Source organism: Cheilinus undulatus, linkage group 13, assembly GCF_018320785.1.
Source record: "Cheilinus undulatus linkage group 13, ASM1832078v1, whole genome shotgun sequence".
In the NCBI taxonomy this organism is placed as follows: domain Eukaryota; kingdom Metazoa; phylum Chordata; class Actinopteri; order Labriformes; family Labridae; genus Cheilinus; species Cheilinus undulatus.
The window spans coordinates 530,007-674,185 of record NC_054877.1 but is presented as its reverse complement, the minus strand read 5'-3'; the positions used below and the strand labels follow the sequence as shown (position 1 = coordinate 674,185).

The 144,179-nt window shown below is 38.9% G+C and overlaps 4 protein-coding genes across 4 annotated transcripts in view; 2 read left to right on the top strand and 2 right to left on the bottom strand.

Annotated features, from left to right (window-relative positions):
* Positions 1–4,320, bottom strand: part of LOC121520456 (disks large-associated protein 1-like) — a 192,657-nt gene extending 188,337 nt beyond the window's left edge. Inside the window, exon 1 of the mRNA XM_041803916.1 lies at positions 4,200–4,320. The gene's annotated coding sequence lies outside the window, so the exon portion shown is untranslated. The remainder of the gene's footprint in view (positions 1–4,199) is intronic.
* Positions 4,321–32,691: 28,371 nt separating this feature from the next.
* Positions 32,692–66,947, top strand: ca8 (carbonic anhydrase VIII). The gene is made up of 7 exons (XM_041802765.1): positions 32,692–33,030; positions 41,166–41,363; positions 48,261–48,379; positions 52,393–52,485; positions 54,231–54,293; positions 57,418–57,573; positions 63,371–66,947. The coding sequence occupies exons 1-7, from the start codon at positions 32,997–32,999 to the stop codon at positions 63,488–63,490; spliced, it is 783 nt and encodes a 260-aa protein (XP_041658699.1). The 5' UTR covers positions 32,692–32,996; the 3' UTR covers positions 63,491–66,947.
* A 21,829-nt stretch (positions 66,948–88,776) lies between these two features.
* LOC121519799 (NACHT, LRR and PYD domains-containing protein 12-like) lies at positions 88,777–111,227 on the top strand. Its single transcript, XM_041802746.1, has 9 exons — positions 88,777–88,930; positions 96,892–97,002; positions 101,530–101,605; positions 101,727–101,940; positions 102,168–103,971; positions 104,054–104,221; positions 107,742–107,909; positions 108,351–108,397; positions 109,700–111,227. Exons 2-9 carry the CDS (start codon positions 96,899–96,901, stop codon positions 110,248–110,250), a joined length of 3,132 nt encoding a protein of 1,043 aa, XP_041658680.1. The 5' UTR covers positions 88,777–88,930; positions 96,892–96,898; the 3' UTR covers positions 110,251–111,227.
* Positions 111,228–132,435: 21,208 nt separating this feature from the next.
* LOC121519669 overlaps positions 132,436–144,179 on the bottom strand; it is an 18,654-nt gene continuing 6,910 nt past the window's right edge. Inside the window, exons 2-4 of the mRNA XM_041802472.1 lie at positions 139,834–139,907; positions 136,623–136,720; positions 132,436–136,515 (exon numbers count right to left, since the gene is read on the bottom strand). Of these exons, the coding sequence (XP_041658406.1) occupies positions 132,959–136,515; positions 136,623–136,716 (3,651 nt within the window). The 5' untranslated portion in view covers positions 136,717–136,720; positions 139,834–139,907 and the 3' untranslated portion in view covers positions 132,436–132,958. The remainder of the gene's footprint in view (positions 136,516–136,622; positions 136,721–139,833; positions 139,908–144,179) is intronic.

The window sequence follows — 144,179 nt, the reverse complement described above, 5'->3', positions numbered from 1 at the left end:
TTAGTTTAGCTAAAATTAGACCAGCTAATCCTTTTTTACATATTCAAAATATGCATATGAATCAATCAATCAATGCTTTGTTCCGTGTTAGCGTTATTTAGAACCATCAGTGATAGCTGAAACAGCTTGTGAGTTATTAAACATAAGACAAAAACATGAAGGCAAAACAGAAAACAGCCCACGATCTCCTGATATGAGAATTTAAACTAAAAACATGAAATGCAAACTAAAATCTATACTTTTTAGTACATATGATGATAAGGCGTGCTGTGACACAGGTCTTAATAAAATAGTCGGTGCTGTGGCTATTGCAAAATCCTAACTTATGGACTCCACTAGCACAAGTAAACAAAGGATGGGACGCTGCAAAAGAGTCAGAGCTGAGAGCTTATAAACACACTTGTAGTCCATGATCTCTACTCCCACCGGTCCGTGAAGAGTCTGAAAAATACATTAGCTACGGTAATGACTGTACCATCTGTCTCTACAGACTGTACCATCTGTCTCTACAGACTGTACCATCTATCTCTACAGACTGTACCATCTATCTCGACAGACTGTACGAGCTATTTCTACAGACTGTACCATCTATCTCTACAAATTGTACCATCTGTCTCTACAGACCGTAGTATCTGTCTCCGGAGACTGTACCCTCTATCTCTACAGACTGAACCATCTATCTCTACAGACTGTACCATCTATCTCTACAGACTGTACCAACTATCTCTACAGACTGTACCATTTATCTCTACAGACTGTACCATCTATCTCTACAGACTGTACCATCTATCTCTACAGACTGTACCATCTATCTCTACAGACTGTACCATCTATCTCTACAGACTGTACCATCTGTCTCTAGAGACTGTACCATCCATCTCGAGAGACTGTACCAACTATCTCTACAGACTGTACCATCTATCTCTACAGACTGTACCATCTATCTCTACAGACTGTACCAACTATCTCTAAAAACTACCATCTATCTCTACAGACTGTACCATCTATCTCTACAGACTGTACCATCTATTTCTACAGACTGTACCATCTATCTCTACAGACTGTACCATCTATCTCTACAGACTGTACCAACTATCTCTACAGACTGTACCATCTATCTCTACAGACTGTACCATCTCTACAGACTGTACCGTCTATGTCTACAGACTGTACCATCTATCTCTACAGACTGTACCATCTATCTCTACAGACTGTACCATCTCTACAGACTGTACCATCTCTACAGACTGTACCAGCTATCTTTACAGACTGTACCATCTATCTCTACAGACTGTACCATCTAATTCCACAGACTGTACCATCTATCTCTTCAGACTGTACCATCTCTCCTGACTGTACCATCTATCTCTACAGACTGTACCATCTCTACAGACTGTACCATCTATCTCTACAGACTGTACCATCTCTACAGACTGTACCGTCTATCTCTACAGACTGTACCATCTATCTCTACAGACTGTACCATCTATCTCTACAGACTGTACCATCTCTACAGACTGTACCATCTCTACAGACTGTACCGTCTATCTCTACAGACTGTACCATCTATCTCTACAGACTGTACCATCTCTACAGACTGTACCAACTATCTCTTCAGACTGTACCATCTCTACGGACTGTACCATCGATCTCTACAGACTGTACCATCTAATTCGACAGACTGTACCATCTATCTCTTCAGACTGTACCATCTCTCCTGACTGTACCATCTATCTCTACAGACTGTACCATCTCTACAGACTGTACCATCTATCTCTACAGACTGTACCAGCTATCTCTACAGACTGTACCATCTAATTCCACAGACTGTACCATCTATCTCTACAGACTGTACCATCTATCTCTACAAACTGTACCATCTCTACAGACTGTACCAAGTATCTCTACAGACTGTACCATCTATCTCTACAGACTGTACCATGTATCTTCACAGACTATACCAACTGTCTCTACTGACTGTACCATCTGTCTCTACAGACTGTACCATTTACCTATACAGACGGTACCAGCTGTCTCTACAGACTGTACCAGCTGTCTCTACAGACTGTACCATCTATCTCTACAGACTGTACCGTCTATCTCTACAGACTGTACCATCTCTACAGACTGTACCAACTATCTCTACAGACTGTACCATCTATCTCTACAGACTGTACCATCTATCTCTACAGACTGAACCAACTATCTCTACAGACTGTACCATCTATCTCTACAGACTGTACCAACTATCTCTACAGACTGTACCATCTATCTCTGCAGACTGTACCATCTATCTCTACAGACTGTACCATCTATCTCTACAGACTGTACCATCTCTACAGACTGTATCATCTGTCTCTACAGACTGTACCATCTATCTCTACAGACTGCACCATCTATCTCTGCAGACTGAACCAACTATCTCTACAGACTGTACCATCTATCTCTACAGACTGTACCATCTATCTCTACAGACTGTACCAACTATCTCTACAGACTGTACCATTTATCTCTGCAGACTGTACCATCTATCTCTACAGACTGTACCATCTATCTCTACAGACTGTACCAACTATCTCTACAGACTGTACCATCTATCTCTACAGACTGTACCATCTATCTCTACAGACTGTACCAACTATATCTACAGACTGTACCAACTATATCTACAGACTGTACCAACTATATCTACAGACTGTACCAACTATATCTACAGACTGTACCAACTATATCTACAGACTGTACCAACTATATCTACAGACTGTACCAACTATATCTACAGACTGTACCAACTATCTCTGCAGACTGTACCATCTATCTCTGCAGACTGTACCATCTATCTCTACAGACTGTACCATCTATCTCTACAGACTGTACCAACTATCTCTGCAGACTGTACCATCTATCTCTACAGACTGTACCATCTATCTCTACAGACTGTACCATCTATCTCTACAGACTGTACCATCTATCTCTACAGACTGTACCAACTATCTCTGCAGACTGTACCATCTATCTCTGCAGACTGTACCATCTATCTCTACAGACTGTACCATCTATCTCTACAGACTGTACCAACTATCTCTGCAGACTGTACCATCTATCTCTGCAGACTGTACCATCTATCTCTACAGACTGTACCATCTATCTCTACAGACTGTACCATCTATCTCTAATCTGATGCTCGGAGCTGGTTTCGCTCCTTGTTGCCCAGCTCTAGCCGCCACATCAGCTGAGTCTCCTTGCCTCCATAGCAACGCAGCCTTAGCCTCAGCTTCCAGCTGTGCTCTTCCTGAGTCGGCAGCATCCAGGAGGCACTGCGGCATGAGTGGACCCCCTGAACATTTCTGCTCTTTAAAAGCTCCTGAACCAAAGACGGTGGTTCTAGAGTCCTTCACTATAGAGTCCACCTTCATGAGGACTCTGCTACAGATCTGTTCACACTCTGACTGATGAAGAACATTTATTCTGGTCTGTTTCTGACTGAAAATCCTGATGACACCTCCTTAGTCAGCACATGAACTTTAAACGTTTAAACTGAAATAGAAAATAAGGAAAACTGATGAAGCCATCAGAATCAACTAGTGCTGGGGTTTAGACTCAGACTCGACCTCAGCTAGGAGCTTCAGACCACCATGGGAACAAGATACTCCAGATTTAACAGTAGTTATTGTGTTTATCTGCATCTGTAACTCATTTATGATCATGTGTGGTTCATTTCCAGTGTTCTGGATGTTAAAGAGTGTTTCAGCTCTATAAATGTGATGCAGATGATTATTGGTGATCTCAGTATCAATGGAATTGATCCTGAATCTGAAACTAGCTGTAATCCACAAACGATCCTGATGTTGATACCAGCTCTGATCCAGAACTGACCCTGATTGTTATATTAGCTCTAATCCGGAATCATCCGGGGGTCTTTGGTCCAGATTAGTCTCCGTCCTCATGTTTACAGAGGAGGATGGAGGGAGATGCAGAGGCAGCAGCGTGAGTCCCCCACGCTGCTTCCATTAACGCCACTGCAGCTGAGAGACATGCAGCCGTTACCGGAGCCTGTGCCGCGAAAAACGGCGTTTCTCTCTGACGATCCTCGGTCTCCACGGTGTGACTCATTCTACCACGGAGGCTGTGATCAGCTGTTGAATCCTGATCGATAATCCCCATTAGAGTATCGATAATGGCAGTAAAGGGGCTCTTACCTGTGCAGCTCCTCAGTCCATCTCTGACCGGAGGATTAATCCAAAACCAGACGGTCCTTTACCGGAGACCACAGAGACCACAGAGACCTCAGCTCACTGCTGGAATCTACGTGGATGTGTGGGCAGCAAGTGGCGCGAGCCTGCGGTCCGTGGACTGAGACAAGTTAGACAGGAGGACACCGGAAGTCAGACCAGGTTCTTAAAAAATAAAAGCCCCAAAACGATTCAGATTCACTGAGCAGAAAGAGGAAGAGGGAAATAAATATAATGTTCGTTACTTAAAACAAATAGGATATTTACTATAATAAATACAAATAAAATATAATGAAGATAAACAAAGTTAATAATAAATACAAATATGTTGATAAACTAAATTAAACATAAAACTTAATAAAAAGAATGTAAAATTATAATTTAATGAGTATAAAAAAAAGAAAGAAAAAACACAAGGTAGATGACTTAAAATAAGAAATATGTTTTCTCTTTCAATATTGGCTTGGGAAGCCTGCAATGAAAACTGTGTTTTGATGTATTTTTCTCAGTAATGAGTGTCATTATTAAATCAAAAGAGACTAAAGCAGTGATCCTCAACGCCCATTTAAGCTGCCTTGTGCAGTTAAATGCCACTTATTGCCCATTTTGCCACTCTTTGATGCTTTTTGTCCATTAAAGTCACTTTTCACTCATTTTTTGCCACATTTTTGCCACTTTGGGACCATTGTTGCCACCTTTAACTCATTTTTTGGTCACTTCCCACCCATTTCTGCCCTTTTTTGCCATTTTCTCCCCGTGTTTGCTGCTTTTAGCCCATTTTTGACACTTTTATCCTGCTTTTTTTTTTTTTTTTTGCCACTTTTTGCCTTTATTGCCAATTTAAGGTGTCTTATGCAATTGAAAGCCACTTTTTGCCCTTTTTTCCCATCTTAATTCAGATTTTTTGCCCAGTTTTGTCACTTTTCACACATTTTTTGCCAAATTTTTGTGACTTTACAACCATTTTTGCCACCGCTAACTCATTTTTTGGTCACTTCTCCCCCAGTTTTGCCACTTTCTGCCCTTTTATGCCACTTTTTCTTCCTATTTTTTCCACTTTTTCTCTCAGTGTTTGCTGCTTTTAGCCCATTTTTGCTACCTTTAACCTACCTTAATTGCCACTTTTCTGCACTTAGATTGTGGCTCTTGCAAAGGCATTTTTTAACAGTTTGGCTCTTTGGTTGAGCAGGGTTGAGTAATCCAAAACGTTGTGCTTTGTAAATTGTACTTTGTCTATCTTTGTATTTCCACCTGTAACTTTGTGTTTCTTGCTGCTGCCTGTCTTGGCCAGGTCTCCCTTGAAAAAGAGGTTTTTAATCTCAATGGGACCAACCTGGTTAAAGAAAGGTTAAATGAAATAAAATAAAACACTGGACTAAATCGGTCAGCAGACTGAAATCTGCATAAAATAGAGTAAAATACAATCCTGCTCCTCCCTTAAAAATGTCCAAATGGTATAGTCCAACGCTGCGAAATATTGCAAGTAAACTTAATTTAACCATTGTAAAAATGTTGGTAATGTAGATGCAACTCTGTTTCAAAAGAACGCCTCAAATATTGAATAAATAAATAAAAATGTATAACCTCATGTGAAAGAATATTTCTTCTCCTTTTTTCATTATGCTGGGTGCTTGAGTATATTTTCTTTTTTATTTATTTTTGATTCTCTTGTTGTAAATCAGGGACAACTGGCGACCTACGTTTCAAAATGAATCCATTAGTGGGTAAAAATAAATAAATGAAATAAAATGAAAATAAGGGTGTCAAACTTAAGGCCAGGGGGCCAAATCCGGCCCGTGGTGCAGTTATACCCGGCCCACCAGATGATATTTTCATTGTAACTGGCCCACCAGTATGAGGTCTGCAGATTTCCTTCAGTATTAAAATGTAAACTCAACCATGACGACTCATAACATCCTTGCTGAGTCAGGAAAAAGTCAGGAACGTAGGAGAAATTCATGTTTTCTTTATATTTTCAATTTTACATCTCACAGTTATGACTAAAAGTTGTAGTTTTGACTTTTTATCTCATATTTTTGCCTTTTAGATTCATAATTTTACATTTTAAATCCTCTTTTGACCTCTTAACCCTTTACCTACTGCCATAGCTCAGACACTATGTTTAATATGTCCGGAGTATTATTACCGTAACTCCTTCAAAGTTTGTCCAATCAGAAAAATTCCAGTGGTGTTGGAAAGCTGAGAACTGTGGGCATGCGCACATATATGGCTCATTACGGTACTCGCAACCATGCGATGTGGGCATTCATAGAAAAACATCAGTTTTGTATCTTTCTTCTTTTAAACTGCTGACAATTCCATATAATGCAATAATCATTAACCAGATGTTGAAAGTCAAGTTAAAGAGAAACAGACAGCAAAGCTTTCAGATTTACAGCCATGATAACAAAAAATGTCCAAATGGCCATTTTAAACTCAGTGAATAAAGGGTTAAAGTCATAAATTTGGCTTTTATCTCATGTTTTCACCTTTTTGCAACTCTTATTTTGACTTTAATCTCATTTTTTACCCTTAAAACTCATGATTTTTAACATAATTTCAAATTTTGACTTTTAAAACTCATAAATTTGAAATTTAATCTCATCTTTTGACATTTTAAACTCACGATTTCGATGTTTATTTCATATTTTGATTGTTAAATATCATGATTTTGTATTTTTTTCTCAGTTTTGCTGACCATTTCAACTCCTAACTTTGACTTTTAGCTCATTTTCTTACCTTTAAAACTCGTGATTTTGATTTTTACCTCATACTTTGACAGTTAAAAATCATTTCTTAAGTATTCTATCTCATACTTTGCCTTTTAAAAACATAATTTTGACTTTAAATGTCATGTTTTTACCTTTACACCTTATAGATTTGCCTTTTTATCTCAGATTTTGAGTTTTTAACTCATGTTTGTTATCATGTTGACTTTTAATCCCAAAATCATCTATGTTGTCATTCAGTGGTTAAATCTTGACCCTGTTCAGCCCTCAGGTTAGACCCAAATCCAGATCTCGGCCCCTGCTGTGACTGAGTTTGACGCCCCTGAGTTAAAACAAGGAGGTCTCGCTTTGATTACATGCTACTGAAGAGACCTGTCCCCTCTGTAACACCAGCAATGCCGGCCTCCAGTACATCCTGTCAGGCTGCAGGGTGGCAGACACACCACCCAGTGTGCAAGGGTCGCCCGGAGCATCAACACCCCGGACAAACACGGCAAGGCTCCTCTATCAGGGCAATGGGTGGAAAGTCAGGCTTTGAGGGCAGCGCCAGTTCCCCAGGAGATCAGTGAAATATCTCTTTGGCTGGATGGATGTAGTGATACGGTGATAGGGAGGAGGGAGAGGAGTTACTGAACAGAGATCCCCGCCATCACTCCCCCACCAGGAGATGTACCGGTGTTAACCCTCAGGCAGCACCAGGGACGTTTCTGTCTTTTTTCCTCTTCCTCTGCTCACCGTTTTGGCTGTTTGTGCATATGGTTGAATTTTTGGAACAAAGTTTCTTTCTAGGCAAATTTTCAAATTTCAATTGTTCTATCAGGTCAGAGGAACACTGTGAAACAAATTTACTACCTTTAAAGCCATTAAGGACAAAAATGTTCACTTACAAAAAACTGCTATAAAAACTTAACAGATTCATATTTTTTTCTGCTTTTTTTGTGTAAATCTCTCAAACAACTTCAGCTGTGCTTAAAACTACCAAACATTCAATCATCTTGAGGATTTTAACCCTTCAAATGCCAGCTTGATTACTTAAAGTCAATGTTTTTATGAAATAAAAGCAAAAAAATGTGAAATCTTCCTTAAACCAAATGTTGGATGGCTGGGGCGTTATTTGTAAATCCAGCGTGGACATGTCTATGATTAGCCAAAATACTGACTTTGATGCATTTTTAGTTTTTGTGTAGCATCTGATTTAACATTTACTACCCATTCCAGTCATTAAGGACAAAAACGTCCACTTCCTAAAACGACAATAAAAATAGTATACATTAATATCTTTTCTGTTTTTTTTTTTTTTTTTTTTGGTTAAATCTTTTGATCAACTTCAGTTCCAATCAAAACAATCAAATAATAAATAATTTTGAGGATTTTAACCCTTTAATTGCCAGTTTGATTACAGGATGGTCATATATTTTCTAAAAAAACACACCAAACAGTCATTATTTTCCAGATAACTGATGTTGGGGGGTAAGGGTGTGTTATTTTTTTAAATCAGTCCTGGGTTTGTCAAACATTAGCCAAAATACTGACTTTCATGCATTTGTAGTTTTTGTGTAGCATCCAAAAGTTTTGAGCACAGCCAAAATTGTTTAAGAGATCTATGCAAAAACAAAAGCAGAAGACATACAGAATCAACCTGTAAAGATTTATAGCAGTTTTTTGGAAGTGGACATTTTTGTCCTTAATGGCTTTAAAGGTAGTAAATTAAAGGGATGTCTGAGGGTGAAAGGAGAGTAACCGTCGCTGGTCTGATGCCCACAGGTGTTCAGGAAGACGACCCCTGGTGAAGCTGCACACCTGTGAACATAGGTACCATTGGAGGTGCTCCAGGCAGAAATGCCCAGCAGGAAGACGACTATGGTCCTCTACTATAAAACTCTAGTGGGTCTGCTCTCAGACTTGATGGTCAGAATGGTTCCACATCACATCTAAACCAGCTGTTGGCTTTATAAAGGTGTGACTTTACCTGAACAGCCTGGCAGCACAGCCATGTTCTCATGTTGTTGTTGCACTTCAGGAAAGATCCAGTTTTACTGTCAAACCTCCTCAGGTATGAAAGAGAACTTCTCAGTACGCTTTAAATACTCTCATCTTTACATGAGTAGAGATTTCAGGCCAGTACTCTTAAACACATTTAACCAAAGTGTACTTTTTCAAAGATTATGTTTGATGCCTCTAACCTTTATTTAGAGATGAGCTGAAGAGAGAGAGAGGGAGACAGAGAGGGGAAAGACAAACAGCACCTAGACCAGGAGTGGATCTCTCTATGAGTACATGGAGGACTCCAGGTTCTGTTTATGGGTCCTCTGAGCTGAACCAGTGCCACCAAAGTGTGTTTTTACCCGTGTGGGAAACTCCTGTTGTATTTCCACCTCAGTAAACAGGAACCATTTTCAAACCCTCGCTCTGTCCAGTCCTGACAGTCCTCCGCTGTTCGTCGTCTCACTTGAACTCACAGGCTTTTATTTTGAAGGACAGGCCAACAGCGTAATAGTGTAACAGCATTGAAGTTGACTGTGGCTGATTCATTCAGCTGACCCACAGACAGGAGCAGAAAATGTTTTCCATCTCTGAGTGGCTCCTAGATGAGACATGAAATCCCTCCATCCATGTTCCTGTTAGCACACTGAAGGATGATGGGAAATCTACATAGATAATGTCAAGCTGGAGATCACATCATAAAACCACTAACTCAACATCATGGTCAGATTAAACTCCTGCAGTGATTCAATGAAGAGCGATCGTCCCAACATTTATGAACCTCATCCCTCTGTTTGAAGGCTACTGAAGCAGCTCATTCATCTGTAGGCTCTATGAGCTCAGGTTATCACCTGAACTGATCAGGACATGTCAGTCAGAGCTGTCGTCCTCCTGCTGCTGCCTGTCTCTAGTTCAGCAGTAAAACCTGAAGCTCAGCCAGCTGAGGACGTCCATGAGGAAGAGAGGGACCCTGGGTAAAGCTGTGGACAGCCCTGACACAGATCTAGAGGGTTCATGCTGGCATGTGTGCTAGAGCCTGTTTGGTCACCCATCTATCCAGTCCAGGGTTCACACCATCATAAATGAGACTGATTTCCTTTGGGGGGGGGGGGGGTCTAGACCAGTTTTTAATCTGAAATTAAGGGCCCAGTTCAGGCTCACCCAAACACCAGTCTCCTGGTCCAGGAGGGTCTTTGACTCAGTAGGTAGTGGCCTTTCAGACATGAGTTAGAAGGGGGGAGAAGTCTTGTTTTTAGAAAACCTGGGACAGCACTGGATACGTCATGTTTCCCAAGTTTAGAGGATAAACAGCACAGACTCTGACTGATGATGGCTGACATGAATGAAGGAATCTCTGGATCAGTCGTCTACGTACCGGTGCATCTCTGCAAATGAGAATATCATGTAAAGGTTTGTTTTTCCTGTAGTTAATACAAATATTCAAAATATTATATATTCATGACACACAATCAATCCTTCTCTGTCCTGAAGCTAAAATAAAGGTTATCCTTTACAGCCTGTAAAACATTCCATCCTTGTCTGTGAAGATGACATTGTCCTTTACAGCCTGTAAAACATTCAATCCTTGTCTGTGAAGATGACATTGTCCTTTACAGCCTGTAAAACATTCCATCCTTGTTGGTGAAGATGACATTGTCCTTTACAGCCTGTAAAACATTCCATCCTTGTCTGTGAAGATGACATTATCCTTTACAGCCTGTAAAACATTCCATCCTTGTCTGTGAAGATGACATTGTCCTTTACAGCCTGTAAAACATTCCATCCTTGTCTGTGAAGATGACATTGTCCTTTACAGCCTGTAAAACATTCCATCCTTGTCGGTGAAGATGACATTATCCTTTACAGCCTGTAAAACATTCCATCCTTGTCGGTGAAGTTGACATTATCCTTTACAGCCTGTAAAACATTTCATCCTTGTCGGTGAAGATGACATTATCCTTTACAGCCTGTAAAACATTCCATACTTGTCGGTGAAGATGACATTATCCTTTACAGCCTGTAAAACATTCCATCCTTGTCGGTGAAGATGACATTATCCCTTATAGCCTATAAAACATTCCATCCTTGTCTGTGAAGATGACATTATCCTTCATAGCCTACAAAACATTCCATCCTTGTCTGTGAAGATGTTGTGATCCTTCAAGGCCTATAAAATATTCCATCCGTGTCTGTGAAGATGATGTTTTTCTTCAAAGCATCTCAAACATCCCATCCTTGTCGGTGAAAATAACATTATCCTTTACAGCCTGTTAAACATTCTATCCTGGTCTGTGAGGAGGATGTTTTTCCATCATAGCGTTTCAAACATTCCATCCTCCTCTGTGAAGATAAACATTCCATCCTTGTCTGTGAATATGACATCATCCTTTACCGGCTATCAAACATTCCATACTTGTCTGTGAAGATGACATTATGCTTCTTCACCAATTAAACATTCCATCCTTTGTTTTGAAGATGACATTGTCCTTTACAGCCTATAAAACATTCCATCCTTGTCTGTGAAGATGACATAATCCTTTACAGTCTACAAAACAATCCATCCTTGTCTGTGAAGATAACATTAACCTTCATAGCCTACAAAACATTCCATCCTTGTCTGTAAATATGACATTATCCTTTACAGCCTACAAAACAATCCATCCTTGTCTGTGAAGATGACATTATCCTTTATAGCCAATAAAATATTCCATCCTTGTCTGTGAACATTGGATTATCCATTACAGCCTACAAAACATTCCATCCTTGTCCGTAAAGATGAAGTTTTTCTTCAAAGCATCTCAAACATTCCATCCTTGTCAGTGAAGATGACATTATCCTTTACAGCCTGTAAAACATTCTATCCTGGTCTGTGAGGAGGATGTTTTTCCGTCATAGCATTTCAAACATTCCATCCTCCCCTGTGAAGATAAACATTCCATCCTTGTTGGTGAAGATGACATCATCCTTTATAGCCTACAAAACATTCCATCCTTATCTGTGAATATGACATCATCCTTTACCGGCTATCAAACATTCCATACTTGTCTGTAAAGATGACATCATGCTTCATCACCAATAAAACATTCCATCCTTTGTTTGAAAGATGACATTGTCCTTTACAGACTATAAAACATTCCATTCTTGTCTGTGAAGATGACATTATCCATCATCACCAATAAAACATTCCATCCTTGTCTGTGAAGATGTTGTGATCCTTCAAGGCCTATAAAATATTCCATCCGTGTCTGTGAAGATGACGTTTTTCTTCAAAGCATCTCAAACATTCCATCCTTGTCGGTGAAGATGACATTATCCTTTACAGCCTGTAAAACATTCTATCCTGGTCTGTGAGGAGGATGTTTTTCCGTCATAGCGTTTCAAACATTCCATCCTACCCTGTGAAGATAAACATTCCATCCTTGTTGGTGAAGATGACATCATCCTTTGTAGCCTACAAAACATTCCATCCTTATCTGTGAAGATGACATTATCCTTTACAGCCTATAAAATATTCCATCCTTGTCTGTGAAGATGACATTATCCTTCATAGCCTACAAAACATTCCATCCTTGTCTGTGAAGATGTTGTGATCTTTCAAGGCCTATAAAATATTCCATCTGTGTCTGTGAAGATGACTTTTTTCTTCAAAGCATCTCAAACATTCCATCCTTGTCGGTGAAGATGACATTATCCTTTACAGCCTGTAAAACATTCTATCCTGGTCTGTGAGGAGGATGTTTTTCCGTCATAGCGTTTCAAACATTCCATCCTCCCCTGTGAAGATAAACATTCCATCCTTGTTGGTGAAGATGACATTATCCTTTATAGCCTACAAAACATTCCATCCTTATCTGTGAAGATGACATTATTCTTTACAGCCTATAAAATATTCCATCCTTGTCTGTGAAGATGACATTATCCTTCATAGCCTACAAAACATTCCATCCTTGTCTGTAAAGATGTTGTGATCTTTCAAGGCCTATAAAATATTCCATCCGTGTCTGTGAAGATGACGTTTTTCTTCAAAGCATCTTAAACATTCCATCCTTGTCGGTGAAGATGACATTATCCTTTACAGCCTGTAAAACATTCCATCCTTCTCTGTGAGGAGGATGTTTTTCCGTAATAGTGTTTCAAACATTCCATCCTTGTCTGTGAATATGACATCATCCTTTACCGGCTATCAAACATTCCATACTTGTCTGTGAAGATGACATTTTGCTTCATCACCAATTAAACATTCCATCCTTTGTTTTGAAGATGACATTATCCTTTACAGCCTATAAGACATTCCATTCTTGTCTGTGAAGATGACATTATCCATCATCACCAATAAAACATTCCATTCTTTGATGGGAAGATGACATTATCCTTTACAGCCTATAAAACATTCCATCCTTCCTTGTGAAGATGACATTATCCTTTACAGCCTAATAACATTCCATCCTTCCTTGTGAAGATGACATTATCCTTTACAGTCTACAAAACATTCCATCCTCCCCTGTAAATATGACATTATCCTTTACAGCCAACAAAACATTCCATCCTTGTCTGTGAAGATGACATTATCCTTTATAGCCTATAAAATATTCCATCCTTGTATGTGAACATAAGATTATCCATTACAGCCTACAAAACATTCCATCCTTGTCTGTGAATATCACATTATGCTTTACAGCCTACAAAACATTCCATCCTTGCCTGTAAAGATGATTTAATCTTTTATGGCTTCTAAAACATTCCATCCTTTCCTCTGAAGATAATGTTATCCTTTATAGCCTATAAAACCATTCAATCCTTGCCTGTAAAGATAATGTTATCCTTCATAGCCTATAAAACATTCCATCCTTGCCTGTAAAGATAATGTTATCCTTCATAGCCTATAAAACATTCCATCCTTGCTTGTAAAGACAATGTTTTCCTCCATAGCCTATAAAACATTCCATCCTTGCCTGTAAAGATAATGTTATCCTTCATAGCCTATAAAACATTCCATCCTTGCCTGTAAAGATAATGTTATCCTTCATAGCCTATAAAACATTCCATCCTTGCCTGTAAAGATAATGTTATCCTTCATAGCCTATAAAACATTCCATCTTTGCCCGTAAAGATAATGTTATCCTTCATAGCCTATAAAACATTCCATCCTTGCCCGTAAAGATAATGTTATCCTTCATAGCCTATAAAACATTCCATCCTTGCCCGTAAAGATAATGTTATCCTTCATAGCCTATAAAACATTCCATCCTTGCCCGTAAAGATAATGTTATCCTTCATAGCCTATAAAACATTCCATCCTTGCCCGTAAAGATAATGTTATCCTTCATAGCCTATAAAACATTCCATCCTTGCCCGTAAAGATAATGTTATCCTTCATAGCCTATAAAACATTCCATCCTTGCCTGTAAAGATGATGTTATCCTTCATAGCCTATAAAACATTCCATCCTTGCCCGTAAAGATAATGTTATCCTTCATAGCCTATAAAACATTCCATCCTTGCCTGTAAAGATAATGTTATCCTTCATAGCCTATAAAACATTCCATCCTTTCCTCTGAAGATAATGTTATCCTTTATAGCCTATAAAACCATTCAATCCTTGCCTGTAAAGATAATGTTATCCTTCATAGCCTATAAAACCATTCATCTTTGCCCGTAAAGATAATGTTATCCTTCATAGCCTATAAAACATTCCATCCTTGCCCGTAAAGATAATGTTATCCTTCATAGCCTATAAAACATTCCATCCTTGCCTGTAAAGATAATGTTATCCTTCATAGCCTATAAAACATTCCAACTGAATACAACATAACAAACTGACACTAGAGCTGCAAGCAGCACTGAACGGGCCCTCGCACCTCTGCACACGTCTGGTGTTGGTACATTCTGGGTTGTGGTCTCGTCAGAAACAATAACCAGTTACAGTGATGTCTGTCCAGACTGAACCGTCAAACAGCCATCAACTTTAGTCTTTCAGAGACAGCATTCAGTGAAAGCACAGAGTTAAAATGTAATGTTGGATGAAAAATCTTGCATGGAGGATTGTTGACTACCAGCTGTGTGCTTTGTTGACATAAAGGTATGGTCAAAGAGCAACTCTAGTCAAAGTTGTGAGCCTGTTGCTCATGGGTCCAGGTGTGTTTAACTGATTAGTACCTTTACAGTTATATTTCACCCCTGAAACACTTTGATTGTGACCTAACTTTGCTGCATTTTTTTTTTGTGCAAAGTTTGAAAGCAGGTAATCTATACTTTCTGTTACACAGAGAATGAAATATTTTCATGGACATGACTTTTCAAGTAAAGACTCTGGACCTTTACATCTGAGCAAGGACCAAATCTGAGGATCTGCCTAGAATTATTATTTACACGTAGACTTTTGACCTTCAAATGTGTGAGGTAAACATCTTGGGAACTGCTGTGGTTGATTTCAGCAGGATTTGGCCAACCTTGAAATGAATGGAATTTTTTTTGTTGTTACTTCCAGCTACATTTATGACATGGTGATACATCTAAATTCAAAAGGCCACCAAAGTCGCACCCTTTGAGTTTGATACATTTTGCTTTTATCATAATAATTCCTCTTATTTTACACCACAGATTAAATTGTTAACGAATTCCTTAAAGGAGATGATGCTAGAATGACCCCTGGAGAGGATTACTTTGACCAGTATCTGCACACAAAATTCAAAATGGCAGATTTCCTGTTGATTTTACAATATGGGTCCAAATTGCTTTATTGTAGGTCCCAACATGATACATAAGCATACCAAATATTAAAATCCTAGGATAAAAGTGGTGCAAGGGTTAATGTTTTGAAAACTTCTGGGGGGCGCCACTGAGCCAATAGGCCACACCCACCAGCTTCAGCCATATCATTCTTCTCAGTCTCTCACAAGGAAGTTTTCCACCAAGTTTCATGGCTGTACAAGTATGTTCAGCATATGGAATAAACTACTTCCTGTTTCATGGCTAACAAAAAAATCCCCATGACCACTCCTTTTGATGTAGACTTTTGACCTTCACATATGTGTAAGGTCAACATCTTGGGACATTCTTGGGAGATTTCAGCAGCTTTTGGCCAAGCTTGTAATTAATGTTTTTTTTTTTTTTTTTTGTGGGGACCAGCTACTTTTATGACATGGTAAAAAAAATCTGCTTTTGATTAGCTGCCATGGCCACGCCCTTTGAGTTTGGTACAACATTTTTCTAACTTTTAATCCTCCAGGGCTGACCTTATTTTACACCAAAGATGAAGCAGATGAAATAAATCCTCAGAGGAGAGGGCGCACCAGTAGTCGAATGGTTAAGGCGCGCACCATCTACGTGGGCGGTCGGGGTTCGAATCCAGCCTGAGGCCCTTTGCTGCATGTCTTTCCCTTACTTCCGTCCCTGTTTCTGAGTCTATCCACTCTCCTCCTCTATCCAATAAAGCCAAAAACAAAAACAGGTCAGATCTTTCTTTTTAGACTCTGGAAGGGAATTTTTCCACCAAGTTTCAAGGCTGTGAAAGAATGTTAAGCATATAAAATTAACTACTTCCTGTTTCAAGGGAAACAAAAAATCCCCATGGCCACGCCTTTTCTTGCAGACTTTTGACCTCTAAGGGCCATCTGAAGGTCAATGTCTTGGGAGCTGTGTGAGCAAATTTCAGCAGGATTTGGCCAATCTTGTAATTAATGGGATTTTTAGTGAGGGCTAGCCACTATTATTGCATGGAATGACACCTAAATGTCATGAGCTGCCATAGCCACGCCCTTTGAGCTTGGTACAACATTTTTCTAACTTTTAATCCTCCAGGGCTGACCTTATTTTACACCAAAGATGAAGCTGATTGGATCAACACAGTGTGCTACAGGAGCTGCCTTTTTTAAATATTGGAGGGGCGCCACTGAGTCATCTAGCCACACCCACCAACAGATTTCACATCATTTACTTCAGGTCCCTCTGGGCATTATGTATCCCAAGTTTCATGTCTTTACAAGTATTTTAAGCCCATGAAAAAACTACTTCCTGTTTTCTGACAGATAAAATGCCGCCACGGCGTCATCGTTAGACGTATACTTTTGATTCTCTACAAAAATGAAGATACACATCTTAGGATGTGTCTGCATGAATTTTAGTGAGATTTGGTCAACTTGAGTGAAATGATTTACCAGAAGCAATTTTCTTTCTCTTACCACAAGGTGGCGCTGTATATTTTTTTGAAAAGTACAATTGCCAATGTGTTTGGGTGCATGCTCTCATCAAGCGCATGGAATCTTGTTCAGGCATGATTAAATTCAGCTGAGTTATGGCTCTTCAAAATTTAAGGGAAAAAAATGTCGATGTTGAAGTTTGCCATCCCGTAACAGCCACGCCCTCCTCCAAAACTCAGATTTTTCTACAGTGCTGCACCAACATCTTAACGCCTTCCTGACACTTATTTGAGGTGAATACATTAAATCACTGATCATCAACTGGTGGTCCGGGGGCCATATCAGGCCCCCCAGAGCTTCCTGTCCGGCCCCCGAAAGATCACTAAATTCAGAAAAGGAGGAAAAGAAGATGTTGAGGTTTTAAGAGTATCCTTTGGCTTCAAACGTCTGCAGCTGTTAAATCCATCCCACAAGCAATTAATATTAAAATAGTTTGAGAATGGCTTAACATTTGATCTGTTTTACAGATAAATATCTACATAATTAGTAGATATTTAAAAATAGGGTTAAGGTTGGCAGAAGTGCTGAAAAAAATGACCAGATGATGTGTCAAAAAGAGGTTAAAATGTGGCAAAAATTGGTTAAAGAGGTAAAAAGGGGCAAAAAAAGTATCATAAATTGGTTACAAATGATAAAAACAGTTCAAAAAAGTAATGAAAATGGGTTAGAATAGGCAAAATAGAAGAAAAATGGCAAAAATGGGTAAAAGAGTGGCAAAAAATTGGTTTAAGGAAGCAAAAAGGGACAAAAGTATCAACAATGGGTTATAAGTGGAAAAAACACAGCAGAAATAGCCTGGTTTCCAAATTCCACACTGTGCCCCGTACCTACAGGAGCCTAGTTTGGGAGTTGCTTTTTCCCCCTTCCTTCCTCTTGTTCTCTTTTTCAGCTGAGTAAAAGGGGCGCTGCTCGTGTGGCAGTTCTCCCGCTCCTGTCCTCCCCCTGTTATGGGTCAGTGTCTTTTTTATGTTTCTTGGACGGGATGTAACTGAAAGGCAATTTCCACCCCGGGGATCAATAAAGGATTGATTGACTGATTAAATGATAAATTGGTGAAAAGGTGATCAAGAGTGGCACACAAGGGAAATAACTGGCAGAAAAGATGCAAAAGGTGGTTAAAGACTGGCAAAAAAAATGGGTGAAAACCGGCAAAAATGGGTTAGAAGTTGCAACTTCTGCTGTAAAAATGTAATGAAAAGAGGTTAAAAAGTGGCAAAAAAAAGGAGATAAAACATGCAGGAAAGTGGTTTAAAGGGGTTAAAGAAAGGCAAAAATTGGGTTAAAGAGGCATAAAGGGGTTAAAATAAGTTACTACTGGTGTTAAATCACAATGGTGGAGGGCTGGTTCTCTGGGATTTTTAGGGGTCCAGCCAAATCTGTCAGGCCTGTCTCCTTGTGGCTTCCTGCATGATAGTTAATCTGGATAGATCTCACTGGTAATGCCTAAAAATGTCTAGTTCAAAAGTGTTTTGAAAGAAAACACAAATACCACTAAAATAATATGTTAACCAGACCAAAATATTTATTTAAAAGCCTTGCAATGGCTAAAAAAAAAAGCCCCTAATTTTGCTAATTCCTTCAAAATGGTGGATTTCCTGTTGGAGATAGGGGAGGGACCCAAGAGGCTGTCTTGTAGATCTCCCCAAGCTGCATCAGCACGCAAAATTTCAGAGATATTGGAAAAGTGAAAGGAGGGGGCTTTAACTTTGAAAACTGTTAGGGGGCGCTATCGAGGCAGTTCCCAAAAGTTTTAGAGGAGTCCCATAAAATATCACATTTTTCACCAGACCTGATCCACATGCAGAAATTCAGGACTTTTACACGTTTGGATACTTAAATCAAAGGCTCAGTCATTCAAGTTAGAAATAGGTCCTTGTACTGTTTCAGTGCAGTAATAATAAACATATAGACCTGTTAGTTCAGTTTGAAAACACACATTTCTGATTTTCATGAACACTATGAAGGTAACAGATTCGCCGAGGCTTCCCATGGTTAAGGCCGGCTCTGCATCAGTTCCTCTAAAGTTGGTACGTGTTTGACTGTGAATGTATTACTGGTAGATTATTTTTACATGTATTCAGGTATAAATAGAGTTGATTATAGTCTCCTCTCTCCTAGAAACAGGACCGTTTTCCTCCTCTGTTCCAACATGAAAGCTGTTCATTGTTTACTGGATCAGAAGCCTCCTCAGTCTGCAGCCTGCCACACACTGAATGAACACATGGTTGTTAACCTCCACAAACATCAGCGTTTGTTCTAGTTAGTTCTCTGTTTGTACAGGACTTCTACATCATGTTCTGATGTCTGTTCTTCTGCTAAAGCATCAGAGGGATTTATGCAGATCTTTGCTGTATTTGCAGTAAAATCCTAAAACCATCTGAACAGGCAGAAATATGGAGGAACAGGGTTTTTATCCCACGGTAGGGGGCAGATTCAGAGAACAGACAGATCCAACAGAAAGGGAAAGTTAGGATCTTTTCTTTTGTTTCTACAGAGATCTGAAAAGAAAAAGCCGTACCGCCTAACTGGAGGATGTTTGGGTTTATAGTGTCCCATACAGGACACCATACCGGTGGAAACAGAGAAGGTTGTGGTATGACAGCCTCTGAAGCAAAGCCTTGAGAGATTCAACCAACTTTCACTTGTTTTGTTGCTCATCGAAGGCCAAAATGAACTGATTTTCTATCATCATTAAATATAACATTGTCAACATTTAAAATCACATCACTCATCACTGGCAGTTTTGATGTGGTTAGCAACGCTACGTTAGAGCGTTCAGGTCATCCACTACCTTCAGATAAAACCTCTTTTCAAGAATTAGTCGATGCTCCTGGGTTGATGGATGCTAGACAATATTCATTCTATTCTAACACGCACAATTCATATTCTAGAATCGATTATATTTTAATTTCAGATTCAACTGGAAAAAACATTAACTTGACTATACATAATATCTTCATTTCAGATCCTGCCCCTGTTTCTCTAACTTTTTGTCCAACCTCACCAAATGTAAGCTGCAAACGTTGGACTTTTAATAATGCCTTGGCAAAAGAAAGTGATTTCATTGAACTAATAACTCCGAAGATAAAATACTTTCTTGAATTTAATATGTCTCCAGAAATCGCAGTTGGAACCATTTAGGAGGCCTTTAAAGCAACGTGTCGGGGTTGGATGATCAGTTATGCTTCCTATAAAAATAATAATAAAAAAAAAAAAGATAAACACTTAAAGAAACTAAAGGAATTAGAAATCAAACATATGGCAGATCCCACCAATGAAGAGATTAAAAAAGAGATGTTTCTAATAAGATCCAAAACACAAAAAGTAGTGTGTGAGGAGTTTGCTTTTATGCAATACAAATTTAAAAAAGAATACCATGAAAGTGGTGAAAAGGCAGGAAAAATGCTGCCATTCCAGTTAAAAAAAGCTGAACAGAAAAACACTGTCACTGCAATAACAGATGATGATGATGGCATTATTGTGACAGATCATGAAGCAATTAATCATATTTTTAGAGCATATTATTCATCACTTTATCAATCAGAACATAAAATAGAAAAGCCAACTAGAATCTTTTTTTAAGAACATGCCAGTACCCGTTTCAGAGCAAAGAGATGAGGATGAAACTGAAGCTCCTGTTCAAGTATCTGAAGTACTTAAAGCAATAAATGGTCTTTCTGATGGCAAAGCTCCAGGAGGAGATGGTTATACAACAGAATTTTACAAATGTTTTTCTAGAGAAATTGCTCAACTTTTAACTAAACTGTATAATGTTATAATGAAAAGACAGTGTATGCCACCAACCATGAGAGCAGCAATAATCTCACTTATACCAAAGCCGGGCAACGACCCTTTGACCACAAAAACTACAGGCCACTGAGCCTACTTAACAGCGATCAAACTCTTTGCAAAAATTTTAGCAAATCGACTTGAAACAGTAACTCCACGTTTAATTCATTTAGACCAAGTTGGCTTCATACCTGGACGTTTGATGTCCAGCAGTATGAGACGGCAGTTTCAGCTAATGCGTAGGGCAAGCTCGTTCCAGCATCCAGTGATCGCAGTGCCACTGGATGCTGAGAAAGCTTTTGATAGAGTAGAACGGCCAGACTTGTTTTATGCTCTGTCACAATATGGTTGTGGACCGCACTGTCTGCAGTGGGTTAAAGCTATTTACCACAATCTAGTTTCATCAGTTAAACCAAATAACATAATTTCTACCTCTTTTCAACTCTTTCGCTCCACGAGACAAGGCTGTCATGTCTAGTTTTACTCCTCGTGTCTCATGTTTAGTTAATTCCTGTGTTTCATGTTTAGTTAATTCCTGTGTTTCATGTTTAGTTAATTCCTGTGTCTCATGTTTAGTTAATTCCTGTGTTTCATGTTGAGTTAATTCCTGTGTCTCATGTTTAGTTAATTCCTGTGTTTCATGTTGAGTTAATTCCTGTGTTTCATGTTGAGTTAATTCCTGTGTTTCATGTTTAGTTAATTCCTGTGTTTCATGTTGAGTTAATTCCTGTGTCTCATGTTGAGTTAATTCCTGTGTTTCATGTTTAGTTAATTCCTGTGTTTCATGTTTAGTTAATTCCTGTGTTTCATGTTTAGTTAATTCCTGTGTTTCATGTTGAGTTAATTCCTGTGTCTCATGTTTAGTTAATTCCTGTGTTTCATGTTTAGTTTACTCTTGTGTAGTTTATTCCCTGTGCTTCTTGTTTAGTTATTCCATGTTTTAGATTTCCTCCCTGTGTTTTAGTTTCCCTCCTTGTGTTTGGTTCTTCGTATCCTCCTGTGTTTCCTTTGTTCAGCTTCTAGTGTTTAGTTTTGTCATTCAGTCCTCGTGTGCTTCTTCTGTTAGGTTCCATGTTTCCTGTTTTACTTTGTAGTTGCCTTCCCTTGTGTGTGATTCCAGTTTTGCTTCCTGCCTGAGTTTCCCTCCACTTTGATTATCCTCACCAGTTCCACCTGTGTCTCGTTATCCACACCTGTCTCCCATAGTGCAATCACTCCCAGTGTATTTAGTCTCTGAGTCTCCCTGTGTCTGTGTCGGTTCATTGTAGATGTCTTCCCCGTGTTACTCCTCGTGCTTCTTTTTGGATTTAGTTTGTTTCATGGACTTTGATTTTGTAGTAAGTAATTTTGTTTGTTAATTAAACCAGTCTTTTATTTTATCTGCATTTTGGGTCCTCCATTTTGAGTTTTTCCTGCAACCTGACACCCTTGGCCTGTATGATACAACTGGATGAAGAGATTACAGGAATCACAGTTGGCAGTCATGAATTTAAATTAAGCATGTATGCAGTCGATGTTTTATTGACATTTGCAAAACTATTACAGTCTATTCCCAGAATGCTTCAAATTATTGAATCCTTTGGAAACCTAACGGTGTACATGATTAACTGGGGCAAGAGTGAAACCAGTTCAATCCCAGCAGCATTTGTGGGTGTGTTTCTATTCAAAGTTTTGGAGAGAGAGAGTTTGAAGATGCACCGCCGGTCAAGGAGACGAGGAAGTGGTAGAAGTGGTTGTAGTCGGAGCTTAAAAGAGAGAAAGAGAGCGAATTGAAGAGAGAATACTCACAATGCTGGGAGGAATAGTGGAATATTATCCCTCTGACATGACATTCAGTCATCTGGTAATTGGAGCCACAGTGACTCCGTGCACCATGAGAGTCCACCAGCAGCACATACCAAATCCAATGCTTTACCTCACTGGGGCAGGGGTGGGAGTAATCGGTGAATGCCGATGAGGGGACGTGGTGCGGGTTTCAGGGGTGGTCAATACACGACGTTCAGTCGTCCGGTTAGACCAAAACTGCCGTGCATCTGTGAGCAGCCGCCGCGACTCTGTACGCCACGAGAGCCCACAAAGCAGCACATACCGAAGCCGATGCTTTTCCTCACGGTGGCTGGGGTGGGGACATGCTGGGGGTTGCAGGGGTGGTCAAAACACGAACATTGACGGAGGTAGCGGGAATAAAAAACACACTGCAGAGGTAGGGGCAGACATGGTAGAAGCAGTGGCTGTGGAGGCCGCCTGATGATGTCAGAATATGCAAATTAGATGAGTGAATTTACTCCCACCACAAACTTTTGGTCATACTGAAGATTTTTTTCACTTACAGTATGCCTTTACCTCTAAACACTTTCAAGCTACAGCCTTTTGAAATCTTGATATCAAAATTGAATATTTTCTTGAAGAAACTGTGGCGCCCAAAGAATTAAGTCCAAATTCTTTTTTACAATATGCCTAACTGGCATCTATTTTTTCCAAATTACCTAAAAGTATCATAACTATGTTAAGGAAATGGATAATATATTTAGAGTATAAAATGCTCATCAGTGCAAGTGAATCCCTAAATACTAAAACACAAACTCAGTGGGACAGGATCTGGGCTGTCAGCTGACTGCTGTGCAGTGGAAACAAATCTGGCAGAATGCAACAAAAATCTCCAAATCAGTGAGACTTAGGATGATTCAACTTCAAACATCACACAGAGCCAAACTCAGAAAAACACACCCACATTCATCAGACCTCTGTTGGGGTGGCTGTGGGCAAAAGGGAACATTTTTCCATATGTCATGGGAGAGTCCGGAGATTCATGCATTTTGGGAACAAATAGTTTGTGTTGTTTCCAAGTTATTAGATGAAAGTCTGTCTTTTTGTCCAGCTACCTGTTTGTTGGGTTGCAGGTTTGCTCAATTTCCAACCAAAAGTGATTACAAAAGTGCCAGTTTGGCCTTTATAGTAGCAAAGAGAATAATTATGATTAACTGGAAACACCGCAGACCAAACTGTTTCTCAATAAGAAAATGGTTGTATGAATTTTGAGATGTCTTGGCTAAAGAGCAGATTATTAATAGTGATAGGGGATGTGTCTAAATATGAAAACTGAGCATCTTTGGGGATATGTTAGAGGACATGATGATATGTAATTAGTACACAAAGAAAGGTGTTTGTCAAACAATAACAACAAAAAGCTATGTTTGGTGCTCTGAACTTGGGCGGGCTGTAACAGGTCACGTTCACGGGACATTACAACATTCTAGGATGGCTTTGGTTTGAAGTGGAGCTGGAGGACAGATTTAAGCTCTATGAGGGAGTTTGCTGTGTAATTTTCAGGTTTCAGATGAGTGAAATTTATATTTTATATTGGCACCTTGCCCTCCATTTAGGTTGTGACGCAGGGCTGCACAATTTTTGGAAGAGTGTCTGGTTGCAGTTTTTCCGACAACCTTTGCGAGTGTGATTCGATTTGTGATTTGATGGCAGGACTCATATGTCGAACATGTCCAGAGCGTTAACATTTAAGGGAGGACTGAGGTCTGAACTGTTTGTGGAGGTCTGAACCGCAGAGTCTGTGCAGAAGGATACAGGATGCTTTGTTGTTTGCAGATAAAGTTGTAATGCAGTCTGCTGGTTGTGATCATGAAGGGTTGCAATTATGACTCGATTACAATTTATTGTGCAGCCCTAGTGTGGCGTCCTGGGCTTCTACACCCCCCCTCCTCATTATTGTCTACGTTGTTTTGTTTTGTTTTTATTTGTCTGTGTCAATGTGTATTTTTATTTATGTATCTACTGTGTTAAGGTCTTGTCCAATGTCTTTTTATTATCTAGTGCATTAAAGAAAAAAGAAAAAGGCCAAAATAAACAATTAATGTCACTGATTAAAGTTTAAAGAGTTTTAAAGACAAACGATTTTCAAGCCTTAAATGAATCCAAAATAAGCGTCTCACAGTTTCACAACTTTTTAATTTTTGAAGCTTCTGTCTCATAATCTCTCTCTTAATCTCAGCAGATTTAAACTCACTGTTGATGAAGGATTACTGATAATATAGAGCAGGGGTGTCAGACTCAATCACAGCAGGGGCCGGATTCTGGATCCAGGACTAACCTGAGGGCCTAACAGGGTCACCTTTAAACCAGAAACTGTCAACCTCATTTCACCACAAATGCAATATGAAATAAAAACTTAGCACTGATAATAAATGATATCGAAAAAGTTAAAAAGAAAAGTTTAAAGGCTCACAATCTGAGAAAAGTACATTTTATTAGTTCAAAAAGGTCAAAACATGAAATTGAAATTGAAAAACAATGTTTTTAAAGAAAGTCAAAATCATGAGTTTAAAAGTCAAAATATGAAATAAAATTTAAATTGTTAGTCTAAGATGTCCAACTACAGAATTATCAATGAGCTCTGAATTATGAATTTTGGAGTTGAGATTATGAGACAAAATACAAAATAATTGGTTTAAAAGGTCAAAACATAAATCAAAAATTAAATTAAGAATTTTACAGCTAAAAACATCTTATGAGAAGTCAAAATCATGAGCTGAAATGCTCAAAGTATGAAATAAAAAGTCAAAATCCTAACTTTGAGTTCTGATTGTGAGATCCAAAATTGAAAACGTGAAGTTAAAACACAAATTAATTTCTTTTCCCGCATTCCTGACTTCTTCTCTAAATATTTTTACTCCTTACTTCTTCAGATTTGATAACTTAACAAGGATCTCTTAAATTATACTTGAGGAAAGAACAGAAATATCAGATCATCATCCTGTGGGCCGGATTTAACTGTTCTATGGGCCGGATTTGGCCCCCAGACCTTGAGTTTGACACCCCTGATAGAGGAAATTGGCTGCATTAACCTCAGTGGTGTTGACTTTACTGATCCACTAGATGGCAGCAAATCTCTGCAGGAAGAACTGACTGAGCTGTTCAGTCCCTGACAGGGTTTAAGGTTTAAAGAGATCCACGTGAGGGGTTTGTGGAATTATCATCCTTTTATCTTCTTCATGAAAATACAGAAAGTGGAGGATCTAATGAACCTTGAAGTCAGATCTCTCCTGAACATCTCTGTCCCCCCTCTGAGCCTCTACTCAGATATCTCTGATCAGAGATACAGAGGAGGATATAAAGAGGACTTAAAGACAGTCTGTGGATTAGTCAGTCAGCATCACTGTGGTATACCATGGTCTCAGGTCTCTCCTCTCTGACATGGACTGGTTCAGGTCTGTCTTATCACATAAACAGACATCAGAAAGCTTTTATTTCTTTCTTAACAGTGAAGGAGAGTTTAGCAGCTGTCTGTGATTAAACAGAACCATTTAAAGAACAACATGGAGACTCATGATGAGGACCTCTAGACAGAGTTAAAGGGGGTAAATTCATTAATAGATTACCATTCATATACATGGGCCATTCTACCAATCTGATGCAATCTGAGGTCCCATAACAGAAACACGTGTGAGTAAAACTGATCTGATGGTAAAACCTGTCAAACATAACAACATAGAGTCCAGCCATCCTCTCTAGAAACAAAGATGTGATCATACTACATTACATTTATAATAAATACTCATTTAAAGGTTACTCTGTATTCTGTCATGAGAGTAATAGTGACTGTCATCTACCACTGTCATCTTCCTCACCATCTCAACACGAGCGGCTGAGAGGAAATGGGAGCAGGGTGAGGGGGGAAGGCATTGCTCACATGTTGATGCTGTACTAGTAGAGGAGACCATGTAATCAGACGTTGTCCAGGACTTCCACTCACATCATGTCCTGTTAGGACTGGGTGTGATATCAGGCATGTCCTAGTGTGGGGTTATATCGTAATAAATCGTAACATATGGCATCATATTGTATCAAACTGTATCCCAACAAATTATATCACATCATATCCTACACTGCTGTACCCTTCTGTACCACATCATATAGAATCATATCATATTGTATCATATCATGTTATCGTTTATCACATTACAACATATCCCATCATGCTGTACCATATCATATTGGATCATACTGCATCATATTATATCTTTAAATATCGTATCAAATCATATAATACCATATTGTCTCATATCATGTCATATTCTGTAAAAAACTAGTATTGTTTCATACCATTTCATTTCATCTCATACTGTATCATAACATACCAGACATGTATTTCATCCATCTTAGTGCTAGCTGAACAACTGTAAGTACCCTAACCCTAACCTCTGGAATTTCTCCAGAAAATACATTTCTCCCAGATACTGTTGCGATTACAAATGTTTTTGGTATTCACATGTTTATTTCCTTTATGTGCTTTGGAACAACACAACAAAGCAGAAGAAAAAAAAGCAAAAATTGACATAATTTTACATGCCACTCAAAAAATGGGGTGCCAAAACTTTCGTCCATGAGTAAAGCTTGGTAAAGTCCCCGGTACAAAAACTGCTTACAGCTAGTAAGCTTAGAAAACAAGTCTTCCAAACGACCAAAGCAACATTTTCTACGTACCACATCGTATCACATCACATATTATATCATGTCATGTCGTATATCGTATATCATATGGTACCATAATGTAGTGTTCGTATTTTATCCTATTATATCACAGCATATAAAGTCACATCAAATCACATCATATAACATCACATCATATCATGTCATATCATATGATATGAAAAATCCAAAATCTAAAAACCCAACACCTGGTGTTCCTGCAGCCAGCCTCAAGTGGACACTTGTTGTATTGCAGTTTTTTGCACTTCCGCATTGGCTTCATTTTCAGGACCAGAGGTTGGAAAAGCCTCACTGTAGACTGATTGGCGTGTCAGGAAGTCACGCTTAGTGGGCGGGCCGTTAGGTTGATCCAAAGTTCAGTTGAGATGGCAATTTCAATATGGAAGCCTCCGTGGATTGGCTTTAAGAGCTGTTATAGTCCTCCTATTGTAAGCAGACGCCACACGGGGTTTGTCTGATTCTTTCTACAGTCTACGGGTTTTTCCTAAATATCATCTAAACCACTGTGATACAAAAAGATTCACCCCTGGTTACAGTGAGAGGACATGAAGTCATCAGCTAATGAGACATGCTTGGTGTCATCTTTCAGGACTGGAGGTATCAACCCAAGTATTATTCTATCATATTATATTATACTGTAGGGTACTGTATCCTATCAAAGCTTATTCTATGGTTATATCCCACCGTACCACATCTTTTCATACCTTACCATATCATATGGTATCATACTGCATGTTATTATATCAAAACATATCATACCTTATGGCAGTGGTAGGCAACTGGTGGCCTGTGGGCCAAAATTGGCCTGCCACCAATAATACCTGGCCCACCAGATCATTGCTTAAAAAACTGATTATATATATAAATACAGAGCTTAACAAATGTATTAGACCAGCTGTCATATCTGTCTCAGAGACCATCCAGCATCATGAGGTGTTTTAATGCGGACTCTTTCATTTTCAGTCAGCTCTCCACGTTTTACCATTTTGAACAGGAATGAGGAATTTCAAACTGAATTCACCCAAATGTGAGTCGGCTCACTGGGCTTCTCTGAGAAGTCAGAAATGAATCAAGCATAACATTCAACCACTAAAACTCAATCTTCTCTTCAGGAATGACAGTAAATAACTATAATTTGACATATTAATCAAGAAATATTAATGTGCTTTACTATTTTTTCAGGTTTTTTTGTAAATCAGTAAATTTGAAAATTCATGGATAACAATAATAATTCTATTTTAACATTAAAAATATCATTTGGGTTAAAGAGCTTCTACATATTGGTGTATTAACCATTGCAGAAACATCAAAAATGATTTTGGTAATTACCAGTGCTGTTCATTTAGGGCAGCTGTGGCAGAAACCTGACTTTGGTTAGGGTTAGGCTGGTCTAATACATTTGTTAAGCACTGTATCTATTTGCTATCACAAAAATGATAATTCCACACAGATTTCAGAACATTAACTCAAAAATCGTGACAAAATATGATGAAATAAAAAAAGCAGCATCTGCTTGACTTCAGACACACACTGGCTTGAACTTAAGTGGCTCATGAACGCTCTGAGAAAAAGGAGAAGAAAAGAAAATTGCTCTCTGTGTGCCACTGTGACAGACAAAGTGAAATTGAATTAAATAAATAACAAGCTTGGCTCAAAGATGAAATAAATAAATAATAACAGCCTGCAGCAAAGTCATTGATTTTAAATAAATAACTTTATTAAATTACGTTTTTGTACAAGATATAATAGTATAGATGAGAAAAAAAGTACTTTTTTAAGTAGGAAAGACAGGTTTATGGCCCACTATTGAGTTGGTCAGAAAAAAATTTGGCCTGAGGCCAAACTTAGTAGTGGACCCCTGCCTTACTGTCTGGTGCTGTACTGCCTGGTGTTGTATAGAAATGTTTCCTGTCCTAAGAGGGAAAATGATAGGATATGATATTTTCAGAAAAACTGAAGACTAAGGCACGTGAGAACCTGAAAATACCACTTTTGATTTTCACAGATCCATGTCAGACCAGGATTAAAATCTCAGGACCTGTTGTTGATAAACGATGAGGACTGGCACTGAAAGAGTTAATGTGTGATTAAATAAAGTGCTGACTAATGGTTAAAACGTGTGGTTAAGTATTTGGTTGGTCATTCAGGTCTTGTGTGATCGGCTCATCTCTGTAAATCCAAACCTTTCTCTGTTAATCAGACCTGAGGCTGTCGACTGTGGTGGTTCTGTTCTGTTGCCATGGAGACAGTTAAAACAGTTAGATGGTACAGTGGAGGGTTTATGTGGACTTCTTTAAGACAGCTGCCGCTATAAAGAGCCTACGGGAGAAGATCAGGACCTACAGGAGTAGACCAGGACCTACAGGAGAAAACCAGGACTTACAGGAGAAGACCAGGACCTACAGGAGAAGACCAGGACGTACAGGAGAAGATCAGGACCTACAGGAGTAGACCAGGACCTACAGGAAAAGACCAGGACCTACAGGAGAAGACCAGGACCTACAGGAGAAAACCAGGACCTACAGGAGAAGACCAGGACCTATAGGAGAAGACCAGGACCCTCAGAGACAGTAGGTGACTGCGTACAGTAGATTAGATGCATTATTACATCTAAGAGATGATGGACAAACACTCATTAACTGCTGTTGTGTGCTAGGTTCAGTTTAATCTAACCTCAGCTCAACAATGTTAACGTTAACGTTACAGCTCTCCTCTTTATACTAGGCTGTGTAAAATGTTGTAGTGTTGGATATGTTCGCTTTATAAAGCGTTCACTAAATAACTTCCGTGTTTCACCAAATAGAAACCAGATAAACACGAAGAGTACACAGCAAATTCTGAAGAGTTGAATCAACACTTAAAGAGTTAAATTTAACAGTGTGTGGAGTGTATTTGGTGCTTATCAGAACTGGTGTTAAATTAACTCTGAAAAACTGAACACTGGCTAACACTGAACAGTGTTAATGAAACTCAACACTACAGGTTAATCAACTCTGAGGAGTGTAAAAATCACCTCTATGTCAGAGTTAATTCAACTCCCATGCTATTAAATTGAACACCTAGGCTGAGTTTATAAATTTCTCCTATAGTGATGCATCGTAGCATTGCTGTTACTTTTCAACACATGAAGATGTTTTTTATCACCATAGTAACATTGTTTTTCTCTAAAGTGTTTCAGCAGGTTGATTAATAACATAATAAATCAACTGCTTAAAGGTACAGTGTGTAAAATTGGGACTATCAACATCTAACAGTCAATTCTGGAGTGTGATGCTCATTTCTCTGGTGATAACTGTGGGAACCAGTGAAGTTTAAAAATAAATACATGCTTAACTGTTATTTGGTTCCTTCTGTGGTGCCATAGAAACAGGCAAAATGCAAAAATCCAAGATGGCAGCGTCCTTGGAGGGGACCCTCCCTATGTATGAATAAAAGGCTTACTCTGAGTTAATTTATAAATTTAAAAAATGTGTTATCAGATGTTAACACTAGTTTAGATCACTCTACTTATAAATGTTATGTTTCATTTTAACCAAGCTTGTTTTGCTAAATGCTACTAGGCTAAATATTACACACTGCACCTTTAAGTGAATTACTCAGACAACTTAACGAGGCTGTTACATTATTCAGACTTGAGATAAGAGAGAGACCCTCACACTCACACAGTCCCTGTTACTGTACACACACACTACAGTTAGCTGCCACAGGCAGGAAGTCACTGACTCAGTAAACAGTTTCACTCATGGTGGAAAGTTTAAAAACTTAAAAATCTTCAACAATCCACCAGAAACATGAACAAAGATCTCCAAGCAATGATTACTGTACACTAGGCATCATCTAAACAAATCCAAGCACAACTCAACACATCTAAAACACACACAAACACTCTGCATGAGGGCATCATGGGAAAATTATTCAAATTTTGAAATGAAAGTAGGCGGGGCTTATATCAATTGATTCTCTGCAGTGTTGATGAGATCAAGACTGTCAAACAACTCCAACACTGAAGACCACCTAACTCAGGGTGGAGTTAAAATTACACTTAGGGGGTTAAATCAACCTAACTCTGAGAAATTAACCCTCCACTTTTCACTGTGAACTTTATTTATTCAGGTAAATCTTAGAGGAGCCGTGATAAGAGGACTACATTTACAGCTATCAAACTTAACCTGCTGCTGAAATGTCAGGTCTGAATGTTCCTTCAGGTCAGAGGAAGGAGGATGGAGTGGGGTTTAGATTATACTCGTCTCTATCTGGATGCTGGCTGTATCTGCTGGGACAGTCCAGCTTCATCCTGTGTCTTTATTAACGTACCGCTACGGCTCCGGACATTTCTATAAACAGATTCTATCAGCTGAGGATCCGGACCGATCCCAGGGAACAGCATCAACATGGAGACGTGGCTTCAAGGCTGAGCTAAAGCCGTTCACTCTGAGGCCTTAAAGGGAAACTTTTATGCCTTTTATCACAATTTTTCACCACTTTTCACCCATTAGAACTAACTTTTGCCATTACATTTTTTTTTTCCTGTATTTTGCCCATTTTTGCCACTTATTATTTCCACTTTTTGCCACTCTTGACAGCTTTTAGGTCATTTTGGTCAATTTCCACCCATTTTCAGTCACGTTTTTGCCACTTTTGGACCATTTTGCCACCTGTAACTCATTTTTTGTCACTTCTCACCCATTTTTGTTATTTTATGACCCTTTTCACATATTTTTCCTCCCCATTTTTGCCCCATTTCACACATTTTTGCTGCTTCTTGACCATTTTTGCCACCTTTGATTTACTTAAAATGCTACTGAAGCCATTTTTGCCACTTTTCACCGCTTAGATTGTGGCTCTTGCAAAGGTATTTTTCAACAATTTGGCTCTTTGGTTGAGTATCACTGATCTAGACTCTTTCCTCTGCACATATTTTGAATTTGATTATGTTCTGGGGGCCAGATGGGAAGATATGGGGGGCCTGATGTGGCCCCCGGGCCGCCTGTTGATGATCACTGCTCTACAATCAGTGAGGCTAACTGGGGAATGAGCTCTGTGTAGTCCTGCATGTGGACCTTCCAGAGCCCGGTTTAGAGTCCTTTAGACGGACTTAAGCTTGGAGCAGGGGGCCAGACTGGAGGACCCCTCAGATGCTTTGTACGGCCCTGCACAGAGCCACAGGCATGCACATCCCGTGCCTGTGCACCTTTCAGTGAGCAGCACGTCAGAAGCTGGATCACCGAGACCAGAGAGCTGGATCACCGAGACCAGAGAGCTGGATCACCGAGACCAGAGAGCTGGCAGGAGATGGAAAGGAAAGCAGGGTGTCCGGATATTGAGGTGAAATCCTCGGAGCTGAGCAGATACAGATGGATGTGATGGATGATGTCTAACAGCCCTCCTGTGAGAGCATCAGGACGCCATCACTGCTCCGTCCTCCTCATGGAGCCTGAAGCCAAACCCACCGGGGCAGAGGCAGATATAAAGACCAGCATCCTCCTCCTCCTCCCAGACCCTGTTCTCTGACTAGGACTGATCTTTGTGTGTCAGCAGGAGAGCGAACAGACGGAGCAGCCATGTCTCACGGATGGGGATACGCGCCACATAACGGTGAGCTTCATCATCATCTTCATCACCATCCTGTTCCACACAGGCTGACAGAGTCAGGGTTCGTTAGAGTCCTGCAGACTCTCAGGGATCTGGGTTAGCTCTGACAGACTCATGTAGTCTGGAGTCTACAGGTTCATTAACGCAGCTACAGTCACGTTTTTACTGATATTCTCAGGTTTAATTCAAACACACCTGACTCAGTCTAACATTCATAGTTCAGTCTGCCACCTTTATCTGGTGCACGCGTAAAAAAGCCTCTTCTCCTCTAAACAGACGTTTGTTTTGGAGTAAAGTCGTTATTAATCCCCAACAGATTAGAAATAATCAGAGTTTTCAGAATGATTTTAAAATACCATCTCTGATAAATCAGGGATGGTATTTTAATACCATCCCTGATTTATCACACATTCATATTTTTCTGCTTTTTATAACACAGATCTCTTAAACAACTTCAGCTGTGCTCAAAACTACCAAATATTCAATCAGTTTAAGGATTTTAACCCTTTAAATGCCGGTTTGATTACTATAAGATAAAGAAATGTGGTTTGAATGGGAGTCAGCGGGACGTTTTTATCCATAAGGGGCTCTAAAGGGTAGAAAATTTTAAATCAGATGCTACACAAAAACTGAAAATGCACCAAAGTCAGTATTTTGGCTAATGTTTGACAAACCCAGGACTGATTTAAAAAATAACACACCCTTACCCCCCAACATCAGTTATCTGGAAAATATTGGCTGTTTTGTGTTTTTTTTTTTTAGAAAAAATGTGACCATCCTGTAATCAAACTGGCATTTAAAGGGTTAAAATCCTGAAAATTATTCATTATTTGACTGTTTTGATCAGAACTGAAATTGATCAAAATTTGACCCAAAAAAAGCTGAAAAAAATATGAATGTATGCAGTTTTTAATGCTGTTTTTGGAAGTGGACGTTTTTGTCCTTAATGGCTTTAAAGGGTAGTAAATTTGTTTCACAGCGTTCCTCTGACCTATTAGAGCATTTGAAATCTGAATTTAAAAATTTGCGTAGAAAGAAACTTTGTTCCTAAAATCAGACCATATGCACAAACACAGCCAAACTGGTGAGCAGAGGAAGAGGAGAAATGTGCTCAAATGGACAAAAACGTCCCTGGTGGGTTAAAGTCTCAGCATTTACACTTCCTCCAATCAGAGTAGGAACGCCAAACTTTACAACTTTAATCACGATTAGTGCCTCCATCCCTGCTGTTAATCTGGAGTAATGATCCTTCTCATGGCATTTTAAAATTCCACTATTTTGCATTCAAAACTGTTTTTATGACATTTTTATAAATACGCAGAAGACAGACACTTAAAAATAAAAATGACGTTTTAGCAGTTCAGTTCAACTTGAACAGCTTTACCTCAAACTCGACCAGAGCAGGGGCCGGATTCTGGATCCAGGACTAACCTGAGGGCCGAACGGGGTCACCTTTAAACCAGAAACTGTCAACCTCATTTCACCAGGAATAAAATATGAAAAAACTGAGCACTGATGATAAATGATTTTAAAAAGGCTCACAATCTGAGAAAAGTACATTTATTAGTTCAAAAAGGTCAAACCATGAAACTGAAAATGAAAAATAATGTTTTTTAAAGGCAGATATTTTAGAAAGAAAGTCAAAATCATGAGTTTAATCATGAGATTCAAAATAAAATTGAATTAAAATTAAAATTAAAATGAATTGTGAGTCTAAAAGGTTTAACTATGGGATTATGAAGTCAAAGTTTGGAGTTGACAACATGAGATAAAATACAAACTAACTGGTTAAAAGGGTCAAAATATGAATTAAAATTTAGTATTCGGAAACCTAAAGCTCAAAAATTTCTATGGGAAGTCAAAATTATGAGTTGAAATGCTCAAAGTATGAAATAAAAAGTCAAAATCCTAAGTTTGAGTCCTGATTGTGAGATGTAAAATTGAAAACATGAAATTAAAGCACAAATTAATTTATTTTCCCACATTTCTGACTTCTTATCTAAACATTTTTACTCCTTTTTCAGATTTGATGACTTAACAAGGATCTCTTAAATCATCAGGACACGTTCACATTTTTATACTTGAGGAAATCTGCAGACCTCAGACTGATGGGACAGTTAGAACAGAAACATCAGATCATCCTGCGGGCCAGATTTAACTGTTCCACAGGCCAGATTTGGCCCCCGGGCCTTGAGTTTGATACCTATGACCTAGATCATAATTTAAGTTCTTTTTGAATTACATCATAATAATCAAAATAACTACTGCAGCAGTGTTAATTTAATCGACTAACACTATGACTAAAACTATTTATCAGCAGCCTTTCTTCTATGACAAAACCAGACTAAGACCAACAAAAACAGATCTGTGATGACTAAAACCGGCTTAAAGTAAGTTTAGTTTTCATCAAGATGACTAAAACCAGACTAAAATGTCATGGAGTTTTCATCGGACATTCAAAATCTGTGACATTTCTCCTCTGTGGGTAAATCTGTCTAAAAACAACACATCTGTATCTATTCTTCCTCTCAGCTGTAGGAAGCAGGGACCCCAGCTTTAGCAGAGAACACACTACCATGGTTTGGGACCAGATTTAGGCAGGAAAATAAATGTTTGGACTAAAAGTAAAGACTAAAGCCGGGTGTACTCTGTGCAATTTTCCTCCGATTCAGCCACGAATTTAGAGTCGCACGACTCACTCTGAAGTCAGGCCGACTTTCAGTTGGATTTCTGGCATGTTTGATATTTTGGTTGTACGACTCTGGACACTTCACAGTGAGAGCAGAAACACGAGCAGAATGAACAACTTTGGGGGATTGTTTTCCTTAGTAAAGGGTCAGACAACGTCCTAAGTTACCATGACATAACAGCTAGAATGACTTTCTGATGCACCTCTGCTATGATAAAGGAAATAAACCAGCAGGAAAGATTCCTATCCATAGATCTGCAGCTGACAGGTGATGCTGTGTGTGTGTGTGTGAGAGACAGCGAGAGATAGCGGCAAAGGGCGAGAGAGAGAATGTGACTGGAGACACTGCACCCTGACTGTTTGTGACTTTTTAAAAAGGAAACTCTGCGGGTGTCTGTCACAGTCCATCTCAACCTCAGTCGCACAGTGTGAGCACTCAGGTTGTGCACGATGGTCGGGCATTGTAAGCGATTCAGTCGTAGAGTATGAGATGACATTCTGCCACCACCATCGTATGGTCACCTTGAAATTACACAGTGTATACCCCGGGTAAAATGTGAGGAATTTTTATGATCTAAAACGAGATTAAATGTTTTGAGTTTTCGTCAACCAAAACTAGACTAAAACTAAACCAAAACTAGACTAAAACTAAACTAAAACTAGACTAAAACTAGACTAAAACTAGACTAAAACTAGACTAAAATCTTTTGAGTTTTCGTCAACCAAAACTACACTAAAACTAGACTAAAACTAGACTAAAACTAAACTAAAACTACACTAAAACAAGACTAAAACTAGACTAAAACTACACTAAAACTACACTAAAACTAGACTAAAATCTTTTGAGTTTTCGTCAACCAAAACTATACTAAAACTAGACTAAAACTAGACTAAAACTAAACTAAAACTAGAATAAAACTAGACTAAAACTAAACTAAAACTAGACTAAAACTAGACTAAAACTAGACTAAAACTAAACTAAAACTAAACTAAAACTAGACTAAAACTAGACTAAAATGTTTTGAGTTTTCGTCAACCAAAACTACACTAAAACTAGACTAAAACTACACTAAAACTAGACTAAAACTAGACTAAAACTAGACTAAAACTAAACTAAAACTAAACTAAAACTAGACTAAAACTAGACTAAAATCTTTTGAGTTTTCGTCAACTAAAACTACACTAAAACTAGACTAAAACTAGACTAAAACTAAACTAAAACTAGACTAAAACTAGACTAAAATCTTTTGAGTTTTCGTCAACCAAAACTAGACTAAAACTAGACTAAAATGTTTTGAGTTTTCGTCAACTAAAACTAGACTAAAACTACACTAAAACTAGACTAAAACTACACTAAAACTAGACTAAAACTAGACTAAAACTAGACTAAAACTAGACTAAAATCTTTTGAGTTTTCGTCAACTAAAACTAGACTAAAACTAGACTAAAACTATACTAAAATCTTTTGAGTTTTCGTCAACTAAAACTAGACTAAAACTAGGCTAAAACTACACTAAAACTAGACTAAAAGTACACCAAACCTAGACTAAAACTAGACTAAAACAAGACTAAAATCTTTTGAGTTTTCGTCAACTAAAACTAGACTAAAACTAGACTAAAACTACACTAAAACTAGACTAAAAGCACACCAAACCTAGACTAAAACTAGACTAAAACAAGACTAAAATCTTTTGAGTTTTCGTCAACTAAAACTAGACTAAAACTAGACTAAAACTACACTGAAACTAGACTAAAACTAGACCAAAATGTTTTGAGTTTTCGTCAACTAAAACTAGACTAAAACTAGACTAAAACTACACTAAAACTAGACTAAAACTAAACTAAAACTAGACTAAAACTACACTAAAACTAGACCAAAACTACACTAAAACTAGACTAAAACTAGACTAAAACTACACTAAAACTAGACTAAAACTAGACTAAAATCTTTTGAGTTTTCGTCAACTAAAACTACACTAAAACTAGACTAAAACTAGACTAAAACTACACTAAAACTAGACTAAAACTAGACTAAAACTACACTAAAACTAAACTAAAACTAGACTAAAGCTATACTAAAACTAGACTAAAACTTGACTAAAACTAGACTTAAACTAGACTAAAACTACACTAAAACTAAACTAAAACTAGACTAAAACTACACTAAAACTAGACTAAAACTAGACTAAAATCTTTTGAGTTTTCGTCAACTAAAACTAGACTAAAACTAGACTAAAACTATACTAAAATCTTTTGAGTTTTCGTCAACTAAAACTAGACTAAAACTAGACTAAAATCTTTTGAGTTTTCGTCAACTTAAACTACACTAAAACTAGACTAAAACTAGACTAAAACTACACTAAAACTAGACTAAAACTAGACTAAAACTACACTAAAACTAAACTAAAACTAGACTAAAACTACACTAAAACTAGACTAAAACTACACTAAAACTACACTAAAACTAGACTAAAACTAGACTAAAACTTGACTAAAACTAGACTAAAACTAGACTAAAACTAGACTTAAACTATACTAAAATCTTTTGAGTTTTCGTCAACTAAAACTAGACTAAAACTAGGCTAAAACTACACTAAAACTAGACTAAAAGTACACCAAACCTAGACTAAAACTAGACTAAAACAAGACTAAAATCTCTTGAGTTTTCGTCAACTAAAACTAGACTAAAACTAGGCTAAAACTAGACTAAAACTAGACTAAAACTAGACTAAAACTAGACTTAAATGTTTTGAGTTTTCGTCAACTAAAACTAGACTAAAACTAGACTAAAACTAGACTAAAACTAAACTAAAACTAGAATAAAACTAGACTAAAACTAGGCTAAAACTAGACTAAAACTAGACTAAAACTAGACTAAAACTAGACTTAAATGTTTTGAGTTTTCGTCAACTAAAACTAGACTAAAACTAGACTAAAACTAGACTTAAATGTTTTGAGTTTTCGTCAACTAAAACTAGACTAAAACTAGACTAAAACTAGACTAAAATGTTTTGAGTTTTCGTCAACTAAAACTAGACTAAAACTAGACTAAAACTAGACTAAAACTAGACTAAAATCTTTTGAGTTTTCGTCAACCAAAACTATACTAAAACTAGACTAAAACTAGACTAAAACTAGACTTAAATGTTTTGAGTTTTCGTCAACTAAAACTAGACTAAAACTAGACTAAAACTAGACTAAAACTAGACTAAAACTAGACTAAAATGTTTTGAGTTTTCGTCAACTAAAACTAGACTAAAACTAGACTAAAACTAGACTAAAACTAGACTAAAATGTTTTGAGTTTTCGTCAACTAAAACTAGACTAAAACTAGACTAAAACTAGACTAAAATGTTTTGAGTTTTCGTCAACTAAAACTAGACTAAAACTAGACTAAAACTAGACTAAAACTAGACTTAAATGTTTTGAGTTTTCGTCAACTAAAACTAGATAAAAACAGACTATATCCAGACTAAAATATTCTGTCGACTAAAACTAAAAAGGATAGAAATGACTAAAATGTGACTAAAACTAAAGGACATTTTGTCTAAAGACTAAAATTAAAAATAGCTGCCAAAATGACAGTGCTACTTTGTGTATGAAATAATAATAATTGATCTGAGATTGACTGACAATCATCCTTGAATGTTAGACTTGGACCTGGTGTTAGTAAATCCTAACAACATTAATAAGTTCATCCCATCACACCACACCATATCATGTCTTATAATGTGTTATATAAAATGGTATGGGTTGGTGTGAGACGTTTAGTGGGTTTCAACCCCCCCCTAAACTAACATACCATATCATATATCATATTTCATTTACAGTGCTGTTACATCCCTATCATATCCTATCCTACTCTGCTGTACCATGCAGTATTGCAGGGCTTCTCAACCTTTTCAGCCTGTGACCCCCAAAATAAAGGTGCCAGAGACCGGGGACCGCCACTGTACCTGAAGGTGTTTGAACACAGCCATGAACATTCATGTGGAGACAAGGCTGTACATGAGGGGGGATGAAGGGGGAGGTTTCTGGGACCCAGCCAAACTGGGGGATGATGGAGGTCAGCAAAATCCTGGTTTATTGTAAAGTTAAGCCATGATATCTATACTCAACTCAACTCAACTTAATTTATAAAGCACTTTAAAACAACCACAGCTGAAACAAAGTGCTGTACATAAGTAGACAAAACAATGCAGGAATAAAACAAATAAACCAATGAAAAGGTATAAACACTAAAATAATCATTTCATTGTTTTTAAAAAAAAAAAAAAAAACAATTTAAGAACAATAAAACAATATACTTAATATTTAGCCCTGAAACAATAACCACTGTTATCAAAGAAACCAATCTCTTTATTTATTCATGTGTGTAGTAAAAAGCCTTCTTAAAAATGTGAATCCCTTTTGTTAAAAAATTGCAATAATGGGTTAACAATGGCAAAAAATGGTAGAAAAGGAGGTGAAATTGGTTTTAAAAAGTAGTATAAATGGGTTAGAAGTGGCAAAAATTAGATTTAAATTGCAAAAAAAAACAATAAAAAGGCAAGAATGGGCATAAATAATGGTAAAAGGGATTTAAAAGGGCTGAAAATGCTTCAAATGGACAAAAATGGGTGGAAATTTGGTAACATGAGATGAAAAATGGATAAAATCTGGCAAAAAAGTGTTAACTGAGGTAGAAAGAAAGGCAGATATTGGCAAAAGTTGGTTAAACTGGCAAAAATGGACATATTAGATGGTGAAATGTGGTTAAGATGAGAGAAATTGGGTGTAAAAAGTGGTAAAAAATAGGGTTAAAAAGTGCCAATAATGGATCAACAGTGGCAACATTAGGCTTAAGTTGCGAGAATTGGTTTAGAAGTGGCAAAAACAGGAAGAAAAAAGGGTTAAAATGGGCAAAAATATGTGTTAACTGGCAAAAATTTGATAAAATTGGGGGAAAAATGATGAAAACTGGTTCAAATTTGGCAAAAGTTGTGTAAAGTGGAAGCAATGTCATTTAAAAAATATTCTTCGATTTCTTCAGGGAATCTTGAGACCCCCTCTCAGTGATTCCTGACCCCCAATGGGGGTTCCGACCCAGAGGTTGAGAACCACTGCTGTATTGTATGATAGTGAATGGGGCTGTGCAGCATCTGTATCTCAGTAATATTGTGTTTTATTGCATTGTTCTGTAAAATCTCATTATATTGAACCACATGGTTGGACACAATGTGGTATGATTTTATACGGTGTGGTTTTCTTTGGCTCAAACTTTCTTTATAAAATCAAGTTTAAATTCTGTTGTTTTAAATTCTGGTCTCATTATAAGCCTGTTTCTGCTGACTGAGAGGGAGGATAAATGACCATTTAGTCCTTCATATCAATAAAGGTGCATTAATTTAAAGAAAACAGTGTTTACAGATCTCTGAATTTTAATTTTGTCCTTTATTTGTTTCCGTAGGCCCTGATAAATGGGGAGTGGAGTATCCCATTGCCAACGGGCCCCGACAGTCTCCTATCAACATCGTCCCCAGAGAGGCCCAGTACGACTCGTCTCTGAAGGCCCTCAAACTGAGGTACGACCTGTCCAACTCCAAGGGCATCCTCAACAATGGCCACTCCTTCCAGGTGGACTTTGTGGACGAGACGGACAGTTCCAGTGAGTACGGATCAGATCCTTCTGGGAGAACAAGACTGTGGTTTTTAGAAGGCGGGGAGCGTCATTCATACTCATGCAAAGTGGTTGAGTGAGGTAAAAACTGAACATTGATAACATTCAGAGCATTAAGACAGGGGTTCTCAACCTTTTCAGACCATGACCCCCAAAATAAAGGGGCCAGAGACCGGGGACCCCCACTGTACCTGGAGGTGGCTGAAAACAACCATGATCATTCTAGAACAGTCACGAACAGACAAGGCCGCCCATGAGGAGGGATAAAAGGGAGAGCTTTCTGGGGCCCAGCCAAACCGGGGGCCAGCAAAATCCTGGTCCATTGTAAAGTTAAACCATGGTATTTTATAATCAACCACTCTTATCAAAGAAACACATTTTAATTCATTTGTGTTGTAAGTAGCCCTCTTAAAAATGTAAATCCTTTTGTTAAAACAGAATTAAAAGTGTTAAAAATAACTAAAATGGTGAGAAAGGTGGCGAATTTAGATTTTAAAAGTAGCAGAAATGGGTTAGAAATGCCAATAATTACATAAAAGTGGCAAAAAAAAAAAAGCTAAAATGGGCATATTAAGTGGTAAAAAGGGATTTAAAAGTTGCTGAAATGGTGTTAAATAGCCAAAAATAGGTGGAAATTTCCTGAAATGGAATGAAAATTGATATAAACAGGCAATAAAGTGTTAGTGGAGGCGGAAATAATCAGAAACCGGCAAAAATTGGCATATCAGATTGTGAAATATGGCATAAAATGTGGTGAAAGGGTTAATAGTGGCAATAATGGGTCAACAGAGCCAACAATAGGCAGAGAGTGGCAAGATTTGGTTTAGAAGTGACAAAAACAGGCAGAAAAAAATTGGTGAAAAGGGTCTAAAATGGATAAAAATGGGTTTTAAGTTGCAAAAATGTGTTAAAATCGGCAAAATTGTTGCGAATACGAGATGAAAATTGGTTGAGATTAGGCAAAACTGGTGTAAAGTGGGAACAGTGTACTTCAAAAATGTTTTTTTTAAGGCATCTGGAGACCCCCTCCCAGTGTCTTGTGACCCCCAATGGGGTCCCAACCCCAAGGTTGAGAACCCCTGCATTAAGAGACAGCGATAGAAGCATGTTTCTGATGTAACAGTAATCTCTATCTGTGAGGCTGGGCGGGGGTCTCCACTCTGCTGTCTGTGCTGCAGTAGATAAGAACATCTGACCAGCTCAGAGCTCAGCCCGCCTCTCTGACACTCAAAGACCAGGACCAGGAGTCAGAGATAAAACCGGTGAACCGCTGAAGGTTCAGTATGATGACTATTCACACTCACGTGTCTAAAACAGTCTGAGTCATTACTGAGGTTGAGAATTGTTTGTTTTTTCCTGATACCAGTGCAGATGCTCTTTCTATGATGCCTGCGCGGTACCTCAGGTACCTGAATCAGTTTTAGGAGACGATGGTGGACAACATTACCAAACACTTTCACTGAACTGCAGACAATTAAAACGTTGATTCTGAGCTCCAGATGAACTCTAACACATCAATCATAACCAGGGGCGTAGCTAGGGATTTGGGGCCCCCAGAAAGAACATTATACAGGACCCCCTTAACTGGCTAGCCAAGCAACAAATGTTGCATCATTTTTTACACATATCTATGCATTTTGAGTTATTTTTGGAACATAATTTCCCCATTTGTGAGCAACATTTTCCTATGGTTAAATTAAATATACTTGCAATATTTCGCAGCGCTGGACTGTACCATTTGGACATTTTTAAGGGAGAAGCAGAATTGTATTGTACTCTATTTTATGCGGATTTCATTCTGTTGACCGATACATTTAGTCCCTGCTCAAACAAAGAGCCAAAGTGTTGAAAAATGCATTTGCAAGAGCCACAATCTAAGAGGTGAAAAGTGGCAATTAAGATAGGTTAAAGGTAGCAAAAATGGGCTAAAAGCAGCAAACACTGAGAGAAAAAGAGTCAAAAAAGGGAAGAAAAAGTGACATAAAAGGGCAGAAAGTGGCAGAAATGGGTGGGAAGTGACCAAAAAATGAGTTAACGGTGGCATAAGTGGTCCCAAAGTGGCAAAAACATGGCAAAAAAATGAGTGAAAAGTGACTGAACTGGGCAACAATTAGAAAAAAGGTGGGAAAATGGGCAAAAAGTGGCATTCAATTGCAAAAAGCCAGCATAAATAGGCAAGAACTGGCAAAAAGGGGCAAAAAAATTGCAAAAAACAGGAAAAGTGTCCAAAATGGGCGAGAAGTGACAAAAAGAAGTTGCAAAAATGGGCTAAAAGCTACAAACACTGGGAGGAAAGTGGCAAAAATGGGTGGGAAGTGACCAAAAAAGTGAGTTAACGGTGGCAAAAATGGTCCCAAAGTGGCAAAAATGTTGCAGAAAAATGAGTGAAAAGTGACTTAAATGGGCATAAAGTGGCATTTAACTGCACAAGGATCACTGCTGTCAGTTTGACTCAATAATGTCACTAATTACTAAGAAAAAATACATCAAAATACACTTTTCATTGCTGGATCCTCAAGGGCCCCTCCCTACTGTGGGCCCGGGTAGTCAGTACCCCCCCCCCACACCTGGGCAGTTTGTCCAAGTAGGGTTCCCGTCGAGCATGCCGCTGCGCAAATGGGCCGTTGATCCGGTAGCGACCAACCAACTCGATATGGAAGACACTAAACAGCACGTTGGCCCTCTCCATGGGAAAGTTGAGTAGCTCTCCTCTCGGACAATGTCAACAAGTTTGTCTTAGTAGCTGGCTGAAAGAGGAGTACATTTATGTGGATAAATGTTTGTTTTGAAAAAGAGACAAGTTTTGTGTTAACACGAACTGTTAAAGGTGTTTAATAAACACGTTAAGTGCGTATATCAGGCCTATTCAATTGTCGGCCCGGGGGCCACATGCAGCCCAGAATCAAGCCCCAAGTGGTCCAGCCTGTGGTCACGCTAGAGATGCAGAGGGCAACCTGTTTCGCAAGTTTTCATAAATTCCCGCCATATTTCAGACTGTGAATGTAGCCTAGCAACAATCTACTTATAATATTTTATTTTGAGGCGTGGCTAGTGATGCTGACTGAAGTAGCGGGTATTAAACAGGTCCATTTCAACTGTAGCTACAGCTGTGTACATTTAGTTTCTATGCACTTTAAGATACACCTGAGTAAAATGTGACCAAAATTATTCACAGAACTTCATTTTATTTTTTCATTCTATTTATTTTATTTTTATTCAGGTGAAAAAAAGTTCTACTGCCTCAGGTTATGTTCAAATCCAGCTCTGCTGTTGTGTTTTTATGCACTTTTTCATGTGCTTTTGTCATGTTGCCAAATTTAAAAGGGAGACTATGAATAAAAAGTGAATATTTTTCATCAAATTGATCTGTATTGTTTTGAAATTTGACATTAGCAGCTGCTTGCTGGGTGCTGAACATGTCTGGCCCGGCTACATTTCTTGATGTTAAAATTTGGCCCGGTTGAATTTGTAATTGAATAGCCCTGGTATATATATTCCCTTCTTTCTTGAGTCTGCTTGCTTATGCAAAATGAAACGCGATTAATATAGATTAAAAATGAATGATATGTAATCATGATTAATCGAAATTAATCCACAGCAACCCTGTGATTAATCTGATTAAAAATTTTAATCCTATTGACAGCACTAGTTCAAACGTAGCCTAGTTTGAACCTAAGTTCTTCCTTACAGCAGAGTTAACGCTCTCCTAACATTGAAGGTGTTGCACCAGCTGAGATAGTTTCATCGTAGGCGTAAGTTATAACTTAAATCTTACACCTGCCTCTACTAGGTGTAAAGTCCTCTGTAGAACATGGCTGTCATAGCGATAGCTTTAAAGGACGTGATAACCCAGAGGGTGATGAGGATTTGAGGATTTTACCATAAATTTGGAGTCAGCACTGTGTTCTTCATGATCAATAACTGTTTTTTTCCATGAGCGGAGATCATTTCCTCCGTCCACTGTTAAATTATCTGGTGTTATTAGCGATTTCATCACTCGATGTCACTGTTGTTATTTTTTACTGGCTCTGGGTTTAGTCATATTTTTCATCCACACTGGACGCTGTTTGATAATTAACAGCAGTTAGTAAACATTATTCTTAGCTGTTAGCATCTGGAGCAAACACGGGGTTAAAAAATGCTTTTCAGTGATTGGTTAAAGTGAGAGAATACGTCATATCTGCAACAATATTTTGGTTAGTTTGGACGTAAATCTCTACTAGGTAAGATCAAACTTACGTCTCTGTGGTGCAACTGAACGATGACACAACTTCAGTTAGAGCTGAACTAGTTTCAGTGTAGGGTTTAGTGTGGACTTTACAACAGAACTTAAGGCAGAACTTATGCATAGCTGGTGCAACAGGCTGCAGTTCAGGACCTGGACTCTTCTCCTGTGAAGCCATGCTGTTGTGATGGATGTGGTATGTGGTTTAGCATGGTCTCGCTGAAATAGTCCAGGCCTTCCCTGACAGAGACGTTGTCTGGATGGGAGCAGATGTTGCTCTAAAGCCTTTCTCTACTTTCCAGCATTGATAGTTCCTTTCCAGATGTTAGAGCTGCCCACGCCATAGGCACTAATGCAACCCCATACCATCAGAGATGCAGGCTTTAGAGCTGAGCCAGGAGAACCAGCTGGATGCTCCAGATCCTCTTTAGTCCACAGGACACGGCGTCTGTGGTTTCCTCTGACCACAGAACAGTTTTCCATGTTTCCTCAGTCCATGTTAAATGAGCTTTGGTCCAGAGAAGACGGCGGTGTTTCTGGATCCTGTTCACATATGGCGTCTTCTCTCCATGATCCAGCTTTAACTGTCATTGGTGGATGGCACGGCCAACTGTGTTGACAGACAATGGCTGTGTACTAAACCACTCACTTATTCCCTATGCTGCTCACTATATAGTGAGCAATATATAGTGGACTAAATAGTGGACTCAACTGCACAACGCAAAAATGATTTTGGACACTACTCCAACCGTGGGCGATGATGTCATCGCCATCACACAATTAAAATGTTTAGCAACAACGGCTCGTAGATTTTCTTGACAATGGCTGAGGATCGAAATTAACAGTAGATTTTCAGTGAAAACTGATACAAAATGTAACATATTTTCACAAAAACTAAATATACTGATAGATAAAAAAGTTGTCTCTATAGTGATAAAGTAATATACATTTTTTGTGTGTATTATCACTTATTTTTGCACAAAGATGATGGTCTCATGTCTTGTAAGTTACTCCCTTTTGAATCGTTAATATTTTCTTACAGATTTGGTAAAACCAACCAACAAAAAAACATTTAAAAAAATTTTTGTATGTGTTCCTGTGCTCCTCTCATTTGTCCGTCATGTTTGACAGCAGCAACCGCAATGCATTATGGTAAATATTGCTGGGCTAGTGACCATCGGTTGTTCACTACTTTTCCCAATGCATTGTGGGATAGAATGAGTGCACTATATAGTGAATAACAATGCTCACTCAGAATTCGGACACCACTACAAAATGCCTTATTCACTTTATAGTGCACTATATAGTGAATAGGGAGTGATTTCAGACACAGCCAAGGATTTCTGGAATGTTCCTGAGCCCATGCAGTGATTTCAGTACAGAATCATGCCTGGTTTTAATGCAGTGGCCCCTAAGGGCCCCTTCAGCCTTGTCCCTTCCTCACCGAGGTTTCTCCAGAGTCTCTGGATCTTGTGATGATATTATGGACTGTAGATGGAGGGAGATTCAAAGTCTTGAAGAACATTTTTCTGAAATTTTTCCACAATTTTTAGAACGACTTTTCACAGATTGGTGAACCTCTACCCATCTTTACTTCTGACAGACTCTGACTCTCCAAAATGCTCCTTTTATACCCAGTCATGTGACTGGCCTGTTCACAGTTAAACTAGTTGGTTGTTAAATGTTCCTTCAGCTGTTTATTTTTAGTAACCCTTACTTTTCCATCCTTTTTTTGCCCCATCCCTACTTTTTTGAGATGAGATCAAGTTCAAAATGAGAAAATATTTGTTCATGAAATGGTAAAATGTCTCTTTTTAACATCAGATCTGCTGTTTCTGTTCTATCATAAATCAACTATGGGTTTATGAGATTTGACAATCATTGACTTCTGTTTTTATTCACAGTTTCCACAGCGACCCAACTTTTATTGAAATGGGTTTTAAATCAAATTTATCAAAGTCAGATTAAGGCACAAGATACTGTGGTTGGGTTCAAGTTCCTCTCAAGTGTTTCAACCTCAGACGGGCCAGACTGGCCTCAGCGTTCTGAGCATGCCCCATAGCCTCATGATGGTCTCACATCCAACTAAATTCTAACCCTCAGTTTCCACATACTCAGTCTGTGAACAATCTGCACTTGAAGCACACTCTGAAGCAATTTGCTCGCTCTCAGTCATTGCCAAACCGGAATTTTGATCAGATACTTGCTAAAATGGAGTAGCTATACCTGATTCAATTCCATGTCTACAAAACGCTCAAACTGGTGAATTTTGACTTGTAATTCATTTTTGATCTCCAACCTGCACTTAAAAAGCTCCATTAAACTGTTAACACATACTAAAATGTTTACTGAAAGACCAAATAAATCAGATGTTTCTAAAACGATGTGACTGCTGGCTTAAACAGTCAGAGAGGGGAGAGGCTGAGACTTTTCTAAATGAGACTGTTTTCATAGTGTCTAATCCCAGCTCCAGACGGAGTAGAAGTAGAAGGAACTGCTGCCAAGGGCTTTATTATCAGTTTTATGGTATTAACAGGACACTGATGGACATTCATATATATTCCTAACATTCATCCTTCATCTTTAATCCTACCGTAAACTCTTGACTGTTAAATGTCCTGATTGCATCTCTGATGGTTGTGTTGTTCTCTTCCTCCCAGCTCTGACTGGAGGTCCTATTTCTGGAACGTACCGTCTGAAGCAGTTCCATTTCCACTGGGGAGCAAGTGATGACAGAGGCTCCGAGCACACCGTCAACGGGATCAAGTTCCCCTGCGAGGTACTCGGACTGCTGCAACGGCATCCTAATGGAGGTTTAGGGATGCTAACAAGAGCTACATACAGTTAATGCACACTAACTTACATTAAAGAGTGGAAAAAGAGCCTGAGGTAATGGTGGTAATGATGGTAAAGATGGTAAAGATGGTAAAGATGAATATTGTGGACAGGGTGGGAATGGCAGTAATAATGGTAATGGTGGTAGTGGTGTAAATAGTGGTTAAGATGGTAAAAAAAGTAATGGCTGTAATGATGGTTATGGTGATGGTGGTATTAGTGGTAATGATTGTGATGGTGGTAATGATGATAATGATGGTAATGTTGGTAATGTGGTAATGATGGTAATGGCAGTAATGGTAAGATGGTAATTGCGGTAATGTGTTAATTATGTGAATGGTGGTAATGGTAGTAATGGTGGTAATGGTGTTAATGATGGTAATGGTGGTAATGGTAATGATGGTGATGGTGATGGTGGTGATGATGGTAATAATTGTTATAGTGGTAATGATGGTAATGGTGGTAATGAAGGTAATGGTGGTATTGATGGTAATGGTGGTAATGGTAATGATGGTGGTGGTGGTAATGATGGTAATAATTGTTATGGTGGTAATGATGGTAATGGTGGTAATGATGGTAATGGTGTTATTGATGGTAGTGGTGGTGATGGTTATGGTGGTAATGATGGTAATAATGACTATGTGTGATGGTAATGGTGGAAATCTTGGTATTGATTGTGATGGTGGTAATGATAGCAATGGTGGTAATGGTGGAAATTATGGTATTGATAGTAATGGTGGGAATGGTGGTAATGATTGTTGATGGTGGTAATGGTGGTAATGATGGTCATTGTGGTAATAATGGTGATGTGGTAATGTGGTAATGATAGTAATGATGGTAATGGTGGTAATGATGGTAATGTGGTAATGGTAATGATGGTAATGGTGGTAATGGTGGTAATGATGGTAATGGTGGTGATGGTGATGGTGTTAATGTTGGTGATGTGGTGATGATAGTAATGGTGGAAATGACAGTCATGTGGTAATGGTTGTATTTTGGTAATGGTGGTAATGATGGTAATGTGGTAATGGTAATGATGGTAATGGTGGTAATGATGGTAAAGGTAGTAATGGTGGTGATGATGATGGTGCTAATGTTGGTATTGTGATAATGGTGATGATACTAATGTTGGTAATAGTGGTAATGTTTGTGATGGTGGTAATGATGTTAATGATGGTAATGGTATTATTGTTAATAATAGTGGTAATGAGAGTAATGGCAGTGATGGTAATGTGATAATGGTTTAAATTATTGTCAAGATGGGATTGGAGATAATGTTGGTAATGGTGGTAATGATGGTGATGATGGTGATGTGGTAATGATAGTAATGGTGGTAATGGTGGTGATGGTGATGGTGGTAATGATGGTGATGTGGTAAAGGTAGTAATGGTGGTGGTGATGATGATGGTGGTAATGTTGGTTTTGGTGGAAAGGGTGATAATGATGGTAAGAGTGGTAATGATTGTGACGGTGGTAATGATGGTAATGTTGGTAATGACTGTGATGATGGAAATCGTGGAAATAATGGTGATGTGGTAATGATGTTGATGGAAGTTATGATATTTATGATGGTAATGGTGGTAATGATGGTTATTGTGGTAACGGTGGTCATTGTGGTAACAATAATAATGGTGGAAATGATGTTGATGGTGGTTATGGTGGTAATGTGGTAATGGTGCTAATGGTCGTAATGGTCGTAATGATGTTAATGGTGGTTGTTATATTAATGGTGGTAATGGTGGTAATGGTTGTAATGGTGGTAATGATGGTAATGGTGGTAATGATGCTGATGGTTGTTATGATAATATTGGTTGTAATTATGTTAAGGTGGTCATGGTGGTTATGATGCTGGTGGTGATGGTGATAGTGATGGTGGTAATGATAGTAATGGTGGGAATGGTGGTAATGATGATGATGGTAGTCATGATATTAATCGTGGGTATGGTGGTAATGGTGGTAATGGCTGTAATGATGATGAATGTTGTTATGATATTAATGGTGGTAATGATGGTGGTAATAATGATGATGGTGGTGATGATGGTGATGTAGGTAATGATGTGATGGTGATGGTGGTAATGGTGGTAATTGTGATGATGTTGATGGTGGTATTGATGGTTATGTGGTGATGATTGTAATGGTGGTAATGACGATGATGGTGGTAATGTTGGTATTTTCATAATGTGGTAATGATGGTTAAGGTAGTAATGGTGGTGATGGTGGTAATGGTGGTATTGTGGTAATGTGGTAATGATGGTGATGGTGGTAATCGTGGAAATCATGGTGATAGTGGTAATGGTGGTGATGGTGGTAATGATGTTGATGGTGGTTATGATATGAATGGTGAAATGGGTCGTAATGAGGTAATTGACCTATGGCTAATTCCTGTCCTCAAACATGATGAGCCAATCCCAGTGGGCATAACCATTCCATACACTTGGACAACTGCTGCCTGGAAGTCCTTTCAAATGAAAAGGAGAAAGTGAGTTTTCATCTGGTTTAATGAGGTTTTTTTGAGATTTTAAGTTTAAAAATGGTCAAACAGTTTTCATGGGGTAACATGCGACTCCAACACAAGGTATCCTGAGAGGCAGGGCGACGGAGTGTATTTTTTACCTTTTCCTAAGCCACATCTAAACCGAGAAAAGTGTCTTCTTTGGATGTAATTGTGCAATAGACCACAATATCAACTTAACGTGAATAGACACGGATGTCTACATCTGTTCTAAGGTAAGCCAACATCGTCTTTGAGGCTACATATCGTCACTTTGCTGGAAAGAAATATAAAGTTATCTTTAACATCTCTAACGTTAGCAAAAGTTAGCCTAACGTTAGCTCCCTTGTGTTGTTCGTTGTGTCACGTTGTTTGTTGGGAGTTCATTGGCATTTTTTGTTCTAGTTTTTGTACTTTGGTGATCGTACATCATTGTTAGCTGTTGTCCAAAGGTCTCTAATTAAACTAACGTTAACTTCTGGAGCTTAGCTTCTTTCACTTATCTGTAATAGCCGTGATAACAAAGGTTGGCAAACGTTATGCTGAATGATTGAATGTAAATACTGTAGCACCAAACTAACGGAGAGACACTCTTGGTAAAGATGGTAAAATGGCCATTATATTTTATCATATTCTGAGCCAAAAACCTCAACTTCAGTGTCATTTTGATGTTGATCCTCTATCTTGTGGTCTGAGATGGTGATGGCAATGAGATGCGGTTTTTCACGTTTGCACTGGGACCTGTAAATTTTGGCTTGTAACTGAAGCTTTTTTATCGACCTTCTTTACAACAAAATGATTAATATATATCCCTCCAGTGCATAGTTTAGACCCTATTGGTGACTTCTAGATGATATGTGATCTTTCTGTCTCCAAAAATCATCAACGTCCTCCTGTAAAATGTCTCCTACTGTGATACCTGCATTAGCGTCTGACACTGAATGTTCATTGTTTGTCCGAGTGAGTGGAGGGGGCTTGGCTTAGCCATAGGTCAATTGAGGCAATGATGGTAATGGTGGTAATGGTGGTGGTAATGTTGATGATGGTGATGTGATGGTGGTTATGATATTTATGGTGATAATGGCTGTAATGATGGTGAATATTGATAATATTAATAATAATATCAAGAATATTGATAAATTAATGATATTAATGGTAGTAATGGTGGTGGTGGTGATGGTGATGGTGGTGGTAATGATATTAATGACAGATACTAATGGTTATCTTGTGTCTTTGTTAATAGATAAAAACAAGTAAAATGGTTTTATCACTAGCATCTAATAAACCACATTTACATGTGAGGATATTTAAGAGCCAATCAGCAGGTTTTAAAAGACCCCCACCCGCACCCCCCATTCTACAAAGTTGACCTTTATTTAGGTCAGTATAGTTCATGATTATCTTGATTAAATGGCACATCATCTTCAGCCTGTTGGTTTTAAATCAAACTCTCTGTTCCTCCCCAGCTTCACCTGGTTCACTGGAACACTAAGTACCCCAGCTTTGGAGAGGCAGCAGGTCAGCCCGATGGACTTGCTGTGGTTGGGGTCTTTCTCAAGGTGAGTCATCACAGACCTTGGCTGGTCACATACTAACAAGGGTTTGTGTGTTTGGAAGTCAGATGAGTAAGTCTGGGTTTGGAGGACGCTGGGAGAACATTACCTGTTTAAATATGACATTTGTTGGGGTAATGGGGCTGTTTTTTAGGGTCTGGGCCAGGCCCCTTATCTCCAGTGAAGGCCAGTCTTAATGCTTCAGCATACCAAGACATTCTGGACAATGCTATGCTTCCCACTGTGTGGCAACAGTTTGGGGAAGGCCCTTTTCTGTTCCAGCATGACTGTGCCACAGAGAACAAAGAAGGATTAAAAAATGGGTTTGATGAGTTAAGAGGAAGAACTGGACTGGTCCCCACAGAGTCCTGACCTCTACCCCATCCAGCACCTTTGGGATGAGCTGGAACAGAGATTGTGAGCCAGGCCTCCTAGCCCAACATCAGAGCCTGGCCTCATAAATACTCTACAGAATGAATAGAAACACATTCCCACAGAAACACTTCAGAATGTTGTGGAAAGCCTTCCAGGCAGAGTGGCGACTGTTAAAGCTACAGAAGGGGACAACTCCATATTAGAGTACATGGATCTGAATACAGTCTCTTTACAGTCAGGGTGGTCCTGCACACTAGATGACTTGAATCCAGATTTTTTTTTTTTAAGAGATATTTTGGGCCTTTTCATGCCTTTATTTGATAGAGGAAGGACAGTGGATAGATTTGGAAACAGGGAAGAGAGTGGGGAGAGACATGCAGTATAGGGCCACAGGCTGGATTCGAACCCGGGCCAGCCGCATACATGGGTGGTGCCTTAAACCACTCGACCATCTGCGCTCCCTTGAATCCAGATTTTAGAGCAGATTTTACCTCCACATGACTGTAGGTCCAAATAATCCTCATTTGTGGTGTGTCAGTGTGATTATTTCATTGCTCCCTGTCGTCTGTAAGCTGCCCTGACCTTGAATCTTAAAAATCAAACATGTTTGATATCAAAGGTTGGAGGTCAAACTGGCTCAATAGAGTAAATAGCCAATGAATGTGAGCAGACAGGGTAGTATCACCAATCAGATGTTACACAGACAAACATAACTCCACCTTCATCTCAGAAAAGATTCACCTAGACTCTTCAGCTCTAAGGCAAACCAGACAAAGATTTTAGCCGTCCTCCATGTTTGTTTTCTTCTTTAGTCCCCTTTGATTCCTTGAGTTTCTGTGACTTCTCATGTCTGTGGAATCTCCACTATGCCCATTATTACAGACAGCAGCTGTGTGGTCTCACCATCAGTACATCTAGTCTGCTCGCTCAGATGATTAGAGTGCTAACTACTGCCTCTGTGAAGTTTCCAGTGCTGGGCAGAGAACGAACAGTGGTGGGTCAAGAAGAACGGCACACCAGGGCTGACCCTGAGGCCCATTACAGTGTAAATATGATATGAGGTTCACAAGAACATCCAGGGTAGATGACAACCACAAAACACGATGGTTCTGTCCTCGGCTAGAGCCAGCATGAGGTGAAAGGAATCGCTTTAATCCATCCTTCTCGCTGTGGTTTCCCATGGTTCTGAAACTGGTTAAAATGTGAAGCTGCTCTAAAGTGTGGCCAGGCTTGAGTGAAAATGTTTCACAGACAGGAAAAGAGGGAATGTAGAGCATTAACCGTCCTGAGGGACTTTATGAGAGTAAATGAAAAGACTATTGACTAGTCTAATGTTTACGAAAAGTTGACCTGTGTGCATCTGTTTGGTTCTCCAGATTGGTGCTGCCAACCCCAGACTGCAGAAAGTTCTGGATGCTCTGGAAGCCATCAAGTCAAAGGTAAGAACAGAAATAATGAGAGAGAGTTTTGATCTATACTGCTGGGTTCATACTGGACATGATGAACTGTAATGGGAGATTCAGACCCACTGACCTGATAGTTTCAGCTGAAAAAGGAAAAGGTTGTTGTGTTTTGGCAGTTTGTTTCCACAACAACTGCATTTTATGTCCTTTTTAATGTCGTTCTGGATTCGTGCTAATCTGTGTACTCTGAGATTTTGTGTTTATGTGTGGATTGTTTTTATTGCTCTCTACAACTCCTGGAAAAGTGACCAACAGTGACAGATATACACGTTTTGGTCATCCTTTAGATCTTATTAAACATTCCATCCTTGCCAATGACAATGTCATCCATCAAAGTTTATAAAACATTCTAAAACAATCCATCCTTGCCTATGAAGATATCCTTTAATTATCATAAACATTCCATCCTTGACTATGTAAATGATATCATCCTTTAAATATCAATAACATTCCATCCTTGCCTATGTAAATGATATCCTTTAAATTTCATAAAACATTCCGTCTTTGCCTGTTTAGATATCTTGCCTTAAATAACATAAATATTTCATCCTTTCCTATGTAGATGATATCATCCTTTCAGTATCAATAACATTCCATCCTTTCCTATGATGATGATATCGCCCTTTAAATATCATAAACATTTGATCTTTGCCTTTGATGATGATATGACCCTTTAAATATCAATAACATTCCATCCTTGCCTATGATGATGATATCATGCTTTAAAAATCAATAACATTCCATCCTTGCCTATGACGATATCATCCTTTAAATATCATAAACATTTCATCCTTGCCTATGTAGATGGTATCATCCTTTAAATATCATAAACATTCCATCCTTGCCTATGTAGACTATATGATTCTTTAAATATCAATAATATTCCATCCTTGCCTATGTAGATGATATCGCCCTTTAAATATCATAAACATTTCATCCTTGTCTATGTAGATGTATGATTCTTTAAATATCAATAATATTCCATCCTTGCCTATGTAGATGATATCATCCTTTAAATATCATGAACATTCCATCCTTGCCTATGTAGACGATATGATTCATTAAATATCAATAATATTCCATCCTTGCCTATGTAGATGATATCGCCCTTTAAATATCATAAACATTTCATCCTTGCCTATGTAGATGGTATCATCCTTTCAATATCATGAACATTCCATCCTTGCCTATGTAGACGATATGATTCTTTAAATATCAATAATATTCCATCCTTGCCTATGAAGATGATATCGCCCTTTAAATATCATAAACATTTCATCCTTGCCTATGTAGATGGTATCATCCTTTAAATATCATGAACATTCCATCCTTGCCTATGTAGACGATATGATTCTTTAAATATCAATAATATTCCATCCTTGCCTATGAAGATGATATCGCCCTTTAAATATCATAAACATTTCATCCTTGCCTATGTAGATGGTATCATCCTTTAAATATCATGAACATTCCATCCTTGCCTATGTAGACGATATGATTATTTAAATATCAATAATATTCCATCCTTGCCTATGTAGATGATATCGTTCTTTAAATATCATAAACATTTCATCCTTGCCTATGTAGATGGTATCATCCTTTAAATATCATGAACATTCCATCCTTGCCTATGTAGACGATATGAGTCTTTAAATATCAATAATATTCCATCCTTGCCTATGTAGATGATTTTGCCCTTTAAATATCATAAACATTTCATCCTTGCCTATGTAGACGGTATCATCCTTTAAATATCATAAACATTTCATCCTTGCCTATGTAGATGGTATCATCCTTTAAATATCATAAACAATTCATCCTTGCCTATGTAGATGGTATCATCCTTTAAATATCATAAACAATTCATCCTTGCCTATGTAGATGGTATCATCCTTTAAATATCATAAAAATTTCATCCTTGCCTATGTAGATGGTATCATCCTTTAAATATCATGAACATTCCATCCTTGCCTGTGTCATGTCTCTGAGTAATTGTGTGTCCACACTAGCGTTGGTTTGTCAGTCATTTTTGTGTTTTTATACCTCACTGCTCTGATGAAGGAAGAGGAAGTGAGGATGGAAGCGTTGTGTCATTATAAAGTCACAGCACCAACTACTGGCCTGAATGAATACTACAGCACTGTATGTCTTTTTGTGGATCTGCTGTCATTAAACGCTGCTGTTGGAACTTCAATGAAACTGTTCTGTTTCTAGCTTTTCATTTTTATGTTGGCATAGTCTAACACCTCTGATTTACTGTATGAATAACTGTCATTCCTCCCTCACTCCATTCCTTCCCTTCTTCCTTCTCTCCTTCCTTTCTTACTTATTTCCTTGCTTTCTTTCATCGATCCTTCCTTTTTTCCCTTCTTCCCACCTTCCTTTCAACCTTCCTTCCTTTCATGTATTCTTCCTTTCTTTTGTTCTTCCCTCCTTCCTTCCTTTCATCTTTTCTTCCTTTCTTTTGTTTTTCCCTACCTCCTTCCTTCCTTCCTCCTTCCTTTCTTCCTTACTGTCTTTCATCTGTCCTTTCTTTTGTCCTTCCCGTCTTCCATCCTTTCTTCATTCCTTCCTTCCTTCTCTCCTTCCTTTCATGTGTCCCTCCTTTCTTTTGTTTTCCTTCCTTCCATTCTTTCTTCCTTTCTTCCTTCCCTCCTTCCTTTCCTCCTTTCTTCCTTCCTTTCATCTATTCCTCCTTTCTATTGTTCTTACCTCCCTCCTTCCTTCCTTCCTTCTTTCCTCCTTCCTTCCATCATTTCTTCTCTCCTTTCTTTCATATGTCCTTTCTTTCTTTTGTCCTTCCCTCCTTCCATCCTTTCTTTATTCCTTCCTTTCATCTGTCCCTCCTTTCTTTTGTTCTTTCCTCCTTCCATCCTTGCCTCCTTCCCTCCATCCTTCCTTCCTTACTTCCTTTCATCTGTCCTTTCTTCCTTTTGTTCTTCCCTCCTTCCATCCTTTCATCCCTCCTTCCTTTCAACTGTCCCTCTTTTCTTTTGTCCTTCATCCTTCCATCCTTTCTTCCCTCCTTCCATTCCTTCCTTCCTTTCATCTATCCTTCTTCTCTTCTGGTCTTCCCTCCTTCCTTCCTCGCTGCCTGCAGGGCAAACAAACAACCTTTCCAAACTTTGACGCGAAGACTCTCCTTCCTGGCTCTCTGGATTACTGGACTTATGACGGCTCTCTGACCACGCCCCCTCTCCTGGAGAGCGTCACCTGGATTGTCCTAAAGGAGCCAATCAGTGTCAGCCCTGCACAGGTACCTATGTTTCACATTGATGTGTGGGGAAAAGTTAACACCAGTCTGAGACTACAGGAAGTCATCCCAGCATGCTGAGCTGAGTCTGAACAGCGGCCATCACATCTGAATATAGCTCTGTAGGTTGGAAAGGTTTCATCTTTCATCTGAAGATGATTCTTTTTGTTCTTGTATGAAAACATGACTATCAGCTGACCCAACTTTTCTGGCACTGTTTTTGGTTAAAAAGTAAAATTGATAGGGGGGAATGGGCCCTAAATGGGGTCTTGGATGGTCGAGTATCCATCCTTGGCAGAGCCGGTCTTTCCCCCGCTTGTAAACACCGTTAACTTCAGTTTAGCGTCCTGAAGTGTCCTCTAAGAGAACGTCAGTCTGAACATCATCCAGGTTAAAGCGTCTGAAACTCTGCAGCCGGGCGTGTCTGAGCCTGGAGAGACTTGTGTTTCTGTGATTACTCTGCCTGCCTCTATCTCCTGCGGCCAGTTTGCACACTATCTCTACATAATTCAGGCTGCCACTGCTCCGTAACGTCAATGACGCACATCTGCGTGGGCAAGGTGAGGCTCGCTGCTCTGATTTGTCTCCCTGTAAAGAGCCTGGATGTGTAGAAATGAATAAACCCGTTTATTTAAGACGCTCTGTGGATGTCTGGTGTGGTAAACTCACCAGCTGGTTAGAGCCTAATCAGCTCCCAGAGGAGCCGCTGTTTACTCCACGTTACTGCTGTGGTCGCTTCACACACACACACACACACACACACCCACCCCCCCCCCAGTGTAGGGTTAAAGGGTGAGAGTCCTGAATCAGTGTGTGTGCAAATGAGAGATAATGGGCTATCTGGGTGGGGGTCTAGGTTCCTGCCCTTTACAGCATAGACCAGAAACTGAACAAGACCACATGGCTGCATTTAAGACCACTGACTAACCACAATGGCTTAGAATCATTTAATGCCACATTAGCTTCAGTCCATGCAGCATGTTCACTGATGGTTTAGAATCATTTAATGCCACATTAGCTTCAGTCCATGCAGCATTACTGATGGTTTAGAATCATTTAATGCCACATTAGCTTCAGTCCATGCAGCATGTTTACTGATGGTTTAGAATCATTTAATGCCACATTAGCTTCAGTCCATGCAGCATGTTCACTGATGGTTTAGAATCATTTAATGCCACATTAGCTTCAGTCCATGCAGCATGTTTACTGATGGTTTAGAATCATTTAATGCCACATTAGCTTCAGTCCATGCAGCATGTTCACTGATGGTTTAGAATCATTTAATGCCACACTAGCTTCAGTCCATGCAGCATTACTGATGGTTTAGGATCATTTAATGCCACACTAGCTTCAGTCCATGCAGCATTCCTGATGGTTTAGAATCATTTAATGCCACATTAGCTTCAGTCCATGCAGCATGTTTACTGATGGTTTAGAATCATTTAATGCCACATTAGCTTCAGTCCATGCAGCATTACTGATGGTTTAGAATCATTTAATGCCACATTAGCTTCAGTCCATGCAGCATGTTTACTGATGGTTTAGAATCATTTAATGCCACATTAGCTTCAGTCCATGCAGCATGTTTACTGATGGTTTAGAATCATTTAATGCCACATTAGCTTCAGTCCATGCAGCATTCCTGATGGTTTAGAATCATTTAATGCCACATTAGCTTCAGTCCATGCAGCATGTTTACTGATGGTTTAGAATCATTTAATGCCACATTAGCTTCAGTCCATGCAGCATTCCTGATGGTTTAGAATCATTTAATGCCACATTAGCTTCAGTCCATGCAGCATTCCTGATGGTTAAGAATCATTTAATGCCACATTAGCTTCAGTCCATGCAGCATGTTTACTGATGGTTTAGAATCATTTAATGCCACATTAGCTTCAGTCCATGCAGCATTCCTGATGGTTTAGAATCATTTAATGCCACATTAGCTTCAGTCCATGCAGCATGTTTCCTGATGGTTTAGAATCATTTAATGCCACATTAGCTTCAGTCCATGCAGCATGTTTCCTGATGGTTTAGAATCATTTAATGGCACATTAGCTTCAGTCCATGCAGCATGTTCACTGATGGTTTAGAATCATTTAATGCCACATTAGCTTCAGTCCATGCAGCATTACTGATGGTTTAGAATCATTTAATGCCACATTAGCTTCAGTCCATGCAGCATGTTCACTGATGGTTTAGAATCATTTAATGCCACACTAGCTTCAGTCCATGCAGCATTACTGATGGTTTAGGATCATTTAATGCCACACTAGCTTCAGTCCATGCAGCATTCCTGATGGTTTAGAATCATTTAATGCCACATTAGCTTCAGTCCATGCAGCATGTTTACTGATGGTTTAGAATCATTTAATGCCACATTAGCTTCAGTCCATGCAGCATGTTTACTGATGGTTTAGAATCATTTAATGCCACATTAGCTTCAGTCCATGCAGCATGTTTACTGATGGTTTAGAATCATTTAATGCCACATTAGCTTCAGTCCATGCAGCATGTTTACTGATGGTTTAGAATCATTTAATGCCACATTAGCTTCAGTCCATGCAGCATTCCTGATGGTTTAGAATCATTTAATGCCACATTAGCTTCAGTCCATGCAGCATGTTTACTGATGGTTTAGAATCATTTAATGCCACATTAGCTTCAGTCCATGCAGCATTCCTGATGGTTTAGAATCATTTAATGCCACATTAGCTTCAGTCCATGCAGCATTCCTGATGGTTAAGAATCATTTAATGCCACATTAGCTTCAGTCCATGCAGCATGTTTACTGATGGTTTAGAATCATTTAATGCCACATTAGCTTCAGTCCATGCAGCATGTTTCCTGATGGTTTAGAATCATTTAATGCCACATTAGCTTCAGTCCATGCAGCATGTTTCCTGATGGTTTAGAATCATTTAATGCCACATTAGCTTCAGTCCATGCAGCATGTTTACTGATGGTTTAGAATCATTTAATGCCACATTAGCTTCAGTCCATGCAGCATGTTCACTGATGGTTTAGAATCATTTAATGCCACATTAGCTTCAGTCCATGCAGCATGTTCACTGATGGTTTAGAATCATTTAATGCCACATTAGCTTCAGTCCATGCAGCATGTTCACTGATGGTTTAGAATCATTTAATGCCACATTAGCTTCAGTCCATGCAGCATGTTCACTGATGGTTTAGAATCATTTAATGCCACATTAGCTTCAGTCCATGCAGCATTACTGATGGTTTAGAATCATTTAATGCCACATTAGCTTCAGTCCATGCAGCATGTTTCCTGATGGTTTAGAATCATTTAATGCCACATTAGCTTCAGTCCATGCAGCATGTTTCCTGATGGTTTAGAATCATTTAATGCCACATTAGCTTCAGTCCATGCAGCATGTTTCCTGATGGTTTAGAATCATTTAATGCCACATTAGCTTCAGTCCATGCAGCATGTTTCCTGATGGTTTAGAATCATTTAATGCCACATTAGCTTCAGTCCATGCAGCATTACTGATGGTTTAGAATCATTTAATGCCACATTAGCTTCAGTCCATGCAGCATTACTGATGGTTTAGAATCATTTAATGCCACATTAGCTTCAGTCCATGCAGCATGTCGATGTTTCCTGGTCTGTTTCCTCCGTTGGGCCTTCTGAGGATACTTGAGCTCGTGGGAAAGTTTCCTCACTCTGTTTCTAGGCAACGAGCCTTTGGTTTGACATGTTAGAGGAGAGCCTGTATCTGCAGGAGGGATTTGTTTCTGGTTTTCAGAAATGTCTCTGTAAACTAGAGCAAAGATTTTTTCATCCATTTATTGATTCTGTTGAGACAGTCCTCTCCACAGCAGCAGAGCAGATACTCAGCTTTAGAAAACAACACATCAAAGCTAAGCCTTTCTCCCTGACCTCTGACTCTCTGGTTTTCTCAGGGCTTTCACTCTGCCACTGAAACTTTTTCTGCTCTTGGATTTCTTGATGAACCAATCAAAAGGAAACAGGTAGAGGATGGACCAATCACAACAGGGGACATCAGCTTTCATCTCACTAAAGGCCGGCTCAGACTTAACGAATTTTGCCACATTTTGCTGTACTGCACCGTTGCAGCTCATCGTCCAAACTGGGGCCTTATTTCATATTTTATATCTTATATTAATTAAAGGAGCAGTGTGTAGAATTCGGCTGCATTTTGCCGAACAGAAACGGTGTACAGGGGATATAATGTTTATATATCTATGTGAAGTCTGTTAAAATAAGAGCACAATCATCCCCTTTAAACCTTCGTTTTCTTTTTACAAAAGTAGAAAAAAGCTTTTTAAATTTACATTTCCGTGGGTCGTGCTCACGGAGGCTGACATAACAAACCGCCATGTTGTCTATGGCAACGTTTTGGGGACAGAGAGAGCGAAATGCGATTTTTTAAATATGAACCTGCCCGCCGGTCCTGAAAGCTACCTGGAAGGCAGGTGGAGAAGAAGACTGACCTATAATCTATAAAAATAATGGTTACAATAATGAATGAATAAACCCTCACCTCGTCACTGCTGTAAATGATGTCCTCCTCATGATCCTTTTTGGTCTTCACAGGCTCTCGTCGCTCAGTGATGTGATGTTTTGGTAACAGATCGGCTCATTCTAAAATCTGAACGCTAGATGTCTCTAAAATGCCAAATTGTACACACTGCACCTTTAAAGACGTATCCAAGATGTCCCCCGACTATGATTCAACATGACTGGCATGTCAGAATGTTTCCGGCCTTAAAGAGGACATGAAACAACGAAATCAACCCCCCCATAGAGATGTGGGGATTATTATGACACACACCCAAAAAAAAAAAAAAAAACAACGGTAAGAAAAGAGGTTGTCGAGCGTTTGCTAGCTGCATGATTGTCTTTCTCTGTTCTGCCAGTTCAGCATGCCGTTTGGCTCTTTCCTTTCGGCGCACACCCACCTCTTTGCCATGAGATTGGCTGGGACGGTCTGTAGACCCAGTGTCATATAGAGAAAATAAAATACAGAGAGAGATGCCTCTGATTTCAATCCTTTGAGCAACGAGTCACTAATACGCCCGAGTCATTAAAACACTTTCCATAACGAAGTCTTGAGCTACGAAGCTCTCACTACAAACCCTAGCATAACTGCTAAGTGGGGGGTCCTTCCTTTTTATTGCTGCTAGCCATCGGCATAGGATCACTGGCCGTTACATCGGTAAATGATGACAATGAACGGTCCTCTCCTGGTCTTTAACTCTATCAAATTCATTGGAGCAGCGAGGGGCAATACAAAACATGCCCCCTTTGCTCTGTTTTTTGCTCACTTTTAGTGTTGTTCCAAGCAAGAGAATATGCACGAACCAATCCGATGACGTCACACGCGGCGGCACAACAAATATGGCGTTAGCCTTGTTTTGAAAGTGAATTTCTGAATACAGGATTTTAGAATTTATTTCGACTGTCGGTGTTTAAATGACATTTTTTTTTTGTTAGGGTGAGAGACCCTAACACACACCAACACACACACACACACCCACACACACACACACACACGATAAAAGTCTGAGAGCCAACGATTGTCGTCAAACTTGAACAGGAGTTATTAAAAATCTGTCACAGATAGCAGAAAAGTGGCTCCAGCATCAATAGCTGAATCATTCGTCTGTTAAAAACAAGGGAGTCTGTGGGAAACCCTGAGTTTTGGGGCCTTGACGTGGCCTGAGCCTGTGTGTAATCAGGTCTCAGACACGTCTTCTGTGACTGAGTTTTGATGATTTTAACCGTCTTTCTCCTGTCCCTCCTCCTCAGATGGCCATGTTTCGTAGCCTCCTGTTCACCGGAGACGGGGAGGCTCAATGCTGCATGGTGGACAACTACCGGCCTCCTCAGCCTCTCAAGGGCCGCCAGGTCCGCGCCTCCTTCAAATAAACCCAGCAGAATCTTTAGAGCTTCCCCACCCCGTTACTGACCCATCCCTCATTTCATTAACCTTTCTCTTTTACAGTCTTACTTTAGCTCATTAAACCTCTGACATAGACAGCCTGGATGTATTCTCATTTAAAGAACTATGATAAAGATTTTTCAGTTTTTATGTTTTTAGAATGAAGCAACCAGTTAGTCAATCTCAAACCAGTGTTTAAAAATGCCATCTACTCATAAAACTTTTATTTTAAACTATGACAATGTTTAAATGACTTTCAAGGCTCTCAGAAATCTTTCAAGGTTCCAGCAAGTCTTTTAAGGCTCTAACAAGTCTTTCAAGTCTCCAAGAAGTCTTTCAAGGTGCTAACAAGTCTTTGAAGGCTCCCAGAAGTCTTTCAAGGCTCTAACAAGTCCTTCCAGGGCTCTCAGAAGTTTTTCAAGTCTCTAGGGAGTCTTTCTAAGCTCTCAGAAGTCTTCCAGGGCTCTCAGAAGTCTTTCAAGGCTGTCAGAAGTCTTTCAAGGCTCTAAGAAGTCTTTCAAGGCTCTCAGACGTCTTCCAGGGCTCTCAGAAGTCTTTCAAGGCTCTCAGAAGTCTTTCAAGGCTCTCAGAAGTCTTTCAAGGCTGTCAGAAGTCTTTCAAGGCTGTCAGAAGTCTTTCAAGGTTCTAAGAAGGCTTTCAGGGCTGTCAGAAGTCTTTCAAGGTTCTAAGAAGGCTTTCAGGGCTCTCAGAAGTCTTTCAAGGCTCTCAGAAGTCTTTCAAGGCTCTCAGAAGTCTTTCAAGGCTCTCAGAAGTCTTTCAAGGCTCTCAGAAGTCTTTCAAGGCTGTCAGAAGTCTTTCAAGGTTCTAAGAAGGCTTTCAGGGCTGTCAGAAGTCTTTCAAGGTTCTAAGAAGGCTTTCAGGGCTCTCAGAAGTCTTTCAAGGCTCTCAGAAGTCTTTCAAGGCTCTCAGAAGTCTTTCAAGGCTCTCAGAAGTCTTTCAAGGCTCTCAGAAGTCTTCCAGGGCTCTCAGAAATCTTTCAAGGCTGTCAGAAGTCTTTCAAGGCTCTCAGAAGTCTTTCAAGGCTCTCAGAAGTCTTCCAGGGCTCTCAGAAATCTTTCAGGGCTGTCAGAGGTCTTTCAAGCCTGTCAGAAGTCTTTCAAGGCTGTCAGAAGTCTTTCAAGGCTGTCAGAAGTCTTTCAAGGCTCTCAGAAGTCTTTCAAGGCTCTCAGAAGTCTTCAAGGCTCTCAGAAGTCTTCCAGGGCTCTAAGATGTCTTTCAAGGCTCTCAGAAGTCTTTCAGGGCTCTAAGATGTCTTTCAAGGCTCTCAGAAGTCTTCCAGGGCTCTTACTAGTCTTCGGCCTTTAACCATACATGACATCGATGCTCGCTCTGCTTCTTCTGCCTCACCTAGCTATAGATTAAGCACAAAATGACAAGGCTATTTTCACTTCTTTTGTTTCCTTTGCTGATAGATTATATGTTCAGTTTCAAATCTAAAGAGTTTAAGCTGTTACACTTTTAGGTAGATTGCACAAAATCTGGCATAACTACTAGATAGCTAATGACTAACTAACTGTTAGTTAAGGGCATCAATTAGTAGTTCTTTGCTAGTTGACAAAAGCCACCAGTGATTCTTTCTTTATAAAGTAACCATGAAACTTCTTTGTGTTGTCATAGGTAGGGTTAGGTTTAGGGTAGGGTTAGGGATTGGGTACTGTTGGATTAGGGTAGGGTCAAGGTAGGCTTAGAGAAGGCTTAGGCTTAACATACGATATGGTAGGGTTAGGCTTAGGCTTAACGTAGGGTATGATAGGATTAGGGTTAAGCTTAACGTAGGGTATGGTATGGTAGGGTTAGGCTTTACGTAGGGTATGGTATGGTAGGGTTAGGCTTTACGTAGGGTATGGTATGGTAGGGTTAGGCTTTACGTAGGGTATGGTAGGGTTAGGGTTAGGCTTTACGTAGGGTATGGTAGGGTTAGGGTTAGTATCAGCCACGGTTTCTTGAAAATCTTTGAAAATATCTCAAAGTTCTGCCTTGTTTGCCTTGATTGTCCTCCTACTCTATGCATTCAGTCATATCTCAGACAGCTGCTGGGATCGTGGACGATTCTTTTCTGATGATGCCTCATTCTGTCCATCTGAGTTTTATTTAACAGTGTAGGCTCTTTGGCCTTCACCCACCAGCCAGTTCCTCTATGCAAGTAGACTTTAGGACTTGTAATCATTGTGTGATGGTGATGTTTAAGAGAATCCAGAATGTTATAAACCAGACTTTAGGTATTGTTCATCTTGGGGCCATGTCCAAAAACTTAAGTTTTATTTTAAAGCCTGCTCTCACTCTTATCTCATCAAATATGGCGGCTCAGTCAGGCCAAACACTGCAAAATGTGACGGTGAGTTCCCCTGTAGCCCTCCATCCAGTGTTTTAAAATGATGCTGGATTCATTATAACAATTATCGGCATCCAAAAGTACCTTAACTTTGAAAATCTTCAGTCGTACTTTAACCAAAAGCTGACATGAGCAGAAAAAAATAGCACTGTCTGAATGTCACAAATGCAATGAGAACTTTTTTGCACTAGAACATTTCAAGTTTATTTTATTTATTACAATTAAGAGGCACATTTGTTTGCTTTATATTGTTGTCTATTAAAAAGAAGACATTTCTGCATACAGAAAGCCTAGACATTCTGTTTTACTGCTTGGTGTTAGCACAGTTAAGTTTGTTAAATTGCATGTGATATTATTTACGTGTGTAAGTGGGGAAAAAGATATGCAGTACGTTATCTCAGAGGCTATGTTGGGTGGTCATGTAAAGCATGTGAACAGTGAAGGCCAGTTGATTCTTTACTATATACCAACCATCATCTGTGTCTACACAGAAACAGCCTAAATACTAAATACTGACTGAAGTCATTTCCCAGTATAACAGACCTGAACTCCTCTCTTCATGTACCAGCTGTTTCTTATTTTCTACAGCTCATTTGACCACTTTATCTATCTGAAGGTATGAATGAATGAAAGCATGTCCATGCTAAAATGAGGTTACAGGGGTATTTCTACTGTGTTGTACTGAAGTGTTTGGCTGCTGACTGAGCCGCTGTGGGAGTGGGAACGTGTTTCTCTGTGTGGGGCTGCCATCATCCCTGGGTTTAATTTTCATGGCTTTAACCAGTTCGGTATTCTTCTCGTGTGACTCCATGTTTTTATGTAGACCTGCCTATATCACCACAGTGCATTAAACTATGATAAAGAGACTCGTGTTATACAGAATTTAATGTTAGAAAGAGTGAAGTTGAAGATAGTAAAGTCCACAGTAATTTATCTTGACTTTTCATAACAGCTCTAAGACTGTGGCTCTAATGCGGACAGCATTAACCCTTTAAAGAGTGTCACTTTAAATGTTTGTCACAGTACTGACAGAAGCTTTGGAAAAATGTTGTCAATGAAAATGAATTTTATCAATAAAAACTTTGAACTGATCCACGTCTGAAGGTTTTTGTCTTGGCATGACATGTCATTTTTGTGTTTAAACATAGGCATGCTTTCAGAAAATGTGGCATTTTTAATTTATAAATTTGACAATTTAGGATACTTCATAGCATGGGGCACAGTAATCTCTAAATTTAGACTTTGATCTCAAAATTCTGAATTTGATATCATAATTCTGACTTTGATTCCATAGTTCTGACTGTGATCTCATAATTCTGACTTTGATTCCATAGTTCTGACTGTGATCTCATAATTCTGACTTTGATTTCATAGTTCTGACTTTGATCTCATAATTCTGACTTTGATCTCATAATTCTGACTTTGATCTCATAATTCTGACTTTGATCTCATAGTTCTGACTTTGATCTCATAATTCTGACTTTGATCTCATAATTCTGATTGAGGAACTGTGATCTTTTAATTCTGACTTTGATCTCCTAATTCTGACTTTGATCTCATTATTCTGACTGTGATCTCTTTATTCTGACTTTGATCTCATTATTCTGACTTTGATCTCATTATTCTGACTGTGATCTCTTTATTCTGACTTTGATCTCATTATTCTGACTTTGATCTCATTATTCTGACTGTGATCTCATAATTCTGACATTGATCTCGTAATCCTGACTTTGATTTCATAGTTCTGACTGTGATCTCATAATTCTGACTTTGATCTCATAATTCTGACTTTGATTTCATAGTTCTGACTGTGATCTCATAATTCTGACTTCGATCTGATAATTCTGACTTTGATTTCATAGTTCTGACTGTGATCTCTTTATTCTGACTTTGATCTCATTATTCTGACTGGGATCTCATAATTCTGACTTTGATTTCATAGTTCTGACTGTGATCTTTTAATTCTGACTTTGATCTCATAATTCTGACTTTGATCTCATTATTCTAACTTTAATCCCATAATTCTTTTAATTTCATAATTCTGACTTTGATTTCATAGTTGACTTTGATCTCAAAATTCTGACTGTGATCTCATAATTCTGCTTTTGGCCTCATAATTCTGACTGAGATCTGAAAATTCTGACTTTGATCTCAAAATTCTTACTTTGAGCTTATAATTCTGAATTTGATCTCATAATTCTGACTGTAATCCCATAATTCTTTTAATTTCATAATTCTGACTTTGATTTCATAGTTGACTTTGATCTCAAAATTCTGACTGTGATCTCATAATTCTGCTTTTGGCCTCATACTTCTGACTGAGATCTGAAAATTCTGACTTTGATCTCAAAATTCTTACTTTGAGCTTATAATTCTGAATTTGATCTCATAATTCTGACTGTAATCCCATAATTCTTTTAATTTCATAATTCTGACTTTGATTTCATAGTTGACTTTGATCTCATAATTCTGACTGAGATCTCATAATTCTGATTTTGATCTCATAATTCTGACTTTGATTTCATAATTCTGACTTTAATCTCTTAATTCTGACTGTGATCTCATAATTCTGACTTTGATTTCATAGTTCTGACTGTAAACTCATAATTCTGACTTTGATCTCATAATTCTGACTTTGATTTCATAGTTCTGACTGTGATCTCATAATTCTGACTTTGATCTCATAATTCTGACTTTGATCTCATAATTCTGACTTTGATCTCATAATTCTGACTTTGATCTCATAATTCTGACTTTGATCTCATAATTCTGACTTTGATTTCATAGTTCTGACTGTGATCTCATAATTCTGATGATGATCTCATAATTCTGACTTTGATTTCATTATTCTGACTGTGATCTCCTAATTCTGACTTTGATTTCATAGTTCTGACTGTGATCTTTTACTTTGATCTCATTATTCTAACCTTAATCCCATAATTCTTAATTTCATAATTCTGACTTTAATTTCATAATTCTGACTTTGATCTGAAAATTCTGACTTTGATTTCATAATTCTGACTTTGATTTCATCATTCTGACTTTAATTTCATAATTCTGACTTTGATCTGAAAATTCTGACTTTGATCTCATAATTCTGACTTTGATCTGAAAATTCTGACTTTGATCTCATAATTCTGACTTTGATCTGAAAATTCTGACTTTGATTTCATAATTCTGACTTTGATCTCATAATTCTGACTTTGATCTGAAAATTCTGACTTAGATCTCATAATTCTGACTTTAATTTCATAATTCTGACTTTAATTTCATAATTCTGACTTTGATCTGAAAATTCTGACTTTGATCTCATAATTCTGACTTTAATTTCATAATTCTGACTTTAATTTCATAATTCTGACTTTGATCTGAAAATTCTGACTTAGATCTCATAATTCTGACTGTGATCTCATAATTCTGACTTTGATGTCATTATTCTGACTGTGATCTCATAATTCTGACTTCAATGTCATTATTCTGACTGTGATCTCATAATTCTGACTTTGATGTCATTATTCTGACTGTGATCTCATAATTCTGACTTTGATGTCATTATTCTGACTGTGATCTCATAATTCCGACTTTGATTCCATAGTTCTGACTGTGATCTCATAATTCTGACTGTGATCTCATAATTCTGATATTGATTTAATAGTTCTGTGATCTCCTTATTCTGACTTTGATCTCATTATTCTAACTTTAATCCCATAATTCTTTTAATTTCATAATTCTGACTTTGATTTCATAGTTGACTTTGATCTCAAAATTCTGACTGTGATCTCATAATTCTGCTTTTGGCCTCATAATTCTGACTGAGTTCTGAAAATTCTGACTTTGATCTCAAAATTCTTACTTTGAGCTTATAATTCTGAATTTGATCTCATAATTCTGACTGTAATCCCATAATTCTTTTAATTTCATAATTCTGACTTTGATTTCATAGTTGACTTTGATCTCAAAATTCTGACTGTGATCTCATAATTCTGCTTTTGGCCTCATAATTCTGACTGAGATCTCATAATTCTGATTTTGATCTCATAATTCTGACTTTGATTTCATAATTCTGACTTTAATCTCTTAATTCTGACTGTGATCTCATAATTCTGACTTTGATTTCATAGTTCTGACTGTAAACTCATAATTCTGACTTTGATCTCATAATTCTGACTTTGATTTCATAGTTCTGACTGTGATCTCATAATTCTGACTTTGATCTCATAATTCTGACTTTGATCTCATAGTTCTGACTGTGATCTCATAATTCTGACTTTGATCTCATAATTCTGACTTTGATCTCATAATTCTGACTTTGATTTCATAGTTCTGACTGTGATCTCATAATTCTGACGATGATCTCATAATTCTGACTTTGATTTCATTATTCTGACTGTGATCTCCTAATTCTGACTTTGATTTCATAGTTCTGACTGTGATCTTTTAATTCTGACTTTGATCTCATAATTCTGACTTTGATCTCATTATTCTAACCTTAATCCCATAATTCTTTTAATTTCATAATTCTGACTTTGATTTCATAGTTGACTTTGATCTCAAAATTCTGACTGTGATCTCATAATTCTGCTTTTGGCCTCATAATTCTGACTGAGATCTGAAAATTCTGACTTTGATCTCAAAATTCTGACTTTGAGCTTATAATTCTGATTTTGATCTCATAATTCTGACTTTGATTTCATAATTCTGACTTTAAACTCTTAATTCTGACTTTGATCTCATAATTCTGACTTTGATTTCATAGTTCTGACTGTAAACTCATAATTCTGACTTTGATCTCATAATTCTGACTTTGATTTCATAATTCTGACTTTGATTTCATAATTCTGATTTTGAGCTCTTAATTCTGACTTTGATCTGAAAATTCTGACTTTGATCTCATAATTCTGACTTTGATCTGAAAATTCTGACTTTGATCTCATAATTCTGACTTTGATTTCATCATTCTGACTTTAATTTCATAATTCTGACTTTGATCTGAAAATTCTGACTTAGATCTCATAATTCTGACTTTGATCTGAAAATTCTGACTTTGATTTCATAATTCTGACTTTGATTTCATAGTTCTGACTGTGATCTCATAATTCTGACTTTGATCTCATAATTCTGACTGTGATCTCATAATTCTGACGATGATCTCATAATTCTGACTTTGATTTCATAATTCTGACTTTGATTTCATAGTTCTGACTGTGATCTCATAATTCTGACTTTGATCTCATAATTCTGACTTTGATCTCATAATTCTGACTTTGATTTCATAGTTCTGACTGTGATCTCATAATTCTGACGATGATCTCATAATTCTGACTTTGATTTCATAGTTCTGACTGTGATCTCATAATTCTGACTTTGATGTCATTATTCTGACTGTGATCTCATAATTCTGACTTCAATGTCATTATTCTGACTGTGATCTCATAATTCTGACTTTGATGTCATTATTCTGACTGTGATCTCATAATTCTGACTTTGATGTCATTATTCTGACTGTGATCTCATAATTCCGACTTTGATTCCATAGTTCTGACTGTGATCTCATAATTCTGACTGTGATCTCATAATTCTGATATTGATTTAATAGTTCTGTGATCTCCTTATTCTGACTTTGATCTCATTATTCTAACTTTAATCCCATAATTCTTTTAATTTCATAATTCTGACTTTGATTTCATAGTTGACTTTGATCTCAAAATTCTGACTGTGATCTCATAATTCTGCTTTTGGCCTCATAATTCTGACTGAGTTCTGAAAATTCTGACTTTGATCTCAAAATTCTTACTTTGAGCTTATAATTCTGAATTTGATCTCATAATTCTGACTGTAATCCCATAATTCTTTTAATTTCATAATTCTGACTTTGATTTCATAGTTGACTTTGATCTCAAAATTCTGACTGTGATCTCATAATTCTGCTTTTGGCCTCATAATTCTGACTGAGATCTCATAATTCTGATTTTGATCTCATAATTCTGACTTTGATTTCATAATTCTGACTTTAATCTCTTAATTCTGACTGTGATCTCATAATTCTGACTTTGATTTCATAGTTCTGACTGTAAACTCATAATTCTGACTTTGATCTCATAATTCTGACTTTGATTTCATAGTTCTGACTGTGATCTCATAATTCTGACTTTGATCTCATAATTCTGACTTTGATCTCATAGTTCTGACTGTGATCTCATAATTCTGACTTTGATCTCATAATTCTGACTTTGATCTCATAATTCTGACTTTGATTTCATAGTTCTGACTGTGATCTCATAATTCTGACGATGATCTCATAATTCTGACTTTGATTTCATTATTCTGACTGTGATCTCCTAATTCTGACTTTGATTTCATAGTTCTGACTGTGATCTTTTAATTCTGACTTTGATCTCATAATTCTGACTTTGATCTCATTATTCTAACCTTAATCCCATAATTCTTTTAATTTCATAATTCTGACTTTGATTTCATAGTTGACTTTGATCTCAAAATTCTGACTGTGATCTCATAATTCTGCTTTTGGCCTCATAATTCTGACTGAGATCTGAAAATTCTGACTTTGATCTCAAAATTCTGACTTTGAGCTTATAATTCTGATTTTGATCTCATAATTCTGACTTTGATTTCATAATTCTGACTTTAATCTCTTAATTCTGACTTTGATCTCATAATTCTGACTTTGATTTCATAGTTCTGACTGTAAACTCATAATTCTGACTTTGATCTCATAATTCTGACTTTGATTTCATAGTTCTGACTGTGATCTCATAATTCTGACTTTGATCTCATAATTCTGACTTTGATTTCATAGTTCTGACTGTGATCTCATAATTCTGACTTTGATCTCATAATTCTGACTTTGATCTCATAATTCTGACTTTGATTTCATAATTCTGACTTTGATTTCATAGTTCTGACTGTGATCTCATAATTCTGACTTTGATCTCATAATTCTGACTGTGATCTCATAATTCTGACGATGATCTCATAATTCTGACTTTGATTTCATAGTTCTGACTGTGATCTCATAATTCTGACTTTGATCTCATAATTCTGACTGTGATCTCATAATTCTGACGATGATCTCATAATTCTGACTTTGATTTCATAGTTCTGACTGTGATCTCATAATTCTGACTTTGATGTCATTATTCTGACTGTGATCTCATAATTCTGACTTTGATCTCATAATTCCGACTTTGATTCCATAGTTCTGACTGTGATCTCATAATTCTGACTGTGATCTCATAATTCTGATATTGATTTAATAGTTCTGTGATCTCCTTATTCTGACTTTGATCTCATTATTCTGACTGTGATCTCATAATTCTGACTTTGATTTCATAGTTCTGACTGTGATCTTTTAATTCTGACTTTGATCTCATAATTCTGACTTTGATTTCATAGTTCTGACTTTGATCTCATAATTCTGACTTTGATCTCATAGTTCTGACTTTGATTCCATAGTTCTGACTTTGATCTCATAATTCTGAGTTTGATCTCATTATTCTAACTTTGCTCTCAAAATCCTGACTGTGATCTCATACTTCTGACTTTATCTCATAATTCTGAGTTTGATCTAATAATCCAGACTTCGATCTTATAATTCTTTGGTGGTGATGAGAAGGGGGTAGGATGATTAATCAACCTTGTTCCTGCTCATAGAGCTGAATGTTCCTCATCATCATGACAACATAAACACACATACAACTGTTTATGTGCAGGGCTTTTTGTATAGACAGATTTATTGTGCAGTAAATAAATCACTTTAAACTGAGGGACTGTGAGTCGTTATTCAAACAACACATTGTCTCCTGTTGTCTTAGCTGTTCAAACTGACAGGCTTTAAGAAGGAGAGGCTGTTGTCATGTTGTAAATCTCTGGTCTGACCTGGACTGTAGAGAACCAGGTTTCTTATAACAAAACTGTTCATATGTGGTGTTAACCTGTCTAAAATAGCCAGCTATAGTGTAGGTTCAGACAAAGATGTTTGTGCTGAGGAGCTTCATCTTCAGCTTTAGACAGCTACCGGGAAAACACTACTGCAGAGGAGGGCAGGGTTTAACTTAGGGGCTAATTTACCATCCCATTTATGACCTCGGGTATGTAGTTCTGAGGAAAACGTCTCTCATTAGAGTTAATTTTTCTGTGCTTGGACAGTGGTGGAAAACAAGAGTTTTGTTAGAGAAAAATACCTTTCAGATTTTATCTGCACAGCCTGATGGAAGAGAAGGCAGAATGTCATGTTTGATACTGTTCTAAGTAAGTACTTGACCCTAAAATCTACCGTACGGTCATGAATCTAGATCCCATCTTAAACCAGATCTGTCTCATGGAGCAGGGGCTGAGGGGAGCTGGCTGCTGACGGCCTTAACGCTGCCTTACATAACACCGTTTGTCTGATTGTTGGCATCTTCACCAACGGCTCTTTGTTAGAGTTTTCATCATCACAGACCATTAGTGGATCATTGTTGGTTCTTTGGCCCTGGAACAACTGCTCCGTCTGTCTCTGTGAGGTTCTGATGGACGAGAGCGCGCTTCAGTCTAACTTCAGGTTCTGTCTGCTGTTGGTGAAACAGTGGTGGTTGGTTTGAATGGGCGTGTCTGCTCGTTATCGTCACAGAGAGACGGCGGCTTCTCAGAAACACTAACACTGCACTTTTATCACAAACAGACATGCTCTCTTTATCTTTAATGAAACTGTTCACTGAACAACGCCAGATAGAGGCCAGCGGGTCACATGACCTCAAAGTCCCAGCTGACCCTTTGTAGGCCCCACCCTCAACAGGAAGTGACCTGTCAGCCTCCTTGGTTAGTGTTAGAAGGTTAGACCAGCTTTAGTCGCTGGACTTGCCCAGGTTTAAAACAAGTGTGATGTGACTAACTTTGATTGATATTCTCCTGATTTAACTGTTTTATGTTATTAATATAACAGAAAACAAAGGAACGTGAGAACAACACAACAAAAAGAAGGAAAAAATAGAAATGTAGAAAACAAGACAAGAAATTAGACCAGATAAAACACAAAAACCCTCAAAATATCCTTTAAGTTAGCACACAAATCACAACATAATATGATCTCAAAAAGAATATCAATATATGAGAACATAAAATAATGTTAGACAATACCACTTATATGAGAACATAAAATAATGTTAGACAATACCTCATATATCAGAACAAAAAAATAATGTTAATACCACATTTATGAGAACATAAAATAATGTTAGGAAATTACCACATATATCAGAACATAAAATAATGTTAGGAAATACCACATATATCAGAACATAAAATAATGTTAGACAATACCACATTTATCGAACAAAAAAATAATGTTAATACCACATTTATGAGAACATAAAATAATGTTAGGCATTAGCATATATATCAGAACATAAAACAATGTCAGACAATACCACATATATCAGAACATAAAATAATGTTAGACATGAGCATATATATCAGAACATAAAACAATGTCAGACAATACCACATATATCAGAACATGAAATAATGTTAAACATTACCACATATATCAGAACATAAAATAATTTTAAACATTACCACATATATGATAACATAAAATAATGTTCGAAAATACCACATATATCAGAACATAAAATAATGTTAGGAAATACCACATATATCAGAACAAAAAATTATGTTAATACCACATTTATGAGAACATAAAATAATCTTAGGCATTAGCACATATATCAGAACAAAAAATAATGTTAATACCACATTTATGAGAACATAAAATAATCTTAGGCATTAGCACAAATATCAGAACATAAAATAATGTTAGACATGAGCACATATATCAGAACATAAAATAATGTTAGACAATACCACTTATATGAGAACATAAAATAATGTTAGACAATACCTCATATATCAGAACAAAAAATAATGTTAATACCACATTTATGAGAACATAAAATAATGTTAGCCAAAAGTATATATATAAGAACATAAAATAATGTTAGACAATACCACATATATCAGAACATAAAAATAATGTTAAAACCACATTTATGAGAACAAAAAATAATGTTAGGAATAGCACATATATCAGAACATAAAATAATGTTAAACATTACCACATATATCAAAACATAAAATAATGTTAGACATGAGCACATATATCTGAACATAAAAGATGTTAGACAATACCACATATATCAGAACATAATATAAAGTTAAACATTACCACAGATATCAGAACAAAAAATAATGTTAATACCACATTTATGAGAACATAAAATAATCTTAGGCATCAGCACATATATCAGAACAAAAAATAATGTTAATACCACATTTATGAGAACATAAAATAATGTTAGACAATACCACATTTATCAGAACATAAAATAATGTTAGACATGAGCACATATATCAGAACATAAAATAATGTTGGACAATTCCACATATATCAGAACATAAAATAATGTTAGACAGTTCCACATATATCAGAACATAAAATAATGTTAGGCATTAGCACATATATTAGAACGTGAAATAATGTTAGGCATTAGCACATATATGAGAACATAAAATAAAGTCAGAAAATACCACATGTATCAAAACATAAAATAATGTTACGCAATACCACATATATTAGAACATAAAATAATGTTAGACATGAGCACATATATCAGAACATAAAATAGTGTAGACAATACCACATATATCAGAACATAAAATAAGGTTAAACATTTCCACATATATCAGAAAATAAAATTATGTTAGACATGAGCACATATATGATAACATAAAATAATGTTAGAAAATACCACATATATCAGTACATAAAATAATGTTAAACATTACCACATATATCAGAACATAAAATAATGTTAGACAATACCACATATATCAGAACATAAAATAATGTTAATACCACATTTATGAGAAAATAAAAAAATGTTAGGCAATAGCACATATATCAGAACATAAAATAATATTAAACATTACCACACATATCAGAACATAAAATAATGTTAAACATTACCACATATATCAGAACATAAAATAATGTTAGAAAATACCACATATATCAGAACATAAAATAATGTTAAACATTACCACATATATCAGAACATAAAATAATGTTAGACAATACCACATATATCAGAACAAAAAAATAATGTTAATACCACATTTATGAGAACTTAAAATAATGTTAGCCAAAAGTATATATATAAGAACATAAAATAATGTTAGACAATACCACATATATCAGAACATAAAAATAATATTAAAACCACATTTATGAGAACAAAAAATAATGTTAGGAATAGCACATATATCAGAACATAAAATAATGTTAAACAATATCACATATATCAGAACATAAAATAATGTTAGACACGAGCACATATATCAGAACATAAAATAATGTTAAACATTACCAAATATATCAGAACATAAAATAATGTTAGACATGAGCACATATATCAGAACATAAAATAATGTTAAACATTACCACATATATCAGAACATAAAATAATGTTAGACATGAGCACATACATCAGAACATAAAATAATGTTAGACAATACCACATATATCAGAACATAAAATAATCTTAGACATTAGCACATATATCAGAACACAAAATAATGTTAGACAATACCACATATATCAGAACATAAAATAATGTTAGACATTAGCATACAGTGCTTAACAAATGTATTAGACCACCCTAACCCTAACCAAAGTCAGGTTTATGCCACAGCTGCCCTAAATTAACAGCATTGGTAACTACCAAAATTATTTTTTATGTTTCTGCAATGGTTAATACACCAATATTTAGAAGCTCTTTAACCCAGATAATTTTAATACTTAAATATAATTATTATTGTTATCCATAAATTTTCAAATTTACTGATTTACAAAAACAACTGAAAAAATAGTAAAGCACATTATTTTTTCTTGATTAATATGTCAAATCATAGTTATTTACTGTCATTCCTGAACAGAAAAATGAGATTTAGTGGTTGAATGTTATGCTTGATTCATTTCTGACTTCTCAGAGAAGCCCAGTGAGCCGGCTCAAATTTGGGTGAATTCAGTTTGAAATTCCTCATTCCTGTTCAAAATGGTAAAACGTGGAGAGCTGACTGAAAATGAAAGAGTCCGCATTAAAGCACTTCATGATGCTGGATGGTCTCTGAGACAGATATGACAGCTGGTCTAATACATTTGTTAAGCACCGTATATCAGAACATAAAATAATGTTAAACACCCTACCTATCTATCTATACCTATACATACCTACTAATAGAACACTACTAATAAACATTCCATCCTGTGCCTGCAGAGATGATGTCATCTCCTAAAGTTTATTAAACATTCCATCCTCTGCCTGCAGAGATGATGTCATCTCGTAAAGTTTATTAAACATTCCATCCTCTGCCTGCAGAGACGATGTCATCTCTTTAAGTTTATTAAACATTCCATCCTCTGCCTGCAGAGATATCATCTCATAAAGTTTATTAAACATTCCATCCTCTGCCTGCAGAGATGATGTAATCTCTTTAAGTTTATTAAACATTCCATCCTCTGCCTGCAGAGATGATGTCATCTCTTTAAGTTTATTAAACATTCCATCCTCTGCCTGCAGAGATGATGTCATCTCGTAAAGTTTATTAAACATTCCATCCTCTGCCTGCAGAGATGATGTCATCTCGTAAAGTTTATTAAACATTCCATCCTCTGCCTGCAGAGATGATGTTATCTCTTTAAGTTTATTAAACATTCCATCCTCTGCCTGCAGAGATATCATCTCATAAAGTTTATTAAACATTCCATCCTCTGCCTGCAGAGATGATGTAATCTCTTTAAGTTTATTAAACATTCCATCCTCTGCCTGCAGAGATGATGTCATCTCTTTAAGTTTATTAAACATTCCATCCTCTGCCTGCAGAGATGATGTCATCTCGTAAAGTTTATTAAACATTCCATCCTCTGCCTGCAGAGATGATGTCATCTCGTAAAGTTTATTAAACATTCCATCCTCTGCCTGCAGAGATGATGTCATCTCTTTAAGTTTATTAAACATTCCATCCTCTGCCTGCAGAGATATCATCTCATAAAGTTTATTAAACATTCCATCCTCTGCCTGCAGAGATGATGTAATCTCTTTAAGTTTATTAAACATTCCATCCTCTGCCTGCAGAGATGATGTCATCCTTCATCGCAGCCTTCCCCAAACTAATGCTGAGGACTAAGTGTTCGGGGTCCAGGTGTTTGTTGGGGGTTTTTAGGGGGACGTTCTTCTCTTTTTATGAGTTCATGAACATGGCGTCATGCTCACCCACCTTTATAATGTTCTCTTAGACAACGGCACATCAATAACTGTAATTTACAGCTTGTTGGCATCACCATTGGAGTTTAAGATCTGTACTTTAGTTACAGGCTATGGGAAGGATTCCTGACCACCACAGGACGTCCCGCCCTCAACTATGACGTGATGCTGACTATATCTATGGAAGTTTTCTGGGGGCTCTCCTGGTTCAGGAGCAGTCCAGTCCTGTTTTTGTCCAGCGTTTGAGTCCGGATATATCGGTAAGAATGTTAATGAGAGGGCAGAGGGCTCAGACCTGGCAGCAGCACCACAGAGCTGCAGTAATCACTGAGCATGTGCGTGTTTTTGTGTATCTGAGGCTATGAAAGAGGCTTTGATGAGCCTCGATTGTCTCTGATCCTTAGCGTCGGTCAGAGAGACAAAGATGGCGCTCTGAAGGCTGTGTTGTGGCGGTAAACATGCTTGTTGTTCGTCAGTGTTGATGAAAAGATGCATGACTAATCCTTTGTGTAAACTCCAAATATTACATAACCAGAGGATCCCCTCAACAACTTCCTCTCTCTGTGGCTCCACAGCCACCCTCCCCCATCCCAAGGTGACCTACAATGTCACTTTCCTCATGGCTGACTGACACGAGTTACCATGGCAACAGCATGTCCATATCATAAATTATAGAGGAGGAGGTTCAGACTGCTCCGCCTGCTGTTTTTAGGCTGTTGGCATGGTAACGCTCCTGGATCATCCTGCTGGGGCTCTAGATGCTCAGAAATAATAAAAACAGTCCTGTGAGAAAGTATTGTTGTGTTTCAGATCATTAAACTGATGTTAATACCAGACCTGAGAAAATACCAAAGCCAGTTTTTATCTGATGCTTTCATTTATTCAGGGTAAATCCATCCAAACCTGCCTGGTCCTGTGTGAAACAGCCATTCCCCCTGTACCTGTTCCATCCTTGATGTTTGTGATAACTGTCAGTGAGTCTTTCTCATTGCTGTGGAGGAATGTTGTCCCGCTCTCTGCAGAATAGTTTTATTTCAGCCTCACTGGAGGGTTTTCCAGCATGAACGATCTGTTTGAGGTCACACCACAGCATCTCAGTCAGATCTAAGTCCAGACTTTGACTAGACCACTCCAGAACCTTCATTTAGTCTTTAGTCCATTCAGCGGTGGACTTGCTGGTATGTTTGGGATCATGGTCCTGCTCCATAACCCCAGTGGTCTTGAGCTTGAGGTCAGGTACTGATGGCCGGACATTCTCCTTCAGGATTTTCTGGTACAGAGCAGAATTCATGGTTCTAGTGGTCTGGGTCCTGGTCCAGACCATCTAACTATGCTGTGTTGGTTTGACTCCAGACGGAACAGGATGCATACCTTCCAGAAAGTTCCTCTTCTGTCTGGTCAGTCCACAGATTATTTACCCAGAAGTCTTGGGGGTCATCAGGATATTTTTAGTCAAATGTGAGACGAGCCTTGAGTTCTTTTGGTCAGCAGTGGTTTTGGTCTTGGAACTCTCCCACTGAGTTCATCCCTTATTTCAACCGTCTCTAAATGAAAAATGGCCCTTAACTCAGAACTTCAGTGCTTTAAGGCGAGATCAGCCAATTAGAGGCGTGGCGGTGATATAAACCAAGTTTTTACAAGATTTCATCAGAGTGGAAGTTTCCCACCTAAATGCAGGTTCAGCCAATCAGGGCTGTTGCTGTGACTCTGGGATTGTGGGTAATGTACTGTTGGCGGGGAGCACAAAGAAGCCACATTTCTCTGAAAAAGAGATAGAGAACAGGAGAACTAGCGCGCATGTGTCCTGATTCCTGTCTCAGGTAGCTTTAATGGTTCTGTTAATATAAGGATGAGTACTTTCACAGGATTAAGGGTTTGTTGCTGTGTGTCAAATAAAATCCATCTCTGAGATCAGCTTCAGCTGGTGGGTTGGGACCTAAAAATGGGTCACAAAGTCATTTCCAGTCGGTCCAGTGTATGACTGGAAAAAAGTCTGTAAGTGCTTTTATTTTGAAGGATGTGCCTCTTTGTTTCATCTCATCTTTTGTACCGTCTCTAGTCCAAACTGGTAGGATTTGATTACGATTGAAACTGTTCTGGGCTGTGATTGGTCAGAAGGAGAAGATGATGGGTCCAGACTGGAGGCCAGCAGAGAACCACTGATCTAGGGACCTCAGCATAAAGAGACAGGCAGCAGAGGACCAACAACAGTTAAAGAGGTGATGGAGGTGAAACAGCGAGGGTCGGTCCTAGTTTTAATGACCGTGTTATCTAGTCAGATCAACGTCCTTCTCTGAGAAAACGATGAAGAGCAGTCAGACGTACTCCTCTGAAGGAACAGCATCAGTAACGGAGAAACCTCCTTCTTTGTGATGCAGCCGTCTCATTATGAAACGTCCTCAGCTCGGTGACGTCTGCAGCAGGAAGGGCTGCGTGTGAATATTTCATCTGTTTCTCCTTCATCGTCCTGAGGAGGAGGAGGATGATCTATTATGGATGCTCTCTCCTGCTGTCATGTTGGTGTCGACTTTAACCTTTCAACCTCAGAGAACAGGAGCAGAGGAGCTGTGAATGCTGGGTAATTTTACTAAGACACTAAGAAATGTATTCTTTAAAATCCTTTCACACAGACTTTACAGGTTCTGATGTTCTCCAGAGTTTCCTGCTCTGTGGTCTAATCTCAGACCACTAGAGGGCGCTCTGAGTCCTAATAAAATGACTGACCACGGATCAGCACTCGTGAAGGTTAAAGACGAGAAACATTTAGCGTGTTTCACAGCCAGCGGATTTTTAATCTGAAATCAGAAAATAGAAACACAAACTGTGAAAACCCCTGCTGACACTGCACCAGTCTGTCTGTCATGCTCCTTTTGCCCTCACCTGTGAACAAAACCCAAAGATACTTGAACTCCTTCACCTGAGGCAGAGACTCCCTCCCCTTCTGACAGGACTAATCCATGGTTTTCCGGCAGAGAACCACGTCCTCGGACTTGGAGGTGCTGACTCTCATCTCGACCGTCCCAGTGCCTGCTGGAGGTCCCCGGCTGAGGAAGCCAGCAGAACCACAAACCCTGGCTGCGCTTTGAGACCCTGTCCATGAGAACCACAAAGAATCAGAGATGGGGGGCAGCCCTGGTGGAGGTCAACACACACCGGGAACGTGTGTTTGTGTCTAGGATGCAGACACAACTCTTACTTTGGTTATACAGGGACCTGAAGAGCTGGTCCACTGTCCCACAGCCAGGCCAGGATCCCCACTGTTCCTCCTGTATCTGAGGTTTTCAATCAGCTGTTGTTTGCAGCATTTTCTCGAAGCACGCATTGAATCGTACACAGACTAATTCACTACTTTAAACAGTCTAAACATTAGGTACAGCGGGGCCTACAACACACAGCCATGTCCCATGTTACTAAATATGAATCAAGTTAAATCCTGCTTTGAAATTTTTACTCTCAATACTTAGATAGTTCAAGAAAAAATAGTTCAATTCATTAAGATTGATAAATAAATGAGATGTTTTTTCCATTTTTACTGGCCTTATTTATTTAAATCTTATAATTAAACTGCTGCTTTTATACTGGCCCTGTATTTTATAACAAATATTCAGCGGGCTGTGGTGTTATCATGGTCTAAAGCTGCAAACCTGAACCAGGTCCAAACAGCTGACGAAATATTTAGTCCTTAGGATGAAACTCAGGATTTGCTGTTGTGTGTGCGTCTCTGTGGTAATGGAGGGTATAAACTACGGAAGCCCCAGGGGGAGAAAAAGAGGAGCTGCGCAGGAATTTCCTACAATCTAGATTTTTATTTTTTAAATCGTCCTAAACAGAAAATTGTAATTAATAAAAAAATCGGTATATCACACAGGCCTAATGTCTGACGGTCCTACATCCACTGTAGAACAAAGTGAGCTTTAGGGTCAAAGGTCGTTGGTAGTGTTGGTCCATGATTGTTTAATGCACGGGTGTCAAACTCAAGGCCCGGGGGCCAAATGTGGCCCACGGTGCAGTTTTACCAACAAGATCATTTCATATTTTAATTAGAAGTAGCTCACCTGAACGAGGTCTGCAGATTTCCTCCAGTATAAAAATGTAAACTTAACCTTGAAGATTAAAAAAAAAAACTTGTGAAGTCATAAAAGTCTAAAAAAGTAGAGAGTAGAAAGAGTCAGGAAGGAGGGGAAGAAATTAATTTGTGTTTTCATTTCATATTTTAATTTTGCATTCCAAGATTATGACTGAAACTTAGGATTTTGACTTTTTATTTTATATTTTGACCTTTTAAATTCATAATTTTGACCTTTTCTGTCATATTATGACCTTTTAGGTTAACGATTTTTCATTTTAAGTCAAATCTTGACCTTTTAAACTCTTAACTTTGACTGTTAATCCCATATTTTGACTTTTTTAACTCCTGATCTAGAATTTTATCTCATATTTTGACGTTTTAGAGTCAAAATTTTGTATTTTATCTCATATCTTGACCTTTAAACTCATGATTCTAACTTCCTATCTCACATATTTGACTTTTAAAACCTTATTTTGACTTTCAGTTTTGTATTTTGACCTTTATGACTTATAAACTTGACTTTTTAGCTCAGATTTTGAGCCTATAACTCATTATTTACTTAGCATTTATTTGACATGGACAGTAACACTAATGCTGTGATATTTAATGATTTTGACTTTTTTTTTTTTTAGAAATCTTAAAATCATTTATCATCACTGTTTAGTTTCCTCTTTAGTTCATTACCTGTGAAACACGGTTGACAGTTTTGGGTCAAATCTTGACCCTGTTAGGCCCTCAGGTTAGACCTAAATTCAGTGACTGAGTTTGACATCCCTGGTCTAAGATGAGGAAAGTTAAAGCTGAAGTCCTTCAGTGTGTCAGCTTTAAGGTTGGTGTTTGTTTCTGTCTGGGTTGAGACTCTTTATCAGAGGTCAGCCTGGTTCCTGATGGTTGTTTACAGTGATAATATTTAGTCTGAGATATCACAGGAACATCAGACCGTACATCTACTGAACACATTTACCCCAAACATGGAGAAGCTCCTTCATCAGTGTGAAATCTCACAGCTAAATCTCAGATGTGTGGACGCCGATGAAGACCAGCAGGTGTTCAGTAACACTTTTAATCCCGTTTAAAGATGCCGGCTCAATTCAGGGCTCAGGTGAAAAAGCTCATACACACCCTGAGGTCAAAGGTGCGAGTTTCCGCACAGCGGTAACGTTTTATGTATTTTAAGGAATGGATTTATGATCCAAATTCACGTGTCACTGAGCACAGACATAATATGTGACAGGAGATTGGCTGGCTGGATGTCGGCGTCGCCGCCATGTTGCCAGAGGGAAGTCGCTACTTCATTCAATACAGTAGACAAAGACTGTGCATGTTTTCAGAATAAAAAGCTCAAACGATGAGATTACATGGATTTTAATGAATCATTTATAATAAATGATCCATTTTAAAATAATAACTGACAGTGAAACAGAAAAGCAGAATCCACTTTCTTGTATTTTCTCAGTTAAATGAAAAGATGTACTCCATGATTTGAAATAAAATAATTTCATATATATATAACTTTGTCAAATATGTATAGATATTTTTATTTTAAATCTTTATATATACATATCTATATATTAATCTGATCGTTTGAGCCAGGGGGTGGCGTATTTCCAGTGGAAAATAAGACCGCTTCACAACTTCCGCCCAACAATACGTGCTAAGCCAAAACGAAACCTAAACCCTCCTATACTGCCTTAATTTGTCCGTTTCGTTGTTTTTTTAGTTTTGGTTGTTGTGTTTACTCTACCATCATCGCTTGGCATCCAAACATGCTAAAATTATGTTTCAAAAACAGGTTAAAGGCGCTTCTGGACATCGTTGCTGCGTGCTGCAATGTACATCTTCAGCTGCATTTAACTGGTCATTGACAGTCAGCTCAGGCAACTCATGCAAACAGCGAGTAAACTGCAATGAATTTGTCATCAAATGCCTTTCTCTTCTCCCAGCTGGAAGTGTGGGAGCCGTCTAATGCCAAATGCGGAAGCAGTTCATGCATAGAGCCCATTCCAATAACTTGACCAACAAGGCCTTTTTCACTCACACACAGAGTATTTCTGGTTCAGCGTTTATTGTGCCGGACCACTTCCACCAAAATGGGCCGTCTGCATGAAAAACGATTTAAAATGTATTTATATATATACTTATAATTATTCATTAAAATCCATGTAATTTCGTCGTTTGAACTTTTTATTTCGAAAACGTGCACAGTCCTTGTCTACTGAATTGAATAACGTAGAGACTTACTTCTGGCAACATGGTGGCGATGCCGGCGTCAGGCCAGCCAATCTCCCGTCGCACATTATGTCTCTGCTCAGTGATACGTGAATTTGGATCATAAATCAATTTAATAAAATTTATGTTGTGTAATCGCTTTGCTTGTCAGTCTGAAAAGTCCCGTGTTTTTCATCTACTTATATTTCCTTATGGGACCAACTTGCCTCCGTTAACATGGCGGCGATGCACGAAGAAAACAACAAAGAAGACGTTCAGTTGAAATGATTTCTGGTATTAGAAGACGAGATAAGGCGGCGCTTGTCTGACTTCCGGTGTGAAGTGGAGGTCCTCCGATGTATCCGGGTCCCTCTCCAAATTTCTGAAGCATCAGATTCTAAACCGTTTTTATTTTTAACTGAAAGTTTAAACTTTAATCAAAAACTGTCAGAAGCAGTGTAGAATTGAACTTTAACGTGTTTTCTCTTCTTTTTTCTTGTCTTTTCATGTTATCATTTCTTTTGGTGTTGATATTTGTGAGTTCATTCTGGTCTACTCAGGACGTCCACCTACACGTTTTTGGATGTGTTGGCTTTATATTTCTAACCCAACAGTGTTAAATAGCTGTTAAAACATAAACTGTAATACATAAAGTCTCCACACTGAGGGAAAAACAATGATTCAGAATGACTCACTTAAAACCAGAGTTGTTTTGGGTGAATTTATGGACTTTTTTTTTTTTAACTCGTTTATGTTTCCCTTTCCTTTTTTTTTCTTTTTGATAAAGTGAAAATACATACACAGAGCATTAACAAGAAAACACAACAAATACACACACACAAAGAAAAAACAACAAACTAAATCAATTGATAAAGAAATTTAAAAAAAATACTAAAATAAAATAAAAATAAAAGCCACAGACATTATTATGGCTTTGGTGTTGGATAATCTGTGTTGTGCTCTGGTGTCCTGGCTTACACAGTAAATATTACTGTCTTCTTGTTAGTTCAGGGGAAAAGATGTTATAAAGAAAGAATAGTTGTCCTAAAAATAAAAAAAATAAATAAAAAATGGGGGGGACTAATCAGACTGACAATTATATCAGAAAATGAAATTATAATTTTAATAATAATAATAATTACAGTACCAATAAAGGTAACAATTAGTATAATATAATACCAACAATGATAGTAGACATAAAATAATAACAGATAAGAAAATACAAAAAAATAAAATAAAATAAAAATGGAATAATACTCATGAGGTGAATCATAATAATGTGTATGCATACACTTTCATTCATGTATGAAGAGCTCCATCTGCTGGACAGCATGCCAACTGTGGAAGGTTCCAGTCAGAAATATTTTAATACTCACTGGTTTGTGCCTCATATACGGGCTCTCACAGCATAAAAGTGACTTTTAGCACCAGCTACAACACTGAACTACAGTGTTATGTCAGTGTTACTCAACCCTGCTCAACCAAAGAGCCAAACTGTTGAAAAATACCTTTGCAAGAGCCACGATAGAAATAGGTTAAAGATGGCAAAAATTGTCAAAAGCAGCAAAAATGTGTAAAAATTGGGAGAAAAAGTGGAAAAAACAGTAGCAAAGTACCAAAATGGGTGAGAAGTGACAAAAAATGAGTTACAGTTGGCAAAAATGGGGAAAAAAAGAGGAAACAAGTGGAATTTAATGGCAAGAGGTAGCTTAATTGGGCTAAATGTGGCAAAAATGCTGAAAATGGCAAAAAGTTTCCCTTTTTAAGGTTTTCTGGGGGAAAAATATTTAAATTAAGACATAAATGAGCCACAAATAATCACAATTTTGCATTTTGCTACAAAAGGCACAGTTCTTCTTTTTGTACCATGGAAGAAAGTGGTCAGTCAGAAACTTTAGATACTTTGCTGAGGTCATTTTCACACCTTCAGGGACCCTAAAGGGGCCTACCAGCTCTCTCCTCATGATTCCAGCCCAAAACATGACTCCGCCCCTTCCTTGCTGACATCACAGATCATCCAGAATTATAGGACACACCCAAATAAATGTAAATGCCTAGTCTTCATCAGCTCTCAGAGCTAGAGTCATGTAAAGATGTGAAGGTTGTTGTTGAAGGTTGTGTTTCAGTAAATCATGTGTTTGCAGACCTACAGTGATCATAACTCACTCTGAGAGGAGGATATAAAATAATAGCGCTCATGTTTTTATCTGCAGCCCCTGCTTTAAGGTCACAGGTCCATGTAACTCAGTTAAACTTTAGTCATGGTTAAACTCTAAAGTCATGGTTACTCCGACCATCCAGGGATGTTCAAACACACCCAGATGACTGCTCACTGTTAGCCATGACTAACAGCAACTCTTTAACCCACTGACGGGCTGATAAAGTCAAACACACTCTTTATTTATTGATCATTGTGAGAAATAAGTGAAGCTTTAGTGCTGCAGACCAACAGTGACACCTGGTGGTGACATGGTGAAAGTACAGCAGCTGTTTGTGCCTGCTGTTGAAGTGTTGACTCCTGATATTTAAAGTCAGTCAGATTTAGTGGTAGCCTAAATAGTCAGATATATGCTGATTCATTTAAAGTCAGCTTCTTAAATCCTCCCATTCAGGGTTCTGGGAACACTAGAACTCTGATTTTACATCAGTGTTCCACTCATGGCCTGATTTAGAATCAAAATCAACACAGATCCTGGACTTTAGTCCAGATCCTTCTGGATCAAACATGTAAGAAAGTCAACGACTAGACTGGATCTCTGGAGTTATTACTGAGTAGTACTAGTGGACTAGTTTACTGGTCCAGAGTCTAGTTTACTGGTCCAGAGTCTAGTTTACTGGTCCAGAGTCTCACATTCACTGGGATTCAAATCAAAGGTGTGAGCCAGACTCTCTGTGATCAATCATTATTTAACAGATGGAATAAAGGATGATTAATGATCCTGAGAGAGAGAGAGAGAGAGAGAGAGAGAGAGAGAGAGAGAGAGAGAGAGAGAGTTTTCACATTTTAAAAATTCATATAATTACATAAAATTATTTACAATACAAAAAGAAATTGTGACACAGGATCACAGTCCATAGAGGAAACTTTGTAGAAACTGTAGCCTCATGACTGGATCCTGGTCCTGAGTCCAGGATGCTCATGGATAGATCTACAGAGGAGGAAATAAAAAAAACCCTTACCTCCCCAGCTGACAGCTTTGAATCCAAAGAAAACTTGGGGCACATCGGACATTTCCGGGAGTGAATCTCTAATTTCTGACTACCCGTGAAAGCAGCATCAGATGAGCGCAGTCCTCCCCGACTCAGAAGTTTACTTTCGTTTTCAAGCAGAAACGTCTCACAGTGAGGGAGCAGGCATCAGGTCTACTCAGAAAAGTCCAGGTCTAACAGAAACCAGACTAATCAACAACAGCACTTCTTCATGTGTGTGGGACGGTAGCTCGGTCTGACGGGGCTCTGGGGGACAGAGGAAGACCAGGTATGGATTTAGAGTCTGACTTTAGTTTTCCTAAAGGTTAGTCCAAGCTGACACAGAGGATTTGGGGAGCTCTCACTCTCACCAGGCCATCTGGACCGTGCCTGGGCGCGTTTGAGCCCCTAAGAGATCCAGAGAGAGAGCTAGGCTCCATTCACACTGACTCAACACTAAAACTAACCTTCTTTCATCAGACCATCAATACCAGGGTTGCCAACTCTCACGCTGCTGGCCTGTGACACACGCTTTCACCTCCTGTCTCACGCTCACACGCCACTCAAACTTTTCTCCCGCTAGAATCAAATGAATGCTTTGGCGCTATCAAATTACTCATGTTAGGTCACAGGCTTTAACTTTCAAATTTAAGGGTTTATTATTTTAAATACGTATTTTATTACCGTCGGATGCGCTCGACGGAAGAGCATGTGTCAGAGGAGAGAGCAGAGGAAGTCCGCCGGTGCTGCATCTCTTTTCTCCAGCCACTTCCTGTCGATGCTCTCTCACACCCAGATCTTTTGACTATTATACCGATGCGCGTCATCAACGAGCATAACACACGTATCACACGTGGAGATGACGTCATATCTAGTGAAAGTTGTTCAAACGTGGGCGTTTTATTTGATCTTTCATGCACCACTGATCAGAAATGTTGTCAAAAGAGCAGAAATATAAAACCAAAGCTCCAAAATGAGGCAGGGTGAAAGGATGTGTCTGGAGAGCTGCAGGTGTGAGGCAGGGCTGGTTTTAGTCATTTGGAGGCCCAGGGCAAAGACTAAGATGAGGCCCCTCCCCCTTTAACCAAAGACCCCTCCCCCTTTAACTACAGAACTAATAATGAGTGGAGAAAAATGAGAAAGCATCTTTTATGTTCATAAAGCCACAGAACTCCAGTAAATGCCCCAATGTGAGATATAAATACCCAAAAATAGCCAACTATAATTCATCATTTTCTTTGCATCTCAGAGCTTAAACTCAGCACATTCTAATATCTTTAAAAAATCTTTTCAGGGAATGAAAGGTTTATAAAAATGATATAAATATGATTTATAGAAACAAATTTAATCATGAAAAATTGAGATACAAGGTTTTAGTCTGATGTCAGTGATAAAATCAATATATGCTCATTATCAGTGACAGATTGGTTCTTCTGACTCTATACAGACATTTGTATCCCATTAACCTCATAATTATCCACCAATCCACTGTTTTATTTCATCTCAACTACAGATTAACTGATCTATTATCTACCTTACATTCCTGCTTTGTATTGTGGCTCTCTCTAAAGTATTTTTTAGACAATGTGGCTCTTTGGTAGGATAAGGTTGAGTACCACTGGTCTAACTGTTACAGTTACAGGGTGGAACTGTGAAACAGCCCTTTAAAGGAAGACTATGTAGTTTTGGGGAAGACATTTCTAATCAAACAAGAAAAATCTTAATTGGTTGATTTACACATGTCAGCAAAATGTCTTCAGTTTCATGAGGAATAAACTAAATGAAAACAGAAGAAAAGCACCATTTTATACTTGGTGCATATGTAGCAGACCCTGCCACCTCTCTAGTGTCAGTGTTTTACTGACCTCATTTTCCTCTGAGGATAGTTGGTTTCATCAGTTATGAAAAAATATTTCTGAGTTTGTATTATTACCTTATTAGTATTGTCCAGTATTATTGATGAGTCCAAATATGTCGCCATCACTGAGTGCGCGTATGTATAATGAACAAAATCTCACTCCAGCCAGGAACCCAAAGTTGGCAAACCTGTCAATACCAGGAAAAACTGCGTCAGTGATTCAGCTCCAACATGAGGAAACTGTTAGCTGGGATGCTAGCACCAATGCTACTGATCCAACACACATGAACTGATATCAATAAATCACAGTTGAGGAGGGTCCATTCTCTGAGTTTATCAGGGTCCATTCTCTGGGTTTATCAGGGTCCATTCTCTGGGTTTACCAGGGTCCATTCTCTGGGTTTATCAGGGTCCATTCTCTGGGTTTATCAGGGTCCATTCTCTGAGTTTATCAGGGTCCATTCTCTGGGTTTATCAGGGTCCATTCTCTGGGTTTATCAGGGTCCATTCTCTGGGTTTATCAGGGTCCATTCTCTGGGTTTATCAGGGTCCATTCTCTGGGTTTATCAGGGTCCATTCTCTGGGTTTACCAGGGTCCATTCTCTGGGTTTATCAGGGTCCATTCTCTGGGTTTATCAGGGTCCATTCTCTGAGTTTATCAGGGTCCATTCTCTGGGTTTATCAGGGTCCATTCTCTGGGTTTATCAGGGTCCATTCTCTGGGTTTATCAGGGTCCATTCTCTGGGTTTATCAGGGTCCATTCTCTGAGTTTATCAGGGTCCATTCTCTGGGTTTATCAGGGTCCATTCTCTGGGTTTATCAGGGTCCATTCTCTGGGTTTATCCGGGTCCATTCTCTGGTTTAAAAGGGTCCCTTAGTGGGGTTTATCAGGGTCCATTCTCTGGGTTTATCAGGGTCCATTCTCTGGTTTATCAGGGTCCATTCTCTGAGTTTATCAGGGTCCATTCTCTGGGTTTACCAGGGTCCATTCTCTGGGTTTATCAGGGTCCATTCTCTGGGTTTATCAGGGTCCATTCTCTGAGTTTATCAGGGTCCATTCTCTGGGTTTATCAGGGTCCATTCTCTGGGTTTATCAGGGTCCATTCTCTGGGTTTATCAGGGTCCATTCTCTGGGTTTATCAGGGTCCATTCTCTGGGTTTATCAGGGGTCATTCTCTGGGTTTATCAGGGTCCATTCTCTGGGTTTATCAGGGTCCATTCTCTGGGTTTATCAGGGTCCATTCTCTGGGTTTATCAGGGTCCATTCTCTGGGTTTATCAGGGTCCATTCTCTGAGTTTATCAGGGTCCATTCTCTGGGTTTATCAGGGTCCATTCTCTGGGTTTATCAGGGTCCATTCTCTGGGTTTACCAGGGTCCATTCTCTGGGTTTATCAGGGTCCATTCTCTGGGTTTATCAGGGTCCATTCTCTGAGTTTATCAGGGTCCATTCTCTGGGTTTATCAGGGTCCATTCTCTGGGTTTATCAGGGTCCATTCTCTGGGTTTATCAGGGTCCATTCTCTGGGTTTATCAGGGTCCATTCTCTGAGTTTATCAGGGTCCATTCTCTGGGTTTATCAGGGTCCATTCTCTGGGTTTATCAGGGTCCATTCTCTGGGTTTATCAGGGTCCATTCTCTGAGTTTATCAGGGTCCATTCTCTGGGTTTGTCAGGGTCCATTCTCTGGGTTTATCAGGGTCCATTCTCTGGTTTATCAGGGTCCATTCTCTGGGTTTATCAGGGTCCATTCTCTGGGTTTACCAGGGTCCATTCTCTGGGTTTATCAGGGTCCATTCTCTGGGTTTATCAGGGTCCATTCTCTGAGTTTATCAGGGTCCATTCTCTGGGTTTATCAGGGTCCATTCTCTGGGTTTATCAGGGTCCATTCTCTGGGTTTATCAGGGTCCATTCTCTGGGTTTATCAGGGTCCATTCTCTGGGTTTATCAGGGTCCATTCTCTGAGTTTATCAGGGTCCATTCTCTGGGTTTATCAGGGTCCATTCTCTGGGTTTATCAGGGTCCATTCTCTGGGTTTATCAGGGTCCATTCTCTGGGTTTATCAGGGTCCATTCTCTGGGTTTATCAGGGTCCATTCTCTGAGTTTATCAGGGTCCATTCTCTGGGTTTATCAGGGTCCATTCTCTGGGTTTATCAGGGTCCATTCTCTGGGTTTATCAGGGTCCATTCTCTGAGTTTATCAGGGTCCATTCTCTGGGTTTATCAGGGTCCATTCTCTGAGTTTATCAGGGTCCATTCTCTGGGTTTATCAGGGTCCATTCTCTGGGTTTATCAGGGTCCATTCTCTGGGTTTATCAGGGTCCATTCTCTGAGTTTATCAGGGTCCATTCTCTGGGTTTATCAGGGTCCATTCTCTGGGTTTATCAGGGTCCATTCTCTGAGTTTATCAGGGTCCATTCTCTGGGTTTGTCAGGGTCCATTCTCTGGGTTTATCAGGGTCCATTCTCTGAGTTTATCAGGGTCCATTCTCTGGGTTTATAAGGGTCCATTCTCTGGGTTTGTCAGGGTCCATTCTCTGGGTTTATCAGGGTCCATTCTCTGAGTTTATCAGGGTCCATTCTCTGAGTTTATCAGGGTCCATTCTCTGAGTTTATCAGGGTCCATTCTCTGGGTTTATCAGGGTCCATTCTCTGAGTTTATCAGGGTCCATTCTCTGAGTTTATCAGGGTCCATTCTCTGGGTTTATCAGGGTCCATTCTCTGGGTTTATAAGGGTCCATTCTCTGGGTTTGTCAGGGTCCATTCTATGGGTTTATCAGGGTCCATTCTCTGAGTTTATCAGGGTCCATTCTCTGAGTTTATCAGGGTCCATTCTCTGGGTTTATCAGGGTCCATTCTCTGGGTTTATCAGGGTCCATTCTCTGGGTTTATCAGGGTCCATTCTCTGAGTTTATCAGGGTCCATTCTCTGGGTTTATCAGGGTCCATTCTCTGAGTTTATCAGGGTCCATTCTCTGGGTTTATCAGGGTCCATTCTCTGGGTTTATCAGGGGTCCATTCTCTGGGTTTATCAGGGTCCATTCTCTGGGTTTATCAGGGTCCATTCTCTGAGTTTATCAGGGTCCATTCTCTGGGTTTATCAGGGTCCATTCTCTGGGTTTATCAGGGTCCATTCTCTGGGTTTATCAGGGTCCATTCTCTGGGTTTATCAGGGTCCATTCTCTGGGTTTATCAGGGTCCATTCTCTGGGTTTATCAGGGTCCATTCTCTGAGTTTATCAGGGTCCATTCTCTGGGTTTATCAGGGTCCATTCTCTGGGTTTATCAGGGTCCATTCTCTGGGTTTATCAGGGTCCATTCTCTGGGTTTATCAGGGTCCATTCTCTGAGTTTATCAGGGTCCATTCTCTGGGTTTATCAGGGTCCATTCTCTGGGTTTATCAGGGTCCACAGGGCTCCAGACTAACTTTATTTACTAGGAGTACAGTGGCCCCTAACTTAAAATTTTAGGGGCCACACTGTAAATCGACTTGCGAAATAAATATTCACGTTTCCTCTCATTTTTACTGTATTTCACTGCATTTCTTAAATCAATCCTTTTTGCTTTTCTCAAGAGAAATATCACCAGACAAATGATAAAATACAGTGGGTCCCTTAAATGGACTACTTGTATGTTAAAAATAGGTATTAAATGGTTATCTAGACAAAATATCTAAAATAGCTCAGATGGCAGTTTATATTTATTAAAGTTGGAAGGAAAGGAAGTTAAATATATTAGATTTTGCCATAATTGAGGTTTATGGATCATCTCCCAGGAAATTCTGGCTGCTAATTCTTTATTTCTTATATTGTAGTTTAATTTTATGTTTCACTTTGTCATTAAGGTAAAGAGACTAGGGATGTCATGATTACAGATTTTTTAGGTGTGATTATTGTTAGAGAAATAATTGTGATTTTATGATTATGATGATTATTTTTGCATTAATTTCACACTACCATGAATAAGTAGATTCACATGAACTCTCCTTATAGGTCTTGAATTTTAATTTATTTCCATCTTTGGATGCTCTCATAACAAAATAAGATATCAACAATGTAAAAGTAACCAAAAGTACAAGAAAAATGATAATAATCCTATTTGGAATGAAACAAAAATCACATCTGCTGTGTAAACAATCAATAAATGCTACATATTAACTACGTACTTCTCTCAGAGAAAACATGAATAAAGGCTACAGGACCTCTCTCTGGACTTGGTTGGGTTCTTTCTGTTAACTACATTACAAAAATATTTTAAGCATGTCTTTTGAAGCTGTGAAGAGAAAATACAAGGAAAAGACTTCTAGCTAGCTTTTGGCTTCCAGCTGCCCCTTTAACATAAAAACAATACTGTAAACACAGTGAAATAGATAAATAATAACTGAAATTAAATACAAGCTAGCTATGTGTTTCCTTTTGAAGCAAAACAAGGGTCGAAAGGCAACAGGTGCAAACTGCAGGCTGGCTTTGAGAGCGGATGTCTGGCAGATAGAAATATAACCGGCCAAAATGTAAGGCAGAAAACATGCCAATGACCAGATTAATAAATACTGAATAAATATTATATTCTGTGTAACCTAGAAGATCTGTTGTGAGAATCCTTTAATATCAACTCAAAGTAGCCTAGTCTGACTCCACCCCCTGTCCCGCGGTGCTGGGGTTGTTTATCTCCTCAGACACTAAGCACATGGCTAATTATGTATGCAAGATGACGGGAATGACGCCAAACCAATCTTATTTCTGAGCATGCTCAGTGCTGTTGGAGACTATGCAGGGAAAATTTGACCAGAACATTCTCGGAAAGCAGAATTTTAATCTAAGTGAGTTTTTCCTGGTTAACAAAAGGATTAATATCATCAGCGGTATGGAGGGATTTTGAGTATGTCATCTCTGTGAGTTATGAAGAGGCTGGAACAAAGGGAACTGTACAGCTGATAGTCATAAACACTGATGCAGCAGAGAGAGAGAGAGGCCTTCGCCGAGCAGAGTTGTGGTGGACATCAATAAACCTACCTATGACCAATCCTCAGATAAAGTTGGATTGTAGTCAACACAGGATCGCATCGAGCAGAAAGGCCCGGGCCGCTTGGAGCTGATAACAAAGCCTCTCTTCAATGTAGCTGGTTGTTAAGGCTCGGGATGTTCTGGCTAATAAGCAGACGCAGTCTTAGATAAGCCATCAATGAGAGGAGGACTGGAGCGGACTATCTGCTGTGGAGCCTTTGTCTTTTCGGGACAAGTCCAAATAAAACATGATGGTTGGATTTACTGCTTTAGCCGAGGTTACAGTTCATCATGAGGACTGGTATTAGGAAACTGAGGGTAAGACTGATTTTTCATTTGGAATGTAGAGTTTTAACACGGTGTCCAGTTAACAGAGCACTGGGGAGTTCTATGTTTGGATGCTACGCTATTGTTGCTGGAGGATGGTATTTGGCTGTTGTAAGCTGCTAAATTATGATAGCAGCCAATGTGCTAACAGGCTAACGGTGCTAATGTGAAACTAATTTTTGTTGTTTAGGAGTTTAACGTGGGCGTATATTGTGGAACTAACTGCGTGTGCGCCTCCGCCTGCAACTGCATGAAGCAACACGAGTCGGTGACGCGGTTGTTGTGTAACTTTGTTTTCGTTCCAGGTGAGTTGCGTTGACGTACCAATATGGTTCACGGCATAATATTTTCTGGAAATTGACGGTGTTTAGGAAATGTTATGATTAACTAATCGTAAAGTTTAATACCGCAATTAATTATGGCAACGGGTAATCGTGACATCCCTAGACACAACTAAAAATGTATCAAAAGTTCTATAAAATGAAAGGAAAGCACTAATAACACCACAACAAAAGTACTTAAAGTGAACTTTAAACTTATTTTTTCATAAATTCCTGCCTATCAAGGTCATGTCCTCAACTCTAGTATTTAGCACTAACTCTTTAATAAAATAAATCTAACATTTTCAGTAGATTTCAGTTATAGAATATTTTCCATGTTTTAGCATCTGAAACCCAAAAATGTCAGGTGGAGCCTGTCTGAATAAATAAACAGATTACTGACATGAATCATGGCAGAGGTAAATGGTTTGTAGATCTTTTTTAAGTAAAGATAAAAATATTTTTCAGTCACAGGTGGGCAGGTACACTTTCACTGTCAGGTGGTACAACCTAGGTAAAACAGCAACATTTTAGTTTACCATCAAAATTCTTCATGTTATTTTAAAAATATTTGTTAAATAAAAAGATAACATTCAGAATATCTGAGTACTAAACTATTCATTTTGAAATTAGTTGCATATGTCAGATGGTGCAACTTCAATGAATAAAGAGTTACATGTCACTGATCCATAAACACATCATCTCTATATACACATATATATAATTAAACATTTCTTGTTGTTTTTCAGTATCAGGATGGAGGAGCAGAGTCCAGACTCTCCTGAACCCAGCTGTGTGTCCATGAAGAGTGACCGGTCTGCTGATCGCTGGATTAACTTCAAACAATCTGCAGATGGAAGGTAAGAAATGATGAAATAAACTGACAGTTATGTTGACATGTTATCAGTGAACTTAGAGGGTCTTATGAAAACCAGTGGATCCCAAATAATTCTTTTGTTCCTTGAAAAATGAATGATTTTAACTTGGTCTTATATAAGACAGTGTTATGAGCCAATGAGGGCTAGTTTCTATAAACAGGAACAGATCTTTGTCTGGACAGGTGTTCCACCTGAAGGTAAGCAGTTTTTGACCCAGAGTTGTTGAAATGTTTGAATGACAATTACAGTTTAATGACATAATGTAGTGGAGCAGCAATGAATGAGCAGTGTTAAAACGTACATTTAGTCTCAGACTCTTTCATCAGACACGGTAAAGTTTATCAGTACGTCAGTTATTTATTTAGTCCTCACATTCTGTCCTTCAGTAGAAGTCCAGATACTTGTGTGAAAAAGACTGGTAAAAGTACACGTACTGATTCAACTCCTTTATTCTAGTAAAAGTAAAAAGTGCATGCTCTGAAATGTGCTTAAAGGTGCAGTCTGTAAAATTGGGGTCATTGGCAACAACAGATTCTAGATTGCAATGCTCATTTCTCTTATGGTAACCATGGAAACCAGTGGTGCTAAATAACATGCTTATCTGTTACTTGCTCCTGTCTGTGTACTGTAGACACATAAAGAATCTAAGTTTATAAAAACTAAAATAATTGTATATATTCTTATGATTAAACATTAGATGGGGCTAAATATGAATATTTTATTCCTGTTTTATCACGTTTGCTTTGCGAAATGTTACTTGGTGAAATATTACACACTGTACCTGTAAGCAGAAAATTAAAAATGAATTTTACCATCAATGATACACAAAACATCTTTAGATAATTCTGTAAAAACGTTCCAGGCACACAAAATATGACAGTTTTCCTCTTTATCAACAACCTGCACAGTTCTGGTACAGAGAGACAAAAATCACTGGACACAGTTTAGTTTAGCCACCAGAAAAATGTAATCACAACTGAAGTGAGCAGAGGTCCTGCATGAGGACCTGGATCATTTAACAGCTTTGGGACTGTCAGAACTGGTTTAACACAGGGCTGTACATTAACTGAAAATGAGTTTTTGCCCATAGCACTGTCACTACAGAGGCTGACAATCTTGTAGCACAGAACAACAAACCTGTAGCACAGTAATATGTAAAATGTTTGTTACAGCTCTGAAACCAACCAGTAATCAAAATCTATGCTTAGTAAGAGAACGTACTTTAAAAACAAAACAAAACAGCCTAAATTACAGCCCTCCATTGATGCCTACCAAAGCTAACAGCCAATCAGTGTTAAGAATTTTAGGGTGCAGCAGAGAAGAGAGGCGCTGACGGTTCATCTCCACATTCAGACACAAATCAAGAGCAAACTGCTGGAAGCTGACTGACTTCATAGAAGTGTTGGTGCTCTGTGATAACTACAGCCATATTGTTTAAAAATCAGACCTGGAGACAGAGGAGCAGATGAGCTCCATTCATGCTGCTGTTTGCTGCTGTAATCCTTTTGTTTGTATTCATCAGTTTTTTTAACTTTAGGCAGGACCAACAGACAGCTGAAGTCTTTTTCTGTCTTCATCCTATTTACTTAAACTTGAATGTGTTCTAGAGACTGAAGTTTGTTTCTGTGTTCATCTGTAAACTGTGTTTCAAGGACTGAAGTGTTAGGTCTATACATTTATATATTTATGCATTTATATATTTATATGGTACTGATATTGGCTAAATTTAATTTGTAAATATCACCATATATTTTATAAACGCTGATATTGTTAATCCTAGTCAAACTAAGAAACAGAGTAAAGTACACTATCTATGTTCTTATGTTGGCCTTTTTAATGGATTTCTTGCAGGTCAATTCAAAAGGACCAAGGACCACAGAGGGCCCACGGGCCATAGTTTGGACATCCCTAACATATTTTCTGATACTCAGCGTAATAGAAAACTCTTTGTAACATGATTATAAATTCATGAAACACTGTTAGAGTTTGGTCCATACTGTACTATCACACTGGGGTCTGATGTTATAGAGCTAATGTAAATAAACAGATCACTCTTTTCTCTCTAACAGTGTCATGATAACATCAGCAACACTGGAGTTAAATGGTTAATAAAACAAACAAATCTATCACCAGATGGTGCCTTTACCCTAACAATACACATAAAGTTAATGCAGTGTTGGATGTATTGATCTACTCCTCCATGCTCCTGTCCCTCTCCCTCATCTCTCTGTGACGTCACACACTGCTGTCTGTCTGTCCATCAAATATCACACCTGTACGCTAAATTCAGACGCATATTAGCGTGTTAGCCACACATCAGCAGCTACAATAATAGTAAAGGGAACATGCATGGTTGTAAACATTAACAGAAGTTAGCACATAGACCAAGCGCTCTGTCCTCTCACCCAGAGTTCACTCACTGTGATCAACCGTGCGTATAGGAGAGGTCGAGGAGAACGGAGTAGCAAGCTAGCAGATACTCATTTTTAACATGGTCTAGCTGCAGCATACATGCCTTTATTTAAAAAATAACTTGAATTGAAGCAACGCTCCTCTGAAACATGACGACCACCTGTACTGAGTATGCCAAGAGCCTGTCTTAGCTGCTGCAGGTCACTTTCTCACCGTCGTATCAGCTGTGGAGCGTGGCCGCTCACTCTCCAGACACGGAGGATTACACATAACGAGAGGAAATAAAATTCAGCTCAAATTTAAAGGAACAGTGTGTAGAAGTTGGCAGCATTTCGCTGAACAGAAACGGTGTAAATGGGATATAATGTTTATATATTTATGTGAAGTATGTTAAAATAAGTGCACAATCATCCCCTTTAAACTTTCGTTTTCTTTTTACAAACTTAGAAAAAAGCTTTTTAAATTTACATTACCACGGGTCGCCCTCACAGAGGCTGACATAACGAACCGCCATGTTGTCTACGGCAATGTCTTGGGGACAGAAAGACCGAAACGCGATTTTTACATACGAACCTGCCCGCCGGTCCTGAAAGCTACCTGGAAGGCAGGTGGAGAAGAAGCCTGACCTATGATCTATGAAAATAATGTTTACATAAATGAAAGAATAAACCCTCACCTCGTCACTGCTGTAAATGATGGCCGGCTCATGATCCTTTTTGGTCTTCACAGGCTCTCGTCGCTTAGTGATGTGACGTTTTGGTAACAGATCGGCTCATTCTAAAATCTGAACACTAGATGTCGCTAAAATGCCAAATTGTACACACTGTTCCTTTAAAATGTTCCAGAAATATAAAATAAAAGGACTGGGCATGAATGTAAAATCTCAGATCAAATTAGAGTGAGATTTTTGTGGCTACAAGTTAAACTCATATCTGTGTGCCTGGCATGAACACACCTCTCCCACTTTGTCATCAGACCAATGCTAGGTCACATGACCAACAGGACCATTTTTTTTAAATGGAAAGTTTGCAGTCAGTGTTTTATTATAAACATAAAATGAAACATCCATTAGGAAAATAGGGTAAAAACCTTTTTGATGTTACTAACAGTTTTTAAGGACAAAAACTGCTATCATCCAAAATCTAAATCAGGAGGTCAGACCAGGAAACAGTTGGAAACTAGGATTGGCCAATAAAATTGGAATCTATGTGTCTCTGGTTTAAGTCCTACAAGAGCAAAAAATAATTTATAGAGAGAAACATTTTTTATAGATTTAGCCTCTTAATGTTGCTCTCAAAGTGCACTAGATTGATGTTATTGACTTTAAAATGTACAACTTTTTCTCCCTGGGGAGCACGCCCCCAGAACCTTCTAGAAAGGTCAGAGTGTCCATGATCAGAATGGTACCACCTCTGCCTCAGTCTGAACCAGGAAAAACCCTGTATGTTAATTCCATAAGGTATTTTAGTGCCTTTCATTTGGAAGGGGGTTGCATTGAGGTGGCAGGAACCAAAATGAAGCACCAAAATCTGTGTTCTGATTTGTCCTGTAAGGTTCCAGACCTTTTGGAAGTGGTGCCAGGTTGGTACCATATTTCATTCTCATCCCTACAGATCAGGATGATGGATCCCTTTTTCTCAAGTCAGACACATTCTGGTTTGAGGGACTCAGAATCTACTTTTCACAGATGATGTGGTTTTGTTGGTGTCCTCAGCCAGGGTCCTCTGTTAGACCGGTTCAAAGCCAAGTGTGAAACGGACAGGATGAGGGTCAGCACCTCCAAGTTCTTCCAGGGGGTAGTTGTAGTTCTGTAAAGTAGCCTGAGGTTGACAACTAGAGGAGGGTCTCCATCTTTGAGTAGAGGGGCCACCACAGCAGACTGCCAAGAATCTGGAGACCTCCTTTGAGCCAATGGGGTTTGAGTAAGAGGTGTTAGGGGGTCAGTTATTGAGGATCTGATCTCTTTCAATAAGCCTACGTCCATACCAGAGTAAATGTGTGATTATCATTTAAAGCTCCTACATTTACCCTGTGCCATTTTGTTGAGCTCTCAAACTCTGTCATTAAATGTCCTTAAAGCTGATATTTTTTCTCCAGAGGTCAGCTGGAAACATCAGAGTTCTTCAATGATCAGTCCAAGCAGCATCAAACAGAGCTGGACTCCATATTTATGGTGTGTACATCATCATTTCCAGTGGAGCACATCTATCTAGATATCATGGTAAAGTGTTTTTCAGTCTGTCTGATCAAACACAGGCTGTCCTCTAAACATTCAGATTGTCTTTGTGTTCCAGCTGCTGGAGGAGAACATTATCACCTTTGTGAAGAAGGAACTGAAGAGATTTCAGAAGGCTCTGAGTCAGGAGAACCCAGAACGTCACAGTGAGGATGAGGAGGTGTTGGTTGGTGAAGATGAAGAGCAGAGGAGCAGCAGAGAGGCTTTTGTGAAGATCACAGAGAACTTCCTGAGGAGAATGAAGCAGTGGCTGGCTGACTGTCTGAGGAACAGTAAGTTTTTCAAAGTAAAAAGGAAACGTAGATTTAAGATGATGGAGAGATGAAGAGGAGGTTTACATTTCCACACTCTGCTTTAATATTCTGCACATACCCACTGAACATCTGATGAGATTTTTGGATGAAACTGATGGAGGAAGAAGAACTGCACAGCCTCTCTTTTAGATTACAGCTTTTTGCAGGATCAGCTCATTCACATCATTTGTTGCTTGTTCTTTCAGGAACTCCTGCTTCAGTTTGCCAACATAAACTCAAGTCTAACCTGAAGGAGAAGTTCCAGTGTGTGTTTGAGGGGATTGCTAAAGCAGGAAACCCAACCCTTCTGAATCAGATCTACACAGAGCTCTACATCACCGAGGGAGGGACTGGAGAGGTCAACCATGAACACGAGGTCAGACAGATGGAAACAACATCCAGGAAAGCACACAGAGCAGAAACAAGCATCAGACAAGAAGACATCTTTAAAGCTCCACCTGGAAGAGATGAACCAATCAGAAGAGTGATGACGAAGGGCGTGGCTGGCATTGGGAAAACAGTCTTAACCCAGAAGTTCAGTCTGGACTGGGCTGAAGGCAAAGCCAACCAGGACATCCAGTTCACATTTCCATTGACTTTCAGAGAGCTGAATGTGCTGAAAGAGAAAAAGTTCAGCTTGGTGGAGCTCCTTCATCACTTCTTTACTGAAACCAAAGAAGCAGGACTCTGCAGGTTTGAAGACTTCCAGGTGGTGTTCATCTTTGACGGTCTGGACGAGTGTCGACTTCCTCTGGACTTCAACAAAACTCAAATCCTAACTGATGTCACAAAGTCCACCTCAGTGGATGTGCTGCTGACAAACCTCATCAGGGGGAACCTGCTTCCATCTGCTCGCCTCTGGATAACCACACGACCTGCAGCAGCCAATCAGATCCCTCCTGGGTGTGTTGACATGGTGACAGAGGTCAGAGGGTTCACTGACCCTCAGAAGGAGGAGTACTTCAGGAAGAGGTTCAGAAGAAAGAAGAAGGCAACCAGGATCCTTTCCCACATCAAGACATCCCGAAGCCTCCACATCATGTGCCACATCCCGGTCTTCTGCTGGATCACTGCTACAGTTCTGGAGGATCTGCTGAAGACCAGAGAGGGAGGACGACTGCCCAAGACCCTGACTGAGATGTTCATCTACTTCCTGGTGGTTCAGATCAAAGTGAAGAGCATCAAGTATGATGGAGGAGCTGAGACAGATCCACATTGGAGTCCAGACAGCAGGAAGATGATGGAGTCTCTGGGAAAACTGGCTTTTGAGCAGCTGCAGAAAGGGAACCTGATCTTCTATGAACCAGACCTGACAGAGTGTGGCATCGATATGAGAGCAGCCTCGGTGTACTCAGGAGTGTTCACACAGGTCTTCAGAGAGGAGAGAGGACTGTACCAGGACACGGTGTTCTGCTTCATCCATCTGAGTGTTCAGGAGTTTCTGGCTGCTCTTCATGTCCATCAGACCTTCATCAACTCTGGAGTCAATCTGATGGAAGAAGAACAAACAGCATCCAGGATCTCTAAAATGTTTAGAACCAAGCCTAAACTGAGACATCTCCATCAGAGTGCTGTGGACCAGGCCTTACTGAGCCCAAATGGACACCTGGACTTGTTCCTCCGCTTCCTCCTGGGTCTGTCACTGACCACCAATCAGAATCTCCTACGAGGTCTGCTGACACAAACAGGAAGTGACTCAGAGACCAGACAGGAAACAGTCCAGTACATCCAGACAAAGATCAATGAGGATCTGTCTGCAGAGAAGAGCATCAATCTGTTCCACTGTCTGAATGAACTGAATGATCGTTCTCTAGTGGAGCAGATCCAACAGTACCTGAGATCAGGACGTCTCTCCAGAAAAATACTGTCTCCTGCTCAGTGGTCAGCTCTGGTCTTCATCTTACTGTCATCAGAAAAAGATCTGGACGTGTTTGACCTGAAGAAATACTCTGCTTCAGAGGAGGCTCTTCTGAGGCTGCTGCCAGTGGTCAAAGCCTCCAACAAAGCTCTGTAGGTGAACTCACAACTGCACTGATAAAAGTAGTCTATATTTAGACACATCAACTTATTTCTACCTCTGTTTCTGTTCTAGACTGAGTGTCTGTAACCTCTCAGAGAGAAGCTGTGGAGCTCTGTCCTCAGTCCTCAGCTCCTCCAGTCTCAGAGATCTGGACCTGAGTAACAACGACCTGCAGGATTCAGGAGTGACGCTGCTGTCTTCTGGACTGGAGAGTCCACACTGCAGACTGGACTCTCTCAGGTTAGTGCAACAACAATGACTTAAGATAACTGTGTCATCAGAAAACTTTATGACAAAGTTATTTTGATGACTGCTTCTGCAGTCGTTAGTATAAAGTGTAAATAAGAGAGGAGAGCTCACAGCTCCTTGGGGTACCCCTGTACTACATTTTTAACAGTAGAGAGTGAACCGTTCACAATAACTTGTTGTGACCTTTCGGTCTAGAGAGAATAAAACCATCTAATAACTACAGGGTTAACCTGTAGGTTGAGGAGCTTCTCAACAAGCAGATGAGGTCTTACAGTGTCAAAAGCTGAACTAAAGTCTGCAAATAAAACTCTGGCATAAGCCTTTGAGTTATCAAGATGTTTACTGATAAGATGAGACACGCTGAGAACTGCATCCTCAGTGCTACGACCCTTCCTATATGCAAACTGTAGAGGGTCAAGAAGAGGAGATATTACAGGTTTAATTATATCAACAATGACTCTCAAAACACTTCACAACAATACAAGTTAATGCAACAGGTCTAAAATCCTTATTCTCTGTAGGACATGACCCTTTAGGAATGGGAATGATGGTAGACTTCATCCCATGTGCAGGAACAGTGTGGCTGTCAGGGGACAGTTGAAAGATAGGACACCAAGCCTCAATTAATCCAGATGAAAAATATTTTAGCAAGCAAGCAGGCGAGCCATCTGCCCCACAGACTTCTTACTGCACACTTTTTTAAAAACAGACTGAACCTGTAAAGGGTCAGTTTTCACGTAGTGTGAAGGATCATAGAGGAGGTCTAAGTCTTTCACTAATACTGATGAAGAGTTCTGTGTATCGAAGCGTAAAAAGAAGTTCTTAAGTTCATTTGCGCTGTCCAAGTCATTCTTAGTGACCTGGGGCCTCATTTATAAAACACTGCATAGGATCCATTCTAAAAGTGTACGTATAATCTGATTTATAAAACTGTGCGTGCGCACACTTCCAAGCACTTTTCCCTTTATAAATCACAGTCCACCTGGAAGATTGTGCAGTTGGATTCATCTCACATCCTGCCCTCTACACACCCACATTTTACCATGAATGGTCAATGCAAAGTACCTCATGAATGTTTATGCATATAAATAAGCTGCTGATCGACGGCATTTTACGATCAGTCATGGCAGAGAAGACAAGGAAAAGGAATTTCACAGAGACCGAAATAGAGGTGCTTGTGGGTGAGGTGGAGGTCAGAAAAATGATTTTATTTGGTGGTGACAGTAGTGGCGTCACTAATAAAAGAAAAACAAGTGAGTGGCAGCCCGTAAATAGTGTGAGTGCCACAGAGTGATCTGCAGTCTGTTCCCTACGCTGCTGTGCGTCAGGATGAATGAGTCATGTGTTGATCCAGGCCACCGTGCCACTAAGTTTGTCAAAACCATGTTTGAGGTACAAATAATTTGTACATTGATTGTATGCACATTTTTTGGTTCACATAGACAAATTCATTTTCACTCAGAGCCCTTATAGCAACGTGAGTGCAGTCAATTATGCCGATTAGATTTGGGAAACAGGACTTTGCTGCAAATTGCCTTCAATGTTGGCCTGTTCACCCACAGTGTAAGAAAACCTGATATATCGACTGGTCATGTTTATAATGCCATCCAAAACAGCTGGCATTTGTGTGCGGAGGGATGGCTGCAATATCCCAGACCTAAGAACAGAATTTAACTGTATTATATCAGACCCAAAAGGGGCTTTAGACAGAAAATGTCAAATTATATATTGTTAATCATATCAAACACATACCTGTCGGCTAATTCCTGCTGGAAGGAGCCGGTTGACAGAAACCCCAGAGTGTTCAGCACCTGTATACACTGGGATGGCGCTGTTCCGGCGGGTGTTTCTGTCTAACACTGGGCCCAGTTCAGCCAGTGGATCCAAGAGCACTGCTCTAGGGAATCTAAATCTGCTTATTAGCCAGTCATCATCATGGGACAGGACATCTTCATGGTCCTTAAAGTCTCTCCATCCTGATCCTACCATTTGCGTGATCTTCCAGCAGTGCCAGCGCATTCATTGTGCAGCATTACGCACGAGTGTCACCACACTATCCCGCCAAGTTTATTTTTATAAATCACAACCTTTGAGTGGAAAGTGGCGTGTGCCACTTTAAAGCCCTGTTTTGTGTGTAAGCAAGCTTTATAAATGAGGCCCCATCTGTTTATTCACAGGGTTCATATTGATTATCTTTCTCATGGAGTCCCAAAGTTTTTTATTGTCCATAGAGCTGCAGCTTTGTTCAATGGCAGCCCGATGCTTCTCTCTGGACTTGTGTCGCATCACTTTTTTTTTCTGTTTTTTTTTTTTGAGCAGCAGCCGCCCCCACCCGGTCATTGTTTTTGAAAGCATGTTTTTTCTTGTTAATGCAAGCTTTAACCTCCTTGGTAATATCAGGCCTATTGTTAGGGAAGTGGATTACCTCTTTTGTGGGGACAATGCTGTTGACATAAATTTAATGTACTCTGTAACAGTGTCAGTAGCCTCATCCAGCTCCAGGTTATGGAAAATGCTCCAATCAATGAAAAATATCCTCTTAGGACCTCCAAACTGTTCTCAGTCCACTGCAACAAAGACTTGTGCTGGGGCTTGCTAGATTTCAGCAATGATTTGTAACTAGAACTAGAAAGGTGTAGGAAGTCCAGAAACCTGTGGGACTCAATGAAAAAGATGAGGACCATGTCCCCTGCTAAGAGCAGTATTAATGTGTTCAATGAGGGAGAAAGGGCAAATGAGTGAAATGATTTTTACTGCAGGTTTGAAACTAGAGACTTCTCACAGGAACAAAAAGAAGCTTTGGACATTTTAGCTGCACTGAACTCTAGTGACTGTTGACCAGCATGTTGTGGAGAGACTTTTTTCACTCATCTGTCCTGATAAGGCACCAGGACCAGACGGCATCTCTGGCCGTTTATGTAAATCCTGCAGTAAAGAATCTGCAGAGGCCTGGTGCCCCATCTAGCAGAAATCTCTGGACACACATTCTGTTCCTTCTATGTGGAAGCGCTCTGTTATTATTCCTGTTCCTAAAAACCAAGCTGTAAAGAGAATCATGACTTTGGCCCAGCAGCTCTTACTTCAGTTGTAATGAAGTGTTTTGAGTAAATTGTGATGAATCTGGTGAAAGAGGAGGTCAGCTGGTTTTTAGATCCTTTTCAGTTTGCATACAGGAACAACAGAGGAACAGATAATGCCATCATAGCTGTGACACATTTCATTCATCAGCATTTAGAAGATCCTGCCTCTTATACACCTCTTTTATTTGTTGATTTTAGGGTGGGGTTATTTATTGATACTCAGTGTCTTATGTTGAAGTGTTTTTCATTCTGGCTGCAGTGTGGGTGAAGAGCCAAAGACAAATGTCTCACTCTGTGGAACACTAAAGTTGATCTGATCTTAGGATGGGGTGTTGAAGACTCAAAGTACCATGAGCAGGCCTGGATTCTGGGACTGTAAGGCCTCAGTTCCAGCCTTTTTTATGAGTCTCTGTTTGTCTCTGTGTCTGTAGTCTGTCTGGCTGTTTGGTCACAGAGGAAGGCTGTTCTTCTCTGGCCTCAGCTCTGAGCTCCTCCTGTCTGACAAAGCTAGACCTGAGCTACAATCATCCAGGAGAAGGAGGAGAGAAACTACTGTCTGCTCTACAGAAGGATCCACACTGCAGACTGGAGACACTGAGGTACAGACAGAAAGACACAGAGAGACGGACTGTTACTAGCTACTAAAGTTGGCTCTCAGCACTTCAGCTATACAAGGGCTTTATGCCTTTATTTTGATAGGATAGTGGATGGATACAGTAGGAAACTGGAGAGAGAGAGAGAGAGAGAGAGAGAGAGGGGAATATTGATTATTGATTTTTGAGTACAGGCCTATTGTATAAGAGAGGGATATGAATTTGGAGGAAAATCACTGACTGAAAATGAAGTGGCCCTCTTCTTCTTTGGTGATTTTTATGATGGTTATCAAACAGCTCTCAGATGTGCTACTGCCACCATCTGGTGATAGTCCTGCATAACAAGCAGAAAAACTAAAGGAAAATGAAGTCAGATGAAGAATGAAAGTGTTTGAATCTATCCTGACCCATCCCTGATGTCTAAACTGGCTCTGTTTCTTCCTCCAGGCTGGACCATGGTGGACGGCACAGACTGAAACCAGGTCTAAAGAAGTGTGAGTGTCTGAGTTTTTGATTAGTGAGAACACAATGATGAATTTGACTCCTGAATCAGGTAAGGATCTGAAGCAACAATGATTGAGGCTGTGTCTGAATCCATCTCAGTCTTTGGGTCTGAGAGTATGAACGTCCACGTTCACAATCACTGACATTCATCAAACAGAAACAGTTTTAGAGTTCTGAGGAGAGGAAACACTACGGCTCAGTCCCTCAGAGGCTGGATTAGACTTTTGCTGTGTGTCATTTTGACAGACAGGGTCTTAACAATTCCATCATACTGTTTTACAATCAATGGTGTCCAAGTCAGTGATAGAGCCCACAGGCTACCAGAGGAATATTTGAATAGATTTAATAACCTCCATCATGGACCATGTGTGCAGAATAGAAAAGGTCTGTGTGTCTGTCTGTGTGAGTGTGCTGGCACGCAGGGTCATCCTCATTATTCCAGTCGGTCAAAATGGCGGACAGCCTTCAAAGTTTTCTGTCATCCTATAAAAAATTCTGTCAGTGACAGAGAATTTTCAGTTAATGTGACCTCTGCAGTCCTGATGTCCCATGTTCAATATTTAGGATCATAAATCCTGTTGTGTGTGGTGAACACCGAGGACAGCCGAGCAGACACGAGCCGAAGGAGGAAGTAAAAACGACAGCGCAGCCATGGCAACAATAGTAAACAGGAAGTATAAAGTTAGATGGACGTCAGAAATGGAGGAGCAACTTGTTGATTTGTGTCAACAACAGTGTTCATTTCATTGACTAAAACTCTGACTAAAAATGTTGGACAGCCTTTTTTTCCATGAGAAAACTAGACTAAGACTAACAAAAATAGATCTGTGATGACTAAAACTGACAAAAAAGCTTGGACTAAAAGTAAAGACTTAAATGTGAGGACTTTTTATGGACTAAAACTAGACTAAAACTAAAAAGGATAGAGATGTCTAAAATGTGACTAAATGTGACTCAAACTAAAATACATTTCATGTAAAGACTAAAACTGAGACTAAAATTAAAAATAGCTGCCAAAATTGGACACAGGAGGTGAAATGAAACACATGAATCTAAAGTCAAAGCCATAGAAATGTCTGAACTTTGAACTGTTTGGTGTCTGTCTGTGATTGTGGAGCTGCAGCTCACTGTGGTCTGTTCACATTCAAATAGAAACAGGAAGTAGAATTTCAGGGCTGATAAACAGGATTCAGGGCTGAATATGAAATGTTAGTTTGACTCTGTCAGTAACCTTGTTTAGGAATGATCAGATGATAACCGTCAGCTGTGTTGTGTCTCCTTCTCTCCATCAGACGCCTGTGAGCTGGAAGTGGACACAAACACAGTGAACAGAAGACTCAAACTGTCTGACAACAACAGGATGGTGACACATGTGGAGGAGGATCAGCCATATCCTGATCATCCAGACAGATTTGACTGTTATCAGCTGCTGTGTCGGACTGGTCTGACTGGTCGCTGTTACTGGGAGGTCGAGTGGAGAGGACTGGTTTGTATATCAGTGAGTTACAGAGGAATCAGACAAAGAGGAGACATGGAGGAATGTGGGTTTGGACAGAATGATCAGTCCTGGAGTCTGATCTGCTCTGGTGGTGTTTACCGTGCCCTTCACAATAACATAGTAACAATCATCTCCTCCTCCTTTTCATCCTCTGGTAGAGCAGGGGTGTATCTGGACCATCCTGCTGGCTCTCTGTCCTTCTATGATGTCTTCTCTGACAGACAGATCCACCTCCACACCTTCACCACCACATTCACTGAACCGCTCTATCCTGGGTTTAGGTTTGGGTTTTGGTTAGGTCCAGGTCCAGGTCCAGGTTCCTCAGTGTCTCTGTGTTCTCTGTAGCTCAAACTCTGCTGTCTGAATCCAAAGCTTAGTCAGACTACACACTAGATGATTGATCAGCTCTGATTAACCTGATTGATTTGATTCAAAGCTTGTCAGTATTCTTTTCACTAGTTGAACTTGCATTGGTGTATATGTCACTGTTGAACTGCTCAGCAGTCATTTTGATATGATCAAATCCATTTTAGTCTTGTTTTAGCTTCCATACTTCTTGTTTGGTCTAACCAAGCCCACAGACACAAACAGCTGATCAGATACTCTGAGGTGGAAGAGCACGTAGCCTGTAGCCGAAGCTCACATTGTAAAATAGTGCCACACACAGCGGCTTTCTCTGTCAACAATAACACGCTTCAAAAATGTTTCATACAGCGTACAATTGAGCCAACATTGTTGTAGGAGCCACATTTGAGTTTTTATTGACATGCTTTCATTTGACATTGTTGACTTTTCTTTCATTTTGTGGGCGCCCTCTGCAGGTGGTGAGGGCGCTGGCCTATTAGAATGAGCGGCTGACGCACAGCCAGGAAGATGGGTCACAGCGCAAACTGTCATTGAGCGCAGGCTTAGATAGCTGTGAATGATTTGTATTCAGAAACCCTATCAAATGAACTTTTGTTTTTCATTGATCTTTTTATTTTGGTCATAAACAAAAGCAACTTTGAAGCAGCTCTCTCAGGATTGATTTTTGGAAGTCTGCGTGTGTGATGATGAAGCTGTGATGATGTTCCCGTTCTACCTGTGGTAAAAACATGAATACTGGAAAAGGTTCAAGGACAAACCTGATTTTAAAGTTTTACAATACAATTCATCAATGAGGAGCTGTGGACAGAATGCATTTTTAGTTTCTCCCACTTATTTTGGATCAGTAGAACCTTATAAGTTAAAACATCAGCCTTGTCTTTGGACAGGAATTTCTTGGAAATGTTCCCGTCCAAACTCCACATATATTCCATAATATTTCAAAGAAATAACAAACATTTTCTGTTCAAAAAATCTTAAATATATTTTAAAGAATTTTCTATAAAAAATACCAAAAATTTTCTTCAAGTAGTCCCAAAATGTTGCAGTGAAACTTGATCATAATTCAATTTATTATCAATTCTGTGTAAATTTCAAGCAAATTCCCAAAAAAGTACAAATACGTCCCCCAAAATTCCATAAGAGTGACAGAAAAATCCAAGCAAATCCTGGAAACTTGCATAAAAATTCTTTAAAAATTCAAAGAACCCTCCCCCATTAGCCAAAAATGTAGAAATAAAAATGTCACAAAGTTCCATGAAATGGCCTCAAAATTTCCAAACAAATGTTCATAAATACCCAGAGAAAAAATATAAAGCAAATTTCCACAAACTTCCAAAAAAGACTCAAAAATATGCCAACATATCCCCAAAACCTTGGTGAACATTTTCAAACAAATTCCCAAAAATATCCAAACAGGAAATTCTGCCATCATCCTGCAAATGATTTCAACTTCAATATGCATTTGATTTATTATCTGACAAATTCTAAGCTTAGAAATGATTGCTATGTTGTAGAAAAGCCAAAATGAAATGTCCTCATATGTGCATGCAGGGCCTTAGGAGGTTACAACAACAACATGGCTAGAATAGCCCAGAATTCCTTTGGGCACTTCTGCACCATGAGTGAAGTTGCTGACTGAGTCAGAGAATTCCCGCCTGTGGATGGATGGTCTACTGAATCCTGATGGAAGAGGACTTCCTGGTTCAGAGGTCACCCTCTGGTTAGTGTCACTTGTAGTCTCTTCAGTTGGCACACCTTGAGTGGCAGAAATGTTGAAGATTCAAGTCTGTGCTAGAAATAAGGGAAACTGTAGTGGCTGAGCTACATGTAGCTTCACTAAACTACTTAAACATGTTGTTTTGAGTTGGCTTTCAATTGAATTTTCAAGTGTAGAAAAGTTTCCACAGTGTAGTTGAACTTGAAAAAGTCAAGCCAACATAAATGTCCAAGTAAAAGTGAGTCTAAGTCATTTTCAGCTGCTCAGTCAGCTCATTTCAACTAGTTTGGTTTTACAGTGTAGGTGATGAAGAGGCAGGAGGGTGAAGATGTTGGTTTTCCTGCAGGTCAGCTGCTCCATCAGAAGCGTCCTCTGTGAGAGACAAAAGGACAAATATGGATGTTAGACTCACAGCTTCATCAAATCACATGTCAATGTCAAAATAATAGAAGGGAGCAGACGCCAAATGGACATTTCCAATGAATAAATACAGTTTACACACATTTGAACAACAATCATGTGTAGAAAAGACTTTGGAGTCATTTTGAAGTTTGATGCCTGAAAGCAGCAGCAGACTCAGGATGTTTGAGGGCCAAGGACAAGAATCATAAATAGGACACCTGCAGGACTTTGTGGGGCACCGCTGCAGAAGTGTTGTCCAGTTTTGCCCACTTGGAGGCACCAAAGGGGGCAGTTTGTCAAACTGTCCTACTAGAAAGGCTCCAAAGAAGACACTTTGTCAAATTAGTCCACGTAGAGCAGGGGTGTCAGACTCAATCACAGCAGGGGCCGGATTCTGGATTCAGGTCTAACCCTAGGGCCTAACAGGGTCACCTTTAAACCAGAAACTGTCAACCTCATTTCACCAGGAATAAAATATGAAAAAACTGATGATAAATGATTTTGACATTTAAAAAGTTAAAAAGATAATTCCAGCAGTGCCTGAAAGCTATAAAAACCTTTTTAATTCAACATTTCGAGTTTCAGATACAACAGAAGTCTGTGTTTTTCTGGTGTCAGCAGTGGATCTCATGGCTCAAATCAAAGAAAAATAAGTGAGTAGGCTTTCTGTGATGATAAGATGAAGAGAGTTTGACTTATGAGGTCAGGTTGGAGCTTTTTGCTCTGAGCTTCAGGCTCAGAGCTTCAAGGTCTCTTTGTGCTTTTGGAGGGAGCAGAGTTTACAGCCTCTTTGGTTACTGTGGCCAGAGAAGACTCAGGACAGGTGTGCTGTTCTTCAGTCTGGAGCTTCTTGGCTGAAGTTTCAGCTTGTGGTGGAAGAGGCCGCTTTGTGCCCTGTGGTACCACCGAGGCTGATACAGATGGGCGGCTTGTTGCAGAAAATCAACTCTGCACAAAACAAGGAAAATGTTTTTGGTTGCAGTTTTACCAAGAGTCTTGTTGGTGCAATTCCACATCTGATGACAAAATCTTGTCTTTGAAAGAAAATGTGTGTAGAGATAGAATAGACTTGATGTCATTCTTGTAGTCAGCTCAGTGAAAAGATGCTCACCACTTTAATGACTGTAGGAGGGTCAATGACATATAAGGCTTCATTTATTTGGAGTTTGACACCTGACCTTTGACACTAATGTCAAATCAAACAGGAAATACTATGACACATGTTGTTACTTTTGTTCTTGTTTAATGCATATATTTTACACATATATTTTCAAAATAAAATCAAGAAATTCATGCTAAAACTGAATGAAAATGACTGAAAATAAATTATTTATCTTTCCTTTAAAAGGCTCTGTAAACCATTTCACTCTGCCATGGGTGTCAGCTGGAGTTAAAAGGAAATAAATTTGGCTAAAATCTGTTTTTATCACTTGATTTCAAAATAAAAGTCCCCTGATTACGGTTGTGCCACCCTGACATTTAAAAACTTGCAAATTCTGAGACAAGAGTTTTTCTTTGAGCTTACTAACTTTATATTGATTGATTTTTATTTACATTTAATTGTTTCAAAGATTTCAGCCATAAAGTAATGCCAGAATATTTTAATTTGAGTTTCTCACAATTCAAATGTCATTTTTAATGGAGTCAGTAATCTGTTCATTTACTCAGATGGTCACACCACCTGACATTTTTAGGGTTTGAGATGCCAAAATATGAAATGAATGATATTATTGACTGAAAATGTATTTAAACAAACTAGGTTGACTAAACTAAAGTAGGTTCATGAACACATTTCAGTCCTTCAAACAAACTTTGAAGTGTAAGGAATGAATGAAAAAGACTTCTGCTTACAAAGGTCTGTTGGTCCAGACTAAAACTCCTCTCACTTATTTGTTTATAATATTTACAGCTGATTTAGGCAGATTATTAGAGTTCAAATATTAGTAGTAAATATTGGCAGAAATGTTGATATCTGCTGATAATATGGTGCATTCCTATCAGATCCATGCAGAAACAGAGGTGTAAACATGTCTCTCTGTTGTTTAAAGCTGTTGCTTGTATGCAGGCCTATTTCTTGCTGGTGTTTCTGGAACTCTCTGGAGGCTGCTGAGGTTGCTTAGCATCCCATGTGGATTTCAAAAAGTGACTGCATCCAACCAGGAAACAGCCACCACAAAACTGGAAGTGTGAAGTTTTCAAACCTTCTTAAACATTCTTAGTGTAATGTGGTGTCGCTGTTTCCCTGTGGGAGGCTGTATAAGGGTGACGTAGCCAGGGCTCTTCCTCTCTCTTTCCCTTTGCTTCGGGTCACTAAATGAGGAAGTGCCGTGAGGAGTACACGCATGACAAACATTTGCTAAACAATCTACATGGTTAAATCGTAACTCTGGCAAGGCAACATGAGCGCTCACACAAGAAAACTCTACTCTAACTCTAACTCTACTGTTAAAATATAAGTTTTTTACTACTGCATCAAATGAGATGGTGGAAGCATTTTTGCACATTCCTGTGGTAGCTGTGTTTATTCTTATTGTTTGATTGCCTTTAATTAGACCAGTCTAGCTGGACTTTCCTATCTGACAAACTCTTAATAAATGCAAACTGAATTTGAAGTTACCAGCCTCTTGTCCTCTTAATTGAGACACTTACCTGTCTTCGTAAACATTGTCTGTAATAAAAACCAACACTTATCTGTGAGTAAGCAGAATTATATACTACATGAATTAAAAAGGAAAAGATTTGAAGAAAAAAATCAAAAAGGTAGGTCGGGAGTGGAGCCTTGAATGAGTACTGGGAACAGAAGGAGAAGGGATAAGAAGTGGGAGGAGGGCGCTGCTTGTGTTCCTACGGGACACAGGGCTGGAGGCTATAACATAACCCGAGGAAAGTGACATGATGTTGCACCCTCTTGCACAGTAGGTGGTGGTTTTACACCTTAAAGATGTTTGCAACCGGCCGATAAAACAAGAGAAGAAGAAGAAGAAATAATTAGACTTCATTTATGAGATATAACCATGTGGTTCAGTCACACTGAGTGTTATATATTAAAGGCTGGCTATTCACATAAAACTGCTGTGAGTTTCCAGTAAATGATGTCTTTAGTTCTCTGTTAGATGCTGACTGAAGTGCACATGATTTTGCTGAGCCATCAGAAAATGATGAGCTTAAAAGTTTAGCAAAACATTAAAGTGAATTTTTTGGTGAATTTGAACAAAACAGCAGCTGAATCTTCTTGTAGCCTACATTAACTGAGGAGTATGGGTAAATTCATGTCATGTGAACGTGTGTTTGAATGGCACAAAAGATTTAAGAAGGCAGAGAGGATGTCCAGACGATGAACGTTCTGGGTGCTCATGCACATCAAAAACTCCTGAAAACATTCAACAAACAGAACAATTCTTTCAAAATGATGGACTCAGTGTAAGAATGATAGCAGAAATGGTAAAAAAGACAGACAGACAATAAAGACAGTTCAGAAAATTTTGCATGAAAATTTCAACATTGTTAAAGTGTGTGCCAAACGTCTGACTCCTGAACAAAAGGAAAAACAGAAGCACATTTGTAGAAACCTTTTAGAAGAAATTGAAGGAAAGCCCAGTATTTAGGAGTTATTACATGTGATGAAACTTGGAAACTCTTCCAGTACGATCCTGAAGACAAAACAGCAGCCAATGCACTGGAAGACCCCATCGTCACTGAGGATGAAGAAAGCACCACAAATCATCTACAAATCAAGGCCATTTCATTATTATTATTATTATTATTATTATTATTTTTACATTAAGGGTATAACTTTGGAGAAGTTCCAGAAGAGTCAACATTGAATCAACACAATTAAGAATATGCTGAAGAAAAACTGAGAAAAAGTCAGCAGAAAGAGACCACAATTATGGTAGAATAGTTTCATTCTTCATCAAGACAATGTGCAAGCTCACCCTGCTCTCTCAGTAAAGCAGTCTCTGGCCCAAAATCATCTGCCAAAAGTCTGCATCCCCCTGCCCTTGCAGGTTGTGTTGCACAATCTTGTCCTACCTTTTCTGCAGAGTGCTGGTCCTGAATGAGGCATGTTGTCACTGGAGACTGCAGGACATGTTTGCTGCTGTTGCAGTTATTTATTTATTTATTTTTTTTTTTTTTAAGTTTTTTTTTTTTAAATTAAGATTTTGACATTCAATTCAATTCAATAAAAAAAAAAAATTGTCCCCAAGGGGCAATTTAAGGCACTTTAGAGCAGCAGAATTACAAAAAAGAACAAAGGTTAGAGACAAAGTGTCAGTTGACAGAACAATAAGGCAGGACAAAGGTATGTACAAATCTAAACTTAAGAGTATTAATAAAGGAGCAGAAAAAGAAATAATAATAATAATTTAAAAAGTAATAAATAAAGATAAAAACGTACAGGTCTAATAAATAAACAAAGCTAACTGTAGTAGTGCAGGAGGATCAGTTACAGCAGTGAATAAATATCAGACAGAGCTATATGAAAGGACTAAAACTGAACCATTAGGTTGAAACAGTGCAAACAGACAGGTGTACCACACAGAAAATAAATATATCAACAGAACTATTGTACGTGAAACAATGTTAAAGTCAGACAGAAAGTGCAGTCAAGTAAATAATTACCATGGAGTAAAAAAGATACAGTTGTATGAAAAATAATGATGATGATGAGAATACAAACTGACAGAATTTTAAGGTGCATCTGAGAGAGAGGTAGTCATGATGTAGAGAGTTTATGGTGGGGAACTCACAGCTTTGCCAATCCCTGTGTGTTTTTATTTTTGTTCAGTTTAGTTTGGGTTGTTTTTTTTTTGTTTTTGTTTTCTTTCTTTTTGTTTTTGTTTTCTTCGAGAGGTGAACAGCCCTGGGGACAAAGGTTGCTCTTCTCCTCTGTGTCCTGCAGCCAGGGCAGCGGAGTCTGCGCCCTGAGGGGAGCCACTAATGCAGGGTGGAGAGTGTGTGAGGGGTCCTGAGTGTTTGCTGCTCATAGATGGAGGAAAGAGTTCTTGTTGGGAGTCCAGTGATCTTAGAGCAGACTCTGACAGTGCTCTCCAGGTGGTTTCTGTTCTGGTGGCTAATGGAGTGGAACCAGCAGGTTATGGAAAATGTGGTGATGCTTTCCATGAAGGAGTAATAAAAAGTTAGCAGGATGTTTTTGCTGACTCCAAAAGAATTGAGTTTCTTTAGGAGATACTGCTGCTGGTGACATTTTCTGAGAATCTCCTCTGTGTTAGAGGAGAATTTCAGCATGCTGTTGAAGATGGTGCCCAGGTATTTATTCTCCTCCACTAGCTCCACTGGCTTCCCATGGATTGAGGTGATGGATGCTGCAGCCAGCTCTCTCTGCCTGGTGGAGAAAGTCACCACCATGTCTTTGGTCTAACTCACGTCCAGCTCAAGGCGTGAGCTGTCACACCACTCCACAAACTCCTGAAGAGCTGATCCATGGTGCTGTGAGTGGCCTGAGAGCAGGGACAGGAGGACTGTGTCGTCAGCATATTTCACCAAGTGACACTGAGGCTGTGTGGATCTGCAGTCATCGGTGAAGAGGATGAAGAGCAGAGGTGAGAGCACACAGCCCTGAAGGGAACCAGTCGAGGTGTGTCGGAGGTCAGAGAAGGTGTTGTTGACCCGGACTCTCTGTGACCTGTGGGTTAGAAAGTCCAGTATCCACAGGGTCAGCTGATCGTCCAGGTGGAAACAGGAGGTGAGTTTGTTGGCCAGGATGTGAGGCTGCATAGTGTTGAATGCAGAGGAGAAGTCTGCAAACAGGAGTCTGGCTGATGTGTTGGGCTGCTCCAGATGTTTGTGTCCGGTGTCGATGATGAATGCTTTTGCATCATCAACACCTCTGCCTGCGCGGTAAGCATACTGTAGTGGGTCCATCAGGGTGTTGGTTACTGTGAGGATGTGTTGTTTTATGACCCTCTCCATGGCCTTCATCACCAGGGAAGTGAGGGCCACAGGCCTGAGGTGGTTCAGGGTGTTGATGGTGCTTTTCTTTGGGATGGGGATGACTGTGGAGCGTTTCCACAGCTGGGGGACTGTGCTGGTATCCATAGATCTCTGAAACAGGGTTTGGAACACGCCCCCCAGCTGCCCAGCACAGAATCTCAGGACGTGGCCGCTGATGTTGTCTGGGCCAGGAGAGCTATTCTCCCTGGTCCTTCTGAGGGCTCTCACCACCTCCTCTGTTTTAAAGGTGAGTGTGGAGTCACCAGATTTCAGTGTAGACTCTGTCTCTAGCAGCTGGGTCGAGTTGTTAGTCTCAAACCTGGTGTAAAAGGAGTTAAGGTCGTTAGGGAGAGATGTAGGGCTGCTGCCTGCAACCTGGATGGTTTTGTGGATGGTGGCAGCGACGTTCACAGCAGCCATGGTTTTGAGGCCCTGCCACGCTGAGCAGAGGTTCCCTTGGGTGAATTTTTCCTCCATCTTGTTTTTGTATTTCAGCTTGGCAGTTTTTACGGCACGCTTGACTTCTCTGTTGACCTCCTTCTTTTCAGTCTCCGAGCCAGTGAAGAAAACCCTTTTTTTCTTGTTGAGGATTTCCTTCAGTTCTTTTGTGATCCAGGGTTTGTTGTTAGGGAAGATGGTGACCTTTTTTGAGGGGATGATGTTGTCCACACAGAAGTTGATGTAGGATGAGACAGTGTTCACTTGCTCCTCCATGTCATTGGAGGGGGCTAGGAGGTTATTCCAGTCTGTGGATTCAAAACAGCCTTGAAGCGCTTGGATGCTGTCGCTGGTCCACTGCTTGATGTTTTTAATAACTGTCTTTGCTCTCCTTATGACAGGTGTGTAAGCTGGAGCAAGCAGGATGGTGTTGTGGTCAGCAGTGCCAAGAGGGGGGAGGGCGATGGACCGAAAAGCATCTGGGACAGAACCATAGCATTTATCCAATGTCCTCCCCTGGTGAGTGGTGCAGGTGATAAACTGCTGGAAGTCTTTGAGTGATTTATCAGGAGAGCAGTGGTTAAAGTCACCCAGGATGAATTCTGGGGAGTCTGGTGAGATGTGTTCCAGTCTGTTTAACGTACTTGTGATGTGTTCAGTGGCAGTGGCTGCGTTTGCTCTGGGGTGGATGTAAACCAGGATGACAAAAAGCTGAGGAATCTCTCTGGGGAGATAAAAAGGGTGCAGGGAGACAGCTAGGAGCTCGATGTCGGGGGTGCACAGTTTCTCTTTCATGACGACGGTGGGGCGCCAGGGTGTGTTTACATAGAGACACACGCCGCCGCCATGTTGTTTACGGGTGCACTCACTGTCCCAGCTGAGTCTGAGAGAGGGGGCGAAGCCATCAATGTGCAGCGTGCTATCATCATCGTTCTTATTTAACCACGTTTTGGTGAGAGCAAGAATAGAGGCAGTTCTACATTCATGCATGTGGTTAACGTTGGCTTGTAACTCGTCCGTTTTGTTGCAGAGGGAGCGCACATTAGCCATGATGATAGAGGGAAGCGGCCGTTGTTTACAAGTCTCCCGTTTGAGTCTAGCTTTTATTCCACCCTTTTTCTTGCCCCTTCTGGTTACCTTGCTATCACTGTGAGCGTGGTATTCTGTGCTGGATGACTTTTTGTGGAGTATTTCTTCAGGAAAAGTATCCGTGGGGGGGTTGGGGTGAGGTAAAAGTCTGAGCTGCAGCAGAAAGTCTCTTCTGTAGGTAATTTTGCCATCGGGTAACAGTGGAGGGCTGCTCACGGGTGGGGGTGAAGGAAGAAAGAACTGCTCCTCCGCGTTAAGTGGCGATTAAAAAGAAGCAAAAAACAGACTTCAAAAACTTAGCACAGTACAAGAACATGGACACACACGTAGTAGTAAGAAAAAAGGACGAAGTAGGTGGAAATCAACATAAAACGAAAAACAGCTGCTCTGCATGCTGACCAGTCGACCGCATGAGCAGCGACCTTTCTTCTGCAAAGGTTTAAAGATGACCCAAAAATAATTATTTAAAGGATTTTAATGTTTTAGATCATCCGTTCTTATGGCTTCCAATTTTCTAGGATATCTAAATTCATGTTCATCTTTGCATGAGTCCATGTAAACCCACGACACATTCATATTAATGATATATAAAAGTATTTATGTTTTATTTTTTACATTCATCAAATAACATGGAGGTTTGTCTTCTTTCCAATGCAATTAAGATTACCAGCACATTGAAACAAGTCAGATTAAACAACCAAACAGTACAATCAGATATATTCAGTTTCTGTTGCATATCAATCAATTATTTTATTATTTACTGATCCTTTAAAATGACCAAAGTCTGGATTTTTATTTGCAAAAATATGTTGAATTGTTGTGTTTTTCATTTTAGGCTTTTTAGACATCAATTTCAGCAGAAAATCTTAAAGAAAAATACAAATATTTGTATTTAATATCATCTATAAATGCATTAAGAGGATAATTTTACATGTTTTTGTATTAGAAAGAAAACACAGTGAGAGGTTCTTGTAAGCTTTTGTCTAATCAGTCTGTAAAGTACGCCCTCACTTTCTAATCCCTGTTTCTAGCTCTATCCACTGTCCCTCTCTCTAAACAAAGGCATAAAAGCCCAAAAATATGTCTGAACATAAAAATAAAGTTCATGTTTTACTCACAAGCTCAATCAGTTCACAGTATCACTGTTTGTCTGTATCCAGACATGCAGTTAGATTGAATTTAACCCTTTATGTTATGGATCAGTTTAAATAAACCAAATGTTCATTTAAAGTTCTGCTTTTTCCATAAAAAGAAGAATTGATAGATAGCCTGGTAAAGTTATAACAGTTTGTATCATGACGTTAAACACCAGAGATCACAACATATGAATGTCACATTTGTCATGATGACAGTTTGTAGAGTAGCTGTCCTCCTAATGAAACAATGGGAGGAAAAAAAGCCAAATCACATCTGTTGTATAGAAAGGTGACTCATTCCTCACTAAACCAAATGAAATTTAGATTATCTCAATATTTTTCACAAATAGTAGAACAAACTGAGAACAAAAGTCATCTATAAGTCTACTTCCCTCTCATGAGTTAGGCTAGCACAATTCATCAAATCTAACAAGTACATCTTTTATGAACTATAAATACTGACAAACCAAGAGGTGGGAATAATCTAGACATCTATATGACTCTCTTTGTTTTTGACCGTGTGCTGCTGTAGTTCAGACCACAGTGATGACTGATGGGGACAAAAACACCCATAGACATCATATTCTGCTCTGGTAAATCCAGTTTTTACAAATATATAAAGTTTGACACATTAGCTGTCAAGTGTTTTATGGTCTGTCCATGTACTGTACCACATTTACACTCCTTTATAACAGTGATTTACTGAATGGTGTTTTTAAGCTATTACTACAGGGGGCAGACCTGTGGAGAGTATTTATCTGACTGTATGGTATGCCAGGATCAATGATTTTTCATCAATAATAAACTGAAGAAGTATATCAGAAATGTATTTTGACCAAAAGTGCTTCTTGTTTGACCCTGGTCTGCTGATCTTCCTCTCAGCTACCAGCTCATAGCTCAGTGGGTTACCCTGCTGACTTTAGTTTGGGAGATTGATGGTTCAAATCCCAGTCAGGTCCTTGATTTTGGATAAAAGCATCTATAACACTGTAACACCAGGAGTGCCACATCAGTTTCCTGAGAGGGACGTGGTCAGGGGCGGAGTCAGACAGATCATTAACATTTAAAGCCACAGACAGAGAAACAGCTCGTTCTGAGCAGGGCTGAAACAGAGTGTTTTTTAGACATGCAAACATCCAATACTGGAGTGTTTTTTCAGCAACAAACTTCACAGGTATGGGACCTCTGAGATCAATATAAACTTGTCTTAAAAAGGTCAGATATGTCCCTTTAAACACAGTGGTGTGACTGAGTATTATGTGGATATCAACCATGGAAATACAACAGATAAAGGCACAAGTTTCTCCTCACAGCCAGCTATCAAAAACTGAATTAAAAGTTGCTCTCCATCTCTCTAATTTGGCACAGCTGTGACGTATGAGCCGGTGCTGTATGAAGCTCTTTGTCAGGATGGATGCAGACTGATTTTTTAAGGAGTGACATGTGGAGCTATCATTGTTGCAAAAGTATTTGCAAATGCGTACAAAGATCTGCGCACAAATCCACAAATGCATGCACAGATCTGCAAATCCGTGTAAAGATTTGCAAATGTGTGCAAAGTTTTGAAAATTTGTACAAAGATCCACAAATGCGTACACTAATCTGCAAATATGTAGATCAATTTGTAATTGTGGACTTAGTTCATTTTGGTTCAGAATCTGCCTCTCAAATAGCTGTCATACACACGTGACTTTTGCATGATTTGTACTCAGATCCGTAAGCGTGCGCTGAGATCTGTAAGCGTAAAGGCTGGGTCTGTTGCCCTCAGCGCAGGCTCACAGGCAAGGCTGCCTTTCTCATCACACAGAAAGCAGCAGTTGTATGAGACTTAGTAACAGCTCTACATAACGTCAGTGTGGAAGAAGAAATGTTATTGTATTATACTGCTGTTGTTATTATTCATATTTTCATTGAAAGAGTGAATAAAATAATGACTTCCTTATCACCAAAGTTACAGCGGTGGCTGATTTACCATCTCTACAAGGCAGGGGTTCATTGTGTTGTATTTAACAGAAATCCCCATTATGACGCTGTATGAGCCGGGTGATGTTAGCAGTAAGATCGATGGAGTGGTCTGTCACATTTATAATTGTATAATGTAACCCACCTGGAGTAACAGTGTGTTAGGTTTTAATGGACCAGGGTCTAGGTTCGGTGCTGGAGTGGTAATGAAAGTTATTTGACAGACATGAATGACTGAAGCTAGGGTGCACTTTGAACAAAGGATATGTACTGAAAGGTATTTGAAGTGCATTCAATAAACAGAGCCTTTTAACAGTATTCACAACACAACAGAAAATACTCAAATCCTTGAAAGTATCTAACACTGAAGCGTTAGTGTCCATTCAGTTCTTCCTTTAAACTGGAATGTTGGTCTGTTGAAGCAAGGTCAGTAAACGTTGTTGGGTGTTTAAAGTCAGTCAAGAGCTCTAAAAAGAAAAATCCAAAGTCAGGAAAAAATCAGCTTTACAGTCCTACCGCACTGGCACACTCTAGTGGTGAAGATGAAGAACGACAGTCTCCTTCTAACGGGTTCAGGGTTGGCTCGCCATCTCCTTCGTCAAGGTGAATCCAAATCCAGTCTAAGGGGGTCCAGGGTAGCTCAAAAACCTAGTCTGTATAGAAACAGGACTATCACTTTCAGGTCATCAGTTTCTAACTCTATATGGCCATAATGGGTTTCATTCCAGGTTCTCACAATTTCTACTGCAACATAGAAATTCAACAAACAAAATCATTTTAACTGTACAGTATTTGTCTTTACTGACTCTCATCAGTCAACCATGAATTTAGTGTTTTTAACCCATGAATGAATGAATATTTAACATGGTAATAAAGAAAACAGCATTTCCTTATTTTAAATCATTACTGAAAACATGACGTGTGTCACTTTAAATCAGAAACTAAAATATGGAATATCATCATGCATTTCACACTTCACAATCATAGGTTTCAAATGAAAAGGCATTTTTCCATTGTAATTTAACTTTAAATCATCACTGAATATGTAAAACAAAACAGCACAGTATGAAAATAGCTTTCACTCACATCAGTATGAAATCAGGACACAAATAAAAGGATGAAGCTTTTGGCTTAGCAAGTTTATACACTTAATACTGCATGAAATATTCTTCTTTAAAGGTTTTTAAACACTAAATAATCCCAGCCTGAATTAAAAATGAACTTCACATATTTGCACAGAAACCAGGAGCTTCCTGTGAATCCCCGTGGTGCTAATAGCACAAGCTAATATAGCTAGCCACGCTAGCTTTTATCAGTGAACTCACTAAGACGCTGCTAAAAGCTTTACTGTTCCTGGTGAAAGACTCCGTGGCTTTCTCTCTTCTCCAGCTGTTGTCTGACTGTTCTGTATTTCATCACTTTATCAGTAAACATTTAAAATTACATTTAAATATTCAGATTTATTATTATATAGTTATGTAGCTGTGTTGTGTTCAGGTGCTCAAAGGACACAAGAACACAGGCTGGTCTCATCAAACTCCATTTTAATCTGAATGAATTCAGAGAGAGCAAAGCGCTGCCAACATGGGTTCTATCTTCACAACACGCCTAACATGACAAAAAGAAATGCTCAAAACGTGTCTCATAGAAGATGTGATGGCTGCAACAGCCCACACACACACACACACACACACAAGCACACCCCCACACACACACCCAAGCACACACACACACAAGCACACATAGCTAACACGTGTTAAGCTAGCTCTCTCTAACTCTGATTTACAGACTAAATACACAAGAAAAAGTCACTCATTCATCTCCTGTACAGATATTTACAACAAACAAACTGTTTTTAGCAGTTCAATCAGACGGAGAACTTTTAGATTTGCACTTTATGAGTGAGCTACAGTGAATACACACCTCTCACAGTGGAGCTCTAAGCAGACTGAGGAAAGGACAGAAATGATGCAGTGTACCCCCTTACTGCCACCAGAGGGCGCCGTAATGCCACTAATACAGTACCTCAGAATAAAGACTTCAAATACATGATAAAACAGAAGATTCTGGTGAAATCAACCTTACAAACACCAACAAAATATACCAAATATTATACTATTATACTATACTATTTAGATAAATCATTAAACATTAAGCAGATTATTTAAGATTCACATTTGTCAATAATGTTTTTAATTTTAGAGCCAAATTATTTCTCATATGTTTGTCATATTAAAATATATCTAGCAAACGTTGGGAACAATGTTCTAAATGTGGTAAAAATGGGGCTTCTTCGGTGTGTGAGGGTCACTTCAGGACTGACAACAGTTCACATGGGAGTCAGATACAGACCACATCTAGGAGGCGATGTGTCCAAACAAACAACAATTCAGAGCTGAGGAAATCAGAGCTGAGCACTGACAAGTTTGCTGTCTTTCACCCCTAACCTTATTGGTCATTGTAGAAACCCACCAACACCTCTGTTAGTGGATTTTGATCAGGGACATTAAGATTTTTCATCGAATCCAGGGTCACGTGTAGTCTCTTCAGTTGGCACACCTTGAGTGGCAGAAATGTTGAAGATTCAAGTCTGTGCTAGAAATAAGGGAAACTGTAGTGGCTGAGCTACATGTAGCTTCACTAAACTACTTAAACATGTTGTTTTGAGTTGGCTTTCAACTGAATTTTGAAGTGTAGAAAAGTTTCCACAGTGTAGTTGAACTTGAAAAAGTGAAACCAACATAAATGTCCAAGTAAAAGTGAGTCTAAGTCATTTTCAGCTGCTCAGTCAGCTCATTTCAACTAGTTTGGTTTTACAGTGTAGGTGATGAAGAGGCAGGAGGGTGAAGATGTTGGTTTTCCTGCAGGTCAGCTGCTCCATCAGAAGCGTCCTCTGTGAGAGACAAAAGGACAAATATGGATGTTAGACTCACAGCTTCATCAAATCACATGTCAATGTCAAAATAATAGAAGGGAGCAGACGCCAAATGGACATTTCCAATGAATAAATACAGTTTACACACATTTGAAAAACAATCATGTGTAGAAAAGACTTTGGAGTCATTTTGAAGTTTGATGCCTGAAAGCAGCAGCAGACTCAGGATGTTTGAGGGCCAAGGACAAGAATCATAAATAGGACACCTGCAGGACTTTGTGGGGCACCGCTGCAGAAGTGTTGTCCAGTTTTGCCCACTTGGAGGCACCAAAGGGGGCAGTTTGTCAAACTTTCCTACTAGAAAGGCTCCAAAGAAGACACTTTGTCAAATTAGTCCACGTAGAGCAGGGGTGTCAGACTCAATCACAGCAGGGGCCGGATTCTGGATTCAGGTCTAACCTGAGGGCCTAACAGGGTCACCTTTAAACCAGAAACTGTCAACCTCATTTCACCAGGAATAAAATATGAAAAAACTTATGATAAATGATTTTGACATTTAAAAAGTTAAAAAGAAAAGTTTAAAGGCTCACAATCTGAGAAAAGTCCATTTATTAGTTCAAAAAGGTCAAAACATGAATTTAAAATTTAAAAAAATAATGTTTTATAAAGGCAAAAATATATAAGAAAGAAAGTCAAAATCATGAGTTTAAAATGTCAAAATATGAAATAAATTTAATCATCATGAAATTAAAAGTCAAAATATGATTCAACATTTTAAATAGTGTCTTAAAGGTCAAACTATGGGATTATAAAGTCAAAGTTTGGAGTTGAAGATATGAGATAAAATACAAAATAATTTGTTAAAAAGGTCAAAATATGACTTAAAAATTAGAATTATGAATCTTAAAGCTCAAAATGTTATATAAGTCAAAATTATGAGTTGAAATGCTCAAATTATGAAATAAAAAAATCTAAATCCTAAGTTTGAGTCCTGATTGTGACATGCTAAATAAAAAATATTAAATGAAAAAACACACATTAATTTCTTTTCCCACATTCCTGACTTCTTATCTATTAATTTTTTCTCCTTTTTCAGATTTTTTGACTTAAGGTTCACCACTGTTCCCAGTTTTCTCCAGTTGTGGATAATGGCTCTGACCAAAGCCTTAGAAATGTCTTTTAAACCTTTTCCAGACTGATAGATTCCAATCACTTTGTTTTTCATTTGTTCTTGAATTTCTTTGGATGGTGGCGTGATGCGTTTCTTTCTGAGATCTTGTAGCCTACTTCACTTTGTCTGACAGCTTCTTTTAAAGGGATTTCTGGATTCAACATGTCTGGCAGTGATCAGGCTAGGAACTGGACTCAGCTTTCCATGGGATAAAAGTTAATATCAGAGAAAACCTACAGTATGGATATGCATGATTATCTAACATAATTTAGCCTTATGTGTAGTTTCAGTTTAACGTTGGCATCCTGTTTAACTCCCTGTTAATTTAGAGGAGAAGTTTTTATCAGACAGAAGTAATCTGTTAGACAGTCTGATCTATGGCCTCCTGGTTTGTGCCACAAGGAATCCCAGAATGCTTTGGGGCACCATGCAGAGGAGGACCGGCCGTCTGTGTGTTCTGGAGAATCACAGAGCGGCCAGTACACCAGGATGGCCAGCGGCTGCCTCGCAGTCATCACCTGTTTTGTCCCCCTGCTGATCGACTGTTTCATACTCCAGTCCAGTAGGTGGCAGCAATGCAAGTTGGATGCCAGCTGCCCATGTCAATTATTTCAATTATTGAAAAGAAAAAGACAAAGGAGCAGAAGAAGAAGAAGTACTAGTGGCAGCAACGATGATAATTGAGAAGTGGAAGTGGCAACAGTATGGATAATGGAGGTAAAAAGTGCAAAGAAAAGGGTGGGGCTGAGACTGCGAGGGGAAAAAATGCAACATGTAGAGAGTGAAGCCGCTAAATGTCACAAATTAATTTAAATGTTCAGCAGCAGCACAAGTTCATGTTGATATTAGCAGCATCCAAGAAGTGAGTGTTGAGGCCAGGACTCGTGGGAGTCATACAGCTGTGCAGCCTCAGCATGGTACGGCCACCTGTGATGATGAGGGACAGAGAGATGAGCTGGTGGAACTTCCAGACGGATTCAGGGCAAGTAAGTATGAAACATGAAAGGGAGGAAGAGAGTTACTTGCTAGGGCTGATGTTGGCAAATGTTACTCAGGTTGCTACATCTTTATACCCAGTTTGTGCAGCTCAGTACAATGTAAAAAAGGAAATGAAATGATTACAGTAGTTAAAGTAGTTCCACTTTTTTAGCTGTAAAATGACACATTCAGCAGTAATATTAAAAATAGTATAAAACTGTTAGGGACTGTTGTGCTTTTACTTTTTAAGTTTTAGTAACATTCCAGTTTTCTGATAATGTGATCTTTTAAGACTTTGAATACAGAAGTTACATTTGTAGCGGTGTTTTTTCATTAAAATGTGGTACTATTGTTTGTGCAGTAAAATTGATTACTGCATAAATTAATTAAGATTGTTAATAAAGTAATTTTAAGATTGCATTGAATAGATGATATAATATGCTGTTATAATCAACTGGATACATAAAACCTGTTTTTTTTTAAATCCATCTATCATTACGTATCAAATAGGGGGAAGATGAAATGAGAACGACTCATAATGAAATCATCTTTAACTGATTTAAACAACTCCAGCGTTGTGTGCCAGGCGTTGATGAGTTTCCGCCCACCGATTATTGTGGGCCGGGCTGAGTCAAAGTCCAGGGCTGTTTTTCAGTCCCGGTCCGTCCCTGGCACCAGGAGGTTTCCTGGTGCCACGGTGTGTTTCTATCTTAACCTGACAGGTCAGTCACTAATGGGGACCTTATTTTCTTGTGGGGACTGAAAGCAGTCTTCACCGTCTTCAGCATTGTACCGGTCCTACAGTGTTTCCTGACATCATGGTGCTCGTTGGTTCTACAGTAACAGACCCTAGTGAAGGAGGAAGTGTGTGCTGTTCAACAATCGTCCCCTCTGTCAGCTGACTGGTCGTCACTCCGGTGAATCAGCGTGTTGGCGCTTAAACAGCAGAGCCTTGTTGCTGCTGTTGAATCAGAATCACGTTGTTGTTTCTTCATCTCTCTCTTGCCTGCAGATCAGCATCACCCAGCGCCTGTTAATAAACTACCCGGCTTAAAACTGCAGCAGGGATGATTTCAAACAGCAGGAGGCTGAATTAATGGGTTAGTTTGGTAGTTTTCAGTCTGGATCAGTCCACCTGAAGCTGAATCACTGCAGAGGACTGACACCTGTTTGTTCTTTTAACCTGCATTAGTTTCTCTCTATGTTTGTGTGTTTTTGTGTAAACACAGCAGATATAAACATATCATTGGTCTCAAAGCATAGTTGTCTAAGTCATTTTTGTATACCTCAGTTATCTGCTAATTATCATCTATTAATCAGAGATGCAGGCTTTAGAACTAAGCCAGGAGAACAAGCTGCAAATTTTTTCTAAAATGATTCCACAATTTTTACTAGCAGTTTTTTTCTGCAGATAAGTGAACCTCTGCCCATCTTTACTTCACAGAGTCTCTAAAATGCTCCTTCTATACCCAGTCATGTTACTGACCTGCTGACAATAAACCTTAAACCTTAAACCTTATTAGTCTCATCCAGCAGTTTTTCATTAGTACCACTTATGGTTCCAGCCTTTTGTTGGCCCGTCCCTACTTTTGTGAGGTGTTGATGCCATCAAATTCATATGGAGCTAATATTTTTCATTAAATGGTAACATGTCTCAGTATCATTATCTGATATGTTATTTATGTTGTATTGGGAATCATATATGGGCTTTTCAGACTTGGCAATCATTGACTTCTCTTTTTATTTACATTTTACACAGTGCCCCAGCTTTTTTGGAATTAGGTTTGACTATAATTTATAGTTATGAAAACCTTTCTACTACATATTTTTTAAACCTGTTCTAGTTCACTAACTGTTTGAAATCACAGATTTATGACAGAGAGGTGGATTATCTTTTTATCATTATAATCATTAAATATTAAAATCACTTTTAACCTATCCTGTTTTTAAACCCTTTACCCTCCATCACACTGATGATGTTGATCTTGTTTTGTGTGTTGCGGTAGTTTTTAAACAGTATTTGTTGTCAGTGCTGTCTTGTCTTTTTTGGTTTGTATTCGTTTTGTTTTGCTCTTTTGTTGATGGTAATGTTCATGAAAATTAATAAACATGTGTGTTGGAGTGGGCCAATCCTCAACTCCTGTCTGCAAAAACTGAATAATGTCCCTGTTCATGTAAAAGTACATCAGCATCACATGAGCAGGGTTAGCTCAGTGTTGATTAGGATTTTTTCACCAGGGGGCAGCAGAGGGTCTTGGAACATTGGAGCAAAGAGGAGGGGAAGTGGAGCCGAAGAAAAACTCTTATTTTAGACAGTAATAGTTTATATTCATCCCCCTGAGACCTGAGCTTTAGTTTGACATGCCTTCTTATTTTATTCTACATATCTGGAATAAGTAGGACTTGAGTATAAAACCTCAGCGTGGTCTTTGGTCTGATGGGGGGCTTAGCCTCAAGGGTTGCAGGCAATGCTTGGCATAGAGTGTGCATGAAATTCTCTTCTCCACACCTTAAAAACAATTAATTAATTAATTAAAAGAGCATTTATCAGGACCTATAATCTGGTTCACTCTCTGCTCCTTAGAAGTCTGTCCTTCCTGAGCCTTCAGCAGGTCTGCCTTTTTTCTAATAACAGCCTGAGTGAGTTTATGAGTTGGTATTTAAAGGTCTATATGTGGAGTGAGATCATGGAAAAGATGTTGGAAAACAGATCCATGAATGCATTTAGTGAAATATGAATGTGGTATATAATATCTAAAAAAAACATTTTACTCCTCTCTTTCTTCTTTCAGGCTGTTCATGCTTTCCAAATAACAGTTTATTTCTGCCTGTCACTGATATTTCTCTGTCTGAAGACGGTCGATAGCAGGGGTACTCAACTTTAGTCTACCAAAGAGCCATATCGTCTTAAAATACTTCAGAGAGAGCCACGATCCAAAACCAGGCATGTAAGAAGATCCATAGATCAGCTGATCTACAGATGAAAATAAAATGAAACAGTGAATTGTTGGATTATTCTGTAGTTAAATAGGATGCAATGGGCCTCATAAAAATCTTTATAGTGTTAGAGGAAAGGATATGTTACTAATAATGAGCATATATTTTTTATTTATGCAGGTTCCATCTGAGCTAATGACGTGTTAAAATATGAGTTTGAGCTCTGAGATTCTTTTCAAAGAGCTGATGAATGATGGTTGGTTATTTGGGTATTTATATCTCACACTGGGACATTTACTGTAGTTCTGTGACACTGTTTAATGTAAGAGATGTTTTCTGTTTTTTTTCCACTCATTATTGATATTTTTAGCTAAAGAAGGAGGGGCCTCATATTGGTCTTTGCCCTGGGCCCCAGAATAACTAAAACCAGCCTTGTCTTTCACCTGCAGCTCTCTCAGACACATCGTTCCACCTCTCCTCATTCTGTAGCTCTGGTTTCCTGTTTTGACAGTTTTTATTATCAGTATCATTACAGATCAATAAAACAGCCACGTTTGGACGGGTTTCAGTAGATATTATGTTATCTCTACATGTGATCCGTGTGTGAGGGGCACTGGTGACCAACGACGTTAATAAAGTATGAGAGCCTGGACAGGAAGTGACTGAAGGAAGTGGTTAAAAAGAGAAGGAGCTTCAGTTTGAACACAAGACAGCACACCTGAAAAATGGGTGCAAAAATACATTATAAAACAAAGAGCTGTTTCTTACAGAAATCTTTTAGCTTAATAGTTCATCTTAACGACAAATACTACATTCAACTTTTGTACTAATTTAGTTTTTCCTCAGTATTTTTTAAACCAGATTTTAACAGTAAACTGATTAATCCACCAATTAAAAACAGTCCAATAATGAGTTTTTGTTTAAAGCAGATCAAAATAAGTTCCACATTACTTTAAAAATAAAATCCTTCAGTTCAACATTAAAATTCAGGGACTTATATATTTAACTCTTTAACTGCTGAGCTCAAAACTTTGGGGACCCCTGCTGAAGAGAGCAAGACTAGAACCAGAGACTGAGAGCATCAACTCATTGGAAAATGTTCACAGAGGGAATAAATCAACTGATGAGCAGGAACATTTTATTACAGACCTCCATCTATCTACGAGCAGTGGAGTCGCCCCCTGCTGGACAGTAACATAATTGCAGGTCGTCTTAACAGTGTTTGGTAAAACTGACCTGAAAGATAAAAAACACAACTCATCATCAGGCAACACACAACTGACTGAATTTAGTAACACTGATTTATTGATCATTCAAGGATTTTTCTGTTTATAAGAGGGAGGTTTTACATTATAACGTGAGAGTAAAATAAAGATAATTCACATAAAAATGAGGAGTAAATCCACCATATTGATTGTCAATAAAGCTCTAAAACAAACAAAAAAACAACAAAAAACTTCATGTTAAATAAAAAAAAGAACTCTAAGAGCAGATAACTCAGTGTAAATGTAATTGAAGAGAAGAAAAAAACACAAAATGGAAGAAAAAGCTGAGATTTTTAAGTTTAGTTTAAAGACACTGCACAGTGAAGACTAGCTGATCTGTAAGTTTAAAAACAAATGCTGGCTTAAAGTGGATCATAAGGATCAACAGAGCATGTTTGATCTGTTTTCCTTCATTCTAAATGAAACATGTAGATAATTATTGTACAAAGGAAACCCCAAAGATCCACCCTTTAATGCATACATATTTTTAATTGTGACATCCTCAGTTTTTAAACTTTGAATCTTGGTCCCAGAGTAAAGAATCAGCTCTGGTAAATCACTGTGTGATTGGTTTTCAGACTGAATCAGTCCTTCATCTTTGTGCTATCAGACACTGTCAGTAGTTTCTTAGGCGCCATGGTGTCCTTGATTTTGTCTGAATGTTGATGTCAGTTGGTATCAGTTCCAGAGTCGCTGTGGTCGGTTGAGGTCCTTCTATAATCTGTACTGTTGTCTGCAGGACCCTGATCAAAACCTAAACCCTTAGACTAGACTACTGTGGGGTGCCTCTCCTTTGTTGATCTTAGCCATGATCTCTGCTTGTTCTCTCATTTCGGTCAGGGACTGAACTCGTTGCTTCCAGCCTGGTTTGGCCTCAGATTTCTCTCCTTCAATCAGCATGTCGATGTACTCTGGAGCGGAGAGAGGATCTGGTTTCAGTGCGATCTCTTTCAGTCTGTTGAGACACTGAGCAGAATTCTTGATAAGATCCTTCACAGTGGTCTTCACAGCGTCATATCCATGCTTCAGTTTTCCAAACAGTGCTTCAATGGGTGACTTGTCTTTTTTAGCGACGTCATACTTCTTTTTCAGATCTGCTATGGTTTGTTTTTCTTTGACCTCTACGTACTCCCATTTGTATTTCTGATTAAAATGCAAATTCCAGGAACATTTACCTGGACACACAGTGCAGCGGCCGTCTGACCCCATTGCACAACATTTGATTTTGTCTTTGTCATCTGCATATACACATCTTTCATGGCAGGTGAAATGACACTGCTGACAGTTGGTGAGGAATCTTCCCTTGTGAGTATGTTCAACCTTGAAAGCCTTTGTGACAGTGACCTCAATCTCAAAGTTTTCATTTCTCCTGATCTCTGCCTCAAACTCTTTCAGTTTTGCTTCTGTCTCTTTGATCTCCTCCAGTTTGGCCAAACTAATTTTGACCTGCTCCTGCAACTTTTCGACTGAATTCTCCAGCTGTTTTCTTTCTCTGAGGACCTCCTTTGTCATTGTCAAGCTTTTAGGATCAATGAGATCTAAAGCATCAAAGAATCTCTCCATGCTTCCTGCCCCCATGTCCCAAAACATCTCATCAAAGTTCATGCTGTCTGCAGATGATGTGTTGTCAGCAAACAAAGCTGAGTTATTGAATTTGAAGTGAACTGGCTGTCCATCTTCTGTTTTTGGACATGGGACTCCTGAATCATTGATGGCTTTGAGAACAGGTGGTACCTGGCCGTCAGCGAATGTCACCAGAACCCTGAGGTTTTCTGCGATGTCTTTACCAAAGATCGAGAGGACAGAGTCAAACACGTATTTCTGTGTTGCTGTGAGTCGAGCTAAAGAGGACTGAGCTACAAAGCACACAGCATGAATTTCACTGACACCAAAACTTTGAGAGAAGAGATTCCTCAGCATTTCTGTGATCTCTCTGTCTCTCTCTATGCCTCTTGTGTCTCCAAAACCTGGAGTGTCAACAATGGTGAGAGAGTGTTTTATTCTAAAGCCTTCCTGGTGATGGACTTTGTACACGGTGACCTCAGAGGTCTGGCTCTCAGACTGTGATCTGGACTCATCCTCTTCAATAATTTTAAATCGGAAATCGTCCTTCCAGTTCACACCAACAATGTAGTTGATCATTCCATTGATCAGAGTGGACTTTCCTGATCCAGTCGCTCCCATAACCATTATGGTGCAATTTTTCTTTCTTCTTCTTTTGTTGCCCAAGTTAAACCTTCGACATCCTTTAATACTCATAGTTTGGTAGTTCAGAGTCAGTTTGTAAACTGAGGGTGAGGCATTGGTAATCCTTTTACTTTGCTGTTTGAGTTGTTCAGAGACAGGCTTGTTTTTTGTTGTTCTACCAGCCGCAGCACGATCACCTCTGACCCTGACATCATATTCTGTTTTTGGCTGAAGCTCTGAGATGATCATCTCCTCAGCTCCTGTTTGCTTTTGGCTGCACTGGAGATCCTCCTCTTTGTCTGGTTTGGCGTACTCCACAATGTCGCCAGAATTGTGGACATCTCTTCCAATCTCAGCAGGTTTGACATCTGACATCTCAGTTGAGTTTGACTGAACTTGTGGTTTTCCTGGAGGGCTGCATGGTAAGGTTTTAATTGGACTTTTGATTTGATTGGCTGGTCCAACACCCACATCGGTCACTGCTCTGCACCTGAACATGTACTCTGTGTTTGGACTCAGATCAGCCACTGTGATTTGTCCAGGTTTCTCTACTGTCTGCGGTTTCCATCCTTCCTCTCCACTGATACAGTACTCAACAGAGTAGGAGGTGATGATCTCCGATCCAGACTTTGGTGGATCAAACTTCAGTGTCACACTGTTGTGGTTCACATCACAAACTGTGAATGGTTCAGGCTTTGACGGTGGCTCAAAGTCCTCCGTATCAGTAAAGCCGTCTTTACAAAAGTAGATGGTCGAACCTTTCTGTGTCTGATCTGTCATTCCAACCATCAGGAACTTTACGTTCTCGTTCTCCTTGTTGGCCTCTGCAAAGTCACCGAAGAGCTTTGCTTTTTTCCTCATTGAATCTGACACTTCTTTAGCAGAGTACCACTGTTCTTTCTCTACATCACAAGTACGAGGATCTCCAGGGTTTTCTGATTCTGGTTTTTGTCTTAAGTAGTTTGATAAAACTGAGAGGAACGGTTCATCGACTCCCAAAGAGGTGAAAACAAAACAGACGCAGTAGTCTGAGCTACAAATTACCTCATCAAAATTTTGGGCTGAAACAACCGTCGTGTTTTTCATCATGTTTGTAAAACGTTTTAAAAGCATTATTTCTCTGTTTTTACACTTCATCCACTCAGTCAGGTTTTCACTGTTAAAAGGAGAAGAATGTATCTTCTTCAGGATTTCTGCGAGCCCAGCCTCCTCTTCTCCTCCTCCTCGGATTGATGGAAGTTTCTTTGCCAGTGCTTGTTGGAACCCCAGTTTGAACTCAGAGCACATCACCTTAAATGTTTTAATCTTTTTTTCAACCTGTGGGAACTGCTGTGCCGTGGTGGTTCTCAGAGCATCATTACACCTCATTTCCAGCTCAGTGAAGTCCTCCAGGACACTCTGTGATTCTTGCACCAAACTAACACTAATCTGTCGAACCAGTTTAGCAGCAGAAGAATCTAAAGTTGTCAGTGGCAGCAGCCACGCCTTCATTGGTACTGCGTTCTCTCCATTGGCTCCCAGCAGAGAAGGCAGACTTTGGTAGACCTGTATGGCATCCTCAAAGGATGTGGGCATTTTCTGAAGGGAAAGGTCTCCAATGAAACTACAGGAGAATTTCTCAACATTTGCCTTGTCATTTTCCTCCATTTTCAGTGAACCTTCACCCTCTATAGCAAGAAGAGGAATTTTCTTTATGGCCAACTTCAAGTTTCCCTCAATGTTTTGTTGATTTTCATTTTGAGAAACCTCACGGTCAAAGACGAAGAAGGCCTGTGCCCCATAAAGGATCGCTGTGACTACGTGTGTCGCTAGTCCTTTCTCAAAAACATAAGGGTGCTTCATGTTTCCTCTTCCAAGGTGATTCATGGACAGTTCCTGGACCTTTGTAGTTGCTTTGTACTTCAGTGTTACTCGGGCTTGGTTTTTAGAAGTCTTATTGTTGGTCAGGTATCTGGCTGATCCATTTACTTCTACAAGTCCACCCAAGAAACTTGCCCTCAGTGATGCATTAACATCAAGTGCTGAAGCTTTATCTTCAATTGATTCTGAGGCAACTATCTCAAAATCACTGTATTTCTGAGGTCGTTCTGTAATATGATTTTGTAGGTCATTGTGGTCCCATAATGTCAGTCCTGTAAAAGAAGAAGTTAAATTGAGCCACATGAGACATATAATGTCTGCTTGAATGAAATTATCTGAGATAAGAGATTGGTGAATCTAAATTTAAAATCCACAGTACCAGGCACGAGGGAGTCACTGCGGCAGTCATACAACATCCCGAGGCTAAAAGGCCGACCGAGAGCCGCAACCTCCATCTTCATGTTAGAGTCCATTGCTCTGTTCAAAGAGGAAGAAAAAGACACCGACTGATGAGGTTGACTGGTTCTTAATTTATCTTCCAACATATCAATACTATCTAGAAAAACCACAAAAAACAGTATGGGATGAAACAGTACTTATATTAATGTTCAATTTTCAGAAATCAATGCCTGCAGTCACACAATGAATATATTTAAGTGGAAGAAAAGGCAATCACTGTTTCTTTATTAGATGCTAATAGGGATGCAACAAATTGTTGTTACAATGTTGCGATGGCATTTAGCAGATGCTTTTATCCCAAGTGAAGTACAAGAACAACAGAAGTAAAGATCGAGACAAGAAGAAACCAAAGGAACACCTCTATTGTCGTCTCATTATTTGTATGTAATGATTAATATATGACATGGTGAGGTTAAATTATAAACCCTTCTTGGGTTTCCTTACCTAATCCGCACAAATTCACTTATGTACTTTCCTTGTGGATGTTGGGTTATATTAATTGTAATATTCTCTTGCACAAACACAAATATGGATTTAAAATAAATTAATATATAACATTAGTAGGTGCCACGAAGTGCTTCAGGTCCATTTGGACACAGGTGCTACCATGCAGTGTTAAAGGCAATGCACATGGTGTATTAAAGCTTTGCATTTGTTGTTTTTAAATTTCTTAATTGTGGTGCGCCGGTAGTCGAGTGGTTAAGGCACACGCCATATACACAGGCGACCCGGGTTCGAATCCAGCCCGTGGCACTATTTCCTGCATGTCTCTCCCCGCTCTCCTCCCCGTTTCCGATTCTATCCACTGTCCTATCTAATAAAGGCAAAAAAGGCCAAAAATAAATCTTAAAAAAAAAATTTCTTAATTGTTTTTTAAATTTTATTTTAAACAAATATCAACAATAAAAAAAACAAATAATCAATGTGAGATCTCTAAACATCACATCCATGAAATTGTCCTCACAAACAAATGATGACAAAGAATAAAATACTGGGTCACTCACAAAGAGCTGAGCATAAAATTCCTTTAAGTATAGTAGGACAGTGCGAGTCAGCTTTAGTTGGGATACTTATTCTACCACTGAAGACAACAGAGGAGGCTAAATAATCCTGATCTAAGATCAACTACAGGTGAAGCAGACTAAATAATCCTGATCTTAGATCAACTACAGGTGAAGCAGACTAAATAATCCTGATCTAAGATCAACTACAGGTGAAGCAGACTAAATAATCCTGATCTAGGATCAACTACAGGTGAAGCAGACTAAATAATCCTGATCTAGGATCAACTACAGGTGAAGCAGACTAAATAATCCTGATCTAAGATCAACTACAGGTGAAGCAGACTAAATAATCCTGATCTAAGATCAACTACAGGTGAAGCAGACTAAATAATCCTGATCTAAGATCAACTACAGGTGAAGCAGACTAAATAATCCTGATCTAAGATCAACTACAGGTGAAGCAGACTAAATAATCCTGATCTAAGATCAACTACAGGTGAAGCAGACTAAATAATCCTGATCTTAGATCAACTACAGGTGAAGCAGACTAAATAATCCTGATCTTAGATCAACTACAGGTGAAGCAGACTAAATAATCCTGATCTAGGATCAACTACAGGTGAAGCAGACTAAATAATCCTGATCTAGGATCAACTACAGGTGAAGCAGACTAAATAATCCTGATCTAAGATCAACTACAGGTGAAGCAGACTAAATAATCCTGATCTAAGATCAACTACAGGTGAAGCAGACTAAATAATCCTGATCTAAGATCAACTACAGGTGAAGCAGACTAAATAATCCTGATCTTAGATCAACTACAGGTGAAGCAGACTAAATAATCCTGATCTAAGATCAACTACAGGTGAAGCAGACTAAATAATCCTGATCTAGGATCAACTACAGGTGAAGCAGACTAAATAATCCTGATCTAGGATCAACTACAGGTGAAGCAGACTAAATAATCCTGATCTAAGATCAACTACAGGTGAAGCAGACTAAATAATCCTGATCTTAGATCAACTACAGGTGAAGCAGACTAAATAATCCTGATCTAGGATCAACTACAGGTGAAGCAGACTAAATAATCCTGATCTAAGATCAACTACAGGTGAAGCAGACTAAATAATCCTGATCTTAGATCAACTACAGGTGAAGCAGACTAAATAATCCTGATCTAAGATCAACTACAGGTGAAGCAGACTAAATAATCCTGATCTAGGATCAACTACAGGTGAAGCAGACTAAATAATCCTGATCTTAGATCAACTACAGGTGAAGCAGACTAAATAATCCTGATCTAAGATCAACTACAGGTGAAGCAGACTAAATAATCCTGATCTAAGATCAACTACAGGTGAAGCAGACTAAATAATCCTGATCTAAGATCAACTACAGGTGAAGCAGACTAAATAATCCTGATCTTAGATCAACTACAGGTGAAGCAGACTAAATAATCCTGATCTTAGATCAACTACAGGTGAAGCAGACTAAATAATCCTGATCTAAGATCAACTACAGGTGAAGCAGACTAAATAATCCTGATCTAAGATCAACTACAGGTGAAGCAGACTAAATAATCCTGATCTAAGATCAACTACAGGTGAAGCAGACTAAATAATCCTGATCTAAGATCAACTACAGGTGAAGCAGACTAAATAATCCTGATCTTAGATCAACTACAGGTGAAGCAGACTAAATAATCCTGATCTTAGATCAACTACAGGTGAAGCAGACTAAATAATCCTGATCTAAGATCAACTACAGGTGAAGCAGACTAAATAATCCTGATCTAAGATCAACTACAGGTGAAGCAGACTAAATAATCCTGATCTAGGATCAACTACAGGTGAAGCGGACTAAATAATCCTGATCTTAGATCAACTACAGGTGAAGCAGACTAAATAATCCTGATCTAAGATCAACTACAGGTGAAGCAGACTAAATAATCCTGATCTTAGATCAACTACAGGTGAAGCAGACTAAATAATCCTGATCTTAGATCAACTACAGGTGAAGCAGACTAAATAATCCTGATCTAGGATCAACTACAGGTGAAGCAGACTAAATAATCCTGTCCACAGCAGGAAAGAGTAAAGAAACATATCTTTTAATGTGTTTACTTACAGTCGAAGCGTGTGCAATCCTCTAAAGCTGTCATCAAGCTTCTTATCTTACATGATTTTCCAGAGATGATGACCCTACAGAAACAGGAAAAGGAAACTCAAGGTAAGACCGTTCACGTATAGTACGTATAGTACTTCATACTAAAAGAAATTCAAATATGGGATCAACTAAGGGTCATTAGTACTTTAAACTTATAGAAAGATTTTGTATATGTAAAACTATTCTGTGCAAAAAGTTAAGGTTTGCACTCGTGCAAAAAAATATTGTTCCAGCTGAAATAAACATCTCTACATTTGCATGCATAGAAAAAAAATCTGCACTTATAAAATTATTTTTTATTCCTCATTCAGATTTGCTTGTGCAAAATAAAAAACATTGATCGATTGATATCTTTATTTCGATAATGTAAATGACGACTTTAAATCAGTTAAAAATACAAATAACTGAACATTGGAAAAAAATGAAACAAAACAAGGCAGTAACTTGCATCTGCAAATTCTTAAGCATCTCAGTTTACATGAGCGAAAAGGAGTAGGAAGAAGTATAAACTTATCTAATCTTACCCCCTTAAATTTTATCATAGCCTTAAATTTACCAATAATTTTGAAACCTGTACAGTGAATATACAATGTATCACTCATACAGAAAATATACAATCATTGCTTTTTCATTCATATACCTTCTTTACAAATATATGTACCATACCCTGCAAAATTTTCATCCACATAACAAGTAAGCACCTTGTGGTTTTTATTCATCAATGCACCTCTGGAAAATCATTTCTTTATGTCTCTTTTTAAACAGAATTATGCTCAAAATTTATTTCAGTTCTGCTCTCAGTCTGTTCCACAGGTTAACTCCACTAATAGTGATACGGAAACTTTTCACTGTTGACAGAAACTTTTCACTGTTGACAGAAACTTTTCACTGTTGACAGAAACTTTTCACTGTTGACAGAAACTTTTCACTGTTGACAGGAACTTTTCACTGTTGACAGGAACTTTTCACTGTTGACAGAAACTTTTCACTGTTGACAGAAACTTTTCAATGTTGGCGTCACAAACAGGATTTCAACATAACAAAGACTGGTAACTGTGCAAAGTTCTTATTCTTTGCCTTTACCATGTCTGGATTTGACAAGATCAAAACAACAGTCTATAATTTGACTATAACAAATTAAAACTAAATGTAGATAAACTTATAATCAATTGGTGTTAAATTCAAAGTGCAATTTTGATACTTTGACAATTTTACACAAGTTTTGTCAATGCTATGCTTTTATAGTTATTCTCCAAATTCTGGATTTTGGCAAAATTGAAATTCTGCTACTTCCAGTATTACAGATATTTAAATCACTCAAATATTCTGACTGGGAACTGGATTGTAGTTAGAGTTGGGTTGACCCTGGGGTGGTCTGGCCTCGGCCAAAGAGAATTATTCTGTGAGCTTTCACAGCTGGACATTGCAGCTGAAACAAACGTGTTTGTGTCCTTAAAACTTTTTGTCTTGAATATTTTTCAACAATTCTTATTTGCATACACACAAAATTTCCTGTCCTCAAAACACTGCAGTTACACATGAGTATGAACTCTGACCTTTTCTAAGCAGCTCAGCATACCAGCCAATCAGCACATCTCTACCTTTTCAACAGACAATCCAATCAGAAGAAGCTAAATCTTTCCAATCAGGGTGCAGCTGGGTCTGCAGTGGGTGTTTGTATTAGCTCGTATGAAAATGAGGGAGGCTACATGAAAAATCACACGCTTCTCTGAAATATGTAAACTATGAAGTTTAATATGATTGTTTGATTTTGAGCGCAGATTCAGAGGTTTTGTGAAAATAGCTTGAAAACTTAGATTAATGTTCAATGTTTGGCAAAAAGGGAGGAAGAGTTTGAGAAAGTGCTTTACAGAACTGTTAAGGTTGTTGCCTCATTTTAAAGCTTACATGCTCTGAAAAACTGCAGCCCTGAGGTTCAACACTCATTTGAAAGCCCTCACGCCAACGTTGAGATGAACATGACGGATGGAGCAACATTCAAATGTAAAATGCAGAGACGAGGTGTCATTAGTCACAAATGCCCCACATCACATCACACGAGTCCTAACACCAGTGGTGTGCACAGGGGTGGCGGGGGGGCGCCCCCCCCCCCCCATGGCCCAATTGTTGAAAAACGTGTGCTGAAGGGCCCTCTTTAGAGCCAAAACGTGTGCTAAAGTGCCCTCTTTAGAGCCAAAACGTGTGCTGAAGTGCCCTCTTTAGAGCCAAAAACGTGTGCTGAAGTGCCCTCTTTAGAGCCAAAACATGTGCTAAAGTGCCCTCTTTAGAGCCAAAACGTGTGCTGAAGTGCCCTCTTTAGAGCCAAAACGTGTGCTGAAGTGCCCTCTTTAGAGCCAAAACGTGTGCTGAAGTGCCCTCTTTAGAGCCAAAACGTGTGCTGAAGTGCCCTCTTTAGAGCCAAAAACGTGTGCTGAAGTGCCCTCTTTAGAGCCAAAACGTGTGCTAAAGTGCCCTCTTTAGAGCCAAAACGTGTGCTGAAGTGCCCTCTTTAGAGCCAAAAACGTGTGCTGAAGTGCCCTCTTTAGAGCCAAAACATGTGCTAAAGTGCCCTCTTTAGAGCCAAAACGTGTGCTGAAGTGCCCTCTTTAGAGCCAAAACGTGTGCTGAAGTGCCCTCTTTAGAGCCAAAACGTGTGCTGAAGTGCCCTCTTTAGAGCCAAAACGTGTGCTGAAGTGCCCTCTTTAGAGCCAAAACGTGTGCTAAAGTGCCCTCTTGGGTGGAAAAAACACACTAAACTCCAGAAGACCATTAGGACCAAGAAATACTATGACACACTACTGATGCAGTGACTTTTATGTTGGGCCCTTTTCTGATCTATATTGAGCCAGAACTATATCTCACAGAACCAGTTTGGATTATCTGGTGCTAATATGATGCTAAAATGCTCTAGAATACAGGAAATGGCATCTACTTCATTGAAAATGTTCTGGGGAAGACCCCCAGACCCCCTAGGGATTTATTTATTTATTTCTGTGTGTTCTTCACAGCCCAGCATTGAATCTACTCTGTTCTTGTGGATGCTGATCCTAACTTCAAACTAGTCTGTCTAGTTAGTCTGTTTTAAGGCTCTATAATGTGCCATGTGTATAACATATAAACACGTCTAAAGTGCCCTCGAAAACACATAAAACTTAGTGCCCTCTTCAGTGGTGAGAACATGCTGTATGTCCCCTTTTTTTTCTTTTCGCCCCTGCCCTTTGAAAGTCTGTGCACGCCACTGCCTAACACGACTGAAAATCCCATTCACTGCATATTGTAAGCAGCTGCTGTGCTGCTCAGGACGTGCAGAATTATATATAACTACACAGGCCAGACTGAAGGGGATGGTGACTCTTTTTAACAGCATATCTCCCATGTTAGGTCATAATCCTTGTTTGTTTTACATTTATGGGAAACAGGAAGTGTATTATTAAAGAAATAACTCCTGTGGAGTGTTCCATCTGGAGTGTTGACAGATGGAAGGCAGAGCAACAGAGGAACACAGACTGGGAGTCTGTTTCACAACACTCACTGCTGCATTATAACTAGCAAACTCCATATGGCATAAACAGGAATGCCTAGAGGAGAATGACTGCTGCTGCTGTGGTTTATATACCCAGACAATTTTAATTTTTAATTTTACAGCAACACTGTATTTGACATGTAATTATTCAGTCTTTTTTTGAACAGCAGTTGGTGTATTTCCCTACCTGACATTTTGGACGCTATCTTTATCTACAGGATACCTACACGTATTTCATAAACCCTGTTGTCCTAACAAAACACATGGCAGTTCAGAGCTATTGGACTATATTTGTCTGATAAAGAGATCTAGGCTGCAGCACAGTCTCCACATTCAAACTTGTGACATTAACTTAAAACCGAAGAAGTAGAAAAAGAAATCTATTACCAGGACAAAGACCAGAAAAAAGAAAATTACAGTTGTCACAGTTGCTAAGACATGTTTATCAAACTCTTCCTCTCTTTTCTTGAAACGTTAAACACAAATCTGTTATCAAGCTATTTACACAAGAAAAAAACAATTATACAAATTAAATACAAAAGGACAGGAAGTACATACAGTTGATATTCTGAGCAGACAATAAGTGACATGTGTTTGTGTAAAGTGACACAGTAAACTTGTTAGCAGAAAATTATGCACAGAGCAGTGGTATGACACAGACATACCATGTCATACATAACTAGGGGCAGCACGGCAGCGCTGTGGTTAGCGCTGTTGCCTCACAGCAAGAAGGTTGCTGGTTCGCTTCCCGAGTTTGCATGTTCTCCTTATGCACGCGTGGGTT

Coding starts and splice junctions, on each gene's coding strand:
- LOC121519799 (XM_041802746.1), top strand. CDS start 96,899: ATGGAGGAGCAGAGTCCAGACTCTCCTGAACCCAGCTGTGTGTCCATG. Junction 97,003..101,529: donor AAACAATCTGCAGATGGAAG/GTAAGAAATGAT, acceptor TTTTTTCTCCAG/AGGTCAGCTGGAAACATCAG. Junction 101,941..102,167: donor GGCTGACTGTCTGAGGAACA/GTAAGTTTTTCA, acceptor TTGTTCTTTCAG/GAACTCCTGCTTCAGTTTGC.
- ca8 (XM_041802765.1), top strand. CDS start 32,997: ATGTCTCACGGATGGGGATACGCGCCACATAACG. Junction 33,031..41,165: donor GGGATACGCGCCACATAACG/GTGAGCTTCATC, acceptor TTGTTTCCGTAG/GCCCTGATAAATGGGGAGTG. Junction 57,574..63,370: donor TCAGTGTCAGCCCTGCACAG/GTACCTATGTTT, acceptor CCTCCTCCTCAG/ATGGCCATGTTTCGTAGCCT.